This window comes from Girardinichthys multiradiatus, chromosome 10, assembly GCF_021462225.1.
Source record: "Girardinichthys multiradiatus isolate DD_20200921_A chromosome 10, DD_fGirMul_XY1, whole genome shotgun sequence".
Lineage (NCBI taxonomy): Eukaryota > Metazoa > Chordata > Actinopteri > Cyprinodontiformes > Goodeidae > Girardinichthys > Girardinichthys multiradiatus.
Genome location: NC_061803.1, coordinates 23,426,678 through 23,549,521, shown reverse-complemented (window position 1 = coordinate 23,549,521; position 122,844 = coordinate 23,426,678). Strand labels below are relative to the sequence as shown.

General features: G+C 40.3%; 8 protein-coding genes across 13 annotated transcripts in view; 5 read left to right on the top strand and 3 right to left on the bottom strand.

The window, feature by feature from the left end:
- The first annotated feature begins 9,552 nt into the window (after nt 1-9,552).
- l3mbtl2 (L3MBTL histone methyl-lysine binding protein 2) lies at nt 9,553-33,355 on the top strand. Of its 3 annotated transcripts, XM_047378160.1 has the most exons (18): nt 9,557-9,723; nt 9,968-10,414; nt 10,500-10,602; nt 10,707-10,840; nt 14,808-14,883; nt 15,244-15,320; nt 16,370-16,487; nt 17,205-17,339; nt 17,492-17,577; nt 17,693-17,939; nt 22,595-22,662; nt 23,982-24,086; nt 24,277-24,424; nt 24,633-24,715; nt 26,530-26,764; nt 26,906-26,971; nt 32,548-32,676; nt 32,748-33,355. In XM_047378160.1, the coding sequence occupies exons 2-18, from the start codon at nt 10,064-10,066 to the stop codon at nt 33,089-33,091; spliced, it is 2,505 nt and encodes an 834-aa protein (XP_047234116.1). In that variant the 5' UTR covers nt 9,557-9,723; nt 9,968-10,063; the 3' UTR covers nt 33,092-33,355. The 3 variants fall into 3 exon arrangements, with proteins under 3 accessions (XP_047234118.1, XP_047234116.1, XP_047234119.1); XM_047378162.1 differs by lacking the exon at nt 26,906-26,971 and having other exon boundaries at nt 9,553-10,414; XM_047378163.1 differs by lacking the exons at nt 9,557-9,723; nt 9,968-10,414; nt 10,500-10,602; nt 10,707-10,840 and adding an exon at nt 11,823-12,249.
- Nucleotides 33,356-33,524: 169 nt separating this feature from the next.
- chadlb (chondroadherin-like b) lies at nt 33,525-44,940 on the bottom strand. Its single transcript, XM_047378164.1, has 11 exons — nt 44,826-44,940; nt 41,240-41,416; nt 40,958-41,152; nt 40,180-40,335; nt 39,941-40,086; nt 39,476-39,757; nt 39,166-39,385; nt 35,483-35,756; nt 34,990-35,402; nt 34,752-34,918; nt 33,525-34,655 (listed from the first exon to the last, which is right to left on the bottom strand). Exons 2-11 carry the CDS (start codon nt 41,414-41,416, stop codon nt 34,397-34,399), a joined length of 2,289 nt encoding a protein of 762 aa, XP_047234120.1. The 5' UTR covers nt 44,826-44,940; the 3' UTR covers nt 33,525-34,396.
- Nucleotides 44,941-45,072: 132 nt separating this feature from the next.
- On the bottom strand, nt 45,073-59,182 carry rangap1b (Ran GTPase activating protein 1b). Of its 2 annotated transcripts, XM_047378165.1 has the most exons (17): nt 59,044-59,182; nt 55,517-55,648; nt 55,146-55,266; nt 54,942-55,069; nt 54,493-54,552; nt 52,813-52,992; nt 52,590-52,724; nt 50,745-50,903; nt 50,540-50,653; nt 50,361-50,460; nt 50,071-50,155; nt 49,737-49,893; nt 49,549-49,623; nt 48,395-48,497; nt 47,190-47,278; nt 46,818-46,939; nt 45,073-45,759 (listed from the first exon to the last, which is right to left on the bottom strand). In XM_047378165.1, exons 2-17 carry the CDS (start codon nt 55,637-55,639, stop codon nt 45,675-45,677), a joined length of 1,836 nt encoding a protein of 611 aa, XP_047234121.1. In that variant the 5' UTR covers nt 55,640-55,648; nt 59,044-59,182; the 3' UTR covers nt 45,073-45,674. The 2 variants fall into 2 exon arrangements, with proteins under 2 accessions (XP_047234121.1, XP_047234122.1); XM_047378166.1 differs by lacking the exon at nt 55,517-55,648 and having other exon boundaries at nt 59,044-59,130.
- A 7,124-nt stretch (nt 59,183-66,306) lies between these two features.
- On the top strand, nt 66,307-84,744 carry zc3h7bb (zinc finger CCCH-type containing 7Bb). 2 transcript variants are annotated; one of them, XM_047378185.1, is made up of 21 exons: nt 66,307-66,544; nt 67,278-67,339; nt 67,437-67,473; nt 67,596-67,793; nt 67,924-68,082; nt 68,610-68,750; nt 68,835-68,877; nt 68,955-69,193; nt 69,362-69,647; nt 73,527-73,585; nt 73,689-73,788; nt 74,135-74,296; nt 74,384-74,589; nt 74,697-74,797; nt 74,945-75,126; nt 75,666-75,745; nt 76,022-76,278; nt 76,402-76,507; nt 78,098-78,206; nt 79,434-79,567; nt 82,805-84,744. In XM_047378185.1, the coding sequence occupies exons 2-21, from the start codon at nt 67,281-67,283 to the stop codon at nt 82,838-82,840; spliced, it is 2,694 nt and encodes an 897-aa protein (XP_047234141.1). In that variant the 5' UTR covers nt 66,307-66,544; nt 67,278-67,280; the 3' UTR covers nt 82,841-84,744. The 2 variants fall into 2 exon arrangements, with proteins under 2 accessions (XP_047234141.1, XP_047234140.1); XM_047378184.1 differs by having other exon boundaries at nt 68,952-69,193.
- A 4,580-nt stretch (nt 84,745-89,324) lies between these two features.
- On the top strand, nt 89,325-100,089 carry tefa (TEF transcription factor, PAR bZIP family member a). 2 transcript variants are annotated; one of them, XM_047377597.1, is made up of 5 exons: nt 89,325-89,557; nt 94,369-94,752; nt 95,393-95,613; nt 96,742-96,953; nt 98,446-100,089. In XM_047377597.1, exons 1-5 carry the CDS (start codon nt 89,482-89,484, stop codon nt 98,465-98,467), a joined length of 915 nt encoding a protein of 304 aa, XP_047233553.1. In that variant the 5' UTR covers nt 89,325-89,481; the 3' UTR covers nt 98,468-100,089. The 2 variants fall into 2 exon arrangements, with proteins under 2 accessions (XP_047233553.1, XP_047233552.1); XM_047377596.1 differs by lacking the exon at nt 89,325-89,557 and adding an exon at nt 92,565-92,903.
- A 2,948-nt stretch (nt 100,090-103,037) lies between these two features.
- Nucleotides 103,038-104,748, bottom strand: phf5a (PHD finger protein 5A). Its single transcript, XM_047377436.1, has 4 exons — nt 104,615-104,748; nt 104,262-104,285; nt 103,326-103,492; nt 103,038-103,219 (listed from the first exon to the last, which is right to left on the bottom strand). Exons 1-4 carry the CDS (start codon nt 104,664-104,666, stop codon nt 103,130-103,132), a joined length of 333 nt encoding a protein of 110 aa, XP_047233392.1. The 5' UTR covers nt 104,667-104,748; the 3' UTR covers nt 103,038-103,129.
- A 2,005-nt stretch (nt 104,749-106,753) lies between these two features.
- On the top strand, nt 106,754-118,218 carry aco2 (aconitase 2, mitochondrial). Its single transcript, XM_047377435.1, has 17 exons — nt 106,754-106,906; nt 109,705-109,847; nt 110,038-110,296; nt 111,060-111,152; nt 111,267-111,425; nt 111,559-111,709; nt 111,846-111,950; nt 112,142-112,233; nt 113,026-113,131; nt 113,228-113,385; nt 113,480-113,553; nt 114,558-114,669; nt 114,761-115,039; nt 115,136-115,327; nt 115,539-115,671; nt 116,545-116,666; nt 116,754-118,218. Exons 1-17 carry the CDS (start codon nt 106,871-106,873, stop codon nt 116,886-116,888), a joined length of 2,349 nt encoding a protein of 782 aa, XP_047233391.1. The 5' UTR covers nt 106,754-106,870; the 3' UTR covers nt 116,889-118,218.
- A 1,677-nt stretch (nt 118,219-119,895) lies between these two features.
- Nucleotides 119,896-122,844, top strand: part of csdc2a (cold shock domain containing C2, RNA binding a) — a 12,283-nt gene continuing 9,334 nt past the window's right edge. Inside the window, exon 1 of the mRNA XM_047377749.1 lies at nt 119,896-120,053. The gene's annotated coding sequence lies outside the window, so the exon portion shown is untranslated. The remainder of the gene's footprint in view (nt 120,054-122,844) is intronic.

Below are 122,844 nucleotides of genomic sequence, written 5' to 3'. Positions count from 1 at the left end.
CTTTGATCCAGGAGATTGTTGAGGCCTCCACTTCTGGACTTTCTGACAAAGCAAATCAGGGTTAAATGTGTTAAATGTATTTGAGAAATCAAACAACATGATCCTCACAGTGCTGCTGGCTTTGTCCAGATGACAGTGGGTTTATTGAAGCAGGTGTATAATGACATCTTCAACTGCAACTCCACAGCAATAAGCAAACTAAAGGGGGTTTGCTTATTGAGGAGTGTGATCCTTGCTTGCTTACTGAGGTGGGTCCACAGGAGTCTCTCTAGGACCTTTGTGATGTGGGATGTTAAGGCGACAGGTCTATAGTTATTGAGGACTGATGGGTGAGTTTTCTTGGGTACCGGGTACAAGACAGGAGGTCTTTCACAACACTGGAATGTTCTGGGCCAGGCTAAAGTTGAAGAGGTGCTGCAGAATCCCACAGAGTTGCTCTGCACAGGCCTTCAGAACTCTAGGGCTGACACGATCTGGATCTGCAGCCTTATTCCGGATCAGTCTTTCCACTTGTCTCTTCACCTGACTTCCACCTTAACGTGGTGGAGGGGTTTGAGAGGTCGAAGGATCCTAGAGGCTATGATGCCCTGGTAGACTCTCCCTTGGCAAACTGGCTCTGGGTGACTGGTCAGACAAAGAGCAGTTCAGACACCTTCATGAGGACTACTACAACAAGGCGGTGGAGACGGGGTCCCACCCTGGAGGTAGGCCTGGGGTTCGGACTCGACGGCAAGCGCCTGGTGGCCAGGTTATTCTTTGCGGGACCTGGCCGCACCAAGCCCGACTGAGAGGAGCGAGGCCATCCCCCAGTGGGCCCACCACCTGCAGGGGGAACCATGAGGGACTGGTGCAAAGATGACCAGGCAGCGGACAAAGGTTGATGACCACATATCCGAATGCTTAAACTGGCTCTAGGGACATGGAATGTCACCTTACTGGAGGGAAAGAGCCTCAGCTTGTGCAGATGGTCGAGAGATATCGGTTAGAAGTAGTCACCTCCACGTACAGTGTGGGCCCTGGAATACAGCTCCTCAAGAGAGGCTGGACTCTCTTATATTTTGGAGTGGCCCACAGGGAGAGGGGGCGGGCTAGGGTGGGTTTGCTTGTCGCCCCCCAGCTCAGCCGTCCAGTGTTGGGGTTTACCACGGTGGACGAGAGGGTCACATGCCTGGACCTTCGGGTCAGGGAGAGGTCTCTGACTGTTGTTTCAGCCTACGGGTATAAGGGTGTTCATCAGTGCATTTGGCACCAGGACACCCTAGACAGGAGGTTGATGATTAGCTTTATAGTTGTGTCTTCGGACCTTCGGCCGCATGTTTTAGACCCTCAGGTGAAGAGAGGGCCTGAGATTACCACCGATCACCACCAGGTGGTGAGTTGGATCAGCTGGAAGACGAGGAAGCTGGACAGACTTGGCTGGCCAAACCTAAAGTGAGGGTCTCCTTGTAAAGTCTGTTGGAGCCGTCAGCCAGGGATGTATTCAACTCCCACCTCCGGGAAAGCTTTGACCAGATTCCAGTGGAGGTTGGAGACATAGAGCTTGAGTGGACTATATTCTCTTCCTCTATTGTCAATGCTGCCGCCTGTTGTGGCGCCAATCGCCAAACTCGGTGGTGGACACAGACAGTAAAGCTGAAGATGTCCTATCGCCTGTGGTTGGCTTGTGGGACTCCTAAAGGCGGCAGACGGGTACTGTGATGCCAAGCGTGCTGTGGCCCGGGCTGTGGCAGATGCAAAAACCCGGGCCTTAGAGGAGTCTGATGAGGCCATGGAGAAGGACTACCAGTCGGCCTCAGGGCGATTCTGGCAAACCTTCTGGCACCTCAGGACAGGGAAGCAGTGCTTCGCCAACACTGTTTACAGTGGGGGTGGGTACCTGCTGATCTTAAGTGGGGACATTATCGGGCGGTGGAAGGAGTACTTTGAGGATATCCTCAATCCTGCCATCACGCCTTTCCTGGTGGAAGCAGAGACTGGGGACTGGAAGTCAGACTCGTTCATCACCCAGGCTGAAGTCACCGAGGTGGTCAAAAAGCTCCACAGTGGCAAGGCTTCAAGAGTGGATGAGATCTGTCCTAAATACCTCATGTCTCTGCATGTTGTGGGGCTGTTGTGACACGGCTCTTCATCATTGTGTGGCGTTTGGGGACAGTAATTCTGGAATAGCAGAAGGGGGACCGGAGGGTGTGTTCCAACTACAGGGGGATCACACTCCTCAGCCTCCCTGGACACCTAAAGTTGAAGAGGAGGGATTGCCGCAAGTCAGTGGCTCAATGCAATCAGGCTGGGTTTCCTTTAGATAGAAAACCTTTTCACTAACTTGAATAATAAATAAAACTTGACAGCATTGTTTGATTACTGTAGGGCCAAATTGCAACGTATGTAACTGACTCTAAATCTGCCAATATGATTGGATTGACAGCTAACGACCCTACTGCAGTAGCTTGAATGTCATTACTAGCTACAGGAATCTACCCCCTACACTGTGATTACACCTCCAATCCTCCAACCCTGGCTGACATCCTCAAAAGGTTTGAAAACCCGCCATTCACACCTCACTCCCAACCAAAAAGACCACCTGCACCTCCTGCTAACAACTCCACAACCCAATCCCCTCTCCCCTCTGACCCTCTGCCTGCACTAAAGATTACTGAGGAAGATGTTAATAGGCTCTTACTTCCCCCTTCTGCTTGAAAGCCTGCACTGACCAACTGGCCTGCATCTTCACTCAGGTCTTCTACAAGTCTCTGGAACTTTGTGAGGTTCCCTCATGCTTTAAATGCTCCAACATTATCCCAGGCCTGAGAAACCCACCATTATAAGGATAAATGACTACAGACTTGTCGCCCTGCCGTTTGTGGTCATGAAATCTTTTGAGCAACTGATGTTGAAGCACCTGAAGGTCATCACAGCCCCCCTGCTGGACCCCCTGCAGTTTGCTTACTGGGCAAACAGGTCAGCAGAGGATGCAGTTAACCTGGGACTTCACTTCATTCTACACCACCTCAACCACCCAGAAACGTATGCCAAGATCCTATTTGTGGACTTCAGCTTTGCCTTCAGTACCATCAACCCATTCATCCTCCACAAGAAGCTCATTTAGCTCACAGTGCCATCCTCTGCCCGATAGTGGATCAACAGCTCCCTGACTGACTGGCAGCAGCAGTTGAGGCTGGGGAGCATCTTGTACCACACAAGAACCATCAGCTCTAGATCCCCCCAGGGGTGTGTTCTCTTCTCACTCCTCTTCTCCCTATACACAAATGTCTGCATCTCTGGCAATCCATCCCCACCCTGGAGATAGTTCTTAGGGGGTCTCACTGGAAAGTATGTGGGGATTAAGCATTACTTCATCTGGCTTGGCACCAGAAGGCCACCTGCACATGGGCCTATGACCTGCAGGGAGAGGAGTCAAGAGGATGTCCACAACAAACACAATGACATCTTCTAGCAGGAGGTGGTTCATAAGCAAACTTGGTACGAGGCAACCATGGGCCAAAGGATGATGATGGATTTTATAATCATATCATCAGACCTATTGCATTATGCCTTGGAAAATCGGAAGGGGGGAAGGGCAGAGTTGTGAACTGATCACCACCTGGAAGTGAGCTCAATCCACTTGTGGGGGGACCGGCGAAACAGATCTTGTAGACCCAAGGAACTGGTAAGAGTGAGCTGGGAACATCTGGTTGAGGATCCAGTTTGGAGGATCTGACCCTCATGCCTCTTGAAGGGTTTTTCTCATCTTCCAAGAGAAGTTGGCAACATACCATATCAGAATCAGAATCAGAATCAGAAAAGCTTTATTGCCAAGTACGTTTTTGGACATACAAGGAATTTGTTTTGAGTTGTATTTCAGTACTGTATTGCAGATGTGATTTCCTAAAGCTCTGACCTGAAGGTTATTGGTGCCTGTTGCAGTGGCAATCAAAAGACCAGTTGGAGGACAAAAGCAGAGATGGAATTCATTAAGTTGAAGAAGGAAGACTTCAGTTCTCGGTTGTTCTGGGGCCTCCTGAAACAGCTGACAGGTATCAGAGGGACAGTAGTTTCTTTGGTTGTAAAAGCACAATCTAAGATGTTTAGAGGAACTTGAAGAGGCTATGAAGAAGAACTTTTGGTTGGCCTCAAGGAAATTTTGGAAAGCCATTCTGTGACTCAGAAAGAGAAAACAAGGACAATCACACACTGTCTTTAGCTTTGGTGAGGGAACTGTGGACCCACACTGAGGATATTGCTGGGCAGCAAAAAGAGCAATTGAAGGTTCTCCTTAATCCAATCTCCATGTCCCTGTGGATGAGGCATGATCTGAGAACTTGTAGAAAGCTGAGTGTATTACCAAGGCAGAGATTGATAAGGTAATTAAAAATCTTCTCAGTTGCCTGCGCCATGCAGTGAACAAGATACATCAGAGATGCTGAAGACTTAGGGCATTGTGGGGCTGTCATGGTTGGAACACCTCTTCAGAGTCATATGAAGGACTGGTACAACACTGGTGGAGTGACAAACCAGGATGATGGGTCTCAATCTTTAAGAAAGGGGATCGGAGAATCAACTGTTCCAACTATCAAGGGATCACAGTACTCAGCTTACTTTGAAATGCTTATTCAATGGTGCTGGAAAGGAGACTCGGACTGAATGTTGAATCCCGGATCCAGGAGGAGCAGTGTGACTTTCATCCTGTCTGTGGAACAGTGGACCAGATCTTTTCCCTTGTTTATCTACTGAGGGGGGTCAGGGGGTCAGTTTGGTTTTCCAGTCAACATGCGTTTTGCAGATCTTAAGAAGGCTTTCAACAGTTTCTTCTCCTGGCAGTTTTTGGGGGGGCTGTGGATCCTGTCTTTGGTGCTCATTGAGCTGACCTTCAGGCATGGTCATGGAGAGATGGGTGTCTGGTTTGAGAACCTCAGAGTTTAATCCTTACTTTTAGCAATATTGGCCACCTAATATGCTAATATGTTGGCGTCTTGAAGCTATGACTTTCAACGTGAACTGGAGCGGTCGCAGCTAAAAGTGAAACTGCTGGGAGGAGTCATCTCCTTAAAGTCTGAGACCATAGTTATCAACCTAAAAAAGGTGGACTGTTAGGGCGCAGCGGTGGCGCAGGGGAAAAGCCAGCGACCCATGTACAGACACTACAGTCCTCGACACAGCCATCATGGGTGGGAGGGTCAGGAGACCTGGGTCATAACTAGGAGAATGAGAGCTCAGATACAGGTGGGCCTTCCTCCGTTGGGTGGCCAAGCTCAATCTTAGAAATAAGGTGAAAAGCCCTGTCTTCGGGAGGGAGACCGGGGTCAGAGCTAGTGCTCCCCTGAATTAAAAAGAGCCAGTTAATGTGATTTGGGCATCTGATCAGGAGGCTTCATGGAAACCTCCCTTTGGAGGTTTTTCAGAAACATCCCACTGAGAGAAAACCCCAGGGCAGATCCAGAATATGCTGGAAGGCTTATATACCTTCTGGCTTAAAATGCCTTTGTACCCCAGAATAAGCTGGAGAATTACACTGAGGAAAGAAAGGTCTGGATTCTCTCCTGAAACTGTTACCCATGTGCCCCGATCTTGTTATCCAAGATTGGGGCACGTGGGCAACATTTCTGATCAAGCTCACAAGATCAACTGTATGGTGACAATGGTGGGAAGGACTATGACTATTTTGGGTAATGACAGTTGAGTCTAAGATAATATTAAAGGCTACATTTAGATCATGTCTACTCTAATGTTAAAATCTCAGTATAATCATTCTGTTAGTATTTGGCATGAAATCAGATAAGAAGCCTGAGAACTGATTAAAAAAAATATTCACAGTAAGAGCCTGGTAGGTGATACAAAACTACATAGAAAATGTTTTTATGTGCTTTGCAACTTCGAAGAGATAAACTAAAAGTAGGATATTCAAAATAATTGTAAGTATTAATTGGCCCAGCACTAATGAATAAATATGATTGAAAGATGCTTGATACTCCGGCTTCTCATTGTGGAAATATTAGCATCCATACGTTTATTGTGTTTACCAGTTATTAGAGAAATTGGTAATTCTTTTTAGGTTAAAGGAGAAGAGGAGTCAAATTGCAACCCTCTACAGAAGTCCTGGTGACTTCTCAGGTTTTGCAAGGGGTTCTACTATGTGCAAAACACATACCTTAGAAGTTATCAGGCCCCTTGAGGATGTCATGGAAGGAGATGGAATATGGGTCCATCTTCTCCTAATTAGATGTTTGTTCCAACTGAATCCAATGTTGTGACCATATAGGGAGTCATTTTTTGCCAAGGAAGTAAGTCTGGGCTATCACAGGATTTGGTTTAGGGGCTTCTCACCCCCTAGTGTATGCTAGTATAAGGGAACTGTGTGGACTGTGTGCTCTTTATCCTTTTTAGCTTCGAAGGAGCTGACTGCGTTCAGTGGAGCGAAAAAGGTCACTGTATCCAAACAATCTGTTAATATACTTTTTTTTCTGAAACAATTTAGTTTCAATGATTATATTTAATTCTCTAGTGATTTTTTTTTGCCAACTACCACTCTTGCTTCTAGAGTAAAAGATCCGTCAGGAGAGGTGAGAGGTTTTCTCCAACATCTGTTATTTAGATAGCAGTAGCTAAGTCAGTTAAACCAACAAAAATCCTCCTGCTGCCGCTAGGCTTCTGTAAAAAAAAAAAAGATTTCCCTGTGCATCAAGATTGATCCTTATATCAACAAGAAAGTAAAAGGAAATAAAAGAAAGCAGCAAGGCAGAAATCAGGAGCAACTTTGGGGAAAGGAAGGTTGATTAAAAGCATTTTAGCTTTTTATCCTATTTTTTTGGTATATATCATTTTTTGGTTTTATGTCTGTCTTCTGTGGTTATTTTGTTTTTATTTGCCTTTACATGTGAAGCAGTTTGGTCAACATTGAGGGCCTGATCTTGAAAGATTCCAAAGAAGGAGCACTAAATTGCTTTTGCAAAACACAAATTGCATGTGCAATAAGTGGGCGTGTTGCACGCTATCTACAATAATTGCTTGTTCAACAGATAACAGGTGCAAAAGAGGTGCAGGCCACCCTATTTAAATAAGGAAATTGCATGTGCTACTGGCTGGTTGCTACTCCCCCCAGCAGCAAGGTTGTTGTTGCATCATTATAAATAATCCAGTTTCTGATTTTTTTTGTCGTCATTATTCACAGCAGCAGGTTTGTCATCACAGCCTGAGTCCTGATGTGATTATTTTCCCTCTCTGTTCGCTTCTGATTGAGTAATTGCGCATGCAGAAGGCTGAGTTTTAAGTTGTTCTGCAAGCAGATGCTTTATGTTTGTGGTCCAGACGGACCCAGTGAGGCAAAGACTACATCCTGCATTGCCTTTAACCAGAAGGATGGATTACGCAGATCTGTGTCCGAAGTGGCGCATGCCCTCTGCCATGGGTGCACATGGGGCAGTTGGTCAGGGCTGTGTCTGGGCGGACACCACACCACAGCAGGGGCACAGCTTGTTAATTGTGTAACTCGCAACGGTTGCAGCTTAGAAATTGGTCAATCAATATTAAAAATAAAAAGGATGAACATATCTGTCAAAGAATTTTTTAGAGGTTTGTCTCCCTTGAGTTTTTAATTTTTTTCAGAGACTCGTACTGGGCTTTTTTTTCTTCTTTTTTCAGAGAGTGTGTTTGAAGAGCTTATTCTAAACAGCCACAATATTAGCAACATAAATTTTGTGGTTTGTGGTTAGAGTTGGTTATCTGTATGTTCATTTTAAAACATGTCATATCACTGTCCTGCAAAGAATGTAAATCGAACATTTATGCACATAAAAATAAATACTGAATTCGTTTTGTTTGTTTTGCCAAGATTTTAATGAAATACAACGTGTTTAATTGTTTGAATTGATGTTTGGTGAAACAAGGTGATTTTATACTGTATAAACCATCCTCTGGGATATTATCTTTATGCTCTAATTGCTCTGTAATGACACAATGTTACTGTCAATAATGTGTTTTGTTTAGTGAGAAGGTTAAAGCATACACTCTTTCTCACCACATGGAATAGCAGGTGATTTTTCACCAGCTAAAAAGTGATTTTAGCATCCATTTTGCAAATGAAGGATTTAATCTGCCTAATAATGTCTTTATTTATTTCCTAGTAATTATATAATCAACATTGAAGCACAGAGGGTCCTTTGTGTGATGTGCAATTACAATTGCACAGGCTGTTTGCTTGATCAAATATGTGCACACTACCACGATCAGGTTTGTGAGCGTTCAGCAGATGATGATCTTGCTGGCAGCTTTGGTGCACTGGAATGATCCAGACGCAAGAAAAAAAGTGTTGCGAGGAGTTTTATTACAGGAGATAGGCCTATGTCATGGCTTTTGTTTGTGATTGGCTCCAAATCAGACCTTAGATAATCCTACACAGAATCCTCCATTCTCATCTATTTTTATTATTGTTATTTTTGACAATCCAAATCTGTTGACACATGTACGGATGATTCTCTCTCCTTCGTCCGTTATTCTATCTATGCCTCCTTCTTGCCACAGTGACAGCAGACATTTTTGCGTCCCAGTAACTACCTGCATTTCAAATTGGCTAAATCTAGACGCAAAAACAGCGCCGCTTTCCATTTCAGGTTTGATAAATTGCATTGCAGGTGGTATGGGCATTTACATATCCTCCTCACATAAATTTGCGCGTTTGGGTCTTTATCCTATGTTTTGCATATTCATGAAGGCAAACACTAAAAAGTTTGCGCCCTCAGTTCCGCTGATTTTACACACGGTTTTCAGGTGGTTTTGTACACACAAACCTTTTGAAAATCAGGCCCTAAGTGTTGTTAAATGTGCTATATGAACAAGAGTGATAATGACAGTGACATTGACATTCGGTGTCCTGATTTGTGAAGTAGGAGCTGGACCAAAATGCAGGCAGGAATGTGAAAGGATTTAATTACATTAAGAATACAAAAACCGAAAATGGAACATGGACAGAGGACTGGGCTGAACAATGAGAAAAAACAGGCATGGCAGAGGAAGAATCCAGAGGAGAACAATGGGAATTAGAGACTTTAAATACAGAGGAAAAATAACAAGCAAACCAGAGGAGCAAACAGAGGATATTAGGAGCAGCTGTCGCAGAAGGATGGTGGGGAAGCTGAGGTGGAGCGGCTAACAGATAGAGCTGACCAGAGATACTAGAAATCTCCCTGGGGGGCAACATCTTACTAACAATAATGAGCACAGGGAGACGCCTGTAATGGAGGTTCCATTTCCATCAGGACAGCAACCATAAACACGCAACTAAATTCACATTTGAATTGTACATATCAAAGCATATTCATGTATTAGAATGCCCCATTCAAAGTGAAGAACAAAATCCAAGTGAAAATCTGTGGATAGACTTGAAAACTGATTTTTCACAGATGCTTTCCATCCAACTTGGCTGAGCCTCTGTGAATCTGAATACAAATCCTTATCACACTTTTCAGATTTTTATTTGAAGAAAATGTTGAAAATCCTCAATCACAATTATGTACTAAAAATCTTTCTGTAACAGTAGGTGGCAGTATCGGGCCGCCTGGCGTTTTAACCAACCACTAATAACAGTGAGGAGGAAGCAGCTGTCATTACTGTACGGATGTTATGGTTCTAAAGACGATGCCGGGCATCTTAAGTTATATGTGGACATTTTACAGTTTTACAAGTCTTTTAACCGCGTGTTTAGATGTTATTAGACTCAGGAAGTAGTAAATGAAGGTAATAATTAGCTGTTATTACTGCTCGCACTTAGCTTGCATCTACAGTAGCTCACAGTTTGGTTAGCTTTCAGTTACTGTATGCAGACAGTTATTGAAGATAAAATATTTCATGTTTATTGTTTCTTTTGGAAGCTTAGCTTACAGTGTTTAGAGAAGAATTGTTTTAGTGCTTTGTCTTTATACAAACCTTGTGTTTGAAAATAGCTTTTTGTAACGTTAAATAATCTCGTACCTTTGTTGAGTTCGTTGAAAACAGTTCACATGTGAAAGTACCGAGAAACCCACTGAAATCAGGCGTATGCACGAAGCTTTGAGAAGCTGATGATCCCATCTTTAAGATGCCCTTCCACTGCGTGGCCTTCGGATGTGGCAAAACTGTCGAAGATGGGGTTACTTTGTTTAAATTCCCAAAGGATTCAGATGAGTTTCGCAAGTGGGAGAAGCAGGTTCAGAGAACCCGGGTGGAGTGGGTGGCCACGAACTTCTCTCACCTCTGCAGCGATCACTTTGGCAAAGAGTACTTTGAGGGGAAGCTGCCTTCAGGGGCTCTGAAGCTGAGGCCGGGAGCAGCTCCTACAGTGTTTGTCCGACCACAGTGCTCCTCCTGCAGTGGAGTGGGCTGCAGAAAGTGCCTACCGTCTACCCAGCGCTGCACCTCAGGAGCAACAACAACAGAGCATAGTAATAGTGTAAGCTTTTCAATATGTGGGGTTTTCCGTATGCCTCTTAGTGGTTCACCGTTATAATGAACACCTTTGTTATATTTCTTTATAGGGAGAATACAAAGAAAAGGAGATTGAGGATAACAACAGCTGTAAAGAATGTTTGCCAAGACGAGGGATGATCTCTAGGGAGAAAGGGACAGATGATCGACCATGTAAGAAGCAAATATTAGAAAACAAGGCACTGTATGTGCTGCTAATAATTTTTGTTGATGTTTTGCATAAAAACAAGGTTCTGATTATTTTCTCCACTTTACAGTGATTTGTGAAATGTGTGGAATAACCGGCAGTTTTAGTACCTTCTTTTCAAAGTCAAAACGTTTCTGCAGTTTATCCTGCTCACGCTCCTTTTCATCAAACTCCAAGAAATCTTCCATACTGGCACGTCTGCAGGTTAGATTTAAATATATTCTATGTGCTTTTGGTATATAGCTCTGCCTTTTGGACAGTTTCTTACTTTTCAGTTCTGTATGTACAAATTACAAACTTCAGGAAACATTTAAAATTCTTAATGCCACTGTCTTTGCACATGTTTGAATCACACTCAACTTGTACATAAACGGGTGGAAAGGTGTTAACCTAGAAATAAATATTTGATAATGAAAAGCAAGTATAATGAAACTGCCATCTAGTAATATTTCTAACCATTGTTCTACGGTTTATTGTAAATGCAGTTGTTATGCAGTTACAGTTATTATTGTTATTCATTTTCATTTACTTATTTGTTTGTGAATTTATTGATCTTCTCCTGTATCCTTCCCATTTCCCATATTTTACAGCTGTCTCTTTATATGCATATTTATACTATTTACACATTCATTTATACAACATAAAGCTGCAGACTTGCCCAGATTTGCATGGATTACCCACTGTAATGCACATGTAAATGATGTTCTTTCCCTTGATATTTTTTTGTTGCCTTATGTTTGCCAGACAATGTAAATATTGTCACTAATAATCATGATAACATTTTAAATAGCAAATTTAAAGTAGAAAAAAATAACCTGACAAAATAGACTTCAATCCGAAAATATAATTAGAAACAAATTATATGAAAACATATATATTTTGTATTTCTTTATATAAAAAAAATTAAAGCAACTTTAGCAGCTATATTTAGTTTTTATCTTAAATATATTGTGGTTTATTTTTTTAGGAGTTTAAGATCAAAACTTGTATGCTCATTTACAGTTTTCTTTTCTTTATTTACAGTTTTTACAATAAACGTTATGGCCCTTTTAAGCTCCAAATGTAGTGTTCATAAAAAGACTAGTATATTTACCTCCTGGTAAGAATCAGGAAGTAGGTCGAATGTATCACCACACAGTGAGCAGTAGGTGGCAGCACCCCCATATTTACGTCTCCTCTCTGCGGAAAAAATAAAGGAAGAAGAAGATGACCGCGCTGAACTTAAATCCCACTGTTATGAGCGAGAGTGTGTTTACATCTTCGGTTTAAACCTGCTCGCAGCCGTCCATTTATTCCTAGAGATGGCCAACGCTTGTTGCGTTGATTCCTGCAACAGCAAGCGGTCTAACGTCATCTTCCATCGGTTTCCACTCGGCGACCCGGAGCGATTGAGACAATGGCTGTTTACGCTGAACATGGACCCAAACACCCCGGTCCATGTCCTCAACAGGATCTTCGTGTGCCAGAAACACTTCCAGCTGGACGATTACCAAGAAACACACTCCCACCCGAGCCGCCGGGGCCGCCTGCTCAAAGCCACCGCCGTTCCGACCCAGTTGATCTACGGACACCTCTCAGGGACAGGACAGCCCACTAGAAACAGGCGCAGGGTGGTGAGTTCCTGCGGTCAACACGGGACTTTTTACACTTAACCAGATCTGGTCCAACGTTTTATGGACACCTTGACATTTAAAATATTTGAGAGAACTCTACTATTAATAGAGTTCCTATGCAGTCTTAATAAAAGTTGGAAAAGTATTAAACTTCTTTTATTATTTTCCAATTTTGGATAAATGAAAAACAAACAAACAAAACAAAAAAAACAACAGAAAATTTGACTGGAAAAAATGTGAGTTTCCAGACTTTATTCCAAAAACTGTAACCCATATTAACCAAGAGCTCTTGTCGCAAAAACTACTGCATTACTCATACTAACACACCCAGATACATGCATCTAAAATGTATAAAAAGGCTAATTTCACTGCTTTTTTTTGGTCTCAAAACATTGTGTATCAGGGTATTAAACTAAAACTATGGTTCTTAAAGTTGGCCTGGTGAAAATGCCAAAACAAAGCACTGAACTCTTTTAACTTTTACAAATAGAGCAAATAAATTAAAGATCACAAATTGTGCTTTGAAAAGTATACAATTAGTGTTAGATAATAAGATCCAGATTTGGCCAGTGTAAGCATGATTGATTAAAAAAAGAGCTAATTTAACTTTTTCTAAATGCCAACAAAGCTGTGAAGTAGCCTTTTATCTCACTGTAGAATCAGTAGAATTTGTGGATTATTAACAACAAGACCACACTAATGTACACACATTTTCAACATTACATTTTTAAATAAAAATTAATGTAAATTCAGGTGTCCATGTCTATTAAAAATATGTAATTTTCAGTCTAGTTAGCAATTTTGAAATAAACATTTTGGAATCCTGCATCAATGAACATAGTTTGGTAATATCCCATTTATATCACTCGTGTGCAAATGTTTCTGCATTATACAGCTAACATAACCAGTATTAGTTAACTGCAAAGCAGTGTTAGCCTTACAATAATAACTGACTTCACATTGAAATGTGTGTTAATTGAATCATGTTTACTTATTAAAATTAATATAGTGATAGCAGAAGCAACTGGGATACAGAGCATATTTAAAAATAAAATTTAAGGTTTTTCGGTTCTAATAGAAATTCTGCTGCGGCTTCTAGAGTTCAGTAATAATAATTTATCGAAGTAGTACAGCTATTTACATTACAAGTGCTACAATATAAAAACAACTAGAAAATACAAAAATAACCAAATCAGCAAAATACAAAATACATAACAGCAGTAGTTCACAATGGCTGAGTACAAATGGAAATATTTGAACTAAATGTTCTTTGTTTTTTGTTTTGATATACGTTCATATAATTTTGGGGATATCCATAGCTTTCAGTAGTTTGTCCCTCTGCACTTTTAGTAATTGTACAATGTGTAGAAAGATTGACTGGATGGCTAATTGTGCTTATTTGATTGACAGGAAGATGTAGTGTTGCGTGTTTCACACTACCATGCACACAGCCACAGCGACACACCTCTTTGGTTATCAAACATGACAAATATGAGCCCACGTTATCAGCTGGCTTGGCTGATATATCAGCCTAGCTCTGCAATTCTAGAATGCAACAATATTTGAAAAAAATGGTTCCCCTCCTCCTTCCAAGACTACATCCTTTTTCTTTTTACTTTACCTGATGTCAAGTGTCACGTACGGGGGAAGAACAGAAAAATGGAATCGAACGAACATAGCTGAAAAAAGTAACAGACACAAAAATAAATCTGTGAATACCAAAATGTCAATAAAAAAACAATACATAAAATCAGAATTGGTCTGTCTATAATTGCCCTTAGGTCAAAGGGTGTGCGTACATGGTTGTTTGTCCTGTGTGTCCCTGTGATGGACTGGTGGTCTGTTTAGGCTGTACACCGCCTCTCTCTTAATGATTGCTGGAGACGGGCACCAGCCCCGCTGCGACCCTGCAAGGACAAGCGGGAATAAATGATGGATGATTAAATTAGAACACAGTACTAATAAAAAAAACTAAAGAAATGATGAGTAATAACTACATTAATAAAAATGAAATGGAGAGTAAAACAACAATTAAGGATACCAAAAACATGAATAGGTTATTACAGTTAAGAATGAACTCCAAATATGAATTTATGCAACATTGCTTATTTAATATTTGTTAAACTTAAGATTTTTAGTGCATTTGTTGCTATATTAATGACTTTTTTGAGGCATGGATTTATTTCTGTATTTATGTGTAACCTCGGTTCTTTTTGTACAGAATGACCTGTATGCTATAAATTGCGTATCACTTATCCGTTAGTTCAAGTGGGCTAGGTTTAGATCTGTGGGATATCTTTTAATGCTGTTATTCACAGTTTCCTCCCACATCTTTAAAGCTAAATCAAACACTTGGTTTTAAGAGTGTTATGCCTCATATGTGTCAAAAATAACATTTCCTGTCACTTAGATCATCTTATTGCCTTAAACAGAGCTGACTTGTAGTGTACCACAAGGGTCAGAACCGTTGAGCAATTAGTTTTCGTCTTCTGTAGTTTGAATAGTAGTAGCAGAGAAATTGATCTGGCATTTGTTTTAATATGCTTTCACCTCTTCAGGGTCGACCTCCCACAAAAAAAGCTACGGTTCTGAACAAGGTGATCAAAGCCTCCGCCGCCGCTACAGGAGTGGAAGGTAATGGCACGCATACAAACACCTTGCTCGAGAAAGGGTGCAATGTAGTGTCAGTTGTGCCTCTCAAAAGGACGAAGAAGTGCATGTGATTGAAGTCATTAAATGTATTGGTTAGTTTTTCGTGCATAAAACATGTTGCTTTAGAATAATTTAGCTGCATTTACATTAGTGTTCAGTATCAACTCTATAAAACAAAGGACAGGGTTAATAAAGGTCCAATGGTTTAAGTGATTTTCTTATCCTCCTTTAGCATTAGCATCTCTCATATTAGAAGCTTCTCTTGGTGACTCAGACGTACATAAAGGCTTAAAAAACGTACTTTTTGAGCTGCAAGGTTCTTCTCATCTGTTCATTCTGCAGCACCTGCAGCCTTTAACTGGGGCTCCTATTTGAAGAGTGAAGCATCTGTGGCTGCACCCGTCTCTTGCTTTGCACATGTGAGTTAAGTCTGTTGTGTCCTGCAAGTTACATATGTTGTGCCTTATGTTGCTTCTAATTGATCAAACATAGAGAATGGGTTGAAATTGAAAATGTTGCTTAGATTTTACATTTACCGTATTTTCCGCACTATAAGGCGCACTTAAAAACCATTAATTTTCTCAAAAAATGACAGTGCGCCTTGTAATCCGGAGCGCCTTATATATGGATCAATTGGTTAATTGGTTGATCCATACTGGTTGTACACGGCGCTCTGTCAAAATGTTTCAGTACCACTGGTAAACTACAAAGCCGCACCGCTTGCAGCATTACGGCTACCGTAGTCAGGGGTATCGCCGAAGTAATAGCGGTAAACACCTGTACTGTGCTTACTCCTAGTCCAACACCACTTGTGTGTGTATAACGACCCCAAAATTGCACCTTTTAAGAGACACGCTTACGATGCTGAGTTCAAACTCAAGGCTGTCAGCTACGCAGTCGAACATGGGAATAGAGCAGCAGCGAGAGAATTCAACAGTTAATGCTACTATATTGTGAATGTACTAACGTTTGATTTAGTGCATCAAACTGTTTCTTTTACGTGTTTACTGAATCAGGGAAAAGTTCCCTTTCATGTTTTAACTAACGTTTGATTTCAACTTCAACTTCATAGACTCCAATGCATTCCTAACGTGCGGTTGGCTCTATTCAATAGAATTCTATGTAGAGGAGACCTTACCATGAGAGTGAATGGAGTTATCAGAACGCTGGTTTGTAGTGTATTAATAAAGTTTGACTGACTGACTTATCTGACTGTTTTGTTGACATTCTCTTTAGCACAGCTCCATCTAGTGGATGCATAACGCAACCCCAGTCAAACGTTTGACTGCAGTAGCTTCTATTCTATGCGCCTTATAATCCGGTGCGCCTTATAGAGCGGAAAATACGGTATGTGTTTTTGCAGTGAAGAGAAAAAACAGTAGAAATGGGATGTGAATAGTCCTGGGCTCATGTTGTGCATGCAATTGTTGACAATGAGGAAGAAACCTCATTAGCTCCCTCTCCGCAGGCTCCACTGAGCTCCAATTGGGACGATGTCGTTGTTGGAATGAAGGTGGAGGTCCTCAACACAAACGCTTTGCTTTCCAATAAAGTCTACTGGATTGCTACTGTAATTCAGGTTGCAGGTTTGTACCTCTTGCTGCTCATTGTGCTTATTTTCTAGCATTATCATGCCGTCAAACCATGAGCTTTGTACTTGTTTTTTTATCTGCTGCCAATTGTCTTTTCTTTTCTTTTTTCTATCTTAAAATTTGTTCTAGAGGATGATAAAGCTCCATAAAACTATTGTTTCTTTACAACCAACATGTTTGCTTACTGGCTAGAAACATATTTTTAGGTTGACACTTGGGCTAGGGCATTACCTTTTTGTAAAATACATTGATCGTGGAATTAACTAAACGGAAAGACAGGTGTGTAACATCTACACTTTGACTGTTCCATTCTAACAAATTAATATATTTTGATCTAAAATACATTTGTTTAATGAAGTCGACTTGCTGGAAGGTACATCCATCTTAGTCTCAAACGTTTTGCCCTGATTGCCCTGGATTTTATTTAGGGGTATTCAAGTAAAGCTGGCTGAATACACAAACACTGTACACGTTTTATATTTGTATTTAAATAAATAAATAAATAAGTGAAAATACTGTGTCCTTTTCCTTCCATTTCACAGTTATACACTACTTTGTGTTGATCTACCAGATAAAAGTCTTTAGAGGGTATTAATACCTTTGCAAGGCACTGTATATTGGGATACTGGTAACCAGCCCATGCTTAGCTGATGTGTAATTTTAAATTGAAAGTTGTGTTTTCAACTCGGCCCTTCACTTGTTTGTCTGCAGGATACAAAGCTCTGCTTAGATATGAAGGCTACCAACATGACGGCAGCCATGATTTCTGGTGCAGCATAGTTTCAGGAGAGCTGAACCCGATTGGTTGGTGCTCTATGACAAGCAAGCTGCTGGTGCCACCACAAGGTCAGCTTTGCCATCCAGATTTTAATCCAAGCCAAATGAAAACAAAGCATGTCAACTGTTTTATTTCTGTTGTTATGACAGTTGTTTCTATACTTGTGTGAAGGGATGTGGAAATAAGATTTTAAGTGCTGAAAAAATGTGGATGTTTGCAGATGTGAAAAACATCACGGACTGGAAATTGTATCTAATGAGGAAACTGGTGGGTGCCACCACTCTACCTGTTTGCTTCTATGTGAAGGTAAATTATTGTTGTTACTCTGTAAACCATTTTCCTGTTCATGAAAGATGGTGTGGTTTAACACCTAACCAAAATCTCTGGATATTTTTCATTCCTTCTGGTGTTGTCTTCTCAGCTGGCAGAGAGTATGAAGTCCTCTTTCAGAGTAGGTATGCGCTTGGAGGTGGTGGATCCTAAACACGTGAGTCGGACTCGTGTGGCTGTCGTTGACTCCATTGTTGGTGGCCGTCTCCGGCTGGTGTATGCAGACCAAAGCGACGCCCCTGAGAATGTGGTCCTTGACTTTTGGTGCCACATGTGGAGTCCTCTGCTACACCCATTGGGCTGGTCAAAGACTGTGGGTCATGCAATTAAAGCATCTGGTGAGTTTAAAAAGCAGGAAAAATATGGGATTCAGGAGAGCTGAGGCTGGCTTTGATTTTTTTCTCTCAGTTGCTGCTTTTATTTAACTGTAAAATTCACATTTGAGTAACAGGTTACATATGCAATGCTAAGTTGGCTTTAAAATGTGTATATTCTGGTTTAAGGACAGTTAAATTTTTTAAAACACTTTATTTATATTGATTTTGAAGAAAACATCAAACAAAGTACAGTTTTCCAATCATAGAATGTGTAGTTATTTATGACTCACACGACTCAGATGAAAACAGATTAAAAAGAAAACCTTGGGCATCTTATTCCTATTGTAGCATAGGAAAGCAATACATAAGAAATGACACGTATAACTATGGCTCCAAACCAAACAACATTTTCACATATTGAATAAATTTCCAATTTTCCAATTTTATATTCTGCATCATATCTCTTACCCGATGACTAAGTTGGAGGTTTTGTGTCTTTCCATTTAAAAAGAATAACCCACCTAGCCAGTAAATAGGAGAAGGCAATGATATGGTGTGGGTATGTTGGAGGATTATTCACATTATCTGGGCATGGTGTAATACCAAAGATGGCAGTTATAGGGGAGGGCTGGATATTATAATTAAATACCTGGGATTATGTTTTAAAGAAACATTTCATGTATCTGTCGCACTTGGGGTTGATGGAAATATTCTGGCAAGTTTAACCTTCGAATAATGTAGACAGTGTACGATTTAAAACTGTTTTGGTGCATGACATGAGCAGATGGATGACGTATGTACTTTATTGAGGGCGTTGTCCCATTCTTCATCAGAACGGAACCCCCTTTAGTCCATTCTTCCCCTGTTTGATTAACAGAGGGATTGACTTTTTCCATTATCTGTGAATACATCATTGACATTCTTCGTTTATTTAAAGGATTAACCTTTAACTGAGAGTCTAAACAGGAAGATAGAGGGATGTCTGGAAGATTGACAAATTTCTTGCTGACAAAGTCTCTAATTTGTACATAGCAAAAAAATGTGTATTTGATAGTCCATATTTTATAGATAATTGTTCAAAGCTGGCAACGGTATTTTCAATGTATAGGCTCTTTATGCTACATATACCTCTAATTTGCCTGGCCTGAAATTTTGTATCCAGCAAAGACGGTTGAAAGAGGTGGTTATTCATTATTAAAGAGTAGATGGAGAAATTTTGGATGCCCAAGCATTTTTTAAAATTGCTTTAGAATCCGCCGAGATTGACTCACAATTATATTCCCCTTCTTATCGTAACCTATTGCTGGTAGAGATGCACACAGTAATGCAGGAAGAGAATGCGGCTTACTTGTATTAAATTCAATCTGAAGCCAGGCTTTTAACCATAAAGAGATGCCATTTAAATTGGCAGCCCAGCAGTATGAGCAGGGATTTGGCCAGGAAGCTTTTTTTGGTCTTTCTAGAAAGTCTCTTCTTATACGTACCGATTTGTTTTTCCATATAAATGGGTTGATCAGCTGATTAAATGTTTATAAAAAACACATTGGTATGAACACAGGTATAGCTTGAAATGAGTAAGGATATTTAGGTACTATGTTGATCTTTACACAGTTGACTCCACCAATAAGAGAAAGATATTTATCTTTTATCTTTTTATATCCTCTCTGGTTTGTTCTTGAAGTGGCACAAAAGTATGTTTAATTAAATGGTGAAAGGATTTTCTAACCCTTACGCCTAATATGTAAAGAAATAAATGTTCCCTTTTTTTTTGTTGTTGACAAGAATAGATGTTGAGCTGAATTTGGTCAAACTGAGAAATTCTTAATGCTTCTCATAATAGGACTGCTTGGAGGATTTCATCTTCACAATGTTATACCAGTGCAAGTCAATGCTATATTAGCAGATACTAAATCTTGACACTTTTGCATTTGATCATCATTCGGGTGACTCGCCTTCTTCTGGGCTGAACAATGTCCATGTTGCTGCTCTTTAAAGCCTAATTCATATCTTCTAGTGGAGGGAAGAACTCGTTTTTGAGAAAGCAAGGAGAAAAGGAGGCAATGGAAAAGCAGAACTGAACACAATCGACACAATGGCAATGCAGATCTGATGACAGTATTGGGACGTCTTATGATACTGTTGATTAGCACATTATGTTTGATAGGTTGAATTATGGGTGGGTGGGTTTGTCAGAATCTTATAGCAGCGGTTTTCTTAATGCGTGAATAATCTTTTCCATGACTGCTTGCATAGGGTGTGCCACAGGGTTCTGTGCCCTTATCGTTTCTATGTAATCTGCTTCCTCTTCAGCACATTTAAGGACCTTTTATTTTTTCACTGCTTCACATTATGTTTTAATTATATATCTCTTTTAGGCATCAATATAGTCTTTTAGCTACATATAGGTACATCTTCAAAAATCAGAATATCATGAAAAAGTTCAATATTTTTGTCTGTCATTTTGAAAAGTGAAACTCATACATTCATTACACATAGGATAAAATATTTCAAGCCTTTATTTCTTTTACATTTGATGATTATGGCTTAAAGATAATGAAAACCCAAAATGCAGTGTGTCAGATAATTAGAATATTATATAAGATCAATAAAAATGACATTTTAAACAGAAATATCAGGCTTCTGAAAAGTATGTTCATTTCTATGCGCTCAATACTAGGTTGGGGCTCCTTCTGCATTAATTACTGCAGCAAGGCAAGGAGGTGATCAGCCTGTGGTTCTGCTTAGGTGTACTGGAAGCCCAGGTTCCTTTGATAGCTGCCTTCTCTCTTCAAATCTCTGGATTGCTATTTCTTTTAGTTCACAAATGTTGTTGCTGTGGTATAAAACATTTGATTAAAAGTTGCTTTATATAGCTCAAACTCCCATTCGTCGAGAAACCTTGCCTCACTAACAGTAGTTACTCCAGAATGAGGATTTCTCTCTTTTTCTACAAACTGTTTGCTATGAGGTCTGCCTCCTGGAGGTGACGTCCTTACTAGAGCTGAAACAATGAATCTGATTATTCATGATTAATCGATTATTGAAATAATCATCAACTAATTTAGTAATCGAATAATTGTTAACTGGAGCATCCAGACTCTAAAAAGTGCCATTTGCTGAAAGAACGACCCAATCAGAGCAGTAATTAGGGCACAACTGCACAAAAAATATGTAAATTCTTTGTTTAAGATGAAAAACCTTATTTGACTGTAAATGTACTATATCCAGAACTTCTCACGAGGTAGTTTTAGCTTCACCTGTTCAAATTGAAATTGATTAATCGAAAAAATGGTCGACAGATTATTTGAGCTAAATTATTGTTAGTTGCAGCCCTTGTACTGACTACTACTAGTAAAGTACTTCCCAGAATCCCTCTTCAGAATTTCCTGTTCTTGTGCAATTTCTTCTGACATTTAGGTTTTTCATTAAATTTGTGTAAATAGAAAATCTCAGAATCATTGCTCTTATTCTGAGTACAATCCGTTTTGTTTTTAAATGTGGGCAAATGCTGTTAATTGGTTGAACCATGACCTCAGTTACTGGATGTGAACTGTACCTGTTTGTCTTGTACAATGCCTTGAGGTGATAATTGTTGTGAACTGATGATTCATAAATGATCTGAAGGGAATTGAAAACTGATCCAATCTTTTTAAGTGTAATAATGCAGGAAAAGTAACAGCTTACTATGAAACCTACTAATCTGCTGTGACGTTTTTCTTTTTGTTAGTTTATTTATTTATTTTTTAATTCGTTTATGTGGCACTAGTGGTCTTTATTTTGTCTTTTTTTAAGTCAGTAGGCAGGAAATGGGGTCAAGAGAGGGGGAAGACATGCAGCATAGGCCGTCGTGGCCTGGACTTGAACCAGGGACAACTGCTTCAAGGGTTGAAGCCTCTATTCAAAGGTCGTGCGCCAGCACGACGCCCCTGCTGTGGCGGGTTTTTTACAAAGCTGCTTATTTTCATTTACAATTTGCTGCAACAAAGTGTGTATCTGTGTACAATTGTGTACACAGTTAGATAGATGAGTAGATAAATACTTGATTAATCCCAGAGGGAAATTCAGTTCAATTTATCCAGTAGCATACAGGACATATACAAGCATAAAAACCATAAATGTATTTAATAGAAATAGCTAAAATACTAAGACTAAATAGAATGTAAAAACCACAATACAATACCAAGTACTGCAAAGCCAGCTGACAGTAATAAGTAGATATATGGCAAGGGTTAGCATTGTTAGCATTGATAAGGTGAGAAGTGCAACATTACAAATGGGTTGTTTCCTGTTTTGAGAACAATTGTAAAGTCTAATAGCCTGAGGAACAAAGGACTTCCTAAATCTGCCTGTTGTGCACGACATTGAAAACTGTCTCCTGCTAACTGTACTCCTCTGCCTAATGATGACACTATGCAGAGGGTGGTGGACATCATCTGTGATGGTCAGCAGATTGTTAAGTGCCCTTCTCTCTGCGACTGTCGTAAATGACTCCAGCTCTGCTCCAAGCACGGAGCCGGCCTTCCTCTTGTTACTGATTACTGTCCATTATGTACAATTATGTACAATCATGGGAACCTAATAAGATTTTGTTTCTAAGAGTTGCTGTGATTGTTGGTTTAAAAAGTCAACCATGAGTGACTTTTTTACAGTCAGTAACTCATTTTTATTGTTTATAGGAAACAATCTGGAAGCTGCAATTAACATAAAAGGAAACTCTGAATGTACATTCCAGGTGTTTAAAAAGGTAAGGAGATGTATAAAAAGTGTTTTGACCTCAGAGTACTGTTCCTTGCAAAGTATTGAGACCACTTGAACTTTTTTCCATGTGAAAACCACAAACCTTAATGTAATTTGTTGGGATTTCATGTGATATACTAACAAAATATAGTGAATGATTGTAAAGAAGTTACATTGTGTTGAAACCTTTTCACAAATAAAAACCTGAAAATGTGGCTAGTATTTGTATGGAACACCTACACCTACACTGATTTATCTCTTGACTTTGAGTGGTCCTTTTTAAAACCAGAATAAAACATTCCATCCACCAGTAGCTCTGACTAAATGTTTCTGTCCTGCTGGAAGGCAAACACCCACTCAGTGTTTTGCTGCTTTTCAAACTCTAACCAGCCTCTCTGCTGCTGCTGAAGAAATTGATCCCCATGGCACGATTCTGCTGCCACCATTTTACACTGTTGCGATGAACAGTGTTAATTTCCTGCCGCAAAAAAAGTGCAATTTTGGTATCATCCGACTAGAGCACGTTCCTTTGTGTGTTTGCTGTGTTCTCTACTTGGCTTGTGGGTTCTTTAAAAAAGCCATAGGAAGTCCTGTTTGCAGTTTGCCAAAACCCATGCAGGGAACAAAGCAGTCATCGTAGAATATTCTCTTAGATTAGGCAAAAATTGAACTTCTTGGCATATATGCTAAACACTAAAACTGGTGGTGGCAGGATCATGCTGGGGTTATGCTTTATTTTGGCAGGGACAGTTGCCAGAGTTGATGGGAAGGTAGATGAAAGCAAGCAAAAATCATCGTGTGTTAGAATGGTCCAGTCAAAGTCAATACCTAAATCGAATGGAAAATCTATGAGATTGTTTGAAAAATGCTGTTTAAATGCTTTCCATCCAATCATACTGAGCTTGAGCTATTTTGCTAACAAGAATGGGCAAAAATTGGCAGAGACTCCCCAAAAGATTTAAAGCTGTAATAGCAGTGAAAGTTGGCTCAACAAAGCATTGACTCATGGGGGATGAATACATTAGTACGTATGAAAATGTTTGCAATGCTTCACATTCTTTAAAGTCTCGGTGTGCTCTCAGCTTTAACTCTCCACTATTTGGCAGTGTTTTATTGCCTTTTGCTAGTTTTTCTTAGGGTTTTCTTAAATTAACCAATACGTTATAAAGAATGACTTGCTACATGGATGATTGCAGCTGTTATAGCTTCAGACTATTGTTAGAAAACGTGTTTAATGTAAAGATACAACGCTACACTCCTTGTTATTAACGTCTGTGGTTTGAAAATGCGATAAGTTGTTAATGTTGACACGCGTGTGACCCACAGCCCAGGTTTGTCTACATGGGGGAGGGTTTCTTTGAGGAAGGAATGAAGCTGGAAGCCATTGATCCTCTAAATCTTAGAAACATCTGTGTTGCTACTGTTCACAAGGTAAGAGTTTTTTATTTATTTATTTGTTTGGGGTCAGAAGTGGGGTTGCTTGCGTCCAGTTGGTCTGATCCCCCTTCATCAGAAACACATGTAACAATCTGCTTGGCCTTTGACTGGGTTTCAGATGACCCCTTACCAACAGACACCTGCAGAGTTTTGACATTCATCTTTGAATCTGCTGCATCTGCAGGTTTTGCTGGATGGCTACCTTATGGTGGGTATTGATGGGACTGAATTAAACAATGGCTCTGACTGGTTCTGCTACCATGCTTCCTCCCATGCCATACTACCCATTAACTTTTGTAAACGGAACGACATCACTCTCACTGTACCTCAAGGTAAATATCTGCTTCTTAAGCTTCTAATTCAGTTCTCAAAGGTATTTGCAGATGAGTTTTTGTTTCTGCTAATCAGGAGTTTATTCACCATACTTCTGCTTGATTGTAGATTTAAATTGATAAAAAAGAATGCATAAATTCAGGTGCAAAACTCTTCATTAGCTTGTGGTTTTATTAAGAAACATGATTCATATCTGTGTCCTGACAGGTTCTGATCCTCAGACTTTCACCTGGGACAAATATCTGCAAGAGACTAAAGCAAAAGCTGCACCAGCAAGACTGTTTAATACTGTAAGTTCGGTTTTTTGAGGTTATATGACGGACCTAACAAAAATTACCCACAAATTACAGCTGCCTTGGAAGCCTGTTTTTATATGGGTTTTATGTAACAGATCAACAGAAAAGTAGCGCATAGTTGTAAAATGAAAAGAAAATACGTGGTTTACAAATAAAAATTGTGGCATTCATTTCTTTTCAGACACCTGGTATTCTGTTAAGCAAAATCTAAATCCACTGCAACCAATTGCCTTCAGCTTATTAGTTAATAGATTCCACCTGCATGTGTTTTAATCTGTGTGAAAGCCTTAGAGGTTTATTAACAATATTACTAAACAGAGCATCCAAAAAAAGAAAAACAGGAAAAGGAAAGGAAAACAGCAGAAGGTTTAAAGCCAGAGTAGGCTTATAAAACAAGCCAGGCAAGGCTAGCATTATTTAAACAAGCAGTCAAAAGCTACAGAGTAACTCTGGACGAGCTACAAAAAATCCACAGCTCAGGTGGGTTAATTTGTCAACAGAGCAGTTATTAGCTGCGATCTGCAAACGTATTTACTTAATGAAGACTGAAAAGAAGAATGTCAATGATAAAATACAGCCATAGAAGTTCTGTTTGAAGATTGCCAGAAGCCATGTAAGGGATACTGCTAATGTGTTCTGGTCAGGTTTGAACAAATTAAACTTTTGCCTTCTGCCAAACATTTAACGCTTCACACAACCCAGTATGAAACATGATGGTGTCAGCATCATGCTTTGGGGGTGCTGGTCTTTAGCAGGGACAGGGAGGCTGGTCAGAGTTGATTAATGGAGCTAAATACAAGCCAGCCATGAAGAAAACCTGTTAGAGGCTGCAAAATACTTTAGACCGAGGTGGAGGGTCATCTTCCAGCATGTTAGAATGGCACAGTCAAAGTCAAGATCTAAATCCCAGTGTGAATATGTGGCAAGCCTTTTAAACCTGACCAGCTTTCCTGTCTCCCCTCAAGAAAAACATCCCCACAGCATTGTGCTGCCACCACTATGTTTTACCATAGGCGTGGCCTAGGTTCAATAATGATTTTCTTCTTTGCTGTCTTCTGCAATGGCCAACATTGTGGAGTGCACAATTAAGTGGAGCTGTGGATCTTGATGGCTCCTCCTGAGTCATCATTGACCTCTCGGCTGCTTCGGATGAATGTTTTCCTTGCTTGGCCTGTAAGTGTACCTGTAGACCAGTTGTGCCATACTCTTTCATTTTCAGAGGATGGGTTGAATAGAGCTCAGTGTGATGTGCAAAGCTCAGGTTGTTTTTTTTAACTTAACCCTTCTTTAAACGTCTCCACAACCATCTCCCTGACCTGCTGTGTCTCTGACCTCTGAGGCCTTTAGAGACCAGCTATATTTATGCCAAGTTTAAATTATCCTCAGATACACTCTGTTCACTTGCTGGGCAACTTCTGAATAGAGTTTGTTGCACTGCAATTTATTTAGGGGTATCAGAGTAAAGGGACCTGAATACAAATGTACACTGCAGAATTTTATTTTTTTTGCCTTGACAATTGCGCACTTTTTCTCAGTCTGTCACCTAAAGGGGACATATGCTTTTAAATCCTTGCACATTCAAATCATTCAATCCTGCGCTCCTACAGACTCCAAATACACATCAAAATGTATTTAAGGGCTAAAAAATGGATTTTGCATGATATGTTCTGTTTTAAAATCCCAATAAAATCCATTAAATTTCTGACTGTAATGTGACAAACAGGTGTGAATACCTGAGCGAGGCACCAACACATGCTCTTGTGTTTTGTTTTGTTTTTTTCATTTTGTTTGCTCCTTTTTTTTCTCAGGACAATCCAGGTCACGGTTTCTCCCCCAACATGAAGCTGGAAGCGGTGGACTTGATGGAGCCACGCCTGGTGTGTGTAGCCACTGTTAAGCGCTGCGTGGGTCGCCTTCTTCTTATCCACTTTGATGGCTGGGAAAACGAGTTTGACCAATGGATAGACCACCAGTCCCCAGATATCTACCCCGTAGGATGGTGTGATCTGGTGGGCTACCAGCTCCAGCCTCCTCCTGGACTCGGTAAATCATCTGCAATAGGGAAAACTCACAAAGCTGTGAGGAGTGTTGCAGCTGGGTTTAGTTTTTATTCATAGTAGTGGAGGGTGGGTAATTCCATCTCAGTTCTATAAAAAATGACAGCAGTTTCATTTTGTTTTCCAGTACACTTGGCCGAAAACCAGGTGGCACGGTACAAGAAACCCAAGCCCATTGTGCATGGCAGAAAGAGTACGTGATATGTGCATGGATTCCCACTATACACTAGGGGCTGGATTTTACCAAGCAGTGTAAATTAGCATTTGGATGTACAGGTCCTTCTCAAAATATTAGCATATTGTGATAAAGTTCATTATTTTCCATAATGTAATGATGAAAATTTAACATTCATATATTTTAGATTCATTGCACACTAATTGAAATATTTCAGGTCTTTTATTGTCTTAATACAGATTATTGTGGCATACAGCTCATGAAAACCCAAAATTCCTATCTCACAAAATTAGCATATTTCATCCGACCAATAAAAGAAAAGTGTTTTTAATACAAAAAACGTCAACCTTCAAATAATCATGTACAGTTATGCACTCAATACTTGGTCGGGAATCCTTTGGCAGAAATGACTGCTTCAATGCGGCGTGGCATGGAGGCAATCAGCCTGTGGCACTGCTGAGGTCTTATGGAGGCCCAGGATGCTTCGATAGCGGCCTTTAGCTCATTCAGAGTGTTGGGTCTTGAGTCTCTCAACGTTCTCTTCACAATATCCCACAGATTCTCTATGGGGTTCAGGTCAGGAGAGTTGGCAGGCCAATTGAGCACAGTGATACCATGGTCAGTAAACCATTTACCAGTGGTTTTGGCACTGTGAGCAGGTGCCAGGTCGTGATGAAAAATGAAATCTTCATCTCCATAAAGCTTTTCAGCAGATGGAAGCATGAAGTGCTCCAAAATCTCCTGATAGCTAGCTGCATTGACCCTGTCCTTGATAAAACACAGTGGACCAACACCAGCAGCTGACACGGCACCCCAGACCATCACTGACTGTGGGTACTTGACACTGGACTTCTGGCATTTTGGCATTTCCTTCTCCCCAGTCTTCCTCCAGACTCTGGCACCTTGATTTCCGAATGACATGCAGAATTTGCTTTCATCCGAAAAAAGTACTTTGGACCACTGAGCAACAGTCCAGTGCTGCTTCTCTGTAGCCCAGGTCAGGCGCTTCTGCCGCTGTTTCTGGTTCAAAAGTGGCTTGACCTGGGGAATGCGGCACCTGTAGCCCATTTCCTGCACACGCCTGTGCACGGTGGCTCTGGATGTTTCTACTCCAGACTCAGTCCACTGCTTCCGCAGGTCCCCCAAGGTCTGGAATCGGCCCTTCTCCACAATCTTCCTCAGGGTCCGGTCACCTCTTCTCGTTGTGCAGCGTTTTCTGCCACACTTTTTCCTTCCCACAGACTTCCCACTGAGGTGCCTTGATACAGCACTCTGGGAACAACCTATTCGTTCAGAAATGTCTTTCTGTGTCTTACCCTCTTGCTTGAGGGTGTCAATAGTGGCCTTCTGGACAGCAGTCAGGTCGGCAGTCTTACCCATGATTGGGGTTTTGAGTGATGAACCAGGCTGGGAGTTTTAAAGGCCTCAGGAATCTTTTGCAGGTGTTTAGAGTTAACTCGTTGATTCAGATGATTAGGTTCATAGCTCGTTTAGAGACCCTTTTAATGATATGCTAATTTTGTGAGATAGGAATTTTGGGTTTTCATGAGCTGTATGCCAAAATCATCCGTATTAAGACAATAAAAGACCTGAAATATTTCAGTTAGTGTGCAATGAATCTAAAATATATGAATGTTAAATTTTCATCATTACATTATAGAAAATAATGAACTTTATCACAATATGCTAATATTTTGAGAAGGACCTGTAGTACCTGAGCAGAGTGGACCCAGAGGCCTTTCCTTTTGGGCCTGATCAATATGCAGTTATGTCTGAACTCCTTTCAATAAATAACATTTTGACAGGTGTCTAAATGAGCCAGCCAGACTTTGATTAAACTGTGCTCAGTGTATTTTGTGTCAGCTGCTAAGCTACTATCAGAAAAAATATATATAATAATTTTGAACCCCAACATAAATCGAAACACAGATGTACGAAGCGTATCTCCTACATGTGATGACTTGTCTCTGGGCAATTCAGGCTGGAGCAAGCGAGAGAGACCAAGATATTCAGAAGCTAACAGGAAGGCGCCATCTTTCTCTATTTTAGTTTTCAGTCTCGGAATTCTGAATTGGATAAAGATTATGTCAGCAGATCAGATCAGAAATTTGATCTACGCAATTCTACTTACTCCTAGGAAACAAATGTCATCCTTGTCACCTATACTAGCTTAGAGGTAGGAAGAAATAATGTTGCTGAACAAATTAGCATACTGGATTTTTAGAGTAGCCATTTTACAGACAGCTAAACGGCAATCTTAAACTTTTGGCTCTTAAGTAAATACAGAGAGGAAAATAAGTATTTTGAACACCCTGTGACTTTGCAATTTCTCCTCTCTTAGAAATCATGGGGGGATCTGAAATTTTCAGTAAGGCTACTTTTAATTGGGTGAGATTTTTGGCTACTCTACACACCTCTGATCACATAACACAGGATGGATGTTTATGCTAGATCTCACCAGGGCCTGAAATACACTCACCAGCCACTTTATTAGGTACACCTTGCTAGTACCGGGTTGGACCCCCTTTTGTGTTCAGAACTGCCTTAATCCTTCGTGGCATAGATTCAACAAGGTACTGGAAACATTCCTCAGAGAGTTTGGTCCATATTGACATGATAGCATCACACAGATGCTGCAGATTTGTCGGCTGCACATCAATGATGCCAATCTCCCGTTCCACCACATCCCAAAGGTGCTCTATTGAATTGAGATCTGGTGACTGTGGAGGTCATTTGAGTACAGTGAACTCATCGTCATGTTCAAGAAACCAGTCTGAGATGATTCGTGCTTTATGACATGGTGCGTTATCCTGCTGGAAGTAACCATCAGAAGATGGGTACACTGTGGTCATAAAGGGATGGACATGGTCAGCAACAATACTCAGGTAGGCTGTGGCGTTGACACGATGCTCAGTTGGTACTAAGAGGCCCAAAGTGTACCAAGAAAATATCCCCCACACCATTACACCACCACCACCAGCCTGAACGTTGATACAAGGCAGGATGGATCCATGCTTTCATGTTGTTGACACCAAATTCTGACCCTACCATCTGAATGTTGCAGCAGAAATCAAGACTCATCAGACCAGGCAATGTTTTTCCAATTTTCTATTGTCCAATTTTGGTGAGCCGGAGCGAATTGTAGCCTCAGTTTCTTGTTCTTAGCTGACCACCCAGTGTGGTATTCTGCTGCTGTAGCCCATCCACCTCAAGGTACGACATGCTCTTCTGCATGCCTTGGTTGTAATGAGTGGTTATTTGCCTTTCTATCACCTCGAACCAGTCTGGCCATTCTCCTCTGACATCTACAAGACATTTGCACCCACAGAACTGGATATTTTCTCTTTTTCAGAACATTCTCTGTAAACCCTAGAGATGGTGGTGCGTGAAAATCCCAGTAGATCAGCAGTTTCTGAAATACTCAGACCAGCCCGTCTGGCACTAACAACCATGCCACGTTCAAAGTCACTTAAATCACCTTTCTTCCCCATTCTGATGCTCGGTTTGAACTGCAGCAGATCGTCTTGACTATGTCTACATACCTAAATGCATTGAGTTGCTGCCATGTGATTGGCTGATTAGAAATTTGCATTAACAAGCAGTTGGACAGGTGTACCTAATAAAGTGGCCAGTGAGTGTTATTGCAAGTAAAAAAAAACAAAAACATTTTTGGCTAATCTAAAACATAACATAGTGGTGCCATTTGAGTTTTGATTTGTGTTTTTAAGAGCTTAGATGCAGAGGTGGACTACATCACAGTGTACAGGTCCTTCTCAAAATATTAGCATATTGTGATAAAGTTCATTATTTTCCATAATGTAATGATGAAAATTTAACATTCATATATTTTAGATTCATTGCACACTAACTGAAATATTTCAGGTCTTTTATTTCTTAATACGGATGATTTTGGCATACAGCTCATGAAAACCCAAAATTTCTATCTCACAAAATTAGCATATCATTAAAAGGGTCTCTAAACGAGCTATGAACCTAATCATCTGAATCAACAAGTTAACTCTAAACACCTGCAAAAGATTCCTGAGGCCTTTAAAACTCCCAGCCTGGTTCATCACTCAAAACCCCAATCATGGGTAAGACTGCCGACCTGACTGCTGTCCAGAAGGCCACTATTGACACCCTCAAGCAAGAGGGTAAGACACAGAAAGAAATTTCTGAACGAATAGGCTGTTCTCAGAGTGCTGTATCAAGGCACCTCAATGGGAAGTCTGTGGGAAGGAAAAAGTGTGGCAGAAAACGCTGCACAACGAGAAGAGGTGACCGGACCCTGAGGAAGATTGTGGAGAAGGGCTGATTCCAGACCTTGGGGGACCTGCGGAAGCAGTGGACTGAGTCTGGAGTAGAAACATCCAGAGCCACCGTTCACAGGCGTGTGCAGGAAATGGGCTACAGGTGCCGCATTCCCCAGGTCAAGCCACTTTTGAACCAGAAACAGCGGCAGAAGCGCCTGACCTGGGCTACAGAGAAGCAGCACTGGACTGTTGCTCAGTGGTCCAAAGTACTTTTTTCGGATGAAAGCAAATTCTGCATGTCATTCAGAAATCAAGGTGCCAGAGTCTGGAGGAAGACTGGGGAGAAGGAAATGCCAAAATGCCAGAAGTCCAGTGTCAAGTACCCACAGTCAGTGATGGTCTGGGGTGCCGTGTCAGCTGCTGGTGTTGGTCCACTGTGTTTTATCAAGGGCAGGGTCAATGCAGCTAGCTATCAGGAGATTTTGGAGCACTTCATGCTTCCATCTGCTGAAAAGCTTTATGGAGATGAAGATTTCATTTTTCAGCACGACCTGGCACCTGCTAACAGTGCCAAAACCACTGGTAAATGGTTTACTGACCATGGTATCACTGTGCTCAATTAGCCTGCCAACTCTCCTGACCTGAACCCCATAGAGAATCTGTGGGATATTGTGAAGAGAACGTTGAGAGACTCAAGACCCAACACTCTGGATGAGCTAAAGGCCGCTATCGAAGCATCCTGGGCCTCCATAAGACCTCAGCAGTGCCACAGGCTGATTGCCTCCATGCCACGCCGCATTGAAGCAGTCATTTCTGCCAAAGGATTCCCGACCAAGTATTGAGTGCATAACTGTACATGATTATTTGAAGGTTGACGTTTTTTGTATTAAAAACACTTTTCTTTTATTGGTCGGATGAAATATGCTAATTTTGTGAGATAGGAATTTTGGGTTTTCATGAGCTGTATGCCACAATAATCTGTATTAAGACAATAAAAGACCTGAAATATTTCAATTAGTGTGCAATGAATCTAAAATATATGAATGTTAAATTTTCATCATTACATTATGGAAAATAATGAACTTTATCACAATATGCTAATATTTTGAGAAGGACCTGTATATTGAAACTTTGCTTTGATAAGGATTCCTGTCGGCCACAAATTTAGGCCCAGGCTTATTTAGGACTAACACAAAGCCATTTCAAATCTGCCCCATAGTGTTTTTTTTATCTTGTGTTTTATGGAGCTTGTGATATTTAACCTATATGTCTCCACTAGGACACAAATAAAATATATATTGTATTTTTTTTTCCTTTATTTGATCGCATTCCTTTCAACAGGAAAGAGGAACTTTAGGAAGCAGCTGTCCCAGGAACAAGCAAACAATACTGCTAATGAGCTGCCAGAAAGTTTTCCAAGTAGTCAACCGGAAATCCCACCCATCAAAACTGAACCAGAGGAGCAAGAGAGTGAGTGTCCAGCTCTCAGATCTGTCATATGTACATTTAAACAATTGGCTGAATGTATTGTGTCTTTGCAGTTGTCCAGGTACAGGTGAAAGTGGAGGAGATGGAGACCCATATTGAGAGCCCTCACAGACCCCAGCAAGCCTTACTGAGAGCAGTAAAGCAGGAGGAGATGGAGCAGCAGATCGACTCGAGACTGGATCAGGCAACGCAGCCCAGTCAAGTGGAGGACATGACAGAGGACAGATCGCTGAGAGGGAACTTTAGGAGAGAAATTACTATTCATCATAGTGAAAACAAAAGGCAGAATCAAGGCTTAAAGGATGGGAGCCAAGAAAATGATAGCAGCCTGGAGGAGATGGGGGAGTGCAACACTGAGCTGGACACAGCAGGAGAAGCTGAAGGCATGGACATATGAGATCTGTGCTTTAAGAGGAGCCGTGGAGACAGGACTGTGACTGACAATAAAAAGTTTAAGTTTAGAACAAAAGATTAGTTATGACAAGTGACTCAGCCATAGTGTTTTTATCAAACCTCAATAATACATTTCACACAGAGCAGCCCAGAGTTTAACAACTACCTCACTTTATCTACGCTAAAAGCTGATGATATGTTGGGCTGTCATGAAAAGTTTCTGTTTTACTTGTGTTTTATGGAGATAATTAAAATGTTTCCTAAACCAGCGGATTTGCTGCTGTCTTTTGTAGAAATAATGACAGATGTGTTGGTTCATGGATCAGGAACATTAACTGCAAAGCCAAGATGGAATCATTTAGATGATCCAAATAGAAAGGAGCTAAAATATTTCTGTAAATAAAAAGTGGTTAGAAGTTTAAACCTTAGATCTAACATTGTGTAATCCACCGCATTTATTCATGTCTATCCATATTGGAACACAATTTTATTTAAAAACAAGTGAGGAGAAATGGGCATGGGTTTGAGATTCTTAATTTGTGATAAACAGGATTAAAAATACAAGTTTAATGTTATTCACACAGTATTTCAACCAAAAACATCTAGCATGATTGTGTTGCTTGTATTTAAAACTAAACATTATAAAATTAATTTATATATTATGTCGCCTACAACATTTATTGTAACGGTTTGTCTCTGAATGCTGTTTTTTCATGCTATTTCTAATGGTCATTTCTTCTGGAGCTCATTCAACAAAAACCAAACAAGAGAACAACATAGCTGGCTTATCGGGCAATCCTTAACATTAACAAAATAATCAAACCTTTTCAGCATGTTGCCAATTGATGGAAGGTAAGCAAATAATTTGAACTTCATGAAAACACAAATGGCCACAAAAAAGTACAGTAATACATGGCTACAAACACTAATAAAAAGTCAGACCAGTTGAGGGTCAGAACGTAAGGTAGATAAAACAAATAGTCATTCAATTGGCCACCAGAATAAGCTGAATAGATCACAACAATGGGGGTCAAGTGTCAGATCCATGGCTTTCAGTGGCCCAAGTTCACAAGTAAATAGTTTCTCATAGTTAATACCAATAGAACCATGTTCATCTTTTTTTCAGTGCTGCACAGTTAACTAATTAACTAACTAACCTCTGCAGCAATTATAATGAAGCAGGTAGTACAGTTTGTAATCACTTACATGCTCAGCCAAAAGTTTCAATAGGCCAGTTCTGTAGGACGTTCTGGTGTAAAAATATCAGCACAAAAGCCTGATTTAAGTTGGACTGATTGTAAGCCCTTCCTCATTTGTTCGAGGCTCCTTGTTTTGTATTCCAACTCCTGTGAAGTCTGCCGTTTTGTGATTGGATTCGGTACCTAACACTGATGGTTGCCCAGCGCTTGAACCTCTTGCCTGGCTTTGGGGTGCCAACAGGTTTGGCCAGAAGACTCTCTCCACCGGGACAGGCCTTGAACACGTGGACATCTTTGACCTTTCGACCCTTCACCTCAGGTGGATTAGCACAGGTGGCTCTCACCTTGAAGTTAACCTTCTCAATCCACCTACATGAAAGAGATGAATAGAAAAGGTAAAAGTACTTAGACATGCCAGAGTGGTGTCTGCTAAGGAGACATTTTTAAGTCAAAGTTGCTCCTTACAGGCGTAGCGGCAGTAGAGGGCAGTCGCACATCAAAGAGTTGTTGGCCAGGTTGATGACTTCCAGGGAGGTGAGTTGGTGGAAGTCAGGCACCTGCTCTAACTTATTGCCCTCCAGAAACAGACTTCTTAACCCTAGAACCACACCAGCTAGGGAGTTTTCGGACATCTGCAGTTTGAAAAACATAATCAGAAAGCACTTTCATGCTCTCGATTAAGCTCTTTAGGATTGAAACCCACCTTCTCCAGTCCCATCTTATCCAGATATAGTTCCTTCAGAGATCCCTTCAGAGGTTCAAAAGCGTTTGGACCCACCCAGCGTATCAGATTACCAGACAGCCTGAGGTCCTTGATGTTCCTTGCCTTGCTCAAAGCCTCAGTAGGCACCTGCTTCAGCTTATTTCTCCCCAGGTGGAGTGTATCTAGACCAGTGGCCTGATCCAGAGCCCTGGGTGAAATGGTCCTAATGGCATTCCCAGTGAGGAAAAGAGCTGTGAGACCCTTAGCTCCTGTCAGGATTCCAGGCTCCAGCTTGGTGATAGCGTTGTTCTCCAAGTGAAGCACTAGCAGACTAGGCACCAGTTTAAAAGCTGCTTTGGGGAAATTAGCAAATTGGTTCTTTTCCAGGTGAAGATAAGTCAGCTGTGGTAGTCCTGTGGATTTGAATGATAACAAAACTTGTAATTCTTGAGAGAATAAACTTTATAGATGATTTTGTTCTCATAAAAAACACCTTTAAAGGCTTCAGGGCTAAGGGACCTGAGGTTGTTCTCGGACAGGTAGAGGTATATGAGTCCCTTCATGTCGCTGAAAGCCCCATCTGCCACTTCCACGATCTTGCAGCGCTGCAGATGCAGGGACACCACCTGGACCACACCAGGAAAACTGTTGCTGGGGATGTAGTGGAAGTTATTACCTCGCAGATCAAGAAGACGTGTCTCGGGAGAGAAACCTCGAGGCACTTTGGTGAGGCCGCGGTTCTCGCACGAGGAGTGGTGTGTCTCAGTCTGTAGATGAACAATCATGGAAATATTTTAGGCTACTCCATGTCCCCCCCCCCCCCCCCCCCCCCCCCCCCCCCCCCCCACACACACACACACACGCAACTAGTAGTTTCATCTTTCCCTAAACTGATATCCTGGAAATAATCTTGACCTGTAAGCAAAATGGACCTGTTTGGAGTAGTCCCCAACAGCAAACATTTCATTTCAAAAAAGAAAAAGGCAGCATAGCTTAGATTTGAAAAGTTGTATCTAAAAAAACAAAAACTGAACCTCGAGAGCAATGTTTGTTAGGAAAAATAGATCCGACACAAATGAGTTTGACCATAATACACAGGAGCATGTTTGTGAAGAACTAAGCATAAATACCTCACACTACTTATCAATCAAGGTAGTGGAAGGGTGATAATTTGGACTCAGGTCCAGAGAGGCCTCGAGAGCTGAGCAACAGTCAGTCATGGAGTTGGTTGTTAACTCCTCTACATATCAAACTGGCATGGTGTTGCCCTCAGACAATATACCAGTATTTTGTCCCTCCCACCATCCCTTTGAAATTTGTTAAGTACAAAATCACATTCAAAGTCTGATGAGAATTCTGTGACCAATGACATTTCAAATTGAAGAGCATGACCTTTTGTTTGGGGGTGTTTGGGACCATAGCTGGCCTGGACACATTGCTAGCAGAAGGTGAGATAAAAGCTACTTTTTAGCATGTTTAAATTTAAAAAACGTTGTACAAACAATATCTGTGATGTGCCTTATTATGTGCAGTAGCATGATTAACTGAGTAAATGTACTTCTTGCCTTAATTTATATCTAGAAGGTGTCAATTCCAATTAAGTTGGGACACTGTGAAACATCAATAAAAACAGAATATAATGATTTGCAAATCCTGTTTAATTTATATGCGATTGAATACACAACGAAGACAAGATGTTTAATGTTCAAACTGATAAACTTTGTTGTTTTTATGCTTGCAACATGGTCCAAACAAGCTGGGACAGGTGCGTTTATCACTGTGTTAAATCGCCCTTTCTTTTTAACACTTAATAAGCTCTGGGAACTGAGGACACTATTTGTTGAAGTGTTGTAGGTGAAATTCTTTTACTTTTTTGTTTTATGGACAACTTCAGTTGCTCAACAGCTCTTGTCGTATTTTGCCCTTTGTAATGCGGCACAGATTGTCAAAAGGAGACAGCCCTGGAGTGCAGGCAAACCAGTCTAGTAGCCACACTCTTTTACTACGAAGCCAAACTGTTATAACACCCGCAGAATGTGGCTTGGCATTGTCTTGCTGAAATAAGCAGCCTGAAAATGACAATGTGTGGATGGCAGCATATGTTGCTCCAAAAAACATGTATGTACCTTTCAGCATTAATGGTGCCCTCACAAATGTGCACGTTACCCATGATGCCCTGGGCACTAACACACCCCAATACCATCACAGATGCTGGCTGTTGAACTTCATGCTGATAACAATCCGGAGAGTCCTTTCCTTCTTTGGCCTGGAGGAGATGACGTCCATGATTTCCAAAAACAATTTGAAATGTGGACTCGTCAGACCACAGCAACCTTTTCCACTTTGCGTCACTTCATCTCAGATGAGCTCAGGCCCAGAGGAGGGTTTCTGGGTGTTGTTGATATATGGCTTTTGCTTTGCATGGTAACATTTTAAAGTGCACGTGTAAATGTAGCAACGAACTGTGTTAATGGACAATGGGTTTCTGAAGTGTTCCTGAGCCCACGTGGTAATATCTGATACTTAATGATGTCAGTCAATAATGCAGTCCCTCCTGAGAGATCGAAGGTCAAGGGCATTCAATATTGGTTTTCGGCCTTGCCGCTTACTTGCAAAGATTTCTCCAGATTTTCTGAATCTTTTGGTGATATTATGATCTGTAGGTTATGAAATCCCTAAATTCCTTGCGATTGTATGTGGAGAAGCGCTCTTAAACCGCAGTGAACAGAGCAACCGAGCCTTTCGGGATGCTACTTTTATACATTGCTCAACTTTGCCAGTCTTTTGTTTTCCCAGCCTTTTTGGAACCTTTGCAAGCATCAAATTCAAAATGAGTGAATATTTGCAAAAACAAAAAAAAAATAAAGTTTATCAGATTGAACATTAAATATGTTTTTTGTAGTGTATTCAATTGCATATAGATTGAACAGGATTTGCTAATCATTGTATTCTGATTTTTATTTATGTTTCACAAACGTCCCAACTTCATTGGAGTTGAGGTCGTAGTTTTTTGTTCATTGCCTCAGGGCAACATTGTGGAGTTAGACCACTTTTATTTGCCCACTAACATGCACATGAATGTAGTTAAACAGAAATGCAGAATTATCTCCGTAATATATATTTTTGCTGTATTTACCACTATTACCAACAGCAAATTAATGCAAATAGATTTTATATGTACAAAGAACTTGACAGAGCAGTTAGGGTCATTACTTCTGAAAATGAGTGTGTGTGTGGTTTTGTATGTGCTGCTGAGAAAGGATAGTTTTTAACCAACAAAGAAAGGTCAATTTTGGAAAGCAAGGGTATTCTTCTGGTCCTCACTTTTTCATGTTGTTTTTGGGTTTAGGTGTAAATTGAATTAAGGTTTCGTTTAGGGTTTGGTTCAGGGTTTGGCCATAGAAATAAATGGAAAATGAATGGAAGTCAATGCAAAATCCTTGTAAAGATAGAAAGACGAGGATGTGTGTCTGTCCATAAGCAGGTTGAAAAGAGGTATATGACCTTCTCTAACTATATGCTTTCTGGTTTCGTTTGAAAACTGATGGCCCATCTGGTGACAATGAGTATTTGATAAAGAGGAGAATAAAGATGATGATGACATTACGAAGCCGGACTATTTTGGGGCTTGGGATGCACATTTTATGATCAATATATAATCAGGGGTCTCGAAGCTCATAAAAACAAGTGGAAAACTTTTTTTCTGCTAGAAAAAACTCATTCTATGGAGGGTTAATCATCTGGCACAGTGATCCCAGGAATACCTTGAGTTCTGCAGCTAAATCACACATTGAATGTGTTGCAGGTGCAAAGCCAAAGTCTATATAATAGAACAAACCACATAGAACTGACACAACATACCTCCATAACCAAGTGAGGTAAAGATGATTACTTCAAGTTATTGCTGCTTATGGTGGTTCTACAAGTAACAGTTAAGGTAGTTTTCATAAGAATCTTAGAAATAAAAGACTGTACATTCTTTGGCTTCATTACCTGTGTTTAACCGACCATAAAACTATAACTTGATACTTGCTTTCTAGTATGCTGAACTACAGGAGAGAGCAAGAACACTTTGCACAACCCACAAACAAAGCAAAACAGGTAATAAAGATCAGCAGATTCACAATGTAAATCCTTTTTATTAATCCATCCAGTCTACTTAAATAACCCTCTCACCTCACAGACACAGTTAGCAGGACATTTCATCTTGTTTTCCGGCTCTTGGGTGGGTGGTGGAGTTATCCTGGTTGCTTCCTCAAACTCTGCCTTCAGCATGGCTTCCTGGCTCTGGCAGCGCAGGTCCATAGGGTAGACGGCCTTCAGACTCTCTCCTGAGAGATGGGCTGGTCCTCCACAGGTCCCCAACAGCTTTACCTTGCGACGGATTGCCCACTCTCTGCAGGGTGGTAGAAACAAAAAAATGGTGAAAACATCCCTGTGGTGAATAAAAACTCGTCAGTGAGCGTTCCACAACGGTTTGTTGCACCTGAATGGACGCAGGTAGCAGTTGCATTTGATGGGGTTCCCAGCCAGATTGAGACGTGCCAGCTTGGGTGAGCCTTCAGAAAAGGGCTGAAGGACACGCAACTGGTTATGGCTTATGTCCAGGTGCACAAGGCAGGGGGATTTAGATACAGCTGTGTTGACCAGGTCCTGCAGGGACATGTGGTCCAGGAAGAGGTGGGTCAACTTTGCCATGGACACTGCATCCTCTCCCAGATACGTCATGGGGTTATGGCTGAGGTCCAGACGAGTCACCTCTGGCAGTCTGGACACAGTAAAGAAGACGTGTCGAGAAAGGGAGGAGCGGCAGTGGGATTTAAACAAGTATGTTAATGCAATAGAGAGAACTGATGCCTGCTATCCTCTCAGGAGAAATGGTCAAGCTCGTTGCCCACGGAGGCCAGAGATTGTTTGACACTGACCTCACACCTCCACTAGGCATCCTTACCTTGTCATGGTTTCAGTTGGGAAAAATTGTAGCTCATTGTGGTCCAAGCTGACCCGGTTGAGCGTGAACAAGCCAGCGAAAGCCTCAGTGTCCAGGTAATTCAGAGAATTGTGACTGAGACGAAGCCACTTGATGTTCTGCAAGCCCTTAGAGGACAAACGTTTGCTTGTATTAACAATTCTGACTCTAACTTGTGTGTGTGCAGATTCCCCTATTGGGAAACGTTTGTGTTTGTGTACCTGGAAGGCCAAGTTGGGCATGTAGACCAGCTGGTTGTGGGTGATAGAGAGAAGGTTGAGAAAGCCCAGCTGAGAGAAAGCTCCAGGCTGGATCTCTTCCACACGGTTATGGTCAATAAAAAGCTGCTTCAATGAGGAAAGGCCATCAAAAGACTCCTGGACTCAGAAACCATAAAGGATAGTTTTACCATGCTGGCCTGAAAATATGGTTTCTATTATTATTATTTAGTGGTAGTTTGTTTTTCTTTGCCATAGAAAGTACTACTGGTTCAGTGTGTGTGTTTAGATGTGTCTTTTTACTGGATGGAGCCATAGATACAGTTATTTGTGTACTGTTTTTGGAAGTACTCCTGGCACAAAGAATATGCGCCTATTTCCTAGATGGAGCATTTGGCTGAGCTTTCACTCCATTAACTTACTAATTACTCCTGGCCAAGAGCTTGTGTTTAGCTTTGTTTCCTTTATGAATAAAGCCACCATCTCCACATTTCGACCAAAAATGTGAAATTGCTGCAATATCAGTAACTCTTCATTGGATCTGAATCTGACTATTTGTCTGGATTGTGCTGGAATCAATAAGTTTAATTTGAATTAAATTCAAAACTGAAATGAATTCTTATAAGTGGATATAAGTTGAACTTGTTTGTCTCAGAGTGCTGTGAGATGACATTTGTTGGGAAAAGGTGTTATACAAGTGACACAATTTAACTGAATAAAGATTAACAGCATAGCAGTATTTCATTGGTTAATAAAGCTTTATCTGCAAATTTCTGATCACCTGGTACAGAATCTCTATGTTGTTGTTGGCCAGGTTAAGGAAGACCAGGCGACCGAGGCCACGGAAAGCCCCTTCCTTAACTCTGCGGATGTTACACCGCTGCAGTGACAGGTGAGTCAGGTAGGGAGTGTGTTTAAAAGCTCCTGAGGGAAGTTCTTGGATGTCATTGCCTTGAAGATCCAGCTTCACTGTTATCTAGAACCACACACATTTCATATATAGTTTCAATATTGTGAAAAACTGTAGTCTAGAAATCTTTATCGGTGTGTGTTAGCAAGAAACCTCATCAACAGCAGAAGGAACTCGGGTCAGGTTTTTGTTCACACAGGCCACTCTGAGCTGGACCTGGTCGCAAACACACTGCTGTGGACATTTTGCTGTGTAGCTTGCAGGGATACCAAGGAGCAACAAGCAGAGCAGCGGAGCCCAGAAGGTGTTAGTTAAATCCTGAAGGGACATCTGAAATTAAACAGCATTTATATAATGATTACTTCAATATGCAGTAATAAGTTCTCTTTAAGCATCCAATACCATGAAAATTGTTAATAGCCACTAGGACAAAAAAGGTATGAAGCAAGAGATCCTTAGATTACAACCCCAAATTCCAGTGAAGCTGGGACGTTGCATATAACGTAAATAAAAACAGAATACAATGATTTGAAAATCCAGTACAAACTATATGCAATTAAATACACTACAAATACAAGATTTTTAATGTTCAAACCAGTGAATTGTTTTTTGCTTGCTGATATTCACTCATTTTGAATTTGATGCTTGCAACACGTTCCCAAAAAGCTGGAACAGAAGCATGTTTACCACTGTGCTATATCACCCTTCCTTCTAACAACACTTAATAAGTGTTTGGAAACTGAAGACACTAATTATTGAAGCCTTGTAGTTGGAATTCATTCCCATTCTTGCTTGATGTACAACTCCAATTCCTAAACAGTCTGAGGTCTTCGTTGTCATTTTTTGCCCTTCATAATGGGCCACACATTTTTAATAGGAGACAGGTAGGGACTGCAGGCAGGCCTGTCTAGGTGCCCCTGTCCCAACCTTTTCTAAACGGGTTGCATGGATCAAAATTAAATAAAGTGAATATATGCAAAAGAAAACAATAAAGCTTGTCAGTAATAATCCAGAGAAACTCTGGAGGAGTGGGAGAGATTCCCAGTTCAGGTGGTAGAATCTGTTCACAACAGCTATTAGTGGAAACCTTCAATAATATGGCCTATATAAAAGAGGGTGAATAAGAAAACCGCTGTTGAGAGAAAGCCATAAGAAGTCAATTGTAGTTTATCTCAGGCAATCTAGGGGAAATGGCAAAGACGTTGGAGAGAACGCGCTGGTTAAATCCGACCAAAACTGAAATATTTGGACTATATGCAAAATGCTCTGTGTGAAGGAAAACTGACAAACTATATTACGGAAAGCATTGGGTCACATCACCAAATCAATTCTGATGTTACAATCAGGTGTATAAAGTTTGGAGTGGAGAAACTTGACCGGTCTGCACAGAGTCCTGACCTCAACCTTCTTGAACACCTTTGGGATGAATTAGAGCGGAGGCAGCATTTCTGGTTTTCTCATCTAACTATGAACACACTCCTAAACCTTATGGAACATGCTTACAGAATAGGTAAAGTTGCTATTGCTGGAAATGGTGAGTCCATCAACAAATTGGACCTTTATAGATTAAGAATAGGATGTCGTCAAAGTTCATGTTAATGTAGACAAATACTTTTTGCAATATAGTGTAGCACAACACTTAAAACACAATTCCTAAAGTGAAACATGGTGGTTGCTTTGCATCAGAAGGGACAGGGAACGTGGTCAGACTTGATAGGATGATATAAATACAGAGCAATTTGTAAGAGGCAACAAAAAGGCTTAAAATTGAGGGGCTTTGTCAGAAACTCGAGAAGACACAGGTAGAGGCTCCCGCAATCATCTGAATCAGTGATTACCTGACTAACAAATCACAGTTTGTGGAACTGAATGGTTGTGTGTCTAACCAGGTGGTCAGCAGCAAAGGGGATTGTACTTTCATAATTTCCTTTTCATTCTATACACCTCAGACTTCCAGTACAAGACAGAGTCCTGTCATCTGCAGAAATACTTGGATGACTCTGCAGTTCTCGGGTGTATCAGAGATATTCAAGAAGGTGAGTACAGATATTCAAGAAGGTGGACAACTTTGTGGCATGGTTTGCAAAGAATCATTTTATCTTGAATGTGAACCACACGAAGGAGATGACTGTGGATTTCAAGAGAAACATGAATAGCTCAAACTATTTCTATCATGCGAGACAAAGTGGATGAGTTTAAGTACTCCTGTGCAAACCTGGAGAATAGACTGGACTGGAAAAGCCACAGAGAATGGCCCAGTCAAAGCAGAGACTTAAAAACGAATGTTCACAGACACTCTCCATCCAGCCTGACTGAGCTTGAGCCATTGCGCAATAAATGAGCAAAATGTTTAGTCTCTGGCTGTGGAAAACCCGCAGAGAGGTATTCCCAAAGATTGTACTTTATGTTGGTCTGTTAGGTATTATTTAGTCAACTCAGAGGTAAGAACGATACAGAGTCAGTTTTACTTGTGACAAGGGTAGCCCACTTTGCAGTGCAACTACAAAGTTTTGACACCCTATCTCTTTATTTATTGGCTGTGGTCCAAACCCAGTTCAACAGACAGTTCAGACAGGGTGTGTGTGTGAGAGACTGAAAGGAGGCTGATTCTCACGGGCCTCTGGTGTGGGTGTGTGTGTGTACAAATAGATAACGGAAACCCACACACCAGGGAGGACTGCATACCAGAGCATGATACACAGCAGAGTGCAGGTGCATTACAGCACAAAGATTTTACATGAGTGACAAGTCCTCACACCCATCCAACATGGTCCATCCCATAAAATCCCAGTGAAATACATACAGTTGTATTTGTAGTTGGATGCTAAACTGTACTCATACTTTTGAACGTCTCTAATTTGAGAGGAGTCATTTGCAAACTAGTGAAATTCTTAAGAAATCAGAGCTTTGAAATATGAAACTACATAAACATACTGCCTTAGATTTTGTTTCAATCTATTAATTTTTTTTTTTTTAAGTAGTTAAAGCTTGTTTACACTTTAGGAAAAAGATATTTGTCACAGTTCCAAGAGTCTGATTTGACAAGGCGTTTGTGCCATTTGCCCTAGTCTCCATTGGAATGCCCTGAAACCACATCCTCCTGCTGGATCAACAACCTTGATTCACAGAAATCAAAGGATCGACTGTTTCATTTTTCCAGAAATGTGGAGATCCAAAATGTTGGCTCGCTTAATAGTGCCTCCTTAAACCTTGTACAATCTTACACCAGGGGAATAAGCAAAAACAAAATTGCAATACATAATTGTATAATTGTTTTTAATATTTAAAAAAACAAAGTTCAAAAAAACATGTTTTTTTCTAAACATTATTCCTAAATAAAGAAAATGAAGCACTGTTAAAGCATAATTCAGGATTTTGTACCCTAACCGAAAAAGAAGCAGCTCAGAAACTAAACACGGAGGAATTTCCCCCCTCCGTGCATGTTTACTTGGGCCCTCATGGGCTCAATGGTCCAAACTGGTTGGAAACAGCGTACAAAGACCCAGTGTCTTTTCCTACCAATGTGTTCAAATGTGTTGCCTCTGAAAAAAAAAAGTCCTCCAAGCAGACACGGTGTGAGAACAGATTATAGATTTTAACGATGTTACCTGAAATTTAGACATTGCATGCATGTCAAACTAGGTTAATAAAGCATCGTCAATAGTAAGCAGTAAGATTATCTGAGATTTTTAAAGCCAAACAGATGATTTTGATAAAGCCCATTTTAGCACAGACTCACCTCAGCTTCACTGCAGCTCTGTCCAGCTCTCACTGACTCTGCCCCTCTTTACCCAGCTGTGCCTCATCCAAAACCAACTGTGTTTAGCTCCCTTCCACGCTGCGTCACTCCTGGCGAACTCACCTCCACCTCCCACTCCCACAGGAGTGGATTCATTCATAATTTAAATCAGACGGAAATCCTACTAACTTCTAGGACGCATTTGTAGCAGAAATAGTTGGTGTAGAAATCCATCCAAACACACAAATTCAGGTTTGTTCCAATTTAGGTTTATTTAAGAGAATATTCAGTATTAATGAACTCCAAGTAAGCAAAGACGATCCAGACTCAAAAAAACGTTTATGGCTTTCTGTTATACAAAACGGTAAATAACATTACATTCTATTCCCTTTTCACAGAAGGGCTCCATCTGATCACCAACCCATACACATAGGAGGTAAGACAGGGTACTACGCATCTGCAGCACAAAGTCATATAAAAATGTTATTACAGTAAGATAAAAGTGATTCTGGATCCTAGTTTTGCATTTGTTTTCTAAACTATGAGCCTACTTGACATCATGTCGTGATAGTTCTACCTTACGTTCGAATGTGCTGTTTTAACATTCATTTGTAGGTTAACATTTTTAATATTTGGACATTTTCTATAAAAATATACATCACAACCAAAGTAGAAAAATAGAGATTAAGACATCATAGACAGTCATGTTTTATAAAATATACAAATCAGAAGGTATAAATAGTGGCTTTACTTGTCCCTTAGTTCAAGTAGAAGGTATCCCTGTTGGTTTCAAATATGGAAAAATAAAGTGTGTGTCTATGTCCCTGTTTTTATACTGGCTTTAGTTAATCAGTGGAATTTGTGCCATTTGTTCTCCAGAGCAGAGCACAGCCTCTCTCTGGCAGCGCTGCATGACTTCAGAGCATCACCGTTTCTACACAAAGAAAAACAAAGTATTAGATTTAAGTCCCATTTGCCCAACACCACATTCCTTATTTGATTTGAGAAAATCCAAGTCTGGTTACAATTTGACTGTAAATAGAAAACATTGAGCCACGTCCCTAACATGGTGGCCGCGCCCATCTCACTCAGACACGCCCTCTTAGCGAGTCAGGAGTTGGAACTGCGACTTCATTCATCAATGCAGGAGCTATGGCTTGAAGCTGCCCGCCGTCAATGTAGTGCCGCCATTAACCCTTACCTGTGTGACATCGTCACATTAAAGTCATCTTTGTGAAATGATAAAAGAATAAAATGAATACATAGAAAATAAAACATAAATAAATGAAATACAAATAATGTTTTTTTATTATTATAGATGTTTTTTTCACGTATAAAATGATCCACTGGGTTAATTATCTGGAACAAAGCCCAGCCACAACTTATAATGATGTAGGGAGGGTGCCCTGCCTGCGTTTAATTTAAAAAGCTGATTTGTCCCTTTTCTTTTTTGTCAGCCTTCAGGCATGGTTTATTATTTGAAAATAGTAAAATTATTTTTCGGTTTCACCTGCTCTGGCCATTGTGGTCCTTAAGATTATTGCAGTAGCTCCTAAATTTGATTAACTTTTACCTGCACTACCTGTTCGAAAACTCTAATTTCTCCTGGTCCCACGGCCAATCAGTGAACAGCAGTTTGCTCGTGTCACATGTAGTCCCGTCTCAGTTGTACCTGCTCAGGAGCAGGAACTAAAAAAGTAGGTCCCGGAATGGAAAAAACAGTAATGGAAACACTCGCAAAGTGGGCTGAGTGGAGCGGCCTAAATAGAGCCAACAGAAAAGGGGCGAGAGAGTGCCGCCATCAGCCCGAACTGGTTGCCGTTAATTACGATGTTTTCACTAATCGGAAAAAGATGGGATTTCTGAGTTTCCCCATCAGGTCACTGTAAAAATTTCTCTGTGGATACCAAATTACAGATAACAAAAAAGAGCAGACCAAATTCTTCTTCAGATTAGCTAAAACAAGTTAGTGATGATGAAAGATTGCCATACCTGGACAGCAGAGTGTGAAGCAGAGAGACATGGTCCTGAGAGAAATATTCCTGCTGGACAGCATGCTCCAAACATAACAGCTGACCTGGGACCAGTGACATCTTCTTAACTTTTCTCTCTCCCTAAAACAAAAAGTAGAAACTAAAATTATGGTACCAAGTGAAAACGTACATTTAATAAGAAAAAAAACCAAAAAAAACCTAGTGGGACAATGGAACTTATAAGATACAGAAATAGCTATTAATTGCTTAATAATCAGCATTTTCTTCAGATAATCTGACATTGGTGATAGCAGTGATTTTGTATAGTCCGTGGAGTTTGTTTTAAATTCTTAAGAGAGAGGAGGCTGGAAGTTGTTCAGCTGTACTGCACCTTTAGGACTCCCATCAGGACCAACAGGCTGGTGAGGAAGCAGTATGACTGAAGAGCTGAAGCAGAGAGAACCTTCTTCAAAACTTCATCTGTAAAAAAGTGATGATAGTTAGAAGCAACAGAGGGTATTTGGAAAGTCTTCACTCTGCAGTTACTCTTTAACATCCCATAAAGCCAGATATTTCTAAAGGCTTAATGAAAAGACAATCTTTTTATCCTCACTGTCAATCAGACTAAACCTTCCTGTTTTTACTTGCTAAATGGTTGAATAATGAAATAGCTTTCTCTTTAAATTTTCTTTATCTAAATTTTTTTTTTTAAATCAGGAAGAAAATTGTGGATCTCCACCAGTCAGGTTCATCCTTGGTACAATCTCCAGATGCCTGAGCGTGCCACAAGTATATGCACATATAAAACACCACAGCAATGTCCAGCCATCATACAGTCCAGGAGGAGGAGGAGCTCTGTGTCCCAGAGTTTAGGCAGCAAAAGTGTGAATCAATCCCAAAACAAAAGTGAAAGACCTTGTGAAGATGCTGATTGAAGCTGGTAGGAAAGTGTCCTTATTCACAGTGAAACAAGTGCTGCACTGACTTAGACTGAAAGGCATCAGAGAGGAAGAAGCAATTCCTCCAAAAGCAACATAAAAAGCCAGGTTACAGTTCGCACAGGCACTCAGTGACTAAGACCTGACTTCTAGTCTGATGAGCTAAAACTGAAGTGCCATAATGACCATTATTACACTCGAAGGGGAAAAAAACAACCCTTGCAGGTCAGAGAACCCAAACTCAACTGCAAATTACTGCGATGGTGGCATCATGTTGTTTTGCTGTTTTAAGGACATCAAAGTCTGCATTTTGGACTTGTCATCACAAAACCTTGACCTCAATTCCACAGGATATTTCTGGGCAGAGTTGAAAAGGTGTGTGTGAACAAAGCTGACTCAGTTACACCAGTTCTGTCAGAAAGAATGGGCCCAAAACTCCAGCGAACTGTTGGGAGAAGCTTGCACAAGGATACCAAAAATGTCTGACCCAAATATAAAGTTGTAAAGGTAATACTACCAAATAATGCATATTTTACAAATAAGGAATTTTGTTGATCCCAACTGATCTAAAAGAAGTAATGTTTAGTTTAATGTTAGCAAGCAAGGTAAAAACATGATGGTTTTAACTCTATGCATCCAGCACACAATTGATTTTTACCAGTCATTTCAAAAACAGCTAATTTGGCCTCAGTGTCCTCGCTGTACAGGGAGCCAATCTTCAAAAAGATGTCTGCAGCTTGGTTTGGTTCAGCTGCATTAACCTAGGGAGGAGAGAAAAGTCTCAGGAATCTCAGATTATGCATGTTTTAAAAATATTTTACAAATGCTACAGCATCCTTATGACAATAACAACCTGCTGCCATTGTGCTCATACTCGAATTCATTGTTTTCTGCTTGTCCGGGACCGGGTCGTAGGGGCAGAAGTCTCAACAGATATGCCCAGACTTCCCTCTCCCCAGACATCTCCTCCAGCTCCTCTAGGGGAAGCCAAAGGCCTTCCCAGGCCAGCTGAGAGACATAGTCCCTCCAACATGTCCTGGGCTTCCTCCCACTGAGATGTGCCTGGAACATCTCTCGAAGGAGGCGTCCAGGTGGCACCCGGAACAGATGCCTGAGCCACCTCAGCTGACATCTCTCAATTTGGAGGAGCAGCGGCTCTACGCCGAGCTCCTCGCCCCATCTCTGAGGGTGTGCCCAGCTACCCTGCAGAAGAAGCTCATTTCAGCCGTTTGTATCCAGGATCTCATTCTTTCAGTCTTGACCCAAAGCTCATGCCCAGAGGTAAGAGAAGGAGCACAGGACTAGTGCAGCGTCCACACTGATCCGTCTGTTGATCTCCCGCTCCGTTCTCCCCTCACTTGTGAAAAAGACCCCGAGATACTCCAACTCCTCCACACGAAGCAAAAACTCCCCTCCACCTTAACTTGGTGGAGGGGTTTGAGTGTTCGAATGATCCCAGACGCCATGTTGTCCAGGGCTTAAATGCCTCTGGTAGGCTCTCCCAACGGGCTCTGGGTGACGGGTCAGACAGAAAGAGGTTGAGAAGCCTTCATGAGGACCAGTAAATCCTCAGGGAACCCGGCAGGGCCAAGCCCAACGAGGGATGCAAGGTCATCCCTCGTTGGGCCCATCACCTGCAGGGGGAACCATGAGGAACTGGTGCAAAGAGGATTGAGCGGCGGTCGCAGGCGGAGACCACAACGACCCGATCCCTGGACGCTAAAACTGCGTTTCATTGCGCTTTCAGGTGCATATACATAAATACGTGGAGAATACTTTAATGAAGTGAAAAAAAAATAAAAATAAACTTGCCTGTTCCTGAAGGTTCATCTTCATATGACTCAACTTTTCTGCTGTAGGGCTACATAGGAAAGTCTGGATTTCTGCCTGAGTGTGTATAAAATCAAAGCTTTCAATTTAAGATTTACAATTAAATGTAAAACCTAATTTTGAACAGTTTTTAATAAATTTTATTGGTTTATACATGTGAATTTCCATACTTGTTTCTGAGGTTTTTCAGGACTTCCTCCTCCTGTTATTCCATTGTCTTTCACAATTTCCTCACACTCATCAGTCTCATAACATTCATCACTGGCATCGCTATCACCATTAGCACTATCTTCGTCTTCCTCATCATCTGGTTCACCTTCATCCTCACTGCAGACAGAGGAACCAAGAAAACGTTCGTTTTACTTGTAACTCATTCAGTAAAACATACAAGCCAGCAATAAATTTGTTTCTATTCACATGTTAATGCATTTATAGCTGGACAAGCGGAACATCAGCTTCATGAAAAATGCATGTTGACTGCCAAGTGTTGGACAAATGGATTACCTAAGTGAAGCCAGCATGTCTCCTTTATCCATATTGTCCATAACCTCTCTCAAGACCTCACAGCCGTCCTCACCCAAACAGTTGCCTGTTAGAGTAATATAAAAAAAATCATTTTAACCCATTTCCAATTTTAAAAGCTTTAAAGTCATAACTGTGAAGAAAGTCATACATTATATTTAAATGTCACCAGAACATTTTAATCATGTGACACATTTGTTAATTGTGTCACATGATAACCTGCTCTCTCTATATAGTGACCAGAGGTGGGGTGCCATTGCCTGTAATAGTACCATTCAGATTCACTTTCTCCATGTGAGGTTTGTCCATGGCGGCCTGAGCGACCACAAGAGCTGCTCCCCCTGTGATCTCACCAAATGACAAGTTGAGCTCCTAAAGACGAAACACACTTGAGAGTACAATAAAACAGCATTAGTGAAGCTGACACAGAGGAGCAAGATATTACACTTACCCTAAGGATTGGAAGTCCTTCTCTCAAAACGGCAGCGAGGGCAATGGCTCCTTCGGATCGGACCAGACAGTCGCCAAAGTTGATTACCTGGACGTTTCTGAGGAGCCTCAGAGCCTGCCAAGTCAGCAGGATGGATCTGGCTTAATCACACAGAATGCAAATGGTTTCCTCTTATGGGCAATGTTGAAAAACAATCAGGTCTCACTTGTGCCATGGCCAGTGTCCCCCTCTTGGTAAAGGTGTTGTCATTGAAGTTTAGGACTTGTAAGTCGGGGTTCTCACGGATAGCTGAAGCTAAGGCAATCACACCAGCATAGTTTATTCCATTCTGAGGCATGTGTATCTCCTCCAGAGTCCCCATAAGCTTAGAGAAAAAACAAAAACAAAAAAAAAACATTATAAACCAAAATATGGTTAGTAATAATGGCTAAATTAAACCTGGGGAAATTTTAACATATCGATAAAGAAAATTTACGAAAGCGACCCAAAACTTTAATCTAGCACCCCTTAATAAGCAACTTGTTTTGTTAAAAGCTAAGATTTCTCTTAATTGTGTTAAGAGATGGAATCAAGCCCGAATAAACCAATAAAATAAGATTCTTCTGGACATTTTCATTACTCTGGATTCTGTGCTCAAATCCTAATATTCTGCTTTTATTGTAAAGTGACCAATATAATTTTTTTCGTTTGTAAAGCTACGCCTAGACCGGTCAGATCGATCCTTATATGTGCTAGACATGCGTGTTAACCCTGGAAATATTAGTAAACACTAAAAAGAGCAAGACCTGGACATCTAAACATTGGTTTACTGAAGTCTAATGTAAAGTGGTGGTTTTAGTTTGTGGAGAAAACATCACCGTTTCTTAATATGTCAGCTTTCATAGAAAAACAATTTGACCAAAGAGGAGAAAAACTGCAAAACTTTAAGTTTCATTTCAAGATAAGACAGCTTCAGATCTTTTACCCATAATTATATCAGACTTATATCAGCATTACAGTAAAATACAGCATGCGCATTTTTTGACCATTGTTTTAATGAATATTTTATTTATGTACATGAAGTTTGAATGTAATGTTTCAATTGTCTGTATGATTGTCATGTTTTTATTGCTTACCACGTCTACTGATGTCAGCAGCAAATAAAGATCATATTTACCGTTTATCCTCATTAGTATGTTGAATAAGGCTCAGTTACCTATGATGCCTTTGGGATATTAATTAACCTTGTGTTAAGCTTATGTTAGACAATCTTATTCATTTATGTAGGAAGAGTAATAATGGGAAATCAGTGTCAAAAAAACATCTTTCAATTTTCAGGGTTTCTAGACGTTTTCCATTTTAAAATTCCAGATTTTTCCAGGCTCAGAGTTTGCAGAAAGGGGAAAAGCAGAACACGGAGAAGGAAAGGAAGGAATGATGAAAAACAGCTTTTAGACAATGGGATGGGAAAAAAAAAAGGTCTATTTTCCATCCTTATCCAAACTTCTAAAATCTGAAATTGAATTCGATACAGAATTTTTAGGACTACACAGCAACCTTGGTACGTCCATGTTTCTTTTATTTATTAGGCCCATTCATTGGACTAATTTGCTTTATTAACCACATTCCAATAAATGCAGCTAAGTGGTTGCGGCTCACCATTAAAGTTATTACGTTTTAAAATGCATTGTGTTTCTGGGCATTGAATAAAATAGGGAGGAAATGAATGGTGCGTTTTACCCCATGTGGGTTAGAGTAATTAATACGTTAGACCTTTTGTTCTTTGACTGCTCCTATTGTCCATAGTATGTGGAAAGACCAGAGGAAGAGCCCAGTGGTCCTGGGGTCAAATGTCTCCCTTACCACTGTACCTCCACTACACTTCAAAAAAGCATCAACACAGAGACTCTTTAACATTTCTCGCGCTATTATTGCATCTTCAATTACTTTAAATAGTACAATGATTGTGCATTATCAGTTTAAATCTGAATCTATCAATATGACTATTTTACAGAAAAACACATGGAAACTTAAATACAACACAGGTCCTTCTCATATGAGTAATATCTACCTGAAAGGCCTTAGCCAGGGCACTCGCGCCTTCATTTTCCAAACGGTTTCGCCCTGCAAAGAACACTTTCAGCCTGAGTGGGGATCCAAGGGCTGTTGACTTTTTGTGGCTCTCAATTAGAGCTTCAGCCAAGATCTGTTTGCATAAAAATAAAAGACAAATCCAAGCTGTTTAGCTTTTGTTCGCCAATTGTTTAAAGACTCTGTTGTTTGCATGAACTCACCTTTCCTCCTCCTATTCCCATGCCACAATTGTTGAGCCTCAGTTCCCTCAGTGTGTGACAGGAGGCACTCTTCATCAGCTCCTCAATTCCTTTGACGCCGTCAGGCCCGAAGGCATTATCACTCAGGTCCAGTTCAGTTAGCCTGGCACCAGCGCTCATTAATGCACCACTTAAAGACATCTGATAAAAGCATGTTCAGACAGATTATTTAAATCAATGTCACTGGCCATTTATAGGAAATAATTAATGAAGGGATATTATATCAAAAGATGAAAACATTTAATCACAGATCTTTAAAGTATTTGATGATGCAAAGTATTTCAGAAAGGATCTTTCTTTCATACACTGCCTTTCAATCCTGTTGTGCGCAAAACTGTTTGTTTCTTTAAATAAATGCTGAAAACATTATTGTTTACCGCAGCACTCGATCATACCACTGTTCCACACAGACCAGGAATAACACAAATCACAAAGAATTGCCAAATTTCTTAGTTGAATCATAATAAGTTCCTGAATTTCTAATAGTTTCATATTTCATTCCTAGTTAATTCTTCCAATTCTTGAGCCAACTGGGATTTATAGCAAACGTTTTGAACTACCCAAACTTTTGGTGCTGAACCCCTGAATCCAAAACATCCCAGTTATTTCTTAACAAATTCCTAGTTCGTTTTTAGGCGTCGTAACTGATTCCTAATTGATTCGTAGGCATTCCTATATATTCTTAATTCAGTCAGGGTTTGTGAAGCACTGTCTTCACCACTCAGGGCCATCGTACTCCCTAAAACTGCCCGAATCTCTCATCTTCCCTTGGAATAAAATGAAAAAAATTAAAATAAGGAAAATAAATAAATAATAAGAGTAAAAAACAAAATAAGAAAAAAATAAGAAATATAAAACCATGTAAAATTCCATTTTTCATATTTAGTTTCACATTACATTTTATGTCTAAAGACAAGCACTTCACCTAAAATATTTTAACCTCTAAATATCAACAGTAATCATTCAAAGAACATTTACTCCCACTACTCCATCATTACTTTTTATTATATCTTGATGGAAAATCCCGTGAATTGTAAACAATAGTAACAAATTGAAATTCTTAAGATGCATTTGGCATATTATTAACGTTTTCCGAATGTTTGTGCACTATTCTTAATAGATTCTTGTAAATCATACTGAATTCTTGACTAAATCTGTGCAAATCTCACGATTTATCTTTATCTATCATATATCTGTCTTTACTGCATCGTAGGGCGTCAAAAATTGGACCAGAAAATTTGCAAAATTCCAAGAATCCTCACAAGTCCAAAAATGTTGCGATTGTTGGAGATTCGTGTTATTGGTGGTTTTTGTGGAATAGCGGCTTCAAAGACCCTTACTAATGAACTGTTTGTCCCATTACTGATGACTGATTGCAAAAGAGAAATTGAAGATTCATTTTCCATTTCAACTCATTTTAAATTTGCTAAAATGTAATTTACATTTTTTTATGCTATGGTTTTAAGTGTTTAACATATTGAGCTCCCTTTTAAGCAAAACAAGGGTTTGTTAATTTAATGCATTTCCTTTGATTTTCTGTAAAGCACTTTGGATTGCCTTGTGTATGAATTATGCCATATAAATAAACTCGCCTTGCCTTAAATGATGTAGAAAAGTAAAAATAAAAAAACATATTCTCACCAGAGCAGTAGGGATTTCAGAGCGCAGCCTTCCTGTGAACATATCACTCCAGTAGCATCTCTGAAACAAACAATACATTGACCAAATTAACACGAGGTATATGGCTGAAAGGGAAAGGAAGAACCTCTTAGCAATAAAGAAAAAAAACCTTTTTGAAAATAAACTGTATTTAACGGTATTGTGTCAGCAATTCATCCGGGCTGCAAGAAAAGACAGGAAGGCTGATTGCATTACAGCAAAGCTGATCCGTTTTACCCTTCTGAGCTTTCAACCTGTCACTGAACATGCCTGATTTAGAAATGTTAATGTAAATCTCAGGGTTAACTCACAATGCTCTTTAAAATACTGACAGTCACATTACCAGCTGCACTATTCATGGTGCATAATTCCATACTTTTCCACACTCAGACCCTGAGCCAACACGCAAACCAAAGTGAAAACCCAAATACCTGAAGCTGGTCTTTGCTACAAAGAGCTTTAGCAATGGCTTTGGCTGCTTCCACTCCCACAGTGTTTCCTCCCAGGCGCAGAGCTCTAAGACCCTGGTACTGATCTATCTTAGTGACCAGCTCCCTAACTGAAAACACAAAGAGCGGCTTATTAGATCAGAGGACATAAAACAGAAATCAAACAAATAATTAGCATCTTCTGACCTGATTCTGCGTTGTCGAGCTTCAGTCCCAGACCTTTGAAGCTCAGCTCTCCATCACCAACGTGAGTCTTTGAGAGACTATCAGCCAGCTGAGTGATGTCGTCTGAGGCCATGTTCACTACCTGGTTGAAAAGTCGAGCAACAGAAAGGACTCAAACCTGCCCCGTTAGGAGGAGGGAAGGTAACTGGCAGCTACGCAAAACGATGAGAAGTGAGGCTTTCGGAAATGATAACGAAAGGGAAGGCATAGGCTAGCTGTAGCTTTACCGGCGCTAGCAACTGTTGGTGCGCAGCAGTAAAAAAAACATTTGGACAAACTAATAGAAGGGTTTCGTTAGAAAACCTGTGATTATTACCAGTGATTACACTCACCTTTTTAAAGACTTTGCTGTAAAGTTGAATAAAGAAACACACGCCGCTCCTTCCGCACGGCGCGCGAGTTGCTAAACCTTCTGACGTCACGCTGCCCCGGCTTGGTGTTTCCGTTTGCGTCATGTATCAAAGCTGGTCCGCAACACATTTTTGGGAACAGTAACTTTATGAATATTAATTTGTAATTGAACTGGACTCATAATAACAGGTATTTAGTTTCCAATAACGTAACGGAAGATCATTTTTAAATAAATAATCGAATATATCCAACAAATCAATGTATTAATAAATAGAAGTGTAGTGGATTAATCTTGTACCTTCTGTAAAACACCGATCGAAACAATTTCCCATCTACGAATGTATTTATGTTAAGATTTTTTTGGACGGAAATCGAACACTTATTTCAAGCATATTTGTTGCATCAAAATTAAGCTACAATATAAGCACGTCATCTTCTTTAGAGAGAGAAAAGACTTGACCACTTTTCATTCCTTTATTTTTAATTTGGAAAATGTTATGTTTCTAAATGTAAGCGGTCCAATACAAAACCCAGGCTTTTAATTTAAAGCTAAACTGAAAGCCTTCTTTAGTACCCTGGAAGGTTCAACAAATCTGAAGTGCTGCCTTCAGTATTTTCTAATGCCATAATGTAATTTTGTTTAAAATATCTTCCATGTACCCCTCATGTTAATAGTGTCCTTCAACTTAAACAAATATGTTTTCTTGTAAATGTTTTTCAGTCCACCGTTTTTTTTATGCTTAATTGTACCTTGTTAATAATAATAAAAATAATAATAATAAATAATAATAATAATAATAAAGCAGGTCTACAACAGGTGTGTTTGCGTCATCTGTTGGCTGTTTTGTGCATTGATATATGCAGTTTTATGGCAGTTGGCTTCCGATTTATTTCACTACCGCCATCTTCAGGATGAGGCGTTCATCACACTTCTATACGCATTTCTAGTCTCTTAATAAGACCAGTATTTATCAAAAACTGAAAATCTTTTCTTTTTCTTCAACTTTAACTGAAACAATATATCCTTAAAACATGGTTCCCCAGTACTCCGCAATTCCATGAACAATATTCCTATTTAGCTTTGGACCATCTGGAAAAATCTGTAAATAAATCACTTTGTTTGGCAAATACCTGTTTTGTTTCCTCTCTTAAAACCTGATGAAGACATATTTACATTTATGGATCCAAAAGTCCATATTGGTCCTAAATGACTCAACACTGTTTGACAAAATTCCTTGTCATACAGCAGTAGGCTCAATTTCATGATGGACTGTTTAAATGAAACCTCTTGTTTCCTGAAAGTACTGGACTATGCTACCTGAAAGCTTTTTGGGGGTCAAGTGCTGCCTATCTCCAGTGGTCATTGGGTGAGAGGCGGGGGCCTTTCATCCCTCCACCACTTCGCTGTTACAAATGTCAGCGATGTGGACACATAGCAGCAGTGTGCAAAGGGAAACAAATGTGTCCAAAGTGTGAAGAAGATTTAAAAAAAAATCAGAGAATGTAGGGCAGCTGTGGATGGCAACATAGAGTCACATGGGGGGGATGAGAGGCAAGGAATAAGGCAAAGAAAATCCAACAGATTAAATTGACTAAAAACATAAATTATGCAGCAACAGTCAGGAGTGTACAAGGACAAAGGGAAAGAGAGGAAAACATCACAATATCTGAAGAAAAAACAATACAGGTACATCTCAAAAAATTTGAATGTTGTGTAAAAGTGCCATTTTTTTTTGCTAGTCATTTTAAAAAGTGAAAACAGTTATTTTATAGAGATTCATTCCACAAAGAGTAAAATATTTCAAGCTTTTATTTCTTGTAATTTTGAGGATTATGGCTTGTAGGTAAAGAAAACCCAAAATTCATTGTCTCAGAAAATTAGAATATCTCATTATTCAAAATCAAAAAAGGATGTTTTAGGCACAAATGTCAGACTTCTGAAAAGTATGCCTATATCTCGGAACTAAATACTTGGTTGGACCTCCTCTTGATGTGGGACCAAAATGCAGACAACAGCGATGGAGCCATGAGGTGAGTAGGTTAGTCTTTAATAATAATTATAATAATAATAAAAACATGACAAACTGGTACAGGACAGGGAAGTGAAGACAACGGGCAAGGAGCAGGCAGCAAACAGGATAGACATCAGGGTTGACATTGGGGTCAGAAATCAGGAGGAACCAGTGGCAAACAGTGAAAACCAGAGAGGATAAATACCAAGGGAAGGGGAGAATGGACCAATGAACCGAAGAGGCTAATCAGGGAGAGAATCAGGAGCAGCTACTGGAAGGAAGACTGAAAAATACCTGAAGGAGAGTGACTAATTAACACAAATGAGCAGGGAGTGCAGGGAGGTAACAAAAAAACATCTAAATGAACTGAAGCAAGTAAACAATAAGACTAACTAAATAACACTAAAAGGGGGAACCAGATCAATAAGGAAAATAAAAACTAACATCTAACACAGGGATCCAGGACAGTAACAAAAAAACTAAACAACAAAATGAATCTAATAAACATGAATGACCTTAAATAAAGCAAGTGCAGAGCATGGCAGTAAAGAGAAGTAACAGAACTCAAAACCCCAAACTTAGGCAGATAATGACACCTCTTGCACGAATCACTGCATCAATACGCCGGGGCATAGAGGCGATCAGCCTGTGGCACTGGCAGGTGTAATGAAAGCTTACATTGCTTTGATAGCTGCCTTCAGGTCATCTGCCTTGTCGGGTCGGGTGTCTCTCATCTTCCTCTTGACAACAGCCCATAGATTGTATATGGAGTTCAGGTCAGGGGAGTTTGCTGGCCAATCAAGAACCGGAACTGTCATTGGACCGGCTTTTGGTACCTTTGGCAGTGTGGGCAGGTATTAAGTGCTGCTGGAAAATAAAATCAGCATCTCCATACAACCTGTCAGCAAAGGGAAGCATTAAGTGCTCTAGAATTACCTGGTAGATGGCTGCATTGACTGTGGACTTCAGAAAACACAGTGGAGCAACACCACCAGATCACATGGCACCCAAAATAACTGACTTCATCCATGACTGAAACGTCACACTGGACTTCAATCAACGTGGATTCTGTGCCTCTCCACTCTTCATTCAGACACTGGGACCTTGATTTCCAAATGAAATACAGAATTTACTTTCATCTGAAAACAGGACTTTGGACCACTGAGCAACAGTCCAGTTCTTTTTCTCCTTAGCCCAGGTAAGACACTTTTGATATTGTCTCTGGTTCAGGAGAAGCTTGACACGAGGATTGCGACATTTGTAGTCCATGTCTAGTATCTAGTGTGTGGTGGCTTTTGATGCACCGACTCCAGCCTCAGTCCACTCCTTGTGACGCTCCCCCAAATTCTTGAATGGATTTTACTCTTAAGGCTGCGGTTCTCCCTGTTGCACCTTTTTATACCACCCTTCTTCCTTCCACTCGGTTTTCTGTTAATATGCGTGGATACAGAGCTCTGAACTACCACCTTCTTCAGCAATGACCTTTTGTGGCTTACCTTCCTTGTGGAGGGTGTCGATGACTGTCTTCTGGACATCTATCTAGTCAGCAGTCTTCTCCATGATTGTGCAGCCTGTGAACCAGAATGAGGGACCGTTTAAAGACTCAGGAAACCTTGGCAGGTGTTTTGAGTTAATTAGCTGATTAGGGTGTGACACCATCAGTGTCCAATAATGAACTTTTAAACAGTAAACAGTTCAATTCAATTCAGTTTATTTATATAGCGCCAATTCACAACCCATGTCGTCTCAAGGCACTTCACAACAGTCAGGTTCATACATTCCAATTAATCCTAACCATTGAACAGTGCAGTCATATTCAGTTATTTATTCAAATTGGATAAAAAGTTTTTCTGTCTAAGGAAACCCAGCAGATTGTATCCAGTCAGTGATTTGCAGCATTCACTCCTTCTGGATGAGCATGTAGAGACAGTGGACAGTCACTGGCGTTGACTTTGCAGCAATCCCTCATTCTGAGCATGCATGTAGCGACAGTGGAGAGGAAAAACTCCCTTTTAACAGGAAGAAACCTCCAGCAGAACCAGGCTCAGTGTGAGCGGCCATCTGCCACGACCGACTGGGGGTTTGAGAGAACAGAGCAGAGACACAAAAAGAACACAGAAGCACTGATTCAGGAGTACTTTCTATGGGAAGGAAAAGTAAATGTTAATGGATGTAGCTCCTTTAGTCGATTCACCTAGAAAGAAAGAACAGATAAACTCTGAGCCAGTTTTCAAGGTTAGAGTCTGAAAGAGAGCACATACAGTTAGTTACAGTTAAGCTCAGTCAATCGCCATGTCTAGGAGAGAGAAAGGGTTAAACACTGAAAGACAGGAGACACAGAGTCAGTCCAGGTGTAGTTTCTAGGAAGAGAAAAGAGAGAGAACAAAGTTAAAAGCTGAAATAACAGGAAATAATACAAAATTGGAGAGTAGTGTGAGAATGTAGCGAAGAGGGTGAAAGTGGTCATTATGTCCTCCAGCAGCCTAAACCTATAGCAGCATAACTACACAGATAGCTCAGGATAACCTAAACCACTCTAACTATAAGCTTTATCAAAAAGGAAAGTTTTGAAGCCTGGCCTTAAAAATAGACAGGGTGTCCATCTAGAGCCCACTGATGGTCATTGTTATACTAAAAACCACAATGATTGGGATACCTCCCTCTGTCAGACTGATTATAACCATTGGAAAAGAGAGGGGGTCATGCAGGTAGCAGAAATGGAGGGTGTGTTTGCACCTCAACCGTAACTGAGTCGGTTTACGCTAAACCTGACTCCCCCTTACTCCAACCAACAGGGAGGGAAGAAGACGGAGGTAAAAAATAAGGAAGATAGCTCAGGATAACCTAAGCCACTCTAACTATAAGCTTTATCAAAAAGGAAAGTTTTAAGCCTAGCCTTAAAAGTAGACAGGGTGTCTGCCTCACGGACTAAAGCTGGGAGCTGGTTCCACAGGATATTTCTAATTTTGGCAATGTTCCAGAGGTGAAAGAAGAAAATCCTAGAAACCTGTTTAATATGGGATTTAAATGACATGTCCTGGTCAAAAGTAACACCACGGTTTTTTACTTTATTATCGGAGGTCAATTTAAGTAATTGACTAAGCAGTTTCTTTTTTAAAGACTCCGGTCCAAAGACGACAACTTCTGTCTTGTCTGAATTTAGAAGCACAAAATTTAAAGTCATCCAAGTTTGTGTGTCTTCAAGACATGCTTGTAGTCTATCTAACTGGTTGGGTTCATCAGGATTTATGGATAAGTAAAGCTGAGTGTCATCAGCGTAACAGTGAAAATGTATTCTATGCTGCCTGATAATTTTACCTATTGGAAGCATATATATAGTAAAGAGAATTGGCCCAAGTACTGAACCCTGTGGTACTCCACAATTAACCCTGGAGTTTAAAGATGATTTATCATTTACATGAACAAACTGGAATCTGTCAGACAAATAAGATTTAAACCAGCCTAGCGCTGTTCCCCTGATCCCTACAGCATATTCCAGCCTTTTTAAGAGAATATTGTGATCGACTGTATCAAATGCAACACTGAGATCTAACAGAACCAGAACAGACACAAGTCCATTATCTGAAGCCATAAGAATATCATTAGTGACTTTCACCAGAGCTGTTTCAGTGCTATGATGAGCTCTGAAGCCTGACTGAAACTCTTCAAACAGGTCATTGCTGTATAAATGCTCACACATTTGATTAGCAACTATTTTCTCAAGAATTTTAGATAAGAATGGAAGATTGGATATAGGTCTGTAATTTTTCAAGTCATCTCGATCAAGCGAAGGTTTCTTAAGCAAAGCTTTAATTACAGCTACCTTAAAAGCTTGTGGTACATATCCATTTACTAAAGATAGATTAATCATATCTAAAATGGGGCTGGTAATCATAGGGAACACTTCCTTAAATAATTTGGTTGGGATTGGGTCTAACATACAAGTTGAAGGTTTAGATGAAGCTAATATTTCTGATAACTCAGGAAGCTCCACAGGATCAAAACAGTCCAAACACATATCAGGTTGTGCAGATATTTCCAATGTTGTCTCACTTGCTGAGGATGAAGTAATCATCTTCCGGAGTATGTCAAAGATTTTATTTTTAATAGAATCAATTTTATTTAAGAAGAATCCCATAAAGTCATGACTGCTAAGAGCTAAGGGAATGGATGGCTCAATAGAGCTATGACTCTGTGTAAGTTTAGCAACTGTACTAAAGAGAAACCTAGGATTATTCTTGTTCTCTTCCATTAATAATGAGAAATAAGCTGTTCTAGCTTGGCGAAGTGTCTTTTTATACAACAGTAGGCTATTTTTGCAGATTAAGTAGGAATCCTCTAGGTGTGTAGAACGCCATTTTCTCTCCAATTTTCTAACATTGTGCTTTACAGTACATAGCTCTGAATTAAACCAGGGGGCTAGCCTCCTATGAATAATTACTTTCTTTTACAAGGAGGCTGCATTGTCTAATGCACCACGCAATGATGAAGTAACACTATGAACAAAAGAATCAATTTGTGAAGGGACAGAAACAAAATTATTGCCCTCCACTGTGTTTTTCTGTGATAATGAGGAAATTAATAGTGGAACAGATTCTTTAAAGGTTGTTACAGCATCACCTGATAATGATCTACTATAATAAAATGTTCTTTCAGGTGTGGAGTACTGTGTTTAATTAAACTCAAACGTTATGAAAAAATGGTCAGACAGGACAGGGTTATGAGAAAATATTGTAATGTCTTTACACTCAATGCCATATGTCAGCACAAGGTCCAGAGAATGAAGACAAAGGTGGGTAGGTTTGTTAATGTTTTGAGCAAAGCCTATTGAGTCTAAGATAGCATTAAAGGCTATATTTAAGCTATCACTTTCAGTGTCAACATGAATGTTAAAATCCCCCACTATAATAACTTGATCTGTATTTAACACTAAATCAGATAAAAGTTCTGAAAACTGATCTAAAAATTGAGAGTAAGGGCCTGGTGGATGGTACAAAACAACAAACAGAAGAGGTTTTAGTGCTTTGCAATTTGGATGAGGAAAACTAAGGATTAAATATTCAAAAGAGTTGTGGCTATTGATTGGTCTGGGACTAATCAATAGATCGGACTGAAAGATTGTGGCTTCTCCTTCTCCTCGCCCAGTATTTCGAGGAACGTGAAAATTTAAATAATTAGTAGGAGTTGACTCATTTATAGTAACATAATCCTCTTGCTGCAGCCAGGTTTCTGTGAGGCAAAATAAATCAATCTGATTGTCACAAATCAGGTCAGTAACTAGCAAAGTCTTTAAAGAGAGAGATCTTATGTTCAGTAAGCCACATTTAATTGTTTTATTTTTCTTTTTAGTCCCAGTTGTGTTTATTTTTATTAGATTTTCCTGATTTCCTCGTTTTAGATTATTTTTTAATCTATTCAATTTTGGCCGTGGGCGAGACACTGTCTTAATAGGGTAATGGGTGGGTAGCAGTACAGAAGCTGCAGAGAGGAGTGTTAAACTACGACCCTGCTTCCTGGTCTGAACCCTGGGTTGTCAGAGTTTTGGAGAACTAATAAATTCGGCCAGATTCCTAGAAAGAAGAGCTGCTCCATCCAAAGCGAACACGGAATTTTGTTCTTTGTTTTTTTTTTACTTGTAAGCCATAATTATCAAGGTTACAAGAAACAAAGGCTTGGAATATATCGCTCTATGTGTGATGATTCTAAATAATATGAGTTTCACTTTCTGAGATGACTGACAAAAATATTGCACTTCACACAACATTCTAATTTTTTTAGATGCATCTGTATTATTCATATGTTTTGGCATTGACTGCACTGATCAAGCTAAACACAAAACAGAAAAGATTAGAATAATAGTAAGAGGAGCTGATAAGTGTTTGGGGTTACAGAGGGACCTTGGGAAAACATTAAAAGGCCGGAAAGAGATGGGAGGTCAGGAACCCCAGCTGACAAAAACATATTATAATATTACAGTGGAATGCAAGTTTAATTGCTAATGGACTGAAATTTAAAGAATATATAGACAGACTTGAAAAAAGCCCATGTGTATACGGAAGACATGGTTAAAGTCAAATCTAGATTTTGTTATTAAAGGGTATAATAGTATAAGAAAGGATAGACAAGAAAGAAGTGAAGAAGAGTGTGGTATAGTTATAAAGCAAGGAATAACATATCAAATATTAGGGCAAGGTATAGAACTGGAATATATAATAATTGAAAAATGGTGAAGAAAATGAAAATGTAAGGTAATTAATTCTTATAATTCATGTAAAATGCTGTCACTTGAACAGGGACAGAGTCAGCAATATATCTGAAATTTGTATCAAACTTACTGGCTGGTGTTTGTGTATGGGATACCGATAACAACACAACAATTGGTATTATTCATTATCACATTAAAATCATAGCCAAAATAAAACTAGGCAGCAATAGTGTAAAAGTAAAAAAAAGTGGAACTTTAATGAGGCAGTATTTGAGTCATAAAGGTTTTGAGGAAACTGACATGACAATCGATGTTAATAATATAGGAGGAAGGCAGAGTGATAAGAAGATGGTACCATAGAGGACAGCTGACTGTAAAAAAGTAATAACATCATGAAATAATGCCTTTAAAGTACTTAATCTGATTTATCAGAAAATAACTTCACTGAATATAAGAGAAAGCAAGCAATGGTAAGGAAAGTCATTAAGCAAAGAGAAAATATTGGAAGAACTTGTGCTACTCGATTGGGACAGAGACAACAACTGATAAAATTTTTAAAGTAATTTAAAGAACGAATGGCATTAAAAATGGATATCCAATATTAAATTTAGGTAACACAACTACAGTTAAAGATGAAGAGAAAGCTGAAATATTGGCTAATACATTTAGCAAAATTCATAGTACAAGCAACATTAGTGATGAGGGAAGGAAAGGCAGGGAAGCCACAAAATTAACATACAAAGATTTAATACAGAATACTGAAGTAACCAATAACCTGCTAAATTAACCTTTTACAGAAGAAGAACTGAACTGTGCACTCAGGAAAACCAAGAAAACAGTACCTGGGAAAGATCAAATCAGGTATATAATGATAGAACACCTCAGTTAAACATCCAAAGACATCTTGGAGCTGTACAACAAAGTCTGGGAGGAGGGGTGATCCCATGAGCTGGATGGAGTCAGTCATTGAACCAATAGCAAACCAGGAAAAGCTAATACAAAACCAAAAAAAATGATAAACACATTGCATTAACTTCAAATATATGTACAATAATGGAAAATTATAATGAAAGATTAATATATTCTTTATATATTAAAGGATAAACATCTAAATTTCAAAGTTGTTTTCAAAAAGGGCATAATACTAATGATTCAGCAATATGTTTAGAGTATGAAAGTAGGAGAGCACAGCTCAATCAAGAAAGTGTGTATTATCTGCTTAGCTGTCTTTCTCTCCTAGATTAAGCCTCTAAAGGAGCTACAACCAATAATGTTTTACTTTTCTTGGATCAGTGCTTCTGTGCGTTCTCTCACACCCCCAGTCGGTCGTGGGAGATGGCCTTTCACACTGACCCTGGTTCTGCTGGAGGTTTCTTCCTGTTAAAGGGGAGTTTTCCTTTCCACTGTCGCTACATGCATCAATTTAATTTATAAACTGAATCTGACTGCACTGTTTGATAGTTAGGATTAATTGGAATTTGTGAACCTGACTTGAAATCTGTGTGATTCGATTGAATTGTCTTCGTAAGGTGCTTTGAGACAACATGTGTTGTGAATTGGTGCTACATAAATAAAGTGAAATTAATTGAATTGAGGTTTCAGTATTTTTTATATAGAGAAAGTGTATGATAGGTTATGGGTAGAAGGATTACTAATTAAAATATATAAAATGGGTATTACAGGGAAAATGTTTAAATGGATCCTGAACTTCTCATCAAACAGAATGCACGTTAGAAATTGTCAAGAATTTTCTAGGAAATATGCAGTAGAAGATGGAACACCACAGAAAGCATTTTAAGTCCATTGCTGTACGCAGGAAGCGGGTATAGACAATGGATGGATGGGTGGATAATGGGATTAGGAGTTACATTTCCATGGGTACCAGCGCATTGGGGTTGAGGGTAACGAAACAGTAGATAGGGTGGCAAAAAGGGCAACAACAGGACATTCAACTTTATAGTAACCACAAGCAAATCAGTTGCAAGAAGTATAATTAAACGAAATGAGAGAAAGGTAGCAGAATCAATGAAAATAAAACAAAGAAAGATGGTATTACGAGATTCAAAAGAGAGTGGGAGAGATGAGAACCGGAAGGAGACACAGAAGAGAAATTAGCAAGATTATGATTTGGACATATTGGACTCAATAATATGCTATTCAGAATGAAACAACACAATACAGGAAATTGTCAACATTGTGTTAATTTAGTATGTTAGAGTAAGTGAAAGATTGCACAGTGGAACAGTGGGTAGCACTGTTGCCGTAGAAGAAGGTCCTTGTTTCCCAGACTGGGGTCTTTTTGCATAGTTTGCATGTTCTCCCGTGCATGCGTTGGTTCTCTCTGGGTACTCTGGCTTCCTCCCACAGACCAAAAACATTGTTAGGTTAATTAGTTTCTTCAAATTGCCCTTAGGTGTGCATGGATGGATGATTAATGAAAGCAAATAGACATTTTGAGCCACACTTCATATCAGTAGGTGTCCAACCCATGAAGAAGAAAAACCACCTAATTTGTAAAACTTTGAGAGGTTTTGCTGCCATCTTGTGGCCGCAATCTGACCTGGAAACTTGTTGCGACAACCACCACTGGCTGAAGCAGCTAGCCGCTAGCCAGTCCAATTAGTAGCTGAAGCAGAGAAAGTGGTGTTATGTCCACTCTCCAATGACTCGGACACTTGCCGTACAAAAATGCGCCTGGTTATTGACTGATATTCGGTTGCCCAGATTTGCTAATTTGTGTCTCCAGCGCAACGGGGAGCTAACCCTGATCTGAAAAGCGCAGTAACTTCTCGGTGAGTTGCCATGCTACGTTGGCTAATTTACCCAACTAACTTACCTAAACACTAGTTAGATTATATGAGATATTTTTTCAGCTGTGCTAAATAACTTGCTGGATGGAGTGCGATTGGCGTTTCCTATGATAAATAATAGCTGATTGCCTTTACTTCGTTGTAAAAGCTAAATCAGAATTAGCCAAAATTAGCAAGTAGCATTAGCTGGCTAACAACCCCGCCAGGTAAACTCAGGTAGCGGTGCTTCTGGTAACGGAACCAGCTACTTTCTCAATCCATGATGTTTGTTTTAAGTCAGTCTGTTGTTATAATATAAAATATCACATGACAGTTAACAACTACGTATGCAAAGTGCTAACTTACATTAGCAAATGTTGCAAAAATGCTGGTATTGTTTTCTCGCTGCCATTTAAAATAAGACATAAAACTGCCTTTATTAATTGTTTATAGCTCAACTTCCAACAACAAAATATGTTACTTGACACGTTCTATCTGGTAATTCATATAGTTAATGGAGCTAAACTGATTAACATCTTCATTATTAGTTTTAGACAGGTCTTAGGATTGGTCGGGATCAATCCAAGGCAGGCCTAACATTGTTTAACATAAATGGGTTACAGATGTTTAGTTAAACATCTTTTAAGATCAAGTTTAGCTTGTGTCAAAGCTTAATAGTTCTGAACATTTTGTGGAGTTTTCAATTGTGATAAGTCAGTCCTGTTTATATCCTCAGATCATGGATCCTGAACGACCGAAGCGAAGAGAAGAGATCCAGAGGGCAATGAGCTTTATCCAGTAGGAAGCATAAACTGAACCAAATTTCACCTCATAGCCAAACCATACACTAACTGTATCAAGATCCTAACATCATTTTTACTTTTCTGTCTACCAGGTCATCTTTGCCATTTCCTGAACCAGAGAGTTATGAGGTTAGGTTTGATCCTTGCCTACTAATTGTTTGTCTGTGCCATCCGCTTTCACCTTGGCATGTCTAATATTTCATGTCTTTTTTTTTTTTTTTCTTTACCCAATTTCTGCCCTTTCCTTTTAGGCCTTTCTGACCCAGTTGGTGTGCAACTTGCTCGATGAGGGAAATTGTTTTTTTCGAGACGGCGACTGGCGTCAGGCAGCTCAGCAGTACGCGGAGGGGGTCAATGTTGCCCGGTATGCACAGGCTGAAGCTGTTATTATCCCGCATGAGCTGCTGGAGAGCCTCTACGTTAATAGGGCTGCAGCCTTCTACCAGATGGTGAGGGAGAAAATGAACAAGCAGGGTGGATTACCTACAAAGGACAGAGATGCATTCAGTGGATCATCAGGACTTGTTTTTGTTTGTGAATGTGAAAATGTGACCATATATTTTCATTTGTCTTTGTCAGAGGGAGTACGAGCGTGGCATTCAGGACTGTGAGAGTGCACTGTGTGTATCTGAGGGCAGTCGCAGGGCTTTGTATCGAAAGGCGCTCTGTCTTAAGGAGTTGGGACGACTCAGGGAGGCTTACGAGAGTGGAACCAAATGTCTCCTTACAGCACCACATGTATGTATTGTAATACAGTGTCTTGAAAAAATACTCAGACCCCTTGTCGCATTTTGTCAAGTTGCAACCACAAACTTTACGGTATTTTTTGGGGATTTTATGTGATGGACCTACACAAAGTAGCACCTAATCGGGAAGTGAAAGGAAAATGATACATGGTTTTTAAATATTTTCTTTTTCCAAATAAACTTCTCAAGAGGCAGGCATGCGCTTTGTATTCAACGCCTTTCATCGTTTAAGTAAATAAATAAAATAAAGCCAGATACTTTTCAGAAGTCCCCATATTAGTGAACATATTAGTGAACAGAGTACCTCTGTGTAATGTAACACCCCATTCACACGGTGTAACTTTTCTTTATTTTTTTTCTCTTCAGAAAAAAGTACATATATTTTAAGAACTTCTGATAAAAAAGGAATCCTCAATACATATATATTGCATTTTCTATGTATTTTGAGACTTTATTGTATTTTCCCTGAAAAAGCAATAACGCTTATTCTGAATAGTGTCTTTATATCTGCTCTTACAGGATGTGCTGGTTATCGACCTGGCCCAGGATCTGGCCAACAAGCTGGGTTTGAAGGGCCGTAAAGCCTACATCAGCCCACAGACCGAGTCGACGTCCACAGAAGGGGAAACCCATGAGGAAACCTCCCCACCCACAGGAGAAGTAGGTGGTATTCGGTCTCAAAAACGTAAAAAAAAAAGTTAATTTATTATGTGACTTAAAGCCAATGCTTTCCTTTTTTTCTAGCTGTCCTCCAATGGCCTTGAGTCCCTGGGTGAAATTGCATCAGGTATGACAAACTCGCATGATCCGGGTCCTACTCCTAACATTTCCATAACCATTTCCCTTCTTCTCCCAACTTAGCAGACCTGTCAAATGCACAGTGCATCCCTGCCCCTTTGGCCACGCCCATTCCAGTCAGCGATGACCCAGCAACCACAGTGGTGACCTCGTGTACTGAGCTCTCAGAGAGCCCCAGCAGCCAGACTCTGCCTCCCATGCCGTACTCTGTCCCGGTTTCGGAGCACATGGACGAATGCAGCAGCAGTGTTATTAAGGATGGGCTGGACAGCATTTTGGACTGTATGCCTAAAAAAGTTAGTGAGGTGAGGACACAAAAAGAAATCACAATCTAGCACAGATGACATATTTTATACCCCAGAAATAAGTATAAAAGTTAAGGGAATGGATCTCGAGATCACAACTGCCTTTCGGTGGGCGATGAGGTCATCAGTATATCTTATTGGGTGCTTATATACATTTCTGTTCCCTAGAGTCCGGTTCAAGGTGCTATCCCCACCAACCTTCCTAACACGGCCGTTGGCCTTCGGCCTCCTTACTCACCGAGCCTTCCACCTCCGTCACCCCAGCTTCCCCCAGCCTTCTTCAGCTCCTCTATCAGTGATATGGCCCCTCTGGGGCCTTACACACCGTTGCGGGACCAAGGCTCCACCCAAGCGCAGGACGCACTGGGAAGCTTTTCTACAGGGGCCACAGATGGAGAAGGCAAAGGAGTCGCTGCTGGTGGGCTCGACTCGTTGTCTGAGTACACTCTTCCTGGTGAGCTCTGCAGTTCATTATTTTCCTTATAGGTTGGCTGGTCTTGAATTGTTACCTTTTTTTTTTAGCTCAACTCTTACAGAGTTTTCTTTATAAACTGGTCATTTAAGTTCCATGTTTTTAAATACTTCTGACAGTGTAATCAGATTAATACCCAAAGGCTTGTTTTTGATGGGTATTCATCATACGTATTCTAAGGTTAATATGTATAATGCCTTAATATCATACTTACACACCTTTTCCACGTTACAACCACAAACCTTACTGTATTTTATTGGGGTTTTATGTGCTGTGAGTCTGTATTCAATTTAACTTCAATTTATTCATCCCAAAGGGAAATTAAAAGTTGTTGTAGCTCCCTTTGTGAGGTACCTTGAGACGACATTGTTGTAAATAAGCGCCGTTTAACTAAATAATCTGAACTGAAACTATCTGTGTAGTTATGCTGCTATAGGTTTAGGCTGCTGGAGGACATAATGACCACTTTCACCCTCTTTACTACATTCTCACACTACTCTCCAATTTTGCATTATTTGCTGTTATTTCAGCTTTTAACCTTGTTCTCTCTATTCTCTTCCTAGAAGCTACACCTGGCCTGGCTCTGTGTCTACCTGTGACACCTTTCTGGAGAGGGGAATCGTCCGAGCTTCTGCTGGCAGCAACTTAATGCTCACCTTCTACCGATGATCCACATAGCCCTGTCTTTCAGTGTTTAACCCTTTCTCTCTCCTAGACATGGCGATTGACTGAGCTTTTACTGTAACTAATTATATGTGCTCTCTTTCAGACTCTAACCTTGAAAACTGGCTCAGAGTTTATCTGTTCTTTTTTTCTAGGTGAAACAACTAAAGGAGCTACATCAATTAACATTTACTTTTCCTTCCCATAGAAAGTACTCCTGGATCAGTGCTTCTTTGTTCTCTTCGTGTCTCTGCTCTGTTCTCTCAAATCCCCAGTCGGTCGTGGCAGATGGCCGCTCACACTGAGCCTGGTTCTGCTGGAGGTTTCTTCCTGTTAAAAGGGAGTTTTTCCTCTCCACTGTCGCTACATGCTTGCTCAGTATGAGGGATTGCTGCAAAGTCAACTCCAGTGACTGTCCACTGTCTCTACATGCTCATCCAGGAGGAGGGAATGCTGCAAGTCACTGACTGGATGCAATCTGCTGGGTTTCCTTAGATAGAAAAACTTTATATCCAATTTGAATAAAAAGCTAACTCCGACTGCACTGTTCAATGGTTAGGATTAATTGTAATGTATGTACCTGACTGTTGTGAAGTGCCTTGAGACAACATGTGTTGTGAATTGGCGCTATATAAATAAAACTGAATTGAATTGAATTGAAATTGAATTGAATATTATGCAGGTTTCTCCTAACAGCTGCTGTAGATGCTGATGGCTGTGGGCAGGAAGGATCTGTCTAGGTTAGGGCTGGGTATCAATCAAAAAATTTTGATGCCGGTACCAATACTGATACCTTCACTTCGATATCGGTTCCTGAACGATACTTTCAATACCAGTTTTATAATATCAATTCTTACAAAAAGAAAATGACATTACATCTTAAAGTACAAATCTTGAGTTTTGTTTTTAACTCAGATTTTTCCATTCCAAGCACTTGCATAAAAAAATTTTCAGTGCAAAAGAACAGTTGCAAACAAGTGACAAGTCAGTGTCTAAAACTGTGAGGAGAAAATAAAAATAACAGTTAAGATTAGGTGAGCTGTTTAACCAGCCGACCCAGTGGATGGGCATATTTTTACAAGCTAAGCGGTATCTGTTAACGTCAATCTTTAGTTAGCTTTTGATTTAGCTAGCTACATAGCATTAAAATAAAGCTGCACACTAACTCGGCGCGATGCACGTATTAAGTTGCAGTAACGTTAACAAACGTAAACTTGCCTGTTGTAATCCCAGACACAGTGCCGTCCTCGGTACTCTCTGATGAGGCGGAGTCCGGTGGTGGAGATTTTGAATCGCCGCTCCCGTTTTGCACTGCCCACGGGCCACTGAGAAGAGGATGGCTGTGCTGGCTGCGGTCCGCACTTCTTGCAGTCAAACACTGAGCAACTTTCCGCTCTTACATTGATCCCATCATCAAATTAGTCCTGTTGCCAGCCTTGGCAACAATTTCTTTTTTGCATATATTGCATTACGCACTATTGGCATCAATATTTCTAAAGTGAAGCCACACTTTTGACCTCGGTGGCATTTTTAAGCAGTTTGATGACGCTAGCAACCAGTTCACAACACAAATACACGTGAATCCCATCTGTAGACATAAAGACAAGGCATGTTTTGATACTCTGTAAAACCAAAGCATTTCAGTTGGTACCATAAAAGAACCAAAGTTCGGTACCCAGCCCTAGTCAAGATGAGATGATTGTTTCCACTCCATGCCACAAAGTGGTCCACCAGCTCCCTGTACTCAGCTTCCTGTCCATCTCTGATCCACCCCACGACTGCAGAATCATCCGAGTATTTCTGCAGGTGACAGGAGTCTGTCTTTTACTGGAAATCCGAGGTGTAGAGAGTGAAAAGGAATGGTGCGAGTACGGTCCCCTGGGGTTCTCCTGTGCTGCTGACTATCTGGTTAGACACACAACTATTCAGTCTCACAACTGTTTGGTTGTGAGCAGGAGAGGAGGATGGTGAGCTTGTTTGTGAACTGAATCTATTGAAGACTGTCTAGGTTATTGACTCCGTCCAGACATCCATTGGTCCGGTCACACACTCAGTCATGGCATTGATGTCCTCTCCATGTGGCTGGGGCAGTGTGTCCCAGTCTGTAGCTTCAAAGCAACCTTGCAGAGCTTCTTCAGCTTCCTGTGACCATCGTCTCACAGTTCTTTATTAGCCCTAGTATCAGGTTATTTATGGCTCTAGCAAGTTTTCTTACATGATTGTCCTCTATTGAGCTCCATCCATCCTCCCAACTACTTTGTTCCTGCTGCCATTTTGAGGGCATTGAGGATGCTGCAGAAGCGCATCTTCGATGCATGATGCTGCCACCACTATTTCACAGTGGGGGAAGTGTGTTCACGGTGCTGTATTAGTTTTACTTCACGCATAGCTTTTTGCATATAGCCCAAAGTTCTGTCTCAAAATGTGCTTTGGTCTCATCTGACTGTTCTTCATGCTACCCACAAAATATTTTTGTTTGTGAAGTATTTTGAAAATTGTTTCCTTTTTCCCTTACTTCACAACTATGTGCTGTTTTGTGTTATCACAGATAACACACTGTTTGTGGTTGTAATGTGATAAAATGTGTAAGGGTGTATTCACACTTACCACTTTTGGTCTGCTTTAAACGGACCAGAGTTCGTTTCCCCTCTTGGTCCGGACCTTTTGTGCAGGTGTGAATACACTCAAGCGAACCCTGGTCCGGACCAAACAACCGGACTGAGACCCACTTTTTGAGGTGGTCTCGGTCCGCTTCCAAACGGACTTCGCTTATGGTCTGAATACGAACCGGCCCCGATCCGAACCAACTGCAGAAAACGTACGTCTCTTTGTACTTAACAAGCCACCGTAGCCGATAGCAAAGGTGTGTGTTATACTCAAATCATACCTGGCCAGCTGATTGTTGCAACATCGGGCACGCAGAGCACACCGTCTTCTTCGGCGTTCAGCACGGATTCTCCAACGCTGTTCTACACTTATAAATAGAACGTCTCAAAGTGTGTGTTGAATGAGCTGCTCTTCACTTTCACAATAATATTGCAGCTGTAATAACACTGTAAAGTAATTAATACCCACAGTTGCTGTGGCAAATTAGTGTGATTGGTTTCATGGAGTTGTTAATAATTTCACGTGGTTATCAGGTGAGTGGGCATTAATCCAACATGCCTTACATCAATGTCCTTGTTTTTGTGTCATAAGGGGGACGAGTGTGTCACAGCTTCATCCCTGGGATGCGCAACCACAGTGCTGGGCACACAGTAAGTAAAGGACACATTTTAAACTGATTTCTTCACATTTGTTGTAGGTTTTAGCTGTGATTTTAAGTTGGTGTCACTACTTTGTCATCTCTTTCTCCTTCAGAATGGACCAGGAGGAACCAACCTCTCTCTTCTCTCCAGGAATCCTCTTGCAGCCACTCATGAGTTTCGCCAGGCTTGTCATGCCTGTTACAGCCGAATAGGTAGGATATCTTAATATCGGTATAAAAAAAAATATCTACACACTGGGTTAGCATGATCAAGAAAGAATTTCACTATTTCATTTAGTGCGATACTAAGCGTTTGGCCAGAGATCGTAATAATCCATTTTCCATTGATTGGCTCTAATCAGTGATCAGCAGATCAGATACTGAAAATTGTAATTTATTTCTTCATATTGAAGAAATACATCAAAACTAATTACTCCCTTCCTTTATTGTTATTAATGCAGATTACCAGATTTATTTATTTTGAGTAAAAAAAAAAAAAAAATCAGATGGAGGTTATGGGGAAATGACCTGTTCAGGAAATTCATCATCTAAAATTCAGGTCCTCGAGTGATGGACTACAAGTATCAGCCAGAGGCAGCACACCGCTGCAAGAGAGATGTGCTGTTATGCCGTCTGAGAAACACAGATGATCCCACCTGGAAAAGGATTCGACCCAGACCCGCACGGAATAACTTCCTGGGGGCATTTGTACTTTGTAAAGGTATTGAAATCTGCATTTTAGGTGGAAATATTAAGTTTGGAAATTGTTTTATCCTGTGGGAGTTAAAACATTTACTGGGTCCAACAGAGGTACAGGAGCGTCAGGAGTGCCAGTATGGGGAGAACTGTACATTTGCTTACTGCCAGGAAGAGATTGACGTGTGGACACAGGAGAGGAAGGGCGCGCTCAGCCGAGAGCTTCTGTTTGACCCGCTGGGCAGCACAGAGAGGCGGGCGCTCAGCGTCACCAGATTGCTACAACTCCACATGGGCATGTTCATGTTCCTCTGTGAGGTGAGTCTCAGTGGGACACACATTTCTCTACTGTTTTTTTTTTTGTTTTTTTGTTGTTGGACTATTAATTTTTAATAGATCGTTTTTTGTTTTTGTTTTTTGTACAGGAATGTTTCGACAGTAAGCCTCGGATCATCAGTAAACGCAGCAAAGAGAATTTAGCTGTCTGCTCAAACCTGACAGCACGGCACCCATTCGACGATAACAAGTGAGCAAAATTCTGTGCTTTATATCAGTCTACATGGGTTTTCTAAAAGCGTTTGAAAAAGGGCATCCAAATCTGTTGTATTTTGATTTTTGGACCCTATTACTCTGATTCTCTGACTCTAAGCTTGACTCTAAATCTGACCTGCAGGTGCCTGGTCCACGTGGTGAGGTCGGCCAACGTGCGTTACAGTAAGGTACGACCCCTGCACCCCCTCTGCCAGTTTGACATCTGTCGGCATGAGGTTCGCTACGGCTGCCAGCGTGAGGATAGCTGCTCCTTTGCTCACTCTGTTATCGAGCTGAAATGCTGGGTTTTGCAGCAGGATACTGGTATGTAGAACACCATCCATATCTGCTGCTCAATTATTCTGAGATTGTGAACACTCAGTCTTGATGTTGTGGAATATTGCTGCTCCTGCACAGATTGGACAGTTTGTAGAATTTAGGCATTTATTAGGCCTTGATGAGTGTGGAGAAAAAATGAATTATAGAAAAATATTTGTATTTCCACTCTTTGTTGATGTTCCATTGTCTAATAAATCTGCCCATCTGTCCTTTTTATTGCCATCGCTCTTTTAAAAGTTGTGTATGCATTCACCCCCCTCTGTCCATCTATCTCTTTCTTCCTTCTTTCCTGTGCTTTTTCAGGTTCCATATTTAAAACCTCACCAAAGTAGTAATATCTTCCCTTAATTTATAGTTCAGTTTTTAAAAATAACTTTTTAAGAATTGGTTTAAAAGGAAGAACTGTGGAAATTCGAGTTCAGAACCGTATGGACTTTGTCATTAAAATGTGTAGGAAACCTCTGTTATATCTTACCATCCTTTAAATTGACACTCATTTATTTCATTTTACTGTTATATTCCAGGTATTACCCATGAAGAGATGGTGCAGGAGTCCAAAAGACACTGGCAAAGGCTGGAGCAGAATTCACAGAAACAACACAAGGTACAACTTGTGGTGTAGTCCAGAAAAGGATATTTTCCAGGTCTGGATAAATATGAAAAACAAATTAGTTTCATGATTTGACCTACAGGTAATAGGACCCTATTACTATTCAAGCAGTTAATGGTTAACCTTTTGTACTCTAATATTCAGAGAGGTCTAAAGATTCCAGAAAAACAATTAGTCTGGAAAAGCTTAAAATTCTGAAATTAAAAATGGGTAAGGACCTTTGTCTCTTTGTTTTCTTGTAATTGTATGAAATATCTCTGTCTCTTTCAGCCTATCCACATACCCCATCCAAGCAGCAGCATACCAACTGGGGGGATGGGGGGACTTGGGGGTGGGGTTGGTGGAGAAGGTGTGGGTGGAGTGAGTCCCATAGGAGGTTTTGGGGTAGGGGGACTGGTTGGAGGGGCAGGAAGGGGCCGCCCCCTCAACCTAAAAATGAAGTTTGTCTGTGGTCAGTGCTGGCGAGAAGGACAGGTCAACGAGCCCGATAAGAACCTCAAGTACTGCACCGCCAAAGCGCGGCACAGGTAGGACCTCACTTGTGCCATGGGTTTTTCTGGAGTCCAAGTTGCATTATAACCAGTCCTGTTTTCAAACCTGCCTACTTCATAACTTGCATGTAATTAACCTTGAATTCTCTGTATCTTCAGCTGGACAAAAGAGCGCAGAGTCTTGCTTGTAAAATCATTTGAGAAGAAGAAGTGGGTTGTTGTCCGACCTCTCCCCTTTTCACGCTCGTACCCACAGCAATATGATGTGAGTCATCCCACTTAATATCACCGCTGCAGTCTACATTGCACTGAAGAAATATTTACATTCCAGGAAGTTTTCCACATTTTGTGACGTTATAACCACAGACTTTAATGCATTTTTGTGAAGTTTTTCTTTATTTGGCACTAGTGGTCTTTATTGAACAGTAGTTGGAAAGGAAAGAGTTGAAGGGAAGACGGGCAACAAATGGTCCGAGACTGGGAATCTGAAAACCGAATCCAGGACAACCGTGTCGAGGACTATAGCCTCTGCATGTGGTGTCCTGCTCTACCAACTGAGCCCCCCAGCGCCCCATGTTAATGGAGGTTTATGGAATAGATCGACAGAAAGTTTTTCATAGTTGTGCACTTAAAGGAAAATGATGCATGGTTTAAACATTTTTTTTTTTTTTTCAGCTAAAAATGTGAAAAGTGTTGCGAGCTTTTGTGTTCAGCCTCCTGATTCAATACTTTGTTAAATCGCATTTTGCCGCAGTTACAGCTGCATGTTTTGGGACATGTCTAACAGCTTTGCACATCTAAAGACCGAAATGTTTGCCTTTTTTTTTTCTTTGCGAAGTAGCTCCAGCTCAGTCAGGCTGAACTGAAAGTGTCAAAATGCAAGTTTTTTCTGAGATTTTCAATTGGCTTTTAGGTCTGGAACTTTACTGGGCCCATCTAACATGTGAATACGCTTTGATGTAAACCATTCCGCTGAGGCTCCGGTTGTATGTTTAGGGTCGCTGTCCTGCTCAAAAGTGTACCTCTGCCCTAGTGTCAAGTCTTTGACAGCCTCTAATAGGTCTTCTTCCAGGATCGCCCTGTATTTAGCTTTGTCCACCTGTGTCCTTGTTCCGGCTGAAGAAAAGAATCCCCGATGCTTGGTGCTGCCCCCATAGTTTTTATGTGTGGAGATGGTGTTTCAATGTGATCTGCAGTTAGTTTTCTTCCACACGGTGTTTTGAATGTAGGCCAACACTTTTAATTTTAGTCTCATCTGCCTTTAGCACCTTTTTCCACAAATGTATCGTGTTTCCTACATGGTTTGTGGTAAACTGCTTACCGGGTTTCTTGGCTCCTATAGGGTTATGTGCCTCTGCTGCTTTTTGATCCAGTTTAGGTAGACAGCCATGTCTTGATAGGTTCACCTGTATTTCTACTGACTTCAAGTTACACATAAACAGACTCTGTCTGCTAATTTAATGACTATTGAAGACGTTTGGTTGCACTGAATTTTATTTAGAACTATCAGAATAAAGGGGATTATTATATATGCATCCAACAATACATAGCTGTATCTGTCACGTGAAATCTATCATATAAAATCTAAATAAAATAAGTTGGAAGTTCTAATGTGACAAATGTAAAAAGGTTTAAGAGTATATGCACTTTAAATGTTATACCATTTGAACCATATTGATTTTAAGGTATTTTCAGCATCATGCTAAATTGCAAGCACAATAATTAATTAATAATCCACATTTTACTAATGCAATGCGATGAACTGTATACTCTTACCATCTAACAGAAACAATTATTAGTAAAAGAACATACTCCTTCTTCATATGTAAAGTAACATGTTATTTGTGTCAAGCAGATGTGTGTGCATGTGATGAAGCAGAAGAAGTGCCACTACATTGGGAACTGCTCCTTCGCACACAGTCCGGAGGAGAGGGACGTGTGGACGTACATGAAGAACAACAACTGTGAGCTCCAAGTTCTTCATTAAAACTTTGGGCTTTGAAATGATAAAGAATGGCGGTCTGAAACACGTACCTGATACATTTTGCTGCAGACTAATTGCAAACTGAATGCAGCATTGGTTGCGCTCCGGAGTCTGCAGTAAACGGGGCTAAACTGAAAACATCAGGCGCTCTGTTCATCCTCAGCAGAGTACAGTATTTCATAGATATCCTGTGTCTATTGGCTGCGTGAGTGTCCGTCACGGTCTATTTTGGTGTGACCTATGCTGTGATTTGAGGAGCATGTCATGAGTCAGGAAGTGAGGCATGGTGGCAAAGTAAAACATTCGCTTTGGGGAAAAAATAAAATGGTGAAATTCCAAGGTAAACATTACGCATTGGTTCACAAATAGTAATGATTTTATTTACTAAGAGATACTCTTGTTTATTGAAGTCATTTACTAAGTGTTTTGAACTTATAAAAGCAAACATTTATTGTGCACTTTAAATGCATTGTAAATGGAAAATATGTTTAAAAAAAACTAAATTCAGTGCTCAGAACATGGATTTTAAAAATTAAGTTTGTAAATAAAAAGAAAATCGACAATGCATTAACTGCATGTTGCAAAGTGCAATTGTAAAAACATGAAGAATGCTTAGGTAAAGCTATGCCACTTGAGAAGTTCTGGATAGAGCATATTAGCTGCTGATTATTTCAATAATCGATTAATTACGATTCATTGGATGAATTGTCTTAGCCCTAATTTGTTTTGAAGAAATAGGAGCGTGTAGAGTCGGTCTCAAGCTGTGTGTTTAGGGTGTAAAATGACGTGTTTCGGAGCGTAATTTTAGACATGTTTTAAGTGCAAACAGAAGTACAGAAATGGGGAAGAAATAAGCTGATGTGCGATTTCCTGAGCAGATTTTAGAAGTGCCTGATTCATTGACATAGAATATCTTCGATGTCTTCGATGTCAGGACTTTAAATAGTTTTGACCGATTCTGTGTAAAAGGTCTCCACCCAGAAATGTCAAGGAAGGAGTTTGGGATTTAACTTACCTGTACTAAACTCATTGGTACGCTTTGGTTGTGAAAATGTTTTTTATACTTTTTTGTCTGTTTTATGAAGTTTTATGAATGAAAAAGTTATCTTTTTCTTTCGAGTGATGATGAGCTTAAACCTATCTTGGTTTTTAAAGTTGTGACTCATTTTTTTTTTTGTCGTCTTCTTCACCTCAATCATTTTTTCAGTGAGAGACATGCAACAGATGTATGAACTGTGGCTGCAGCTCACCAATCAGAATAGACGGACAGAAAACTCAGCTGTAACCCCGCCCCCTGACGACAAGCAGGTCACCATAACGGCAGATTACACAGAAAACCTAGTAAGTGGTTAATAACACTCAGAAGTAGAGATGCTCAAAGCAGAGATTTGTGAGCGATTTCCATCAATGACATGCATAATTGTAATCTATGCAAATCATAAGTTTTGAACTGCTGATGCTAATTTCTCTTCATTTAACAACATTCAGAATACATTTAACATTTAATAAATATCTGAGACAGTATACATCAAGATGCGAAACTAAGATACCTAAGATTTGCGTTTCAGGAAAAGGTAAACGATTATCTTACTTCCCTTTGGCCTCTCACGAAGCTCATGTGTGTTGATGAAATGCACCAAGGCTACCATCGCACTGGCACTTTTGGCTTAGGAGCACATGTGAAATTCGGGCTCTGCCTCAGGGTGCTGGGACTGATGGCTGATTCACCGCTGGCTGTCGGTCATCATATTCGGCCATTTGCACATGTGATCGTTTCAATGGTGGGTGGCGTCACTCAAGCTGAGCCCAACGACTGCAAGGTGTTTCTCTGGCCTCATTGACAGGTTAGGATGAAGAGCGGCACAGACTTGCTGTCAAGGGGCCATCCTCGGTACAAGGAGTGGAAATTCCACAGCGAACTGACAACCTAAATATAGGAGCGTTACAGCCGAGCAGAGGTTGCCCTCTTTGCATCAGAGGACAACACTCTCTGTCCAAGGTTTTTCTCCCTGACCCCTGCTGGGTCTAGATGCTCTAGCACACGGGTGAGCGGTTCTACTGTACGCTATTCCCCCGCTAGAATGAATAATTCCTACTCTCGCCAGAGTGTGAGAGCTAAAACATTCGATAGCTCCCCGTTGGCCAGTGAAACACTGGCTAGCAGAGATATTCCAGTCGCTGCACGGCATGCTGTATTAACTCCCCTCTCTGCAGAGATTACAGGCATGCAGAAAAATGTTTCATCCTCATCCAGAGCGCATGACTCTATGGACCTGGACTGTGAGAGCATAAATCTGGCTGCCAGTGGGCTTCCCCAGAACGTCATTGAGACAAATCAAAGTGCCAGAGCCGTTTCAAAGCGCAGCATGTATGAGCGCAAATGGCATGCATTTGCAAGGTGGTGTGCAAAAGCTACAGTGAGTCCAAAACTGAACCCTGTGTAAGTTATTCAGACTTTTCTGAACGGCTCCATGAGAAAACAGCTGATTTTTTGCAAATCACAGCAGCTGTTTGTGTCGTGGGCTTCAACACATAAATTGAAGCCTCTCCCAAAACACCGCCTCTTGCATTGGATAGTGGAGACTATGACTATGGCTTACATAGTCATAGCTTGACAGCAGAGGCCTTGCACCCCCTGCAGCGCTCACTCTAGTTGTGGCATGGCGTCGTCCTGGTCATTGTCTCGGGGTATACCTGTGGAGGACATATGTGACGAAGGTAGCTGGGCAACTCCTCACACCTTCACTAGGTTTTACAGAGTGGATGTTACATCACCCACCCACTGGCTCACACAGTTCTGAGTGTGGGCTTTATGCTTGTATAAAATGCTGGCTGTACAGGATGGTTTTTGAGTAAACCTATGGCAATACGAGAGTCGCTACATCCTATGTTGAGATGCCAAAACCAATGTTTAAAGACCTTTTGGTTAAGAAATTAACCCTGGTTCTCTGAAACATTAGTGAGGTATTTTAACAGATCAACGTCCTTGCCTGGAGCGAGGAATAGGTGTGCTTACTAGACTGAATGTTGTCTCTGGGACGTCAGGCATTTATACTAGGAGGAGGAGCAGAGGTCACGTCTGTCTGCCGATCAAGACTGACTTAATGTAAAGGAGCTTCTGGGGGAGAGCGGCGATGTCGTTTCCCATAGTGAGATACCTGACTCATGTTTCAGAAATCCAGGGTTTATTTCTTGACATGTTTTTTTCATTGTTAAATTATAATTTAATGTCATCTTTGGGGTTTTAGAACAAGGAAAAAACACAATGTTCTGCCTAAAAATGCTGAAATGCTTTTCACAGCAATGTACTTCATAATATTGCGGTTCTTTACTTACATTTTTGTGAATTTTGTGTTTTATTCACCTACTATTTTTTCCCACTGATTTGTTGTTGTCTGAAGATCCAAAAAAAAAACAAAGTTTTGATTTATTATGCCATTATTTATACAATGACATGACAGTAAAGCCCAAGGCGTTCCCAGGCCAGCTGAGAGACATAGTCCCTCCAGCGTGTCCTTGGCCGTCCCCTGGGCCTCCTCCCGGAAAATTATGGAAAAACACAAAATCCATCAGTCATTTTGTGGCTGAACTTCTATGCAGATCAAAGTAAACAGAAAAACTGTTCAAAGAGCTTTCTTTAATCATCTTATATTTAAAACTGCTGCGTGGTTCTAAATTGTTTTTAGTTTTTTTCTTTAAGTAGCCTTTATTTTTGTTGTTTTTCCAAAGTAGTAAGACAGGAAGTGGGGTGGAGAGAGGGGGGAAGACATGAAGCATTGGCATCTCTGGGGTCTGGACTCAAACCAGGGACAGTTGCGTCAAGGACTGAGGCCTCCGTTTATGGGTCGCGCGCTCTATCGCTGTGCTGTGCCCCTCTAAATCTTTTTTGACCAAAGTTATGAACAGCCAGTGGGGGTGTCTCAAAGTTGCAAATTGGCAGCTCTGGAGCCGCAGGTGGCGGACCTAGGCTGGGAGAATAGAGGACTTAAAGATTGCGCAGAATGCTCAGAAGTATGTTCCATAACACGGGGAGGTTCAAAGCTCCCCGTAGGTCAAAGGATAATACAGAAAAGCTCTGCTGTTCTCCGCTCAGCCTTCCTGTTATCTTCTGAAAATATCACTCTCTCTTACTCTCTCTCGGCCCAAATGAACTGCAGACATGTCATGGAAAATAACATCTAACGTCTAATCTTTCTCTGACTTTGTTTTCTTTGCTCACTGATACTGAAAACGGCTAACATTCAAAATCGTTGCTCAGTAACATTGTCTGACCCTAAACGTGTGGTTGTTTGTGCGACATGGTCATGCCATGGTGCCTTCACTGATCATAATAAGATCAGATTTTTTTAACTTTTGACTGGTCGGTCACAGTTTGGGGCTGATGAAGCTTAATATCATTAGATTCCAGGCATCAGCAGAATTCGCATCTCCATTGACGACATGACGATTGAGACAATTTCTCAGTGGTCTGATTTTAGTATTTCCTGGTGAATAATTTTAGCTTCTACAACCTGCTAAACTTCCCTTGGTATAGTTGTTGGTATTTCAGAGATGTGTTTTTTTTGTTTTTGTTTCTAGGGCAGCCAGCATCTGTCAGATGGCGACGACCTCTGATTGTTGCTCACTGTAAACGCATCTGATCATCCCTCAGCTCCAGACAGAGATGGAGGCGAGCCTACCACAACCAGGTGCAGCTGAACTGCCCGGCATCCTGCCAGTCTGACCACCTGGGAACACAAGATGTTCGAACCTCATGATCACATATTCATGCACTCAAACACTTACATACAACACCCACATCCAAAGGCACCAGTTATCACGAAGAGAAGGCTATTGAAGCGAGATTTTGTGTCCTGCTGCAGGAATTCCACAGATTAGTTTTGCTCTAACACAATCTATGTCCCTAATATTTTGTGTTCGTGTCCCACTGGCACCTCTTTTCTTCTTAGCACTAAAACATTTCACAGGAGGGCGCGCAGGTCGCAGTCCATATATTTGCTTTGCAACAGTTAAACATGTTGCACTGTTCTTTTTAATGCTGAAACATTACGAGAGCCGAAAATTGCCAAGCTCACAGTGCTTTCTAAGGCTATTAAAACTGAAGAAACTGTAAAGAACTGGCAAAAGAGGTTTCACGTGGACACGCCTCACAAAACTAAACAACCAAATCTTACTCTTTCCTTTACAGGAATCTAAAAGGAGGGATCAAACTGAATTGAGATTGATTTTGAGCATTCTTTTGTTTCCCAACGGGAGTTACACTTCTTTATTATATCTGCCATATTGGTGGAAATCTTTGAATGTAATGCCTGCAAGGGCCTTCAAAACAAGGAAGCGAGTTGTTTAAAATATTAATGTTGTAGAATGTACTGTATGTAGGTATACTCACATGCCCAAAAATCTGTGCGACATTTCAGTTTCATACCAGCTGCTCCTACAGTTGGATCATCACACACACACAAAATCAGGTTCCCTTCAGGTGGATGAAAGAGGGATTAAAATTACTTTTTGGCAACAAAAGGTATTAAAGACGTTTCGCTAAACTGCATGTATCAGTTACTTGACCTCCCTACACCAACGTGAAGATTATTGAGGTTGATGTTGGAAGAACACAGAAAACTTGATCCACTTTTAAAATGGTTGAAACACATTAACGTGAAGGAGTACACATTAAATAACCTATCGCTGTGCTGCTGAGTTCCAAATCCAAAGTAAAGGCAATTAAAATGCTAAAAAGGAAAGATTTATAAAGGTGATTACATTCATGTTTCTAGGTGACAGTTTGAGTATTTCATTATGGTTCAAGTTAACAAGCGTTCAGCTGGAAGTTTATTTTTCCTAGTCTGACCCAAATAGTTTGCCCCCGTTAGGTCAGAGAGAGCGTTGAGCTAAGTCTTTTAATCACCTGCTGGCCTAATACATGGAAAGGATTCACGCCGCATATCGTGCCTAAAAACAACCCACTAACATGTGACACAAACACCCATGCAGAAATGCACAAAAACATACAAAAACACACTAAAACAGGCAGGAATCTTGTTGCCATCTTACTCTATCCTTTAATGTAGACAGAGACATATTGAGAGTATGTTTTTATACAGCTACACACATATTATACATGCATATATTATACATACTACTAATAATAAATGATAGCTTAGCAGTTAAGCTTAATAAATACATATAACCTGAAAACGTGTATTGATTACATAGGTAAACTTCTTGTTATTGAGGTTTTGCTATATAACGTATCGCTGAACTAGATGACTATAGTATTTTATTCTTTTATTTTGAGATTTTTTTCTCCTTAAGTGTGGGTTGTTCCAGACAGGGTTGTTGGACTGGATTTAACTGGTTAATGATTTCATATTCAATGCGTAGATCAGAAAGTAGATCAAAGTTGAATGTGCTGACAACAAAATCACACAAAAAACATCAATGAAAATCAAATTTATTAACCAATGGAGGCCTGGATCTGGAGTCACACACAAAATTAAAGTGGAAACACACACTACAGGCTGATCCAACTTTGATGTAATGTCCTTAAAACAAGTCAAAATGAGGTTCAGTATTGTGTGTGGCCTCCACGTGTCTGTATGACCTCCCTACAACGCCTGGGCATGCTCCTGATGAGATGGCAGATGGTCTCGTGAGGGATCTCCTCCCAGACCTGGAATAAAGCATCCGCCAACTCCTGGACAGTCTGTGGTGCAACATGACGTTGGTGGATGGAGAGAGACATGATGTCCCAGATGTGCTCAACCGGATTCAGGTCTGGGGAACGGGCGGGCCAGTCCATAGCTTCAATGTCTTCATCTTGCAGGAACTGCTGAGACACTCCAGCCACATGAGGTCTAGCATTGTCCTGCATTAGGAGGAACCCAGGGCCAACCGCACCAGTATATGGTCTCACAAGGGATCTGAGGATCTCATCTTGGTACCTAATGGCAGTCAGGCTACCTCTGGCGAGCACATGGAAAGAAATGCCACCCCACACCATTACTGACCCACTGCCAAACCGGTCATGCTAAAGGATGTTACAGGCAGCAGATCGCTCTCCATGGTGTCTCCAGACTCTGTCACGTTTGTCACGTCTGTCACATGTGCTCAGTGTGAACCTGCTTACATCTGTGAAGATCACAGGGCGCCAGTGGCGAATTTGCCAATCCTGGTGTTCTCTGGCAAATGCCAAGCATCCTGCACGGTGTTGGGCTGTGAGCACAACCCCCATTTGTGGACGTCGGGCCCTCATACCATCCTCATGGAGTCGGTTTCTAACCGTTTGTGCAGACACATGCACATTTGTGGCCTGCTGGAGGTCATTTTGCAGGACTCTGACAGTGATCCTCCTGTTCCTCCTTGCACAAAGGCAGAGGTAGTGGTCCTGCTGCTGGGTTGTTGCCCTCCTACGGCCTCCTCCACATTTCCTGGTGTACTGGCCTGTCTCCTGGTAGTGCCTCCAGGCTCTGGACACTATGCTGACAGACACAGCAAACCTTCTTGCCACAGCTCACATTGATGTGCCATCCTGGATGAGCTGCACTACCTGAGCCACTTGTGTGGGTTGTAGAGTCCGTCTCATGCTACCACGAGTGTGAAAGTATCACCAACATTCAAGAATGACCAAAACATCAGCCAGAAAGCATCGGTACTGAGACATGGTCTGTGGTCCCCACCTGCAGAACCACTCCTTTATTGAGTGTCTTGCTAATCGCCAAAGATTTCCCCTTGTTGTCTATTCCATTTGAACAACAACATGTGAAATTGATTGTCAATCAATGTTGCTTCCTAAGTGGACAGTTTGATTTCACAGAAGTTTGATTTACTTGGAGTTATATTGTGTTGTTTAAGGGTTCCCTTTATTTTTTTGAGCAGTGTATTTGTTCCTGGTTCAACACACCTGAATCAAGTGGCTCAGTTACCTTATCGGCATACACTCATGTTCTTCAGAACCCTGCTAATGAGCTCGTTTTATGATTCAGGTGTGATGAAGCAGAGACTCACCTAAACGTTGCAGGACATTGGCCCTCGAGGACTGACGTTTGGCACCTGTGGCGTAGATAGTTTATACTGAGAATAGAGAGCCACAGATCAGGCAAACCACAATGTCTTACTTTAATATATAAAAAAACCAGTGTTGAAAAATGAAGAGGTTTACATCTAATAATAAATAGAAACTCAGTGGAGCTTTAAAATTTAAGAAAAATGTCTATCACCCATCTGTTTTGTTTTTCAGTAGATTGGCCGCTGTCCGTAATCCAGCCTGTGCCTGGAACAGCCCACGTATTAGCTTCTTTGAGGGATCGTTTTACTATCACTCCTAGTATTATGATGAATATGATGACTATAATTATTGCTATCTATTAACTAGTCCTATTTTTCTTCTATATGCTATTGATATATGTATGTTAATTGCAATGTATACCTTTCTCTTTATATATGTATCCATGTACAAATATAATAATTGACAGTAATTGCGCCCCTGTGTGCTGCTCACAGCTCTGCGTCTGTACAGTGAACCAATTGGTCAGGCAAGGACAGATCTGGATACAAAGGCACGCACAGAGGCTTGTATACTCCCATATAGCGCCTTATTCATTATACTACAGCTATAAGATACATACCCCTATTGTATAATCGTACTTACTATATACAGCATATGATACCTGATAACCTATGATAATACTTAGACATCCTTTATAAGGTGTTTTAGATAAGAAATGGTGGCCTGTCTTTTTTTCTGTGGCTGTGAAAAGTGTTCTGTGATCAGAAGTTGATTTAATTTGCAGTTAAAAAGCTCTTGAGCCACACTCAAATCCTCTTTCTCTTTATTTCAGCTCAAACACATATGTTTTAACATTAGTCCCAACCAGAGTGGTGAGCTGAAACTTGTCAACAGTCATTCTAAAGTCCTGGTAGTCTAAATAAAATAAAATTATACATTCTCTGTCTGACAGTTGCAGGACATTTTCTGACCTATGTGTGAATTCCAGCCTTTTTAAAAGGTAATAAAAAAAGCATTAAAGGTGAGTCTTCTCTTCGATGTTTGTAAAAGCCCGAAATATCACATAGCTAAAACTCTGGATGTCAGTTCTACTGATCCCGAGTGTGTTATTTTGAAGACGTGAGTTATGACACAAACCTTTCGGTTTTTTGAACTAAAGACTTTTTGTAATGCAATGATGTTGATTTTTTGTCACTGTTCTAACATTAAAATGTTCTTTTTGGGTTTTCCTTAAATTTCACATAACTTAAAGGCCTGTTCCAAAAAAAGAGCTTCCATTCTAACGTTTCTCAAGTTCATGAATCAGTTCTGGTTAACACACCCTGCTGCAGTTAAATTACACTATTCAGCTAAGAAACCTCCTCTGCAATGTTCATGTGACTCACCATGGCCTGTTTTCATCACATGTCTCTCCCCCATGTTTTTCATCCTTTGGTTCACTGCACCAACATGCAGCTATACAGTCACAAAAAAAGTTAACCATCAGGTGGTTATCAAGATATTTAAGTGGTTTTCCAGAACTTCACTGAAGATAACGTGGAGGAAGAAACGAGGCCTATTTTTGTACTGCTTTTTTTTCACTTATTTTTACAGTTTGTTTTATGTTTTTGGTTGTTTTCTCGAACCTTTGTTGTTTTCTTTCCTCCTCCATTACTGAAGGTTTGTGATTACACAAGTGAACCAAAATCTCTTGAAAGCATTTAATAAAATGTTTTAGGAATAAAACCAAGAATGTGCTTTTCTTTTCTGCAAAAGTATTCACACCTTTCGGACATTTGTTGCATCTAGTCACTTCACAACCAAAGTATTTTTTGTTTAGTGCAGATTTTGGATGATGGACCAACCCAGAGTGGTGCATAGTTGTCAAAAGGAAAATGATACAAGTTTTTCAACTTATTTTTTACAATTCTGAATATGCCATTTTTTGATCCAATCACAGTTTCAGGTCTTCAAGGGTAATAATTGGTTGGGTTTAGATCTTGACTTTGGTCCATAGTGAGACATGAATGTGCTGTGGTCTAAAACATTCTGGTGTATCTCTGGCTGTATGTTAAGGGTCATTGTCCTGCTAGATGATGAACCTCAAGCACTTTCTTGCACCCACTGAAACAAAATAATCCCACAGCATGATGCTCCTATTACTGTGTTACAATTTGTGAATTATGTCTTCAGTTTGATGTGCATTCCTGCCACACATAACAGTTGAATTTTGGAAGACAACTGGGTGATAAACATGAATATTTAGGGGCAACAGTGTAAAGGTGGCTGAAAAGAAATGCATACTATACTTTTCAGATTTTTATTTAAAACATTTTTAGAACTAAGTGTACTTCCTCTGGATAACTGTGTTTTTTGTGTTTATCTGCTACGATAACCCTAATGAAATGTATGGAGATTTTTTATATGTAATGTTATTTTTAAAATGGGCTTTTTCACATTGTCTGTAGTCATCCTGTATAACATTTCTTGCACGTTTAAGCTTAAGTCCGTCCACCCTGCCCGAACCTGTTCTGCAGACTACAGATGTATTTTTTTTGCCTGCAGGTTTTTGCTGTTCTCTTTCTGCCCATTTAATCAGAAGACACGGGGAACACAAACATCTCAGTGACTGTCTTTATTAGTATAATCCAGGTGGGCTCCTTGATCGACACGTGTTGATCTGCCCAGTTATTTGCCTCCATAGTAATTAAATTCGTGTATTTGTTTAAAATTGCAGCTGAGGTAAATCCCCTCAGCTCAACGCTGCCCTAGTTGGTCTACTCAGTGTCACATTAAACATCAGTTTAATTCACTTCTACTAGTTTTAAACTCGCTGAGAAATTTCTGTCTATAAACAAGCTAGATAGTGTTATTTCTGGCATACTCTGGTAATTACCAGGTTCGTTGTGTCATGCACGGCAATTGGGAGTTCACACGTTTTTTTCACTATTAAGTAATGTAACTACCGCTCATGATTGGCTGGCAAACTCGTGATGAACACCACGGGCCAATCGGTGCTCTCTCCGCTGATTTCCCAGGTAAAGCGCGCTGCTGATTGGTGGCTGAGTGCAGACGGGGGCGGGGCTGCGTTAAGTAACTTGTACAGAGTTCATAGCCAGGGACCCTTAAAGGTTTCAGTCGTGTTAACAGATTCCGTGTTGTTGTGGGACTCTGAACTGTCTCCTAATCTGATTTTAAAACCGTGCAAGCCGAATGTTTTACCCTGAAACATTTATTTATTACAGTTAATTACAGTTTAAAGGAGAAAAACATGACTACAGATATTCCGGAGATTTTCAGGGCTCTCCTTGACCAGCCATTCACTCCTTCAAACTTTGACGATTATGGTAAGTCAGCGGTAGATTTGAGTAAAGATTTAGCTCAAGTAAAATATTGCACAGTTTGTTTCTGCTCAGAAGAATACAATACAGTAAGAACTTTAAAGAAATTCTAAACATGTGGAGAAACTGCATGCTTGTTGTGTAATTTGTGTCATCTGGGCTCCAGGAATCTGCCCCGTGGTTCCAGAAAGGAATCCGAAGGTTTCAAGTTTCAGCGCAGATGGGAGATTTAGTTCATAAGAACAATCGAAGGTGTAGCCGACCTTTTTATTGCAGAGATCAAGCGGATTTTACATTCATATTGGAAGTGGTCAGCAATTTCTGATTGTGTAATTCCCGTGGAGGAGTGTGTTTTAGTGCATGGGGTCCATTTAATCATTACAAAATTACATTATAGTCTGCCATAAGTGCTACCTGTTCGGTGGCCAAAATAGATTTGCTGTGATAAATATTTTGGGTGCAAGGAGGAACAGGAGGAGCACTGCCAGAGTCCTGCAAAATGACCTTCAGCAGGCCACAAATGTGCATGTGTCTGCACAAATGGTTAGAAACCGACTCCATGAGGATGGTATGAGGGCCCGACGTCCACAAATGGGGGTTGTGCTCACAGCCCAACACCGTGCAGGACGCTTGGCATTTGCCAGAGAACATCAGGATTGGCAAATTCACCACTGGCACCCTGTGCTCTTCACAGATGAAAGCAGGTTCACACTGAGCACATGTGACAGACGTGACAGAGTCTAGAGACACCGTGGAGAGTGATCTGCTGCCTGTAACATCCTTCAGCATGACCGGTTTGGCAGTGGGTCAGTAATGGTGTGGGGTGGCATTTCTTTGGAGGGCCGCACAGCCCTCTATGTGCTCGCCAGAGGTAGCCTGACTGCCATTAGATACCGATATGAGATCCTCAGACCCCTTGTGAGACCATATGCTGCTGCGGTTGGCCCTGGGTTCCTCCTAATGCAGGACAATGCTAGACCTCATGTAGCTGGAAGGTGTCAGCAGTTCCTGCAAGATGAAGACATTGAAGCTATGGACTGGCCCGCCCGTTCCCCAGACCTGAATCCGATTGAGCACATCTGGGACATCATGTCTCTCTCCATCCACCAACGTCACGTTGCACCACAGATTGTCCAGGAGTTGGCAGATGCTTTAGTCCAGGTCTGGGAGGAGATCCCTCAGGAGACCATCTGCCATCTCATCAGGAGCATGCCCAGGCGTTGTAGGGAGGTCATACAGACACGTGGAGACCACACACAATACTGAGCCTCATTTTGACTTGTTTTAAGGACATTACATCAAAGTTGGATCAGCCTATTTTTTTGAGCAGTGTACATTCATTTTGGTATTCAGTCAGTGTGCCACGACCCTTTTCCTCCCAAAAAAGACAAACTACTAAACATTTTACCTTGAATGAGAGGTCACAGTGATATCTGTTTTATGGCTCTTTAAGTGCCAAGTAATTGTGGTGTCTGATTAATTTTTGCTGTATAGAAAAGACAGGGGAAGCCGGTTCATGATTAAATTATATTACCATTAGATAATTGTGTTTTATTTTTTCTGCTTGAAACCTCACTATGTAACAACAGACAGTTTGTCGTGCTGTACATATTAAAAATATATACTGAATTTAAATTGCATTTCTCTTGCCTGAAAGATATCAATGCTTTAGATGTTGGAGATCCTTTACTAGCAAGGGGAGTTACCTATGTGACTCATTAGTCAGTAATAACGGCTTACCAGTCTGCGTTCAGTCTCTTGTGATGTTTGAGATGATGTTGGTAAGGTCAGAAAACTGACCATTTAATTTTTTTAGTTTATATCGTTCATGTTTGTGCTAATTTAATTTCCTTCACATAATCTGAGTGGTACTGTCCAAAATCTGTAAGCGAAGAGAATTTGTTAGACCTCATAGTAAAATAGTTGAAGTACAGAGATAATAAGCAGGAGAAAATGTAGGAACTGTAAACAATGTATAGACCCTTTCTAATCAAGTCTATCTAGATCTAGTCCCCATTAGTATGCTTTCCCTCTCGCTGTGTTCCATGACGCTAGTTTCTACTCTGTTTTTAATTTCTTTGTATCAGGGCAGGGTGTGTGGCTTTTTGAGGTATTTTAGCCTACTTCATGTTGTCAGATAGGTTCTGTTTGGTTGGAAAAATGTTTCTCTCTTTATAAATTAGATCATCATTTGAAAACCGTTTTTTTTTTTCAGGTTATATTTGTCTGATAACATTTGTTTGATATGAAACATTTTAGTGTTTAAAAAAAAATCTAAAAGAAGAAATCTGTAAGGTAACATTTTAACTGTAAATGTCCTTTGAATAGATGTGTAATTCTGGACTGGGCTTGCAGATTCTTTGCCCGTGTCATGTGCTCAGCTCAGCTGCAGGAGAAATTGACACCTTAAAATGTTACACTGGCATATCTGATTACACGTTTTCAACTGCGGCCGCCCTTTTTGCACTTCCCTGCGTGTGAGCGACAGAGATACAGAGCTGCAGGGCTGGATGGAGCCAGCAGATATGTAAGCGAGGCAGCAGCACGTGTGTCCACGCGTGAGCGGCGCAGCAACAAAAGCCACGGATGTACGATTTAGTTTACTATTAGTTCAAAGTTTTGTTGCGCCTTGGACTAATTTCTGAAGTGAAATGAATAGCTGACAAATAGTCATACATTGGTCAAAGTTACACTTAAACGTATAGATTAGTGCGTTTGTGTCAATTAGAAATGAATGGGTTAAATCTAGGCAAGTACTGATGGTTCAATAGATGAAATCTACCAATGCTTTGATTAATAATGACTCGTTTTGCTTGACGACTGGTGTTTTTGTTTTTTTCTAACTTCACTGAAACATATGTAACTCGGTCAACCAATGAAACCTCTTCTACCGCGTCAGATGTCCGCTGACTCGCATAATTATAGTAATATTAATGAGATGCGGTCGAGCGCGCCAATCGAAACGACGCATAGCGGACATTTTTAATAACAGGGCGTGTTTCCTCTGAACAACAAAACCTGAATATCCAATTTTTCAGAGGAAGTGGGTTTAGAGAACCGAGCTTCGTGCGATGCGTTGATGTTTCAGCAACTTTTTAGTGCGTTTTTTGGGTGTATTAAACAGCCGGATATCACGCGAGATACATACTATCCCCGCCGCTTGACTCGAGTTCAGTGGAAAAACAGCACAGCTTGTTTATTTCGTCGTGAACAACAAGGGAAGAAACAATCATGTCGTTGGAGCCGCTTCACATCAAGCTGGAAGCTGTCGGAGAGCCTCCCAGCTCGTTCCCAGTGGTTCTAAAGAAAATAATGGAAATGCCTCCACCGAATATATTGGACGACGATGACGGTGAGGAGAAGTACATTACCGGAGCAGAAAGAATGGCTCTGTTAACGCGATTTAATAACGAGTTGGACGATATAAAGACACACCAGCATGGTCTGCGTATGCAAGGCTTCTTTGACCCTGCTCGCAGTCTAGATGTTTCTAAACATGTGTTGAATGTAGTTTAGTTGACGCTGACATTTTATTTGCTTATAGCTTGTAGACTTTTAGATTGGTATGTAATTGTATTTAGTGTATAGTTGTCTGTAGTAGTGGGAAGCTTTGCTTCCAGTGTCTGTCCCTGGTGTTGTTTAATGCCACCTGCAGAGCGACCGAGGACAGAAAGTTCCGATGGAACAGCTGGATCCTAAATGCGGGTTTTATTATTGGTCTTGTTGCAGTTTAGTGAACCGGGTACAGTGTTCAGTCAAACATTTAAACACCCAGTGTCGTCAGAGGTTTCTCTAAAGCTGATGTGGCAGATTTGTTTATGGAGGACGAGGACCCAGTCTGAGGGCAGGGTTTTTATGTCCTGTGGGCTGGGGCGGGGATTGTCTGGGTTAGGGTTCACGCCGACGTTAACTGCGGATGCCTGATTGTAATGTGAACTATAGAGAGTTGGACTACTTTCCCAGAGCTATTGCCATACAGTTTGCTGACGACTGCAGGCAGAATTTCCAAACAGTGCTACACCTACCAATGGTTTTTAGTGTTACATGTAAAGAGTACCCGACATAATTAGCGCTGTGGGGGGTTTGATCTGGACAATATGGGTCCCTGCCCTGGGTGCCATGGTCTTGGGGCACTCCTGAGTGGTACATTATTCTGTCCTGAAGAAAACGTCTGTTGCTTGACCACACAATAAGGAGTGCGCTCACCCTGTGATGTTTGGGGAACATAATTCATGCAAGAATTGCCACTGGTTGAGGGTCACCACTGTCTTGTACTTAGTGCTACATGAAGATACTTTCATAAGCTGTTCAAACATCACAAAGTTAGCCATGGTCACTTGACAAAGCTCCTCCCAGATCCTCCCGCTCCATCTTCTAAGTGTGTTGTTTTTGGTGATTTTTCAACTTACTAAAAAATACATAGACATTTTAATTTGGAGAAAGTGTTTTATTGGCCAAATTAATTTGAATATCTAGTTACCTGAGTGCTTCTCAGCTTGATCATCTGATCCTGAAATTGAATAAACATCTCACTTGAGGTAACCTGTTTATGTCACTGAAAGAAAACTCCTGTTGCAGCTTTAAACATTTATTTCAATTCAAGAAGGTGGTGCTTCTGTCTGTGTTGTAGCACAAGTGTTGTCTCCTCTTGCATGAAAAGCCATAACCTCATGGTTCTGTTTCTGTGACTGCTTCACACAGATTTGATCTGCACAGGAATAATTTTCATATCAGAAAAAAAAATCAAAAACCGCGGGAATGGTATGATGGTGGTTTGTAAACCATGTTTAACTCTAACCACCTGTTATCTTTCTCAGACCCAGATAAGGAGAAGTCAGGTCTTGGAGGTAATGCCGACCTGGCCGGAGGAGGAAGCGACACGGGGCCTTCAGCCGCACTGACCCCTGCCATTTGGGATAAAACCATTCCCTATGATGGCGAAAGCTTCCACCTGGAGTACATGGACCTGGAGGAATTCCTCATGGAGAATGGCATCCCAACGTCACCTGATGATGCCACTTTAAAGGAAGACCCAGAAGTGAATGTCGACAAAACCGAGCAAGTAAAAACCTCTGTGCAGACAAAGCCAGCAAGTGTGTCTCCTGTGACCCTGCTGCCCATTAAAGAGCTGGACGTGTGTGAGGAAGAAGTGATGATCATCACTAAGAGTGATTCGGATGTTACCTGTGACATCAGTACAGGTGAGTAGGAAACGTCTACAGACACTTTTGAAATCAGCGAATCTAATTTTTAAGCAAAATGAGGCAATATTTACCCACTTTAATATGTGTATGAGTTGTGGTGCAGTCACTGAAATTTAGTAGACAACACTTTGTTGAATTTGCCAATTTGATATTTTCCAACTAATTTTGATCAATGGTAAATCTCAGTATTTAATTATCAACAGAGAAAATATCTCTGCTTCTACGTTTAAAACGCACCCATTTTAACCATATTTGTAAACTTTATGTGGCTGAGACTGTTCTTTTCTATTTTAATCCCTGGTCTTAGCCAGCGTCTGAAAAACTTGAACTGTTTTCAAATGATGTTCTTTTCTCAAATAAATATAAATATTTTAGTACTTGTTTAAATATAAACTGTTATTACGTTGTAAAATAATGATTTCCGAAAAATAGTCAGAAGTTTTAAAATAGTATCTCAAAAATAGTATCTAACAAAAAAACAAATTCACAGGGCCCCATATATGCAAGCCATAGATCTATGCCAAGTACTTTAGCATTTACTGTATTACTTATTTTTTTGTGTGTTTCCTCTCATTTAGTTTAATGCAAGCTAATATTTTGTATTCATAGTATTCATTTTGCTTGCTCATCTGCTTAGAGGTGACCACCTCACATGAAAGATCGACTCCTGAGCCCATCGACCCAGACGAAATCGAAGTTGATGTGAATTACGAACCAGACCCTACAGACCTGGTCCTGTCGAGCGTTCCTGGAGGTGAACTGTTTGACCCGCGCAAACACAAGTTCAGTGAGGAGGAGCTCAAGCCACAACCCATGATCAAAAAGGCCAAGAAGGTGTTTGTCCCTGAAGCTCAGAAGGTAAGATGGGGCAGAGATGAAGAAGAAAAAATGCATGTCATGGATGCATGTACATATATATGCATGTATGATTTCCCTATTGTATATTTAAATGAGATTAGGTATCCTATGTGTTTTGGTCGAAACATAGCAGAATTAGATCAGAGATTTGATGGCAATTTTCGATCTTTGGTTATTGTAAACGCTTTAAATTACAGATACAGCTTTTAGTAGATTCTGATCTGTCTTGAATATTTATAATCAACAGCATTCAATATTAATTTCTTTAGCATTGTGAGATTGTGGATGGTGTAACAATATGCTAATGTTTTCAACTTTCTTGTGCTTCCTTTCACTTCATTTTTAAACACGTCATTGATACTGAACGTGACTTACTTTGCACTTTAATCACTTAATAACAACATCCCCACTGACGAGTGTGGTTCTCAGCATAACATGTTTGTACCTGGGTAGGGTGCGTTTATTGATCAGAAAAGGATTGGATTTTTATAATCATCCCTGGCCGGTCAAGCTAACGGGATTTCTTGGTACATCTCTACTGAGACTTTATTAATAGCTGTCATATGGCTAAATATGATACCGCTGTCATTAGACATTAGTTCTTGTAACAATACTTAAATGTAACAATTATAAAAGTGTAAAAATACTAAATTTATATTTGTAAATTCATATTTTCACTTCTGTTTTTCTAGTCAGAAAAGCTGTAAGGAAGGTATAGTTTGGGTGTGGACTTGATTTGCTCTGACATGGAGTAGGGATATCATTTATCCAGCAATTATAAACTGCTCCCTAAATGAAATTTACAAAATGAAGGGAAGTTCTGGCCTAAGAGCATGTTACAATGATGTATTAAAAATAAGATATTATCATTGAAGTGTTCTTTAAGTGGAGTGTGTTTTTTAAGATTGGTTTGCTTAATACAGCAGTGCCTCTGGCAACTCAGTGACTCAGCAGTTTCCTGACATTTGTGTTCCCTCCCAGTCTGCCAGAGAACAGTTTTGTTTACGAGCAGAAAGGAGACTGGCAGTCTGCCATCTTACTTAAAGGCTGAATCAGATTTAAGCTGATGTGTTCTGATAGCATCCTGGGACTCTGTCTAATCCATTCTCTCCTATCCCTTATTTCCAGGACGAAAAGTACTGGCAGAGGAGGAGTAAGAACAACATGGCCGCGAAACGATCACGAGATGCCCGCAGGTTGAAGGAGAACCAGATTACCGTCCGAGCAGCTTTCCTGGAGCGCGAGAACACGGCACTGCGGCTGGAAGTTGCGGAGCTACGGAAGGAGTGTGGCCAATACAAGAACGTTGTGGGTCACTACAAAGCCAAATATGGACAAATGTAAGGGATCGGGAAGAGCAGTCATGTTTGAACCTGTAAATAGAATAGACATTGGTCCTCAAGAGTCCTGATTTTCGGTAGCAGATAACGCATCATCTGTACTCCTAAACAGACTTTCCCTTGATGTCAGTTAGATTGAATTAAACATGGAAGATGGGTGGGACAGTAGAACCCTTTAGGACAGAATCAGTGACGTGGATTAATTTCTCATTTGTAATTAATCTGCGCAAGGTCAGCCTCATTTAGGGCAATATTATGAAAAAAAAAACTTTTTAGTGTGAGTTAAGCCATTTTCACACATGAACTGTCTGAATCTAATATTTGTTACTGCTGGTTAAGTTTTGGGTTGAACCAACCAGGTTTATTGCTATATGACACCTTTGGGCATTTCCTGAACAAGGAAATTAAGAGGGTAAACTGGGCATGGGCCGGTTAATGATATGAATGTACACAAAGGCTTTTAAAAAGCTGCAGTTTTAGAAGTTTCCATCACACCATTCCTACCAGTAAGTCCTTTTAATGAGAAACCAGAGAGTGCTGGGTCAGCTGGAGTTGTTTTGGGCTGCATGGAACATAGAGTAAATTAGTGCTGTCCCTCCCCCACCTGTTTCTGCACACTGCTGCTCAGCTGGCTGGAAAGAGGCTCCCACACTCTCAGGAAGTCACAGAAAACCCCAGCATTGCGTGGAAGTACAGGAGCTCCACCTATGATTCTTATCAAGGCAGCGCTGTTTTAAAACTATAGTGGGCAAGCTACAAGTTAAGCAGCCGAATGCAGGCTAGTTACTCTTGCTGAAAGTCTGACTAATTTACCTGCGAATATCAGCTTGGTGTACTTGTTCTATAAAGAACAGAATGGCAAAAAAGTATAATACTCTGTCTAATGAGTACTTGAAAACTACTGCTAAATTTAGAAATCTTAAACAGTTTCAAAAAAAGACAAATGTTGGAGATAACAAAAGTTTTGTGTTCAGTTATAATCACAACATCATAAGAAAGAATTGTTGCTTATATTAAATGACAGCAGTTTAATAGTGCTAAACAAATTTCTGTGTATACTGTGAGAGCGTAGTATATTTTCTCCAGATTGTACAGTAAACACTGCATACTGGCCTATGCCTATACAATACATATAAATGACAGCTTAGTATTAAATGTGTGAAATCAGCTTTCATATGTTATGTTAAGCTGGCAGAAGGAGAGCTGAGAAAGCTGCATATAACAAACGTCATAGGCCTTAAATATTTCACAGGGATAAATCAGGACTTTTCTAAGTTGCACAAAAACAACTTTCAGATGATGATTAATTTACCTACAGGAAGGTTTGGCTAATTGTGAAAGACATCCTAATCAAAAGCCGTAATTTAAAACTGACAGCAGCAGAAGGCGTGTCCTTAACCCTTCACAGCTACATAAAAAAATACATTTCTGCTTAGTTTAGCACCTTTTGCTATTTACCCTCTCATTCATCCTTGTTCTCTTCTCTTTCAAGTGTGGTGCCAGATGACGAATAGACATCAGTTGATTCATTTATTTTCTCTGATGAATAAATAAATCAAACCGTTGGCGGGGTATGCAACTGTCGATCTGATGACCTCAAGGTGGAGTAGAAGAGCTTGTGAAGGCAGGATGTGACATTGCCATGGAGATGTTAAATGTAAAGATATCATCTATTGTTTTTATTTTTTGTATTACCACCTAAATGAGTTGAATGTAGGATGTTCAAGTGCTTCTTTAGCACGCCTTGTTTGTTGGGTGCACTTCCTGTTTTGTACACTTCATGAGTTGTTGTGGAAGAACTCTGAGTTTTACATTTTTACGTCCATCTGGGAGGTTTAGGCAGACAATGGCATGGTTTAGATCAGATCAGTTCATTTGGTGTGTGTCCCCCCCTTTTTTTTTTTACTTCTCTCATAACAGATGGTTTTGAAGAGCTGGGCCTATCTCTGTGCACTAAAACATCTGACTGTGACATTTCCTATAACTTAAGCTTCTTCAGAGGATTTCAGTGACATGGCAAAAAGAGAACAAAGACAGATCCTAGCGTGCTCACTTCTTTCATGTTCATTACCTCTCCAGGGACGAACTGCTCTGTACACAATGCTTCGATGTCTGTCCTCTGTCCGCCTGGCGCTGTTTCTCACGAAACTGGACACCTGCTCTATTTCTCTGCAGGATGTCCGTTTAAACACGTCTATTTTGGTCAGCCTCACGTGTTGATGTGTAGATTCTGCATGTGTAGTCATCAGGTTTAGGGGGGAAAAAAATGAAGCTTTTTGGGAGAGAAAATTGTTTGTTTTTTTTTTACATTTGTTTCACCGATGTTAGAGCTAACAACTTCTATCACATAATTCCATAAGTTTGTCTTTCATGCTAGTTATTTCCAAACTTATTTTTACTGAAACACATGAGCTGAAAGCATCTGTTCTAAAAAATACTCATTCTGTATATATATTACTGGTAAACTATATACATACTGTGATTGGGCCTTTTTGTACAGGCAACAAATTCCAAATCTAAAGTGTCTTCAATGTCTAAAGCCATTTCAATGCAGCTTGAAGTCTACTAGTTTACTGACCTACCCTCAGGTTATCTGACTTTCCAACTCTGGCAATAAAAGGGAAAGCAGTTTTTGCTCTTATTTAGCTGTTGTGCTTCCATCCACCGGTAGGTTGATCAAATAAGTTCAATATTATGTTGTTTATTTGGTGAGGATTTTAAATGTTAGGAATGTAACAAAACCCATTTTTATTTAACCGAACAGAATTTTTTTGGAAGATTTACAAGTCGCTATTGGGGAAATATTCCACATGTATTGAACTCATGAATCGCTCTGAAGCTTCATTATTTTCAGTCACGTTAAAAATTATTTTGTAAATCACGTTTTTTGTGGGTAATTCTGACAAACAGTAATGGGCTTTCAGATATTTTTTATTGCCTTGGGCTGTAATAGAGGCAGCATCTGCCTTTTCTTTAAATAGGTCAAATTTTTAACTTCCTGGTTATATCTTTGTATTTTTTTTTTTGTTTTTAAAAAAAAAAAAAAAAACCTTATGGCATTTTGAGTGTGACCCATCTTGTGTACATTGGTCCTCAAGAGTGTATATAACTTAAAATTAAAGCCTTGTTGACACAAGTCTGAAGTGTTTTTTCTGAAGTGTCCCCCCACCCTTTCTGATCGACATATGGTTTTTGTAACTGCAAAGAAAACTTGAATACAGATTGCTTTGTGCTGAAGTTTAAAACTAAACCTACACCACATTCCACAGATTAGGGCCCCCTTGCTGAAAACGTGTAAGAAGCTAACATTTTTTCAGCATTTTTTAAGCATGCTGAAAAATCAAACTCTTTATTTGAGATGTACAAGAAACGTATATGTAAATACAGTTATCAGGGATAATCCTATTAAAAAAAACCATGGTTAAAGATTTTTCACATCTTCCAACTCCATTTGTAAGTAGTTTGTAGATTTGGTCATTTGTTACTCATAAATGAAAATGTTTTTTCTTGGACATGTTGGCCGGTTAACAGTTTGAAGGTATAGCGGGTTTTAAATAGTAAAACCAATAAATGTTACAATGGGATGCAAAAGAGTAACTCAGTGTAGCCACCCAAACATCCAGACTATATAAACAGCTAATATCCCTCATATTTGTTACTCCAGAAAGAGTAGAGCAACAATGTTTGACACAAGCACATGAAAACTACATCTAAATTTATTTGAAATCTTTGCTTAGGTCTATTACAAATCAAAATTAACAATGATAGAGGGTCTAGCTTTTCTGTTTTGAATAAAAGCAATTATAGCAACTTACAGATTTGTGTAAAAATGTGAAACTGATATTTAAGTATCATACCAGCCCATGTTTACTGTATACTTTTTGGTGACTCTACGAAGCCATCAATTACATTTTCAAATGAGTAAAAATGTGATGTAACAGAGGTCGGTTTTTCTTCAAAATGGGAAGACGACATACCATTTAAGTCAAATTCATGATCATTTTCGAAGGCCACGAACTCATTAACTGGAGATGAGACGAGGCTGGATGACAAACCCAAGTTTATCCACCACACAGAGAAAGGTGATAATGTAAAAATAAAACACCTTTAGAGAAGTAACACTGTTTTCAGTAGATTATACTACGATAGTAAAAGACTGATTTTAAAGCGTTTTGTTTTTAGCAGGGGTTCCAATAAATGTGGTATTTATAGATGTACAGGTCCTTCTCAAAATATTAGCATATTGTGATAAAGTTCATTATTTTCCATAATGTAATGATGAAAATTTAACATTCATATATTTTAGATTCATTGCAAACTAACTGAAATATTTCAGGTCTTTTATTGTCTTAATACGGATGATTTTGGCATACAGCTCATGAAAACCCAAAATTCCTATCTCACAAAATTAGCATATCATTAAAAGGGTCTCTAAACGAGCTATGAACCTAATCATCTGAATCAACGAGTTAACTCTAAACACCTGCAAAAGATTCCTGAGGCCTTTAAAACTCCCAGCCTGGTTCATCACTCAAAACCCCAATCATGGGTAAGACTGCCGACCTGACTGCTGTCCAGAAGGCCACTATTGACACCCTCAAGCAAGAGGGTAAGACACAGAAAGAAATTTCTGAACGAATAGGCTGTTCCCAGAGTGCTGTATCAAGGCACCTCAGTGGGAAGTCTGTGGGAAGGAAAAAGTGGCAGAAAACGCTGCACAACGAGAAGAGGTGACCGGACCCTAAGGAAGATTGTGGAGAAGGGCCGATTCCAGACCTTGGGGGACCTGCGGAAGCAGTGGACTGAGTCTGGAGTAGAAACATCCAGAGCCACCGTGCACAGGCGTGTGCAGGAAATGGGCTACAGGTGCCGCATTCCCCAGGTCAAGCCACTTTTGAACCAGAAACAGCGGCAGAAGCGCCTGACCTGAGCTACAGAGAAGCAGCACTGGACTGTTGCTCAGTGGTCCAAAGTACTTTTTTCGGATGAAAGCAAATTCTGCATGTCATTCAGAAATCAAGGTGCCAGAGTCTGGAGGAAGACTGGGGAGAAGGAAATGCCAAAATGCCAGAAGTCCAGTGTCAAGTACCCACAGTTAGTGATGGTCTGGGGTGCCGTGTCAGCTGCTGGTGTTGGTCCACTGTGTTTTATCAAGGGCAGGGTCAATGCAGCTAGCTATCAGGAGATTTTGGAGCACTTCATGCTTCCATCTGCTGAAAAGCTTTATGGAGATGAAGATTTCATTTTTCAGCACGACCTGGCACCTGCTCACAGTGCCAAAACCACTGGTAAATGGTTTACTGACCATGGTATCACTGTGCTCAATTGGCCTGCCAACTCTCCTGACCTGAACCCCATAGAGAATCTGTGGGATATTGTGAAGAGAACGTTGAGAGACTCAAGACCCAACACTCTGGATGAGCTAAAGGCCGCTATCGAAGCATCCTGTGCCTCCATAAGACCTCAGCAGTGCCACAGGCTGATTGCCTCCATGCCACGCCGCATTGAAGCAGTCATTTCTGCAAAAGGATTCCCGACCAAGTATTGAGTGCATAACTGTACATGATTATTTGAAGGTTGACGTTTTTTGTATTAAAAACACTTTTCTTTTATTGGTCGGATGAAATATGCTAATTTTGTGAGATAGGAATTTTGGGTTTTCATGAGCTGTATGCCAAAATCATCTGTATTAAGACAATAAAAGACCTGAAATATTTCAGTTAGTGTGCAATGAATCTAAAATATATGTATGTTAAATTTTCATCATGACATTATAGAAAATAATGAACTTTATCACAATATGCTAATTTTTTGAGAAGGATCTGTATATTTGTCAGAACAAATCTGAATTAGCTGCAAGTGTCTTATAACCCAAAGTATTTTAAAGCCACTACTGTCCATGTTTTAGAATCTACTTACATACTTTTGCTATGGTGTTTACAGATGTCTCTGTTGACAAAACAAAGCATATTGAAGAAAGTATTCAACAATTTAAAAATCAGTCATTCTTTGGGACTTTGAATGTATGAAAATGAGAACCTCTAAATCTCTTTAATACTTGCAACAATGAAGCAAAACAACACACACAGAAATAGAAAAAGCTTTATTGAAGAAAAAAAAAAAATCTTGGTGGTTTTAGAAAAACTGCAAAGCTAAAACACAGGACCTCAGTCTCTTCACCTCTTCTTGAAACCATACTTCTTCCTTTCATAAAAGAGATCCGTTTTGGAGCTGCCCAAGTTTACAATCTTAGGACATCCATCTCGCTGCATAGAGAACAAAACAGAAGGCAGTTCAGGAAGTGTTTGGAGAACCACACAGTTAACAAATATTCCATCTGTATCAAAGTAAAATAAAATGGGGGAGACTCACATCTTTCTCCTGGATGGTGCACTCTTTACAGTAGTAAGCATCAGACACGCCAGGGCCTCCACAGATGACGCAGCGTCCCTGATAGGATCCGTAGTTACACTCGTCACAAATACGCACCAGCGTGCACGGCCTCACGTAAGAGTCACAGATGACACATTTCCCATCACCTGAAAAGAGTAAGAAAAAGGCAAGCCAGATGAAGAAGTGAGAAGCATGGAGACAAAAACTGGACGACAAACCTTTTAACAGTAGTCATGCTTCCCCCCCCCCCCAGTCAAATTTTTTTTTTTTCGCAGTTATCAGTCTATTTATGCCCAAAGGTAAAATGTATTGTATAGATTTTAGATTCACAGTAGTTTTATGGCAGATATTTTTGCAGTGGTCAGATTTAAGGGTGATGGATGCACAAATCAAGCCAGGCAGACGAATCGACATGATAAACAATTCTTAATCCGGAATATTTTAAAACAATATTTTTATCAATCATGTTCCTTCCATTGGCAGCAGCAGACCAATCAGCATTTCTGAATAAAAACTTGTCAATTTGCTTTTTATTTCTACAAGAAATACATCAGACCAAAGTCTATTTGTCCATCTCATTTAGTCTATTCTCTTGCCAGAATACGAAGCAGTTTAAACTTTACTGCAGGGTCATCGTTAAACATTTTATAGGACTAGACCAAATGTTGTACTATTGCCTAATGCTTACAGTGAAGTGGATTTCATGTGAACCCCACAAATTTGCCATTTATGCAAGCGTGGCTAAAAGAAAACCATAAGTCCTAGTTGCAAGATAAAGGTAATAACTAAATATGGACTTAACTAAAAAACAAAGTAGCACTTCCAACAAACCTAAATACAGTAGATATCGATTAGAAAATTTGAAAAATAACAGGATTGTTGGTGTGTTAGCTAATTGTAGATGTCAACACTTACATTTCTCGCAAAGTCTCCCGATAGCTGTTGAATTGAAACAAAGAAGTTAGTCAGCGAAACTATAACATTTATTCAATCTCACGCTTTACAAGCAAAACTGTGTTTTTTCGTCTGCAAGTGTTCGTCTAATCGATAGGCAAACCTTAGTAAAAATCAGAGATACTGTAACATCAGCCACTGGAACAAACATGCGAGTAACTTAAAGGCTAACATCAAAGCTAACAACATTTCCACTGAAATCCATGCTACAGAAATTAGCTTGGCGCCAAAGCGATCTAGACTACAATAGGAGGGCTTTAGGTGCCGCAGAGTTATCGAGTGTGTTATTTATAAGTGAACTAAATTAGTCCTACCGACACCGGCTTGTTTTCGACAGAAGATCAAATCTGGATGATGCTTGGCCATTTTAGGCTAACGTACACCGAGTGGTGCTAGTTTGTTTCAAGGGTAACCTTTCACCTGTGTCTTATGTTTCAGTTTCCGCATTACCGCCATCTAGCGGCTCCAATAAGCTAATACAACTTTCCAAACCTTCAAATCCTTGCAAGAAATTAAATCAATGTATCATTATCAGTCAGTCATTTTCTACTGCTTATTCCATATTGGGTCGCGGGGGAGCTGGTGCCTATCTCCAGCAGTCTATGGGCGAGAGGCGGGGTACACTCTGGACAGATCACCAGTCCATCGCAGGGCAACACAACGTATAAAAGTTAAATAATAACGCGAATTGATGTTAAGAAAGAAAAATATCTATCTGACCGAGATAAACTCATGTGAAAAAGTATGACACCCTCAGAAAGCCCGTATCTGACATATTTGAACATATGGATATTTATTGTGTGTTAAACCAGAGTAACCAGAGAGAACCCATGCAGCTTACTGAATCTCATCAGTTCTGATGAGGACCTAAAATCCTGAAACAGGATGGAAAATGCCGCAGACACTATGAACGTCATTTAAAAAAAAATCTATTGTATCTATACATATAGTTTCAGTTGTTTTTTTTTTTCTTGTTTGTCTTTGCTTTCTGGATTTTTTTAATCTTTAATTGTGATTTCTATGTTAATATGTCATCTTGTATTATCCTAGAGGGAAGAAAGAATTTCCTTTTTTGTTTTCAAAACCACAGGTATCAGGATAAATATATTTGCCATTTTTGTTCTGATACTTTTGCTTTTTAGATTTTTGTACTTAAGTGCGACCCCTGACAGCTTGTTTTATTGGCCTTGGAAGACTTGTGACAGCTTTGCGGTTTCCTTCGTTGGAAACTACCAAGATATGGGATCATATGTGTGACAAACATTTACAGTTGAAACCAGATATTTGCATATGCAATATACCGAGACACATTTAGATATTTATTTGTTGCTCAACTTACTTTTACTACATTTAAGTCAGAAGTTTACCTACACTAATATTTAGAGGCGCTGACTTGAGTCATGCAACTTGGAACCGAGTCGGACTCAAGACACAAATTTAATGACCACAGAATCACAGAAGACTTGGGACATGACTTGGACACCAATGACTCGTGACTGCACTTTGACTTGAACCATCTGACTTAAAAATACTTGATGTATTTGCTGTGGCTGATGTGCTATGCATGCCTCTGGCCTCCTGTTGATGCAACATACACTTTTCTTCTGCATCTTATGATGACAGCAAAAGTAGCTGACGCTGGTGGAGCAGTGCGCTCTTCCTACACTATCAAAGAGGTTTAGGCAAAATTGGATGAAGATAAAATTGCTGTGGGCAGCATCACCCAAAAAATATTAGAAAGGCTTGAAATTAAAAGTTTAAGAGTTGGACTCAAATCGGGGTTTGCATGTGTTGACTTTGGATTTGACTCAGGACTTTCATGTCTTGGGACTTGACTTGAGACTTGGGTGGACAGACCTACTTGTTACTTGGTCTCATTTCTGCTAAAATTACAACATATTTAAACAATTCGGGAAAGCAGATGTGATAATGGCACGGACTTGTCAGCTTTTGGTTATTTAACAACATTTAAGTTGACTCCTGGCACATCTGTGGGTGTACTTTAAGGCAACACATCGAAATTGTTGCTTCCTTATGTGAAATCATGAGAAAATCAAAAGAAATCAGCATATATATCAAGAAGAGTCTTAACTAGTCTGGTTCTTCCTTCGGCACAATATTTAGATGTCTAAAGGTGTAATATTAATCTGATTAAACAATTATAAACAAGTATAAACACCATGAAAATAAGCTTCTGGTTTTAAATAAAGTTCTATTTAAAAAAATCTCTCTCGATTTGCAAGACAGTGCAAACAAACATGCACGCCCGTGTTCATACTTAAAGGCAATTTAGTTTTTATTTGGCACTAGTGGAAACATGCAGACCTTTTTTTTTTTTTATCCTAGAAGCATACGCTTAACTGAACTAATTTCAAATTAGTAGCATTAATAAAAAGTAAAGCCGTTTAGTTTTTGAACATGAACATTACTAGTAGTGGAAGTTGTAGACTTCCTCCAGTAGGTGGCGGTACATTGAAAGCGCCAGCTGCTCGTAACCGTAAGTAGAGAAGAAGAGTCTTTATAATCGCGTGACGTCACGAACGACCCTCACATCTTTGTCAGTGAACAAAATGGCAACCTACTGTCTGACTGTGGCCCGGCTCCAGGTAAGAGACGCAAAACACAGAGTAAATCCCTTCAGCCGGCAGCAGACCGGGCCAGCTGTTATCTCAGAGCGGGTAAATCCGCTGTAAGATGGTTGTGAGCTCGCTGGAGCTCAGAGAACCGTGACAGTGAGCGAAGAAGCTGCTCGGGTCACCGTGTCCCGACCCATTCTGAACGTATCTAGCAGACGATTGCTGCTTCAAACCTGATCTGTTAGTCTCTCTTCTTACAGAATGTTGTCACGGGCAACCTCGGCCTTCAAACAGCTTTGGTGGGTTCGGTTATAACGGTGGAGTGTGGTTGCGAATAGCAAGGTTAACAACAAGGTTAGAGCTATCGGTGGGTTCTTTAAACACAGATCTCTCTTTTGACAAAGTGTATACACTAAAATCACTTGTCTTTGTGTAAGCTATTTACTAAACACTGGGGGTTAAATAATTGCAATATATTGCAGGCTTTTAGAAGTACTGCTACATGAACAGAAGTACAATAACAGTTGGTTAAAGGTAAGGTATTCGCTGACGCGTGGACAACTCAGTTCCAGTCGTCAAACCAACAACTTACCACGTTTTATTGGGGGGTCACTGGGTTGGTCAATGTTATTCCACTAAAGAATCTAGCTTACAGCTAAATGAAACCTCCAAAAATTCACTGTAACCTTCCTTTTCTAATTCAGCCTTGCGATCATCAATTTATGTCTAGATCGGACATAACGGCTTTTATTTTGAAAAAGAGTTCAAGCGGGCGGGAGTGGAGAGATGTGTTGTTGCGAAGCTTGAATAAAAAGAAAAGAGTTTTATCGACAGTCACCGTTTCATTGTTATCTTTTACAAGAAGACACCCTTCTAGTACAACGGCTACAGTGGCGGTAGCGGCGGGATTCGAACTCACGCCATCGAAATGACTGGAGTCTGTTGTTTCGAACGTGAGAACTCTTCTTTTTGTTCAAGCTTCACAACACCCCTCTCCACTTCCGCTCTCCAAAACCGTTTTTCTTTTCAAAATAAAAGCTCTTGTGTCGGTTATAGACAGGAGCTAAGGATCGCAAGGGTGAATTAAAAAATAAAGGATACGTCAGTTTGTCAGAAATCTGAATATAACATAGGACCGATTAAAATAGTTATGAAATTGTAAGAGTGAGATGTAATGTTATAAACATGTTATGGTCTACATAGTTGGAAATGCTGCTGACCTGAAATCTGTTCAGCAGACAGTCATTTAAATAAAACGTCATGCTGAAGTTCACCAATCATATTGATAGGAATTGATGCAAAAGAAGAAAAGGTGCGCGAAAAATAATAACGATGCAGGAAGATTATACAAAGTCCATTTGTGGGTTCCGGGGGAGATTCGCAAGGTGTGGACTGTGAATGGAGTTGGTGCTTCAACATTTACTATACATCCAGGACAAGGCAACAAAACTGGCACATTTCTTGTGTTGAGCTACTCCTGAACCAGAGACAACCTCAGAAGCTACTTACCCGGGCTAAGGAGAAACAGAACTTGACTGTTGCTCATTGGTCCAAAGTTTTTATTTTTAGACGAGAGTACATTTTGCATTTCATTTGGACCTCAAACTCCCAAACACTGGATGAAGAGTGGAGGCACAGTGTCCAAAGTTGTTGGAAGTTCATTTTGAAGTTTCACCATTCAGTGATGTATTTGGGAGCATTTTTATCTGCTGGTGTTAGTCCACTGTGTTCAAATTAAATCTAAAGTCAGCACAACCATCTACCAGGAAATTTTACAGCACTTCATACTTCTGTCTGCTGACAAGCTTATGGAGATTGTGATTTCATTTTAAGGCAGGACTTGGCAAATGCCAGCACTGCAAAAAGTACCAGGACTTGGTTTAAAAATCAATGTGCTGCATTAGCCAGCAAACTGAGCTGACCTGAACCCTACTGAGAAACTATGGACTATTGTCAACAGGAGACAACAAATTGGCTGGAGTTCACTTTTAGAGCCACCTGGACTTCCTTAACAACTCAGCAGCGGCAGAGGTTGATCGCCACACTTAATTGATTCTGTAATTTATGCATTCCGTGTCAATTTTAACTTTTCTGAGAAGCAGAACTTTGGATTTTCATTTGCTGTTAACCGTAATAATCAAAATTAACAGAAACAAATGCTTAAAATCTATCACTGTGCATGTATGTTATTTATCCATCTAATAACAAATTTCACTTCTTGAATTCAATAATTGAAATAAATAAAATGTTCGATGATCTAATTTGTTGAGATGCACCTCTACTTGTACGCTTGGACGACCATGTCCTACCACTCAGTATAAATAATAGCATACTTTCTGTAATTATAAATCAGTTAATCCTGCCTTTTCGGACCCTCAACATAGTGTTGACATCGGAGGTGAAGACAAGTGGTGTATTAGATGGACTCACACCACGCAGGACTTGATAGATTCTGGTTGAACTTTTATGAAGTGAAAAATAAACGTAAGGCATATAATATCTGTGGTTGATATCTGAAATATTGACACGTACAATACAATCAAATAGACAAGTAGTAGCAATAGTAATAACATCTAGATAAATAATAACTTATAAATAATAATACAGTTAAACAAAAATCCCAACTAAATAAAACAGTTTTGAGTTTGCTTTAGAAGCATTAATGCTATCAGTTGCCTAAAGTTAAGGACAAATAACAAAATTAAGCCTCACTTTCAATTTTAATTCTCACTAATGAGGAGTAAACTTTTTCCGTAGCAACCTAAATAGATTCCCAGCTGTGTGATTGGACTCATCCTTCCTTATGTTTGTGATTTGTGTGTCTCCAGTTGGCCCTGGGTCATGGTGCACGGCGTCTGCATGTATCGGCCGCTTACAGAGCAAAGGCCAAAGTGGCCATGAGCCGCTTTGAGCCCACTTCCTTTGTCAACTACAAGAAGCTTCAAAGCAACGTTGAAGTTGTCCAAAAAAGGCAAGTGTCCACTTTAATCTGCTCTATATTTGCTCTGGGCTCACATCTGGTTTACCTCCAACGCTGCCTTATCTGTGTGAATGTTTGATTTATTTTTTTTAAATCTTATTTTCCTGTTTGCATGACCTTTATCAACGTTTTCTCATGAGTGTGGCTGGAATCAGTAAAACAAAGTTTGCTCTATCTGCAGGCTCAACCGTCCTCTTACTCTGTCAGAAAAGATTGTGTATGGCCACCTCGACAATCCCCACAACCAGGAGATTGACCGCGGTCGCACCTACCTGCGGCTGCGACCCGACCGCGTGGCCATGCAAGATGCCACGGCTCAGATGGCAATGCTGCAGTTCATCAGCAGCGGCCTGCCAAGGGTGGCCGTGCCCTCCACCATCCACTGTGATCACCTAATTGAGGCCCAGATTGGTGGAGTCAAGGATTTGGCCAGGGCAAAGGTGAGAAGGCGTTAGAGACAGTGCCTTGGAAAAGTGTTTTGTCACTTGACAACCATAACTTTCAATATTGTAACACTAAGTAGGGTGTAGTTGTGAGGCGAAAAGAATCATTAAGACCACGGAACAGAGCAAACAGGCCAGAAACAAAGTTGTGAAGAAGTTTAAAGCAGGGTTAGGTTATAAAACAATATCCCAACCTTCAAACACAAAGGTTGTCCTGGGATAAATCAGGACTCACAAGGATCCACAGTTAAAGTGGGAGAATCTGCTCACAGAACAAGTTAGATGTGCGCTACACAAATCTGAGGTTTGTGGTAAAGTAGCAAGGAAAGAAGCAATGAGAAATTCCATCAGCAGTTTGGCACAAGGCATGTAGAGGGAACACTGCAAACACATGGAAGAAGGTCCTCTGGTCAGATGTCACCAAAATAAACTTCTTAACCTATATGCTAAATGCTACGTGTGACAGGAAATTAACAGTGCACGTAATTCTGGGTCACGGTGGTGGCGAAGGGGTAAAGTCGTGAAACTGCAATGGAGGTTCACTTTCCAGCAAAACAACAATCCTAAACATGCAGCCAGAGATACATAGGAATCTCTTAGATAAAAACAGAATTTTCTGCTCGTAGATTATTTGCGTTGGTCTATCACATAAAATATATTGTGTTTTTGTAGTTGTAATGTGACAAAATATGAAAAAGGGTTTATTAGTTGTCTTAAAATGCAACCCACAACTTAAGCACAAATCTGTTTATTTCCATAGGAAGTGAACCATGAGGTCTACAACTTCCTGTCCAGTGCTGGAGCGAAATATGGGGTAGGCTTTTGGAAACCTGGCTCCGGAATCATCCATCAGGTATAATAAAACAGGACATTTCATCCGAATCTGGTCTAAACATGGAAGTGGTTTAAGCTTCTGCAGATGTAGGTCTAAATTTATACCAATAATACAATATTTGTGTCTTCACAGATCATCCTGGAGAATTATGCATACCCAGGAGTGATGCTCATTGGCACAGATTCCCACACACCGAATGGTGGTGGGCTTGGTGCCATCTGCATTGGAGTGGGTGGGGCCGATGCAGTAGATGTCATGGCTGGAATTCCCTGGGAGCTCAAATGTCCCAAGGTTAGCCGCTTACAGCTTTTCTTTAAGGATGCTCTTTTCTGTTTTCACTCCTATTCCTTTTTCGGACTCTTCTTGTTTGCTTTGTTTTGCCTTGGATCTCTTTTTAATGCCTTTCACGTTTTCATCGTTTAAGGTGATTGGTGTGCGACTGACCGGCTCTCTGTCTGGCTGGACTTCTCCAAAAGACGTCATCTTGAAGGTGGCGGGCATCCTCACAGTAAAGGGAGGCACTGGAGCCATCGTCGAGTACCATGGACCAGGAGTCAACTCCATTTCCTGCACTGGTCAGCAGTAAAAGCCTATAATCTCATACTGTCAGAATGAACAAAAAAGTAATTTAAGCCTGTTAACGTTTTGATAAGTCATTTAGAAAACATGACAAAAGAATGATCTGTTTTTATTAATTGTGGATTTGTGCAGGAATGGCCACTATTTGCAACATGGGAGCAGAAATCGGAGCAACAACTTCTGTGTTTCCTTACAATCACCGCATGAGAACCTACCTAGAGAAGACTGGCCGAGGAGGTGGGCTTACAGTTTGTACCTTCTAAATATATTCATATTAACACAGAAAAAGGATGATCCATGACTGAATCTGTAACTAAAAGTGCAGATCATTGGTTAAATGTTGACCTTTTTCTCAAAGGCTTCTCATGCTGTAAAAGTGAAGTTAAGAGTGTTTCGTCACTATTCCCAGCTCTTTCTGTTTCTCTCAGAGATCGCTGCAGTGGCTGATGAATACAAGGATTTGTTGGTACCAGATGAAGGCTGCGAGTACGACCAGATCATCGAGCTCAATTTAGATGAGGTAGGTCTTTTTTTTTCTTCTTAAAAAGGTTCATTAACTATTTCCTGCCTGAATTATTTACAATTAAATGTAAAAAAAATATATAGTAGTTTATGTTTTTGCTGTCAAACCGCTTTTCCATTGAGCAGATATTGCTAAATTTAATAATGCACATAAAACAGATATAAAGCATGTATTTAGTCTCAAAGTTAGGCAAAGCTCAGACCACAAGATGCCCAGTTTTAACTACAGTTTCTTGGTCACGACAATTCACTGGTTCACACAGTCTAGTTGGAAGAGGAGGAGATAAAAACCGAAAAGAAAGAAAGAATAAAACCACAATGTCAGTGTAGTTTTTCTTATCACACTAAATTATCCACATTGGGAAAACAGCAGATCTCTTCTGTATTTTTGTGAAACAAGCTCTTTTTTTTCCAGCTGCCCATGATCTGACCCTTTATTTTTCCTTTTATCTGCTGTGTAATTCTGAATGAGGTTATTATATTGTCCATGCCGGCACACCCATCCAACGCGTTACTAAAGCTCTGGGTTGCTTTCTATAATAGACTATAAGAGGAGACAGATGATACAGAGGGTTCCAAGATCAGGTGCTTATCCAATTGTTTTAAACGAGGGGTCTAACAGAATGTGTATTTGAGTAATAGACTGAATGTCTGCCATCTCAACTTTTCTGTTTAACCATGAAATTGCACCTTCTCACCTGCAGTCTTTCCTTGTTACTTTTATACCTCATGGAATATCCAAATATTCCATCACACATTAAAATTAACTTTGTGTTGTTGCCTTTTCCAGCTCAGGCCGCACATTAATGGACCTTTCACCCCTGACCTGGCACACCCCGTGTCTGAGGTTGGTGCTGTGGCCAAGAAGAACGGCTGGCCATTGGAGGTCAAAGTCGGTGAGGATTGATGGACAAGATGCGCTGCTGTTCACGTATTCGGATTGGGCTCAGAGATGACTGTAATTGAGGATTTTGTTCCCCCTCATTTTGAAGGTCTGATCGGCAGCTGCACCAACTCCAGCTATGAGGACATGGGACGCGCTGCCTCCCTGGCCAAACAAGCTCTGGACAAAGGCCTAAAATGCAAAGCTCAGTTCACAGTCACACCTGGGTCAGAGCAGATCCGTGCCACCATCGAAAGAGATGGATATGTAAATGCTGTGCTACACAAAAACACACCGGCTACACTTACCTTCTGGTTCTGATGTGGTAAAATTAACACCATTGGTTTTTTCTTCCTTTTAGTCAAGGATCCTCAGTGATGTTGGAGGTGTGGTCCTTGCCAATGCATGTGGACCCTGCATTGGACAGTGGGACAGGTAACAATAGTCATAATCATACAGTGTCTTGGATAAGTAGACATTTCCCTGAAACCTTTTTACATTGTCTGACGTAACGACCGCAGACCACAATGTATTTTATTTGGATTGTTTGTCATAATAACTTGTAAAGTGGATGGGAAATGATACATGGTAAGTTTTTTAGAAAATAAAAAGGGGGGGGATTTGTTTTCAGAAATGGCTATAAGGCTCATGCTTACTCTGGAAGAAGTGCATAGATCTGCAGCTCAGGTGGGAAAATCTTAAAAGGGCAACTTTTAGTTATGCACTCCACAGATCTGGTGTTTATGGAAGAGTGACAAAAAGAAAGCCGCCGGTGAAGGAAAACTATAAGAAGTCGCCTTTACGGTTTGGCAAACAGCATGTGGAAGAAGGCCCTCCAGTCAGATGAGACCAAAACTCAACTGTGGGGGCCACATGCAAAATGCTATTTTTTGACAGAACATAAATACTGCGCAGTGAGCACACCATCCCCACAATGACGTGGCAGCATCATGCTGTAGGGATACATTTCTTTGGCAAGGACAAGAAAATTGGTTAGAGTTAATTGGATGCTGAATGGAAGGTGATCCAGGAATAAAACCTGTTATAAGCTGAAAAAGACTGGAGACTGGGGAGGAGGTTCACCTTCCAAGAAATTGAAGGCCTTAAACATACCGGCAAGCTATAATGAAATTATTTTAGAACAAACAGTCTTAATGTTAGAGAAAGTCCAGACCTAACTCCATTTGAGAGTCTGGAGCTGTTCACCACTGCTCCCCATCTAGTCTGAATGGGCTTGAGCTATTTTCCAAAGAAGAATGGTCAAATATTTTATTTTATAGCTGTGGAAAACTGATAGACATACCTCAAAAGAGTTGGAGCTAACCTTACACTTATGTGCTACTTTGTGTTGATCTATCACTTAAGTCATTACTGCCCGTTGGAATAGTTCAGCTTGACCAAAGTTTGTATTGATATGCTTCATGTTTGCCTGTTTTCAGGCAGGATGTGAAAAAGGGAGAGAAGAACACCATTGTTACATCCTTTAACAGGAACTTTACTGCCAGGAATGATGCCAACCCTGCAACACATGCCTTTGTCACCTCTCCTGAGGTAAACCTAGAACAGTCCACTACCACACCTCCCAGGACATGCAGGTTTACATTTTGTAGCTAATTTCCTTTCTCCTGCCCCTCTCCCTTAGATCGTCACCGCCCTCGCCATTGCTGGGACATTAGACTTTAACCCAGAGACAGATTACCTCACAGCCCCCAACGGGGAAAAGTTCAAGCTGGTGCCCCCCACTGGAGACGAATTACCGGCCAGGGACTTCGATCCAGGGCTGGATACCTATCAGCATCCTCCCAGTGATGGCACCAGCCTCACGGTGGATGTCAGTCCTCAGAGCAACCGGCTGCAGCTGCTGGAGCCTTTTGACGGTTGGAATGGAAATGATCTGGAGGACATGGTGGTGCTCATCAAGGTGGGCCTACTTGAAAACCAACCCCCTGCGGGAGTTTAGATATAAATACTCACACAGCTGCTGGTGTCCGAGCGTAACTCTCACCTCTCTCTGTAGGTGAAGGGAAAATGCACCACAGACCACATCAGCGCTGCAGGACCCTGGCTGAAGTTCCGCGGTCACCTGGATAACATCTCCAACAACATGCTGATCGGTGCCGTCAACAGTGAGAACGATGCTGTCAACAAGATAAAGAACCACCTGACAGGAGAGTACGGAGGAGTACCGGATGTGGCGCGACACTACAAGGTGAGAGTTCACAGTAGTAGGAGTTCTGAGTGTTTCATAATATTTTAAATGTCATTAAAAGATTGCAGTAAATTCCTAAAACAATTTAATCCTTACAGTTCCCTAGGCTGGTTTCAGAATCATTTATCTTTCATGTTAAGCAGTATATTGTGAAATTGAAGGTCAGCATAACATTGTTTTTGATGCTTCTCCTCTGTTGTATTGCATGTAGGCCAATGGCCTGTCGTGGGTTGTGGTTGGAGATGATAACTACGGCGAGGGCTCCAGCAGAGAGCATGCAGCTCTGGAGCCCAGGCATCTGGGTGGAAGAGCCATTATTGTCAAGAGCTTTGCCAGAATCCATGGTACTACAGGAGAGGCACACAGTTCCACAAGTTGCAAATGTCTATTAGAATTTAGCCAGCCATTTAGTTTTGATTTTATTTAAATGGCCCAAATTTATAAGGAATGTTAAAGCACTTTACAAAACAAAGTGCGTCCAGTTTATATCGAATATGGTCAAAATTAGCTTAAGTTAAATAGATCAGTTCAATCCAAGATACAGTCAAATACAGTTGATCACATAATTGCTAATTGGTAGAATCTTATAAAAGGAAGTGGAAAGGACCCACTCCCTTTAAACAGGAAGAAACCTCCAGAAAACCTGGGCTCAGTATGAGCGGCCTTCTGCCATGAAAGGATTTGAAGGGTAGAAAAGAGACACAGCTAAACACGCAAGCCCTGCCCTTGCAGTACCGTCTATGGGAAAGAAAAACAGAGGGCACAGACTTGATAACGGTTACACGACAAACAATGAGCTAGGAGTACTTTCTATGGGCAGGTAAAACAAAGATTATCATTAGTTAATAGGGGCAATATCCCTGTTAGTGGCTCAGTTCTTGAACGACAAACAGATAATCAGATTCGCACAGAGCCAGGGGTACTTTCTGTACGAAATCAAAACAAGGAGAGAACACAAAGTAAATGGCAACAATATCTAGATCAATGATCCCTTTCAAGAAAAAGACCACCAAACAGAAAAGCACAGAGTAAGGTTTACCTTCTATGGATAAAGGAAATAACAGGAAGTTGATTGCAGCAGTAATTACGAATAACACATAAATAGAGAGTAGCAGCAGTAAATACTGTAAAGTGAACAAGACATGTTTGATGTAAATCCTGTCAGACAACTTTTCTGATTTCAATTCAAACTGAACAGTTTTTCTTCTGTATTTCAGAAACAAACCTGAAGAAGCAGGGTGTGCTTCCCCTCACCTTCAGCAACCCATCAGACTATGACAAGATCCGCCCTGATGACAAGATCTCCATCAAAGGACTTAAATCTTTTGCACCAGGAAGGGTAAGACTTTAGATCCGATATATTTTAGCTGTTCAGAAAAAAAATCATCTCCACTGAGGGCCTTTTATCTCTTCTCATTGTGATCAGCCCCTGGCTGCAGTCGTGAAGCACAGTGATGGCAGCCAGGAGACCCTGGAGCTCAACCACAGCTTCAATGAGACCCAGATTGAGTGGTTCCAGGCAGGCTCAGCCCTCAACAGGATGAAGGAGATGCAGCACTGAGAGTGGAGGAAAGAAAAGGATGAAGTTCAGGGGGAAAACAGGGTGGAGAAACTTGGGAAGAAACAGAATGTCAAATAATTGTTTCATTACCAGGATTAGCCTGCAGTTTTGACTGAATTTTAAAAGTTGAGGAAAGTACGACTACTTTTAAGTGTCAAGCTAATGTTGTTGATGGAACAGTAGAACTTGATTCATTAAATTTGTTTATCCTCATGCATCAATGTTAAGCATATTTATGAAATGATTTGAGGCTGCAGTGAGAACCGGTTATAAATGGGTGTCTGGTTATAAACCTGGACACACTAAGCTGTGACCTGAACGGTGACCTAGTAAACATTGACCCCTGGATACTATTATTATATTTCTGCAACTGTTTAAACAAGTTGGTAAAATGTTGACCAGCTGCTCGCCCAGCTGAATGCAGTCACTCTGCTGCTTTATGGTCATCTTATCCTTGTGTTGTTCACAGGTAAATATTGTCATTTCTTACATTTCTGGACCCACTTAGCAAAGTTGTGTTAGATCACATGGACCTAAAAATAAACTTGACTTACACACTTAAACTTGTTCTTCTGCCCCTTGGTGGCATAAAGGAGGTATTGCAGTACGTCGAAGCGGCAGCAGGCAGACCTGTTATGTACTGAACATCAGTTAACCGTCTATCTAACAGAGTGAGACCACTAGGTCCTATTTATGTCTTAGAGTAGGTTTTCATCACAGCGCAGCATCACTTCATGTGCAGATACATTTGATTTATCATGGTGTGAAAATAGTATAACCCACCCTCTCCTTCCCTGATTCTTCCAGCGCTCTCATGATCAATTCTAATGAGGTCAAGCACATTTTGCAGCATGTTGTTTTTCTGCTCTTATGTATTTATACGTTTTTTTTTTCTGCAGCAGCTCCAGACCCTAATTATTGCATTCACTGGGTAAACTTGCATTCGGTATTTTTTAGTGCTCTTTATGTGCAGTTTTGTTTTTCTCCCTGAATAAATCACTAAGCTGAGAATGAGTTAATTGAGCAGTGATAATTTTAAGAAATATATAAAAATGTTCTTTAACTGGGCCATTGTTTATTTAGATCAAATTCCCCAGCAATACTTGGAACTCTGGGGAAATGGTGGAGTACAATTTGTCAGATAAGAAACAGATCTTCAAATCTTTGACCCAAAGGTTTATTCTGCCAATCAGATGAAGGCTCTTCCTTTAAGCCACTTCATGTAAAGTGTCTGATTCGTTCTGCGGTTCAGTGTTTGTTCTCAGATTATCATTTCTGTATCACAGAAATTTCAACAGATTGTAAAATAAAGATTCACTGATATCATTTATGCAGGTCGTCTTGTGGCTGTTTGTTTAACAGTATTAAAAATCAATAAAATCCAAAGAAATAGGAATATATCTTTTCCCAGAAGGCAAAAACAAAACTTGCATTGCCCTTGTTGCCTCTTTTTTTCTTAAATGCTTTGAAACTCTAACTTAATGCAGTTATAAACTCTTAACGACCTATTCATTTTATAGTTGTGGCTATGCAGCAGGATGAAGGCCAAACCAGGACCCATTAAACTCATTTAAAAGATAGTCCATAATTGTCATGTTAAACAGCATTCAGGAGAAAAAAGCATCAGTATTTCCCAGGTGGACGTGTAATGTAATGGTTTTTTTTTTTTGCATTCTGCAGTTTTAGGGCCACATACAGTGCTTAGGCCTCTTTGGCTCATAATATGTTCAGTCTAAGGTTTGTTTTGAAAAAATGTCTTTTTAGTTTGTTTTTTTACATAACATGGAAAGAAGAGTTTTTTGCGTTTATGACAATAGAGGCAACACTTTTTCTATCAAGTTCCGTTTGGCTGGGTTTGTAAATGAGCTCTATAATCCTTGAATATTTTCACCTTATAGCCACATGCCGGTTTTATTAAAGGAGTGTACTGTATTCAGTTTCATCCATTTTACCATGGACTCTGACCAGCTTTCCTGTCCCCAATAATGAAAAGCATCTTCACAGCATGATGCAGCAAGCACCATGTTTCACCCTGGGGGGAAAGTGTGCTGTGAGTAATAATGTGTAATATTAGATTTTCTCTGCTCATAACATTTGAAAGTGTTCTATTTTGGTCTCCTACAATGTTACTGAAATATTTAACCAGGATAAATGTTTAAAAATCAGTTCTCATTTACAAAAAGCATCTGACCAAGAAGCATTTTAAGAAAACATGATTTGTGGCAAAGTGCAAATGTGACTTCTTTATGGATTTCATTGAAAAATGGTTGCATTTTTCCCCACTGATTATTTGGCCTCATTTGAAGAGTGCATGAGTAGTAGTTGTGGACCTCTGTAGCTTCTCCAGAGTTACTAGTTACAAAGTAACACACAGTTGGACTCTACAAATAAGGTGACCTCTGAGGGCAGGTGGATGCACAAGATCGTTTTAAGGACATCATACTTAAAAGGAGCTGAATACAAATGCATGCCAAAATTTTTAGTTTCTTATTTTAAAAAAAGTTGGAAAATATCTAAGTTAAATTGAAGTTTGTTGTACTAACATCGCAAAAAAACTTTAAGTGTTGGGAATACTTTATATAGGGTACCCTACTACTAGCACAAACTACTGTCTCAATTCATCCCAAATGCTCAGAGAAAAGAACACCTATTGGCTGCATTACAGTGCTTTTGCATAATCTTAAATCTTAGATGTGACTACCGCCTTTATTCATGTTATGACATAAAAACGCCTTGGAAGGAATTGATCCATGAGGAATGAACAAAAATGAATTGTCGAAGCTGTCACTCTTAACTGTACCATTCATCTAAGTAGCAGTGAACTTAAAATAAGTAAAATGTTAATAAAACACATCGTACACCTCACAGTCATGTTGTAAACAGTGTTGTGCCTAAAGCTCCCCTGATAGATTAGTAACAGTGTCAACCATGTTGACAAAGAATTGACTGTGGTATGCGGTGAAGCCGGCTGTTGTTTTGAGCCCCCCCGTACCCCCCTCCCAAGCCCGTCTCTGCAGTCTTCTTTCTCATCCCGCCTGCGTGTGTACGCCGCATCCATACCAAGATCCCCGCACTCATTTAGCTCATGTTCCCGCACCTTTTCGCCGGTTCTAATTACATAACTGCCTCATTGAAGAAGGGGCTACCATCTCAGCGTTTTTAACGGTGAGTAATCGTTTAAGTCGATCGGGTTTTGTGTCAGAATTCCGTCCGAGCCGATTATTCTTTCTACCGGCCACTTGTCTGATCACGATGGCACGGATGTGAAAATATTATCAATAGTGATGTTTGTTTCTAAGCTACATCTGAGAGTATTTCCTTTAATGGCAAAATGAGTTTTTGTCCACAGGCATCCTCACTCCTTCTCGTCTCCCGCTTCCACTGAGAATGTTCTGGAATCGGTCCGCCTGAAGGGCTCTTGTTGCCCATTAAATAATTTCGTCCATGCTAATCTCACACTTACACAGATTAGACTTTAAAACGACCAATTTGCTACATCAAACGGTGAATTTAAAGTTTAAAGACATTGTGTGTGTGTGGAGGAGTTGACGTGTCTCTCATGCTGATGGAGATGGCCATTGTGTCCTGGTTTTACTGGGTGGTGCTTTGGCCCCCTTTTTTTTCCCTCTCTCAGTTCAATCCACTACTGAAACCCCTGTAATTAAATGTTTTACGAGTCGTTTGAAACATTCACTGCAGACACATGAAAGTCCAAACACTGGCCTGTTGGCAGTCTTATAAATGGGCTAACTCAGCCAGTCAAGTTTCTGAAAGTCCTCCTATCTGATCGTCCCTTCGTGACTCCAAGATGTGCTCATAACCACTGCATCAGCACCTCTCATACCTACAAGATAGCACCTGCACACATCAGCCGTCTGGAAAAATATGAATGTAAAAATGTAACAATGTTTTTTCTCTGTTGAAATATATTTAAATTTGTTTGTAAATCTTTCACATAGGACGGTCCCTCAGTGGGGGAATTCCTGAAAGTACTTCAAACACAGCAATCATTACATTGCCACGGCTAAAACGATGTACTTGATGTTAATGATGATCATATGGATAGCTTGGTATTTTGATTCTGTTACACAGACACACACATAGGCGCCTGAACATGGGAGCAAGACGGGCAGCTGCTCCTCCATTTTTTGACCTACAGAAATCTGATCAATCGTTGCATTCAGACAAACTTACAAAGTCTCTGTTAGCTCTCATTATATAATAACCAAGGACAACATTATCAAAGAATTAGGAAGTATGAATGTTGTAAGTCTCAGATAAACTGACAATGTTAAAACTATTCTGTTTGTTTGCTTCATATTTTCTGTTGACATGTCCTGCTCCCTGCTTGTTTTGCCCTTTTGTTCTTTTGCTCTTTCCATGCCTTTTGGAGTGTGGTAAAGGAGCCACTTTCTGACTGTTGTGAATTCGTACAAACCTTTTGGACATGTTCGTACTGGTTATTAACAGAGTTAATAACATTCCATACTTTATAATAGTGAACTGCCTAGAATATGATTATATGACTCCAGTAGTTTTGATTTCATCAGGGACCATTATCTCTAATATTTCTTAACAATTCACCAACCCAAATAGAGATCCGAACAGTAATCAATGGAAATAGAATTTCATATGAAATCTTCATATAGTATTAGCCAGTCTAATTTATCATAGTTGAGATTTTAGCATCTTTATGATAATTTGTCTTCATAATTCGTGAAAAATACATAATTACCAAGAAAATAAAACAATAGGTTGTACATCTGTAGGAAATTATTTGTTGGATGGAATGAAATGAGGGTATGAATTGGTGAGGTAGTTTCCTAACCTGGTGGCCCCAGTGTATAGCTGGGTACCTAATATAACATTAGGGAAAACAATGACAATCTTTTTATTAACAAAAGTTTTCACAAGATACAGTGTGTTGAAAAAGTGGTGCGTCCCATTAAATCTGGTGTAAAACTTACTATAGAAAAATAACATCATACCAACAGTCAAACATAGTGGTAGTAGTGGGATGGTCTGGGGCTGCTTTGATTCTTCAGGACCTGGAAGCGTTTCTATAATACCAGCATATTCAATAAATTAGAATATGCGTTCCAATGAGGATTATTTTCCAGATTAAGGGTATTTTTCAAAAATAATCTTTATGTCATGTTTACATTAGCAGTAAGCAGACTTGTGTTATGCAGTACGACAATGATCTGAAGCACACCAGCAAGTCCACCTCTGAATAGGTCAACAAAAAGCTAAAAAAATAAAGATTTTACGGTGACCTAGTCAAAGTCCTGATGAAAATCCAATTGAGCTGATGTGGCATGATCGTAAACAAGTTGTTTGTGTTTGAAGTACCGTCCAATGTGGCTGAATTAAAACAATTTTGCAAATAAGAGTGTATTCCTCCACAGTAACGCAAAAGGCTCATTGGCAGTTATGGCAAACATTTAAAGGGAATTGGTCCTCCAAGGGGTTTAACAACCATTTTTTTAAGTTTTAGGTTAATTACGTTTTCACAGAGCAAGGTTGGTTTGAATTAGACTCACCTTTATTGGCCAAATTTATGTTGGATAGCTTTTTTTCTAAAAAAAAAAAAGTCATATCACTTTAAAACTGCTTTTGTTTTCCTTCCGGTTATCTACGATATTAAAATGTGTTTGATTATCTGTAACATTTATGTGTGACAAAAAAGCAAAAACAGCAAATCTTTAAAGGGGCCATGTAAAACTTCTGCTCTAACACATATTTTCCAATAAACAGACCAACATTATTTTTCACATGGATCTTAGAATCTACTACAGATTTGAAGTTAAAACTTAATTTATATTCTAAGGAATAGGTGTATAACTTTAGGTTGGGTTTATTGGAAGTGTTTTGTTCCATTACAATCCACTTGTATTTTTCTGGGTTAAAAAAAAACTCCTGCCCAAACATTGTAGTTCACCTCAGTAATGGCCCC

Excerpts from the sequence above, each read along its gene's own strand:
- l3mbtl2 (XM_047378160.1), top strand. The coding sequence starts at position 10,064 with ATGCCCTTCCACTGCGTGGCCTTCGGATGTGGCAAAACTGTCGAAGAT. Across the intron at positions 10,603-10,706 it reads AGGGACAGATGATCGACCAT|TGATTTGTGAAATGTGTGGA; the intron begins GTAAGAAGCAAA and ends TCCACTTTACAG. Across the intron at positions 24,087-24,276 it reads GTGTTGCTACTGTTCACAAG|GTTTTGCTGGATGGCTACCT; the intron begins GTAAGAGTTTTT and ends CTGCATCTGCAG.
- chadlb (XM_047378164.1), bottom strand. The coding sequence starts at position 41,416 with ATGTCCCTTCAGGATTTAACTAACACCTTCTGGGCTCCGCTGCTCTGC. Across the intron at positions 41,153-41,239 it reads TTCCTTCTGCTGTTGATGAG|ATAACAGTGAAGCTGGATCT; the intron begins GTTTCTTGCTAA and ends GTGTGGTTCTAG. Across the intron at positions 40,336-40,957 it reads ACATAGAGATTCTGTACCAG|GAGTCTTTTGATGGCCTTTC; the intron begins GTGATCAGAAAT and ends TTCTGAGTCCAG.
- rangap1b (XM_047378165.1), bottom strand. The coding sequence starts at position 55,639 with ATGACGCAAACGGAAACACCAAGCCGGGGCAGCGTGACGTCAGAAGGT. Across the intron at positions 55,070-55,145 it reads GCTCGACAACGCAGAATCAG|TTAGGGAGCTGGTCACTAAG; the intron begins GTCAGAAGATGC and ends TTGTGTTTTCAG. Across the intron at positions 47,279-48,394 it reads AGCTGTTTTTGAAATGACTG|ATGAAGTTTTGAAGAAGGTT; the intron begins GTAAAAATCAAT and ends ACTTTTTTACAG.
- zc3h7bb (XM_047378184.1), top strand. The coding sequence starts at position 67,281 with ATGGATCCTGAACGACCGAAGCGAAGAGAAGAGATCCAGAGGGCAATG. Across the intron at positions 68,878-68,951 it reads CCTGGGTGAAATTGCATCAG|CAGACCTGTCAAATGCACAG; the intron begins GTATGACAAACT and ends CTCCCAACTTAG. Across the intron at positions 74,297-74,383 it reads GGCATTTGTACTTTGTAAAG|AGGTACAGGAGCGTCAGGAG; the intron begins GTATTGAAATCT and ends TGGGTCCAACAG.
- tefa (XM_047377596.1), top strand. The coding sequence starts at position 92,783 with ATGTCGTTGGAGCCGCTTCACATCAAGCTGGAAGCTGTCGGAGAGCCT. Across the intron at positions 95,614-96,741 it reads TTGTCCCTGAAGCTCAGAAG|GACGAAAAGTACTGGCAGAG; the intron begins GTAAGATGGGGC and ends CCTTATTTCCAG. Across the intron at positions 96,954-98,445 it reads AAAGCCAAATATGGACAAAT|TGTGGTGCCAGATGACGAAT; the intron begins GTAAGGGATCGG and ends TTCTCTTTCAAG.
- phf5a (XM_047377436.1), bottom strand. The coding sequence starts at position 104,666 with ATGGCCAAGCATCATCCAGATTTGATCTTCTGTCGAAAACAAGCCGGT. Across the intron at positions 103,493-104,261 it reads CGGGAGACTTTGCGAGAAAT|GTGATGGGAAATGTGTCATC; the intron begins GTAAGTGTTGAC and ends TACTCTTTTCAG. Across the intron at positions 103,220-103,325 it reads GCACCATCCAGGAGAAAGAT|CGAGATGGATGTCCTAAGAT; the intron begins GTGAGTCTCCCC and ends TTCTCTATGCAG.
- aco2 (XM_047377435.1), top strand. The coding sequence starts at position 106,871 with ATGGCAACCTACTGTCTGACTGTGGCCCGGCTCCAG. Across the intron at positions 111,710-111,845 it reads CAACTCCATTTCCTGCACTG|GAATGGCCACTATTTGCAAC; the intron begins GTCAGCAGTAAA and ends GGATTTGTGCAG. Across the intron at positions 114,670-114,760 it reads CCTTTGTCACCTCTCCTGAG|ATCGTCACCGCCCTCGCCAT; the intron begins GTAAACCTAGAA and ends CCTCTCCCTTAG.